Source organism: Nuphar pumila, chromosome 6 (assembly GCF_984573655.1).
Source record: "Nuphar pumila chromosome 6, dmNupPumi1.hap1.1, whole genome shotgun sequence".
Classification (NCBI taxonomy): Eukaryota; Viridiplantae; Streptophyta; class Magnoliopsida; order Nymphaeales; family Nymphaeaceae; genus Nuphar; species Nuphar pumila.
The window spans coordinates 129,733,395-129,842,152 of record NC_143254.1 but is presented as its reverse complement, the minus strand read 5'-3'; the positions used below and the strand labels follow the sequence as shown (position 1 = coordinate 129,842,152).

The window sequence follows — 108,758 nt, the reverse complement described above, 5'->3', positions numbered from 1 at the left end:
AACAAAAGACAAGACTCAGGCATACGGGCATGCACCAAAATTGTCATAAGGGCCCTAGCCATCAAAACCACAAATGACAAAGAAAAAACGAGGGGGGCACACCATAGGGTTTTCTTTAGCTAATTAGGCTTGAAAACACAAAAAAATATGCACAAAAAGGAGAGTGTGTCCCTTTCTGTCTACAGAAGCAGCTTCACACTCGGGCCTAAGATGAACAAACTTGAGAGGGTTCTTTCAATGCTGAGCATTCCAAGGGAGAATTTAGCTGTAAATCAAAGCCCACCAATAGGTATCAACATTGCATCATGTGTATCTAATTCATGGCATTCTTTTGAAATAATAAAAACTAAGAATCTTAAGAGTTCTGCTAACAAGACGAGGGTTTCAATTCTCCAAAACAAAGGGAAATCTCCAAATCGGAACTTCACCTTTATGAACAAAAGAGCACCCAAGAAATTGATGTACAGTGGGGTTCCCTTTGTTTTGGGGGAGACCAGATCGACCTCCACCGTGGGGTTCCCGCAGCAATCGATGATCTGCCTCGCCCTGAGCGACTTTACGGTGCTGTCCTTCACGGCCCTCACCGGAGCAGCGGAGACGGAGCATCGAAAGCTGGAGGGCTTGGTCCTCAGAGCGGGGAGGGAATGGGTGGAGGAGATCTCCGGCGTGCAGACGGTGGTGGTCACGGCAGTGCCGCGGCTCCGGCTGATCGACAAACGGGGAAGGAAGGAGGACGCTGCTTCGGCGAGGCCGCAGACGGAGAAAGGCAAAAGAGAAGAGGGAGGAGGTGGCGCCGCAGGCAGGGCTCTTGACGGCAGCACACGGCAGCGAGAGAGATGGAGTGAGGGAAGGAGGAGGTGAAGGAGAGAACTCGAGCGGCGGGCGACGACTTCATGCGATGGCTGAAACAAAAAGAGAGAAAGAGGCTCACATTAGGGGTTTACAGAAGGATTTTATCGAAAAGTAGCGACAAAAATATTTTGTCTCAAACGCCGCCGCAAATTAGCGACGAAAAATTCTGTCGCTCGTCCGTTGCTAAGTTGCGACGAATTTTTTTCGTTGCTAGGTATCGACGGATTTTGAGACAGAATTTTTTTGTCGCTAATTCTATAGCTAATTTCAATTTTAGGAACGACTAGTTTTCTTTAGCTAATCTGTCACAAATTTGTGACGGATTATTTCTGTCACAATTTTTTGTCGCTAATTAACGTTTTTCTTGTAGTGTGAGCTTTTTCTCAATTCTTTATTATGATTCCTATTCTTGATTATTCTTTGAGAAAATGTATTTTTTCTTCGCCTATCTTATGCTCCCATCATCAACCTGAAGGAAACACTTTTTCTTTCTTCCTTGCCATCAACCCCATCCACCTCATGCTTCTCTATGTAGCTGACCAGGATAGACAACTCTCTGTCTCCCTCTCTCCAAAGCCGCGCTCCATTCTGCATACCCGAATTTGTAGGACCTTTATTTGTGGGAGTTCGAATCCTAACAAGGATCACCCTAACTATCTAAAGATTCTAACCAACCAACCCTATTGAAGATTGTCGAGCCCAACAAGCCATTAAACCCAAACGAACTACTCTATACAATCGACATTTAAGGCTGATAAATTAAGGGATCGAGCAACTCGTGGCTGGGCTTGATTTGGTTCATCACAAACTTGTTCACGATTGATTTGTATAACAGGTGAGCGAAGCTACGAGCAATTTGTTTTTCTTAAAAAAAAAAAGCCCAAATAGAGGGGTATTTTGTTCATCTCAAGTCAGGTGAGCTTTTATATATAAATAAAAGTTCAGACTGTCCGAATGAGTTCAAACTCATAGGTACCTGATCGTGTTCACCCAATAGGATCTCATAGATGGATTTAGCATGGTCCAAATGCTAGAGATCGGCTTATGGATCGTGCTTTTCTTATGAAAAAACATGATTTGTTGAGCAGCTAAAATATCATGCATTGCTGACCGTTTATTTTTCAAGACTCATAAAATCGTGTCTACACGTTATAATTGGACAACCTAATTGTCGATTCTCACTATCAACCTTTAAATCACATATGTAAAGTTGGTTACATGAAAACGAAAAAAAACAACTGTTTTTCTAGGTAATGATGATGTGACCAAATGCTTTTATACATATAACAAGGGGATGGTCCTACCCTTTTTTTCATTAGGTCCCATTAAGACCTGAAAATCGCACTTTCAAAATTATTTTTCTCAATATGTACTCCTTAGACGTGTATATTATTGTTTACTCAATAGTGAGCATGTATTTAATTAAGATTTTTTTATGCTCAGATGTATATTTTAAAAAAGTAAAATACAAATTGGTGGACGAAAATCTTAGAAGGTGTTTAAGATCAATAGATCATAGCAACGAAGGATGTGATTAGCCTAGTGAATCATGGAGTGGTGGGGCCATATTAGAACTGGCTCACTAGATCAAGGAGTGATAACATCGAGAGATCAGTGCGTCCATATTGTGGTGCAGTTGGCGAAACTTGGAATTCTGGGCGATGATCGTTGTTGGATAGATAAACAGCTTCATTGGTTTTATGTAATTTGTGATTGCCATATTCTTATCATGTAAGGGTCTGCCTAACCCCAGCTTGCTAATCTAAAAAAGAAGAAGTGATAATAAAGTATATTTATATTTTACATAAAATGAATTTAAAAGAAGGCTTGTTTCTTAATAAATAATCAATGATAAACACATCTAACAGTTCAGATCGATAAAAATGGTTAAAAATATAATTTTTGGAAGGTCTTAGCAAAGACCTAATAAAAAAAGTGGGAACATCCCTTATATATATATATTATATATATATATATATATATATATATATATATATATATATATATAGAGAGAGAGAGAGAGAGAGAGAGAGAGACCCTTCAACCAAAGAAAGGTGCAACATCTATAACCTAACAATCAAGCTTTTTATTGATGAAAGTTTTTTAATGCCTTATAACATGATACACATGATTGAATCACATATAAAGTTTTTTGAGTGCCTTAGAACACATATGAGCATGATTGAATCACTATGAAACACTACAAGAAACATGTGGATTAGCGACGACCTAAATCCGTCGCTAATCCATTGCTAAACAGTTTAGCGACGGATTAGCGTCGGATTAAAGACGAATAGCTTTCATCGTGAATTTTTTGACGCTAAGTAGCGACAAAACTTATCTGTCGCTAATTTGTGATGGATTAGCGACGAAAATGATCTGTCGCGAGTCTGTCACTATTTTAAATTAGCGATGGATAATATCCGTCGCGAGTCTGTCACTATTTTAAATTAGCGATGGATAATATCCGTCGCGAGTCCTTCGCTATTTTAAATTAGCGATGAATAATATCTGTCACTAATCCGTCACTAAATTTTAAAAAAAAATTAAAAAAAAATTTGCTCGCTGCCGGGAGGTATTCCGGCAGCAATAAGCCGGACTTGGAGCGATTCGTCGGCGGCGACGGAGGAGGAGGACGACCCACCACCGGATCCCAGCAAGTCGTACTCCCTCGACCCCAAGATCTCTGATTGGGTCTCGCAGAGGTCGGAATGGACCGATCTCGTTGTTGACGGCCATGACGGAGATGAGGGCGGTGTCGGGGCGGATGGCGTCGCGGAGGCGGTTCAGATCGAGGTCGAGGAGGTCGTTAGAGCCGACGGGGAGGTAGGTGGCGTGGAAGCGACATGCTCCCTGGCGCGCTCGACCGCCTCGTCCGACTCCCAGCCGTAGAGGTGAGTGCGGGAATGGGGGTTGTCGAAACAACCAGTGAAGAAGGGCAGCATCGCGTCCAGCACTCGCGGGTCCACCGGCGACGTCGCCTGCACGTCCAGGTACAACGGCCGCCCCGCGATCCGCACGCCCTTCATCGAGATTCCTCCGCCCTCCTCTGTTGCGTCGGAGTTGGGCGACGACATTCGCGGCGGTCGACATCGTCCGGCAGGATCGTCCGGTGAGCCTTACTGCGGCGAGCATGAGGCTCAACTTCATCGACCAGTGGGAGCACGAGGCTCAGTTTAAATCGAACATCAATTTAAATTTCAAACGGGGGAGAGAGGGAAAATTTCGCGCCTTAGGTGGGACGGTTTAAATCGAAAATTAGCGACGGATTTAGCGAGGGAATTTTTCCGTCGCTAATCCGTCGCTAATTTCCTATAGTTTTGCAGTGAAAATTTTTTGTCATCGATCTGTCGATGATTAGCGACGGATTTGAGATGAAATTTATACCATCGCTAATTTCAAAAATATTTCAAAGATTGGCGACAGATAATGTTCTCTCGCTAAGCCTGTCGCTAATAAGGTTTTTTCTTGTAGTGGAAAGTTTTTTGACTACCTTATAACACATATGAGCATGATATTAGCATATATGAAAGTTTTTTGACTGCCTTATAACACATATATGCATGATTGAATCAATATGAAAGTTGTTTGACAACCTTAGAACACATATATGCATGATTGAATCACTATGAAAGTTTTTTGATAACCTTAGAACACATACAAGCATGCTTTCATCACTATGAAATTGTTTTACTGCCTTAAAACACACATATGCATGATTGAATTACTATAAAATTTTTCTTAGAACACATTTATGCATGATTAAATCAATATGAAAGTCTTTTGACTGCTTTAGAACACATATGAGCATGATTGAATCACTATGAAAGTTTTTTGACAACATTAGAACACATATAAGCATGATTTCATCACTATGAAAGTTTTTTGACTGCCTTGTAACACATATATGCATGATTGTGATACATAACACATTTATTTGACAGCTTTATAAACCATATATGCATGCGTGAATCATTGTGACATTCTTTGATAACCTTAAAACACATATCTGCATGATTGAATCACTCTAATTTTTTTTCAGTCTTATAACACATAATTGAATTCTGTTAATGTCCTTCAGTTTATTGCTAATCTATGTGTCATTTAGGCATTTACTTTGTTTCATTAGATTACGTGTATTGCATATAATTTATTTCATTATATTTTGTTTATAAATACTAACATTTTGGTTCTCTTGTAGGATGCTGAAGATGATTAGCGTAGAGGAGCTGATGGAGACATAGAGGGAGGGGTAGATCGAGAAAATGAAGAGGATGATGCCCAAAATCTTGGTGAGGATTAAATTTATTTGTTTAATTTATTTGACGTACTTGTAACTAATTATAACTTGGTAAGGACTGTATTTGGTTGTTAAAGTTTGTTTAACTTAAAACTTGTGTTAAATTTGTTCCACCTGTATATGTATTTTTTATGTGTACTTTGTTTTTTATAAGCAGGTTATATGAATTGTATAACGAAAATTTTTTCTCGAGTTTCAGAATATTTCAAAAAAAAAAACTTAAAAAAAAAAAAATTAGCGACGGATATTATCCGTCGCTACTCCGTTGCCAATTTAAAGCAGTCGTTGGTTTGCAACGAAATTTAAGCTGTCGCTAATGGCCGTCGCCAAATTGGAGACAAACATTAGCAACAGATACGTATCCCTCGTTAAAGAGTAGCGACAGATTAAATTTTATCGCATAACCAAATCAGTCTCTATTTAGCGACGGACATGATCCGCCGTTAATCCATCGCTACTTAGCGACAAATTAACGATGGATAAATTCTGTCACAGTTTAGCGATCAGGATTATGCGACGAATGCTATTCATCGTTAATCCATCGTAATATCCGTCACTAATGTGTTTAACGACGGATAACGTCTATCACTAATACGCATTTTTCTTGTAGTGTCATGCTATGCATAATGCATTTTTATCACTTATTTTGTAAGCAGGATATTTTTATTATGGATTTTTGATATATAGATTTTTAAAGGTGCTAAAAGTCAACTATAAAATTGTGAGCCGTTCATTTTTCATGTTTCGAAAAACATGTTTAGATGTTAAAGCATATTTCTTATCAAATACATGATAAAGAGCCAATATATAAGGTGCGATCAATGAAACTCTCAAACACTAGAGAAGGCAAGTTCGATTATCATTGGTTATAGATGTTGCACCTTTCTTTAGTTGCGTGGTTCATTTTTCATACATATATATATATATATATATCAGTTTTAAATGAAACATGCTAAGTGGGTTTGTCTTGCTTTTTTATTTTATTTTTAAATTCTGACTGTGATGTTACCTAAGCACATGATTTTATAGGGATCGGCTTGCTAATCCAAGAAGAAAAGAAAATAATAAAATATTTATATTTTTGCATCAAATGAATTTAAAAGAAAGCTTGTTTCTTAGTAATAAACAATGATAAGCACATCTAACGGTTCAGATCGAGCAAAAAATATTTGAAACTATAATTTTTGGAAGGGTACAACATCTATTACCAACAATGATAGGGTGGCATTCTTTTCTAACAATCGATTTTTTTATTGATCAAGCTATGCATATATTACATTTTTATCATTTATTTATTAAGCAAGATATTTTTTATTATGGATTTTTTATATTACATTTTTTTTTAAAGCGCTAAAAGCCAATGATTGACAATACTTTGTATTGTAAAATTATGAGTCATCCATTTTTCATGTTTTTAAAAGCATGTTGTTTAATCTTAATGTAAAATATATTTCTTATCAAATAAATAATAAAAGCAAATATACAAGATCTGATCGATGAAATGCTCGGATACTGAAAAAAGGAGAGTTGTTGGATCATCATTACGCATTTCTTTGGTTGAAGTTTTTTCTAAACAAGAGCACAGGCTGAGTCGAGTTGAGCCCACGAACATGTCATGTTTGATTCGTTCAGCTTGTTTATCAGTTCTGTTTACGTTCTTAACTTGTGACACATGTTCAGTTTTGTAATTCTCTAACTCTTTGACTGTTTGGGGTAATCTGCCAAACCCTTGACTGAATCAACGGTCGCCACATTTGACGAAGGAATAAAGAATAACTAAAACAGAGTCGTAAGACGTACGTTAGACTTTCTCTCTCTCTCTCTCTCTCCGCGACGCGCATAAATAGGAGAATGAGAGGAACGATTGGAATCAAAGCTCGAAATGGGACGAAATTTCGGGTCGGAATTTGTGAGGAGAGTGGTGCTGGTGTGGGTATGGAGGTATGCTTGGGCCGCGTCGGCTCTCCGGTTCTCGGAGAAAGGGGAATTCAAGATACTGCAGGTGGCCGACATGCACTACGCTGATGGGAGGACGACGGCGTGCCGCGATGTCCTACCGGAGCAGTTCATCAGCTGCTCCGATCTCAACACCACCGCCTTCCTCAAGCGGATGATCCTAGCCGAAAAACCCAACCTCATCGTCTTCACCGGTAAAATCTTTCTCTCTCTCTCTGTGCTAACCAAAACTTACCTAATAAGCTTTTTTTTATGAGGAACGGCGAAACCATTCTTGGGATCAGAGACCTGATTGTGCTGGCTATGCATACCTTATGCGTAAACCCGTGTCGCAACCCTTGCCACTGTTTTTTTTGCGTGTTGAGATAACCGCTACCCTCCATGGCATTTATCAGTGAAAAGATCAGGTGCAATGCATTAAGCACCTGAACACCCTCCATCTTAGGGCCAGGCCCGTCAGTTGTCTTAATGCACAAATTTTGTGCCATGTGATTGCACCGATCCAGATATCCCTTCAACTTGGTGAGATTAACAGGTCACCCTATCAGATGAGTGGAGCCCTTTTGGTCACCGACGTTGCTGACTTGTACTCTTGCACTGACTGTTCTAACCCGGGATGGAAAAACGTGTGTTTGGTGTGTTCTGCAATTACCATGAGGTCCCTGAGTTCTAGTGCAATGACGGGAGAATGCCTTGGTCAAACGAGCCACCCAAACGATCGAGTTGTGCTTTCTTGTGCTGTCTGTGCGCATCACCCAGCACGCGGACCCCACACACACATTTGCGTGGCCCGTCCCCCACTCAATGAAACACTAGAGGATGGAGAGGCACAGATACTAAAAAAATAAGTTTTTTCTTTTTGGGGGGGAGTGGACAAGGTGGGATAACATGTCCTGTTCTACCCGTGAACAGTATTGGACAGGATGTGCTATCCAGTCCCCTGCTGTCTGCGATTCAAATACCCCCTAATGGTGCTCGTGAGTTTCAGCCTCATGAGAATCATCAGCCGATCTCTCCCACCCTGGCCTTACCCAACCTCAACCTGCTCTCTCCCTTCATATATATATATATATATATATATATATTAGACCCCCTTTTCTTTTCTCGTTCTGCCCCCCGTTAAGTCTCATAGTTTGAAGTGTTTTATGATAGATCTGAATCGTTAGATGTGTTTTAGAATGCTCAATTTTAACAAAAAAATATATTTTTATGAGCCAAAAAAAATGATGCCTGCATAGCCATTATTTTGGATAATCGAAAAAGCCTTGTATATAGGTCAGATTCCGGTGATCCAAAATAGATCACATCTACGGTGTTAAATGTCTGAAAAAACACAAAAAACTATGGCTTTTGAAAGGGCCTAACGGGCACCAAACACATTACTCATATATATATATATATATATATATATATATATATATATATATATATATATATATATATATATATATATATATATATATGTGTGTGTGTTATAGCTGCTGACCACTTTTTTAGCTAACCGCTTTAGAAGAGTTTTTTCATGTTTTCCTTAAATCTGATCATAAGAAATCTGCATGCGAGATTTTGTAGGAATCACTCTTAAATCATCTAATTCAGATACACATGTAAGTTTATAAAATGTTTAAAAATTGACCTTCTAAGATTTTTCTAAATATTTAAGGCTTGAAAGATCATATTTTTTTATCAAAAAAATATTATCCAGGTGTTGTTTCCTAGTAAATCGATTATGTCAAAGACATCTATACATTCAGATTTAAGCAAAATACAAGAAAAACCTTTCAGAAACCAGTTAGCTGGAAAAGTAATTAACATCTGACAGGATGTACATATGGTTTTGATTTTTTGTGACCCAAATCTACAAACATCTAAATTTAATGGATATCCAAATCTGATTACATTTAAAAAAAAACTGGGTACGGTAGAGCTTTACAACATCCGAATTGAAGTCCGTTTAGCAAACATTTGATATTGGCTACAGAGCACCTGTTATGAACCAGGTGTGTCCAATTTTGACCAAGTCAACAACCTCTTTGTGATTTTATCTTGACCAAGTTCAAAAAGGCTTCACCATTGGGGGGCTCTGCGTGGTTGGTAGGAGCTCACAGTGCACATCTCCCTGAGGTGGGACGTTGCAGGTTCAAAACCCCAGTGGTACGTTGAACAATAAGGGGTTTGCCTAACCCAGCTTGCCTTTCGAAAAAATAAAAAATCAAAAGGCTTTTTTTGTTTTGCTAACAATCACACCTTTAATTGTGCATTTTTAAGGTAAAATCAAATTTTGGAGTCAAATTTTGGCACAATTTTTGCACTTTTATTAAACAAACCATTTAGATCACATTTGTATATGACTTTATTGACTCCATTCATTTGATTGGACAGTCCAGAGTGGGTATTTTTTTTTCTGAAAGGCAAGCTGCGGTTAGGCAAACCCCTACACAAAAATCAATACATGATCCTATTCTAACCAGTCTAGCCTTCCATGACTTCTTAACTCCTTTTGCCAATTTGGCAAGCACTTTAACTATAGAGCTAGGACTGAAATTAGATTTTTGAATACAGAAAATATGGAAACTGCACAAAATTGAGATCAGGTTCCTAGGAAGAGAAGCAAGCTGAGTTTTACCTTGCAGGAATGAGGCCATTTTAGCAACCAGATCTGATCTCCCGCTCTCCAACACGACTTTAGAATTAGGAACCACCAGACTTAGGACTTGTTCCCATCCACACCACTCTCGTATATCCTGCGTTAAGCAACCAGCGGCTAGAAATTGGCCTGTTCTGTCCCGAATCGTGTACCCGAAGTGCCACCCCATACTAAAAATCTTGCAAATGCTGACCTGGGTCCACCCTGGTTTTGGAGGGTTCCATCTGTTTAAACTCCATCGAATAGCAACTACCTCCTTTGAGTTGGAAAGAATGCAAAGGGCGTGCTCTCTCAGTCCAGAGCGAGTTTATTACCAGCTAAAGTGCGAACTCATGTGCATCCCCACTTTTGATCCAGTGAACAACTTCTCCCTACAGATGTGTTAAATATGGTTTGTTTGGTTGGAATGACATATTTTATGGTGTTTTCATGAAGTAAATTTGTTTTTTTTTTAGTCATAAAATTTTGGTACATTGGGGTGTCAACGGGTAGGGTTTGGTTCGGACCCAGGTGGAACAAGACTTGGACCAGATTTTTGGGTATGGTATCAGGTCTGGACCGGGTCTACTATAGGAGACACCATACCTGGACCTGATAAGAACTACATGAATCAGACCCAGATCATACCAAATAAAATAATATTTTTTTTATCATTTTTACATTGAAAAGTGTGGGTCTTAATAGGAACTCGGGTCGGGCCCGAGTCTAGTATAAAATTTTACAAACTATACTTGGGTCCATGTATTATTCGGACCTTCAGGTCAGGACCCGGATCCTAATACGGTCTTCTTATTTGTCACCATACCCGAACCCTATAGGGTTTAGTCTAGGTTGTGTCCCGGTAAAACCGACCCGTTGACGCTCTTAACTGTAGGCAACTGATTTTGAAGACTTCTTTCTCACACTTAAAAAAATCTTTCTTACAAATCATAATCACACGATCGAAAACCAGTTTTTTACTAAACAAACAGATCATGTGTTTTTTTGTTCACCATCTTAGTTCAAGGGGCAAGCACATAAGTACATACACTCTATATATATATATATATATATATATATATATATAGAGAGAGAGAGAGAGAGAGAGAGAGAGAGAGAGAGAGAGAGATGCCTACTACTTTTCTAATCAACCGTCAGCCTATGGGGCTTTTGAAGCATTTTTTTCATATTTTTTCTTAAATTTGATCATGGATACATGTTTGATTTTATAGGAAATGACTCTTGGATCATCCCATTATGATAAACAACTAGGTTTTTATAAAGTCTAAAAATCACCAGTCTAAGATTTACATAAACATTAAACACTTAAAAAATTATGTTTTTTTATCGAAAAAAAACATGATCTAAGTATCGTTTCTAGCAAATCGATCATGCCGAACACATCTATAGGGTCAGATTTGCAAAAAACTAGAGAGAGAAAGAGAGACTATATTTCAGTTGTAACTGTTATTAACTTGAAAGGTCTGATCTTGGTTTTACAAATTTGCTTTTTCTGGTTTTGTGTGTGTGCGTGCGTGTGACAGAATATCTTTCTTTTGTTGTTGAAACTTGTACAGGAGATAACATCTATGGCGATGCAACCAACGCCGAACGGTCTCTAGACGCTGCATTTGCACCAGCAGTTGCAGCAGGCATACCATGGGCTGCTGTTCTGGGGAACCACGATCAGGAGTCGACGTTAACGAGGGAAGGAGTGATGAGACACATTGTGGGCATGAACCACACTCTCTCTCTTCTCAACCCCCCACCAACGACTTCCTGCAACGGTCAAGAAGAACACCATATTGATGGGTTTGGCAACTACAATCTGGAAGTTCTGGGGGTTGCTGGTTCAAAACTCCAAAGCAAGTCTGTTTTGAATCTCTACCTTTTGGATAGTGGGGATTACTCCACTGTTCCATCCATCCCTGGGTATGGTTGGATCAAACCATCTCAGCAAGTTTGGTTTCAAAGGACATCCTCAAAGTTGAAGGTAAATTTGGCGATCCTTCTTGTTGATCTCTTTCTTTGATTCCAATTGTCCCTAGAAATTATTTGTTTCAAGCTTCGCAGCTTTATGGATTTGAAACTAGGATGAGTGAAATCGTGCCGCCTGAGTTGCGGGTAGGACTGGTAAATAAGCCTAATGAATGGAACATGAGGTCTTCAAGCTCGGCTTGTTTTTGTGGCGAGTCCAGCAAAGCTTGAGCTCATGATGAGCTTGAACTGAATGAGCCGAGTTTGAGCTGGCTCGTTTGAAAAAACAAAAATGTGTCCCTAATCTGAAAGGAATAGAATTTGAACGGAAAATTTACATTGGCTCAACACTGGAAGCAATAGGATTTGAACTCTAAACCTATTGCTTGCAAGACAAACACTTTGAGTATTTATTTTACACTGCATTATGTGATATAAAATATATCTAGAATATATTTATTACTATTTAATGAACATGTACAAGCCAAGCCGGTTGAACAAGTGTTTATGTTTGGCTTGCTGACATTATTTTACAAGTTTGAACTCACTCATTATGAGCCAAGCACAAGCCTGTAACTAGGCATCATTTCTAGCTTACCTGTTCTCATCCAAAACATTGGGCATGCATGCAGGAGAACTACACAAGTGCACCAGAAGCTCAGATGGCACAAGCACCAGGGCTGGTGTATTTTCATATCCCGTTGCAGGAATTTGCGCTCCTTGATGCTGCAAACTTCACTGGCGTAAAACAAGAACCATCTGGAAATGGAATCAGCTCACCTAATTTTAATTCGGGTTTCTTCATAACCATGGTGGAAGCAGGGGATGTGAAGGCAGCATTTGTAGGGCATGATCACCTAAACGACTTCTGTGGTAAGCTCTCAGGAATAGAGCTGTGTTATGCAGGTGGCTTTGGTTACCATGCCTATGGGAAGGCAGGGTGGCCTAGGAGAGCAAGGGTGGTGATTGCTTCCTTAGAGAAAAGCAATCGCAATGGTAGTTGGGGTGGAGTTCAATCAATCAAAACTTGGAAACGTTTAGATGACGAAAAGCTTTCCACCATCGACATGCAAACTCTGTGGCAGAAGGAAGGAACCATAGTCTAGTAAGCTTGGACAATAGAGTTTGGACCTTAGCTCTAATAAAAATCGTAAAATTAAGATGTGTCAGATAATTTACGAAAACACTACCCACAATAACAGTCTTGTGTGCCTCCAGGCAAGTTGAACTCTTCGAGCCAGCATGAGGACATATGATATGGTTATGAACTATCACTAAAAGAGACAGACATTCATGCAACCATGAAGATTTCTGATGTTTTGATGTCCATTGTATAAGACTTTGTTATCTTAATCAATCTATGTTTGGAGTGAAGACATTTTGTTGTGTTCATGTTTATGCCTTGTGAGTTGGGAGCTTCCATGAAAATAAATGTGGCAAGTGTGGTAACTGTCAATGTTGCTAATTAATGCTGATTCAAATATATGCTCCAGGCACCTAAAACATTGGATTCTATATTGCATAATTTTACTTGCAGTTCATGCTTTTTACTATCGAAGAAGAAAATGATTGGTTCAAGACTATTGTCCTCTACCTTGCAACTGGTGCACTCTCCAGTATACTTTCCTGATAACGAGTTCCCCTTGCAAACATCAAATTAAATGAAGTTTAAAATATGAATAATGTTAGAACTGAAAAGAATGATCACAGTGAGGCCGAGGTTTTCCTTAGATATCTATGGTGAAACACAGGAAGTGTTAGATCCTCAAAGTTGTTTCTGTTTCTGAGGTAAATTGAATATATTTGCATTACCTTCTGGAAATTTGTATTCTTTCAAGACTTTCCTCCCACCAAATGCTGTTGTATCCTTGGCTTCTAATACTTGGCCACTTCCATACAGAAGCAAACCTTGCATACATTAAATTCCTGAAAAGTGTTGTCATTTACTGGCCGTCAGTCTCCAATCAGTTACAAGATAACCACTGTACATCTTCAGAAGCATGTCCTGTTTTTTTGGCTTGCACATTACACTTGAAGCTCTTAAGAATTCATGTTCTTGACGGTATGTAGCGTGAATCCTGCACTTCTATCCTCTATATCAAAAGCTAGATCAACTTTAGTTATAGAAATTTCATGGATACATAAAAAATCTTCCAAAGCCCCTTTGCTAACCAACGTTGAAGATCAAGTCCCTTGATCTCATGGCTAACTTCATTTGTAGAAATTCCATCAGGGCATTCGATCTTGCCACTTTCTATTGTTGTCCATGTGAGATTCTTCCCTAGAACCTGTCTTGTGAGAAAGAGAAAGCAAAAGGAGAATAAGGGCTGCGGCTGTCACGATTTCAATGATGAAATCGTGACCTAAAACATGTATATATATTGTTTTGCTATACAATATGGGTCCGAGTCTGGTATAATATCCAGACCCAGAATACAATATATACTATACACAACATGGACACGGGTCTGGGATAATGTCCAGACCCAAACTACAATGAACCCTACTTTTTCACCTCCCCTCAAGTTGATCATGGTCTTGAACCATGAACAACTTGCCTTTAAGCATCCAAAAACGATCTTTTGTCAAGCTCTTTGTAAATATGTCTGCAACTTATTTTTCAGAATTAACAAATTCAAACTCGATCCCTTTTTCTTCAACTTTTTGTCTTACAAAATGTTGGTCGATCTCAATATGCTTAGCACGCCTGTGATGTATTGGATTGAATGACATGTTGAGAGCACTTTGATTGTCACACAACAAGGTAGAACGAGAGATCGTTTCTCCCACTTCCGTTAGTAAATGCCTGACCCATGTGACTTCGGCAGTAGCAGCAACCATGAATCTATACTCAGCTTCAGTGCTTGATCTAGCGTGATAGCCTTTTGTTTTCTACTATTCCAAGAGACTAAGTTTCTTCCAACAAAGACACAATATCCTGATGTAGACTTTCGTTCATCAAGGTCCCCTGCTCAGTCTGCATCACAATATACAGTAAGTTCACACACATCCTTGCCAGACGACTGTGGAGAATATATCAACCCATCTCTAATGGTCCCTTTCAGATATTTGAGTATCCTCTTAACCGCCTTCATATGCCCAGTACGTGGCGCATGCATAAACTGAGACACTTGATTGACTGAATAAACAATATCAGGTCGAGTGAATGTGAGATACTGTAACATCCCTATTAGACTGCGATACCTGGTGGGATCCTCACACAGGTCTCTACCATCTCCATCATGAGCACTTAGTTTTTGGTGGAGCACACTTGGAGTTCCTAGAGGCTTGTAGTCTTTCATACCTGCCTTACTGAGAACATCTATTGTATACTTGTGTTGAGTGAGAGTCAACCCATGAGTTTGACTATCAACTTCTACACCAAGAAAATAGCGCAAGGCACCAAGATCTTTCATTTTGAACCTCTGACCCAATAGGTTTTTCACTTCTTGGATATGATCTTCAGAGTTTCCTATGATGACAATATCATCAACATAAATTAACAATAGGGTGGTCACATTCTGACTTCTAAAAAAGAATAATGAGTAATCCAGTAGAGAGCGTGAAAATCCATGCTTTTGAATCTCAAGTGAAAAGCTGTCAAACCAAGAACGAGATGCTTGTTTTAGGCCATAGATAGCTCTTTTTAGCCTACACAAGTGTTTTACAATTTTGCTCGAGATATCCAGGGGGTTGTTCCATATAGACTTCCTCCTTCAAATCCCCGTGCAAGAATGCATTTTTGACATCAAGTTGACTTAGCTTTCATCCACGTTCAACAGCAAAGGAAAGAATGATTTGAATCGTTCCCATTCTCACCACTAGGCTGAAGGTCTCATCATAGTCTTGCCCTGCTTATTGGGTGAACCATTTTGCCACCAATCTTGCCTTGTATCGTTCAATGGTTACATCTGGTTTATACTTTATTTTGTAGACCCATTTGCATCCGACAACATTTTTGCCAGGTAGTCTGCGGACAATTTCCCAAGTTCCACGTTCATGTAAGGCTTGCATTTCATCATTCATGGCTTCTACCCATTTGGTAGTGGTTGCCTGATAGTACATGATAGGTTCACCCATTTGGTAGTGGTTGCCTGATAGTACATGATAGGTTCATCTTCCTTATTGAGGGCAGTTAAAAAAAGCTGAAAATTCAATGAGAAGTTGTTATAGCTGACCCACCTATCAATAGGATGTCGCATGCGATTGGATCTTCTGACCTCAAGAGTATGAGAGGAAGTAGGTGCAGTTGTTGGGGTGCGATTTAAAAGGCCTGACACTATCGTTCTTTGTCTAATATAGGAAATGCCCATGTATCTGCCCAGTACCGATGATGGTACTTCTTCCCCATTCTGTACTCCCGATGTGCCAATAGTCTCGAACATTTCTTCATCCTGCTGCACACAATCTGGAGAACAAACTTCATTGGAACTAGCAAAAAGTTCTGAATTCAGCTAAGGATAATAAACTTCGGTTGTGGTAAGGGACATATCCGTTGTGCCAACTTGGTGATCGAAATTTTGTTCATCAAAGACAACATTTTTTGAGATTCTGATACATCTATTGGCGGGATCATAAGACCTATATCCTTTGTAGTCATCTGTATATCCCATAAATCTACACTTCTGAGCCTTGTCCTGAAACTTGTTTCTTAGGGACCGATCAATGTACACATAACAAACACATTCGAAGGCACGTAAATCATGATAACTAGGATGAACCCCAAAAAGACAGTAATAAAGAGACTTATTTTCCAAAACAACCATAGGCAATCTATTTATCACATGTACGATAGAATGAAAACCTTCTGTCCACAGATTAATAGGGTGATTACTGTCATGGAGCATACTCATGGCACTTTCGACGATATGCCTGTGTTTTCGCTCAGCAATCCCATTTTGTTGAGGTGTGTGTGGATAGGGCACCCTTCTTCGTATTCCATTATTTTGAAGAAAAGAAATAAAGTCACTAGATGAGAACTCCTCACCTCCATCACATTGGAAGAATTAGATGGACTCAGAGAATTGATTTTTTACTAAGGAAAGGAAGTTTTAAAACAAAAGAAAAACTTTCGACTTATTTTTTATGAAATATATCTAGGTGTATCAAGAGTAGCTATCAACAAAAATTAAGTAGTATCTGCTTCTAGATCCAGAGACAACTGGGGCAGGTCCCCATACATCAGAACATATTATCTCAAAAGGCTTGAAAGCTCTCTTATTAACAGAATGAAAAGGCAATACATGACTTTTGCATAAAAGGCAACGGGAACACTTTTGACTTTTCTCATCCACATTGAGACTTTCTTTTGGAATGAGATTATTAGAAACAAGTTTCTCAATAAAATGACTCCCACAATGTTCCTAACCGACTGTGCCATAGGTAAGACTTATTACATTCAGAAATGCTAAAAATATTTGCTGAAGAGAAATAACACGACGCTAATAAAGGCTTCAAATCCAGATGAGTAGGGCGGACGGGGTGACATGGAGCTTCTTGAAAGACATACATATTGCCTTGTCTCTTTCCTTCAGTGAATGTTTTCCTCGTGCGAAGGTCCTTGACCTGCATAGAGAAGGGAGTGAATTTGACTGAAGCATGATTATCATCAACAAGTTTAGAAACAGAGACAAAATTTTTCTTGATATTTGGAGCATGAAGGACATCAGAAAGTTCAAGAGTAGAATGTGACATGGGAATGACAGATTTTCCAACATGAGAAACAGAATGGTAGGATCCATCTCCAGTGACAATCTTATTTTTGCCAAAATAAGGAATAGGTTTAGAAAGTTTACCTACATCGCCAGTCACATGAGTTGCTGCCCCTGAGTCAACGAACCAAGTTCCTTGATCATTCTGCTTTAAATTCAATTCTGACAAGGCGGATATCAACAAATCTCTAATCTCTTTACTATCTTTGATATTGCTGGACTTTCTTTTTGGTTCTGACTGTAGAGTCTTTCCTTTATTTTTAGGATTGTGTCAACAATTTGCCTTGATATGCCCCCTTTTGTTACAAAGAAAGCAAGTAGGGATAGATCTTTGTCCCTAAGCATGGGTCAACATATTTGGAGTAGGAGGCAATCCACGTCCTCCATGTCCATTTCGCCCTTGTCCCCCTCACCCCCGTCCTCGACCATAAGTCACCTCTGTGGCAAAAATTTCTTGAGAATTTGCATGAGCATGGGTTTCTTCAAAAAATTCCTTTAGAGTCATTTCATACTGAATTAATTTAGCTCGCAACTCATCAAAAGTAGGAAGAGCAGGCATGACAATAGTGAAGTGGCGATCATATTATAGTCGGATCTCAATCCACTCAGAGTTTGTTGCACCATATCACTGTCACTCACTGCATATCCTATAACTGCAAGTTGATCTGTGATAGTCTTCATCTTATTTAGATATTTCATGATGGTCATGGAGTCTTTTCTCAGCAACTGAAATTCCCTCTTGAAGAAAACTATCCTCGCCTGTGAGACTTGTGAATACGTCTGAACCAATCTCTCCCAGAGTTGCAGAGCTGTACAATTGTCAGGAATTCCAACAAGAACCTCTTGAGACAAGGTAGATGTAATGTATGCAACTACTGATTGGTTTTTCCTTTCTCAGTTAAGATATTCTGTATTTTTGACGAACATAATTGAACTTGCCCCTTTATCATCTTTCTCTTCTCTCGTAACAAATTCTAGCGGAACTGGAGTGGTTTCATCCAGGTGACCTAAGAGACCTTAGCTCCTTATAAAAGGAATAATTTGTCTCTTCCAAATCAAGAAGTTTGAGGTAGTTAACTTTTCGGAAACAAGCTGATTGAGAACTCGAAGGAAGACTCGAGTGTGACAACCAAAGCTCGTTATCACATCTCCCAACAAAAGCTCGTTAAGATGAGATGTGACAACCAAACTGCTAATTAGATAGCTAGGAACCAAGTTTTCCATGAAAAGACAAAACACATAAAGGTAGATTGTCATTTCATAAAAAAAAGGTACAATCCAAAGTTATCACAACTCTTCAAGTGAAAATCAATGACCAATCGACATACATATTTACTAAAGCGTTAAGCAAGGAGAGATTTCACAGTATCATACTATCATCACCAAATTGAGGTTGAACGACATCAGCCCACTAACTGAGGGAGTGTTAGATTTCCTATTCGGGTGAATGCAATAGTTGGCATCCTGATCACCTCGTCACCCGGATGGACCTCACGAGATACCTTGCCCATTTGGATTATCCCTTATCGTGTTGGGCTCTTCCCTCGTGTAGATGTCACCTGTATTGCTTCCTTAGCTGCATGTGAATAAAATTAGTCATGTCATACCATCGAGGTGGAATCACATGTGGTAAGCGGGGTCCTGTGTCAAGCTGAAGGCTCAGGATCAAATCCCTCTGCCACATGGGGCTGGTAGGGGTCTGCCTAACCCGAGCTTGCCTTTCAAAAAAAAAAAAAAAGATTAGTCATGTCATCTGTTGATCGTGGATGTAGGCCAAAGCGAGACCACGTAAATGCGTGTTTCTCTTCTTGTTTTTCGGTTTATGCTTACGACTGTGTTTGCTATTTAACAGGTACCAAAGTTGTCGGAATCTGTTTCTAAACCAAATCGTCCTTCAAGAAGATTCAAAAAAGTCAGCCCAAATTGGATGAATCGAATGACTTTGGATGTCTATTTAAACAGTTTATTTAAATTTCAAGAATCATAAAAAAAAAAAATTCAAAAAACATTATTTTAAACAAAGAAAATACAGAAATGAAGTAAATGCTGAGATATATAGGGGTCAATCAAATTCTAAAATATGCAAGCAATGCTTAAATAAAACAATAGCGAACAAATATCATAACTGTCATAAAAAATTAAAAAGGATAAACCGATTCTGGCCAATGTTGCAATTGAACAAGTGAGGATTCTATTTGAATCAGTCAATTCAAGCCAATCTGATGACATTGGTTGCTTGTATTTTAATTCAACGCGGTTCTGTATGGTTGAAATTTGCTAGATGCCATGGAAAAATATGTTAAGCATTCTTTTATTAATTTTCAAATCTGAAATTAGTTTCTTCCTCCTTGTATATTTCGTCCACAATAAAATAGCGTCTGATTGAAACGGGGATATGAGTTTCCTATTAATTGAAATCTGAGCATCGTTGGCTGCTAGGAACATCTTTGTATAATGTGGAACTGGAGAGTCTACTAGCAGGCTGGGTAGTTGAAGAAGCTGGCTTATTTCCTTAGTGTTATCAATGTTTCTCGTCTAAATTTATCATAAAATATAGAATATAAAATTATTACTCATTGCACAATCACGATAAGTAAAAAATGGGTGCTATTTTGAACCTACCATCATTTTATCATTTGGTTTTTTATGATGAGAAACCCTACCCAAAATGAGGAAAACTTACCCTGAGTACGGGTGGCAAAACCCGCCAACCCGCCTCTTAGGCGGGTTCGGGTTTGGAAAAAACCAACCCGTTTAATAAACGGGTCGACCCGCCTAACCCGTTTATTAAACGGGTCGGGTTCGTGTTAGGGGTATGCCAACCCGCCAACCCGGCTGACCCGTTTAATAAACGGGTTAGGCGGGTGGGTCAACCCGCCAACCCGACCCGTCAACCCGCTAACCCGACCCACCAACTTGACCCGCGAACCTGAGAACCCGTTTACCCGACCCAACCCATTTATTAAATGGGTTGGCGGGTCGTGTCGGGTTACCCGTTTATTAAACAGGCCGGGTTCGTGTTTGCCACAGCCGACCCGTTTAATAAACGGGTCGGGTTCAGGTTGAGGTATGCTGACCCGCCAACCCGACACGATTGCCACCCCTAACCCTGAGTGGTGCCCCACGACCACCTTGCTTTACATGGCCCATCTCTGAAAGCTATAGACACACCCCGCCACCGAGGTTTGATCCGGTGCCTTCATCTCAGAAATCATGTGATTCAAAATCTACATAATAAGCAATTAACATATAAGGTCATGTTTGCTACCCTGGTAGTAGGTAAGAAATCGCTTTGTCAAAATTGCAATTTTTTTATTTATTATTTTCAGTTTTTTTTCATAAATTTGTAATATTTTTATTTATTTTTTTCAGTTTTTTTTTTCACATCAAATGTGATCTACATATTAAGTTTAGTAAAAACTGACCTTTGGATCATGTTTTCTCTGAGGTATGCATCAAATTTTGAGAGGATTAAAAGATCAATGTCTACCAAATTTTCAAATCTTAAAATAATATATTTTTTACATCGAAGACACTATGACTCAAGGATCAATTCTTACCATTTAAACCCTGCTGAACACATCCATGAGGTCAGATTCTGCCAAAATAACCTCCCCCAATAAGTTTCCCATGAGATCTGGTCAAAACAACCTCCCCTAATAAGTTTCCCATGAGATCAGATTTGGTCAAAACAACCTCATCTGCCGTGAAAATAGAATCGAAACCCCCACGGAACCGTTTCCACGAAAAACTCAAGTTAATGGCACGCCCGTCGAAGGTTTTCCGTGGAAAAGGCACTTTTCACCGTTTTTGTTGTCACTGTAGGCCCCGTGAAAAATGCACGCCCGTCGATGCGTTTCCCCGGAAACAGCCCACTTTCCGTGACATGCAAACGCCTCCTAAAGTTCCAACCGGTTCCTTACCACGAAGTTAGCATATGCTTTGTCAACAACCAGTGCAGCTCCGCTAGCTATAGGTTATGGGTTCACGGTTTGTCGCACCCGTTTTTTCTTCTTGAGTTTAATTCTCGTCTCCTTGGTGACCTAGCTTGGTGGGCAATCCTTTATATATATAATGTGAATTGTGTGAGGCCTTTCGAGTCATCTATGAGTCTCCATAGTTTCTCTTAACTCTTCCCAGTTTCTTGCGTTTGTTAGTTCTGTTAGATAGTTCGAAGAATGTCTACTGATGCAAGCCGCACGGAGAACTGTCTAGGTTGGGCAGCAAGAGACGCATCAGGGGTCCTTTCACCCTTGCTTTTCAACCGCAGGTTTGCATATTGCCTCAACTTGTTGAGCTTGGTTGGAGAACTCTTCTTAGGCGTTGCTTCTGTTATGTTTTTTAGTGATTATGATAAACAATCTTGGGGTTGAATGAACCAAAATTCATCCTTCAGTGTGTGAAATACGTTTTCATAGTTATTCTTGAATATCTTCATTCAGAAAAAGAAAAGGCAGTTATGCATGGATATGGGAATTGGAGATCAGATTGATTTATGGGCGCAACTTTGTTTAGCATGATGAGGAATTAGTAATTTGAATTCATCCATAATTCCATATATGTCGTTAGCATCAAACACAACTAATCATCTTAAATTGGTACCCTTAAACCTCTGTTTGGGAGCCTTGAATCCGAGTTGTGTTGCGGTTCCCCCCCGGGTGATCTCATGCTCTCTGCTGTTTTGGAGCAGTGGTGTTGCTAAAACACTGCTTTGGGAATGGATTTGACTGCCCCAACACCACATTTCAACACAATTGACAAGAGGATGTTTTTGGCAACTCCTCTCAACAACATATTTTGGAAAAACTATATTTTGGCAACACGGGCGCAACTTTGTTTAGCATGATGAGGAATTGGTAATTTGAATTCATCGATAATTCCATGTCTGTCGTTAGCATCGAGCATGACTAATCAACTTAAATTGGTAACCTTAAGGCTATGTTTGGAAGCATTGAATCCGAGGTGTTCTGTGGTTTCCCCTTGGTGCTCTCATGCTCTCTGTTCTTTGGGAGCAATGGTGTTGCCAAAACACTGCCTTGGGAATGAAGTTGGCTGCCCCAACACCACATTTCAACACCATTCACAAGAGGATATATTCAGCAACTCATCCTCAACACTATATTTTGGCAACACATGGAAATGGTGTTTCCATCTCAAAGCAAGGCTCCCAAACAGAGGATTACGAAGGCATTATAATTTTGGGTTGTCGTCCCAATTGTCTGTCATCCTCAAGGAGTGATCATACTAAAATGATGGTGATTTGGGGTTATTTCTTGTTCTGAGTAGAATGATGGTAATGGCATCATTAACAAGCATAGTAAATTGCTAATTGCTATTAGAGATGATAACTAACTACTAGGAATCATCCACCATTTTCTTTTTTGTGTTACTAGGTAGAGGGTTTTTAGGCTTGTCTCAACTGAATCCAGGCGCAACTTAATTAAAAAAAAATGTTGAAGATGAGATTTTTGGAGGCTTGGAATGAAGCATGTCTAGAATGGTTCTAGTGCAATCATTTAGTGTTGTACAGTTTAATACAAGAAAATATAAAAAAAGTAAAGATAATCTACAAAACTTTCTAGTGTAAATATTGTTAAGATGGATGTATTCGTATGTGTGTGTGTATATATATATATATATATCTATATATATATCTTAGTCAACCTGGGTTGACTAAGTATATGTCAACCTAGGTTGACCTATTATAGTCATTGGTTCTAGCCATTAGACCCTCTCCAACGGTTAGAAGGGAATCCCCTTTTCCGTGTTCTCTCCTTTAATCTCTCTTTCTTCTCCCTTTTTTGTGTCTATATATATGGGTGGGTGGGTGCCTTTGTAAGGTGAGAGAGTAATGGATATATAATAGGCTTTTGTGTGTTTGAGTGTTTGTAGTGAGGTTGTTTGTAATTTTTCATTTTTTTGTATTATTTGAATTTCATACTTAATGAAATTATTCATTTTACAATTCTTGTATTTCATTGTTATGGTCATAGTTGGCAAACTCGTGACTCGGGCTCGGATTGGACCCCTATTGGGTCACTGAGTGAGCAGGTTGACTCGGACGAGTCAGGACTCTAATTTTATAGTGTAAGCACATGAATAAGACATGAAAATAACTAAACTTCAAACTAATATGTCAATAGATAAGTTGCAAAAACATATAATTATACATGATTGTTAATATTTTTTTATTGAACAATATTAGATTCTTCATAACAAGTGACTTTATATAAGAATTATGCATTAAAATAATAAAATACATGATAAAAAATATTATTTAATGAGTTGGATTGGCAGTCTTGAATCGTGACCCAATTGGGGTCCGATCTAGGTCGACTTGGGCAATTCCCGAGTCAACTCGCCGGGTTTGCCAACTATGGTTATGGTGAGTGTGTATTCAAATACATTGTGTTTTTGGTTCTTGGTATCCATTCCGGAGTGCATCAGGATTTGTGTTATTTTCATGACATGGTATCAAAGCGAGGCATCATAGTCTTGGAAAAAATTCATATGGTATGAATTCAAGGTATTCACATTCTGATATGTATCTTTGGCCCTTTTGGTTTCATATATATGGTGGGTATTTTTAAAAGATTATATTAAAATGTTTTGTTTTGAAATTATAATTTATTGTCTTTTGATATATAAAGTATATGTTTTAGATTATGGATATGTACTTTGAAAACTTATATTTTACAAAAATATGTGATTTCTTGTATTCTTATCTGTGTCTCATGTTTTTCAAAAATACTAAATTTTATGTTGTATTTCTCTCTTGAATGTCTCTTAACGTATGCGTATTCTTGTTCATATGCTCATATATGTGTATACCTGACTTATCCTTGAGATTTTTAATGTATCATGATGTTTCCTTAACAATTTTAATTATGTGACCAAGCATGATTTTTTTTTATGAACTTTAGATTATGAATCTTAGAATTTTTTTGCATAGTATTGTCTTTAGTGATAACATGGATATCTTTCATGAGTTTGTAAGGTCCTATCATTATGTGAATATATTATTCCATGTATGTTTTAGTGATATTGCCTTTTTTTTAAATATCTTATTGAGTAAAAATTATTCTCAAGTTGATGGCTTGTGTATAATGCTGATTTAAGGAATTCTTGCATTATATTCCTAGGTATTTGCCATGAATAGTCTACATGATTACTATTGATATGATAATTATGGTTTGTCATCATGTATCCAAATGTTTGTTATAATAATTTTGAACATATTATGCATTTTGTGTGCATTTTATCTTGAATAAAGATTACATTTTTTAATGTTCTATTAAGCTTCTAAGTAGCTTTTGTGCTTATGTCTCTTTCTTTGTGAGTTCCTATTTGCCTATTGTTTGAAGTGTGTGAGTGAGAATCTATATATGTTTGTCTTCAAGAGTCTTATAGTAGACTTATGATTTAGATCTAACTTCTTAAAAGTTCTTTTTAATAAGATCATGTATATTGTTCATGTCTCCTTGTTGAGAGTTATTGGATCTTTTTGTATGTGATGTCCCTTAGTACACTTGTTCTTTGATTGGTGGATTTATGATTTCATTTTGAAGAATTCTCAAAATCTATCTTGTAGATTGCTTATATTGAGTGTGATTCTTGTTTGCTTATTCAAGGTTGTACAAATTATCATATGACATTGTTGTGCATATGATTCCACTATATTCATTCTAAGATTTCATCTCCTTCTTAGATTTTTATTTGAAACTTTGTATTTTCAAATCGGTTCTTTTTTTATGAACTCACCTATTTGGAAATTGATTTTCGTGAGTATGTATTACCTTTTTATGGCATTTGGATTGTCCATTACTAAATTTTATATAATGCATCATTTGTTTTTAGCCTTCTTGTTATTAAGTCAAGGTTAGCCGTTGAGGGTGAATTGTGTGTGCACCTCATGTTATCTTATCAATATTGATTTTCAAGTTTATGAGTGACGTGTTGTCATTTACCTTAGGTCTGATTAATGGATGATTGGCCTCTAAACTCAATTCTTGTTGAAAATCCAAGTTAGTCATTGGGGTGAGTTGTGTGTACACCTCATGTCATCTTATCAGTTTGTATGTATCTAACTGGAAGGTAATTGACCTCGGTTTTAATGAGTGTTTTATCACTCATTTGTTTATATGGCCATTGTTATAGTATTGGATGATTGTTATCTTATTTTTCCTGTGATGGTAGTTATGTTTTTGAAACCATGGAGTTTCAAAATATTGTTAAAATCGTTATTTTTATTCTTCTTGATGGCATTAGTTTGTTTTCCATTACAAGCTCTCTTATCTCTTATGTTTCCTCCTATGTCACGTGGGTGCGGGTGCGGGAGTGCAGCACTTTCAAAAAACTTGGGTGCGGGGGTGCGGTAAAAATATAAAAAATTATATATATATATATATATATATATATATATATATATAAAGTCCAAAAGTTGGACATAAATGACCCTGGGTGCATTGATTGCACCTAGGGTCAGGTTGGCCGCATCGGGTGCGGGTGCGACGCAGGTGCGGCACCTAGTTGGCGAGTCCCTGTGACATAGGTTTCCTCCTATTATACCTCGTATCTAAGTGTCATTATACGTAGACAAGAGATGTTTATTCACACTTTTGTGTATTTGTTTTGCCCATAAGTGGCATTGATATTATACTCTTGTTCTAGTAGCTGATATACTTATTTTGAGTGTTATGTAGACAAGATATGTTTATTCATATTTTTGTGTGTTTGTTTTGCCTATAAGTGGCATTGAGATTATACTCTTGTTTTAATAGCTGATACCCTTATTTTGAGTGTCATTATATGTAAACAAGAGATGTTTATTCATATTTTTGTGTGTTTTGTTTTGCCCATAAGTGACATCGAGATTATACTCTTTTTCTAGTAGTTCATGCACTTATTTTGAGTGTCATTATATGTAGACAATAGATGATGTTTTCAATGTGGTGAGTTATATCCACCCATTGTTTATGATATTATTCTAGTCGCTAATATACTTGTTTTAAGTATCATTTTATGTAGACAAGAGATGTTGGTTATTCACACTTTTTGTGTGTTTTTAGCCCTTTAATGACATTGCGATTATACTCTTGTTCTAGTCGCTAATACACTTGATTTTTGAGGATTGGAGGTGATGCAACCGTCTACATAGGGTTGGTTTGCACACACGCCTAAATGCCTCACTAAGATGCAAAAGTGATTTACATTCAAAACAAGTTGTAATTTTTGAAAACGCCTAAATGCCTCACTAAGATGCGGAAGTGATTTACTTTCAAAACAAATTGTAATTTTTGAAAATTTCAAAACTTATTTGTAAATCAAATTGGGGTATGGGTAGTTTACTCATAATATATATATGCTGAAATAAATATGACCTGCAACAAACACACTCCATATGTGATTCTCAATTTCCACCGAACTTCACAATTTCAAAAATTACACTATACTTCAATATGAATCAAACAATATGATGAGATCTATGTCACACAGACTCGGCTAGGGAGTCGACGCACCCGCGTCGACACGCCCCGACACGGGTGCAACTTCAGACACGGGGCGGACATGGTCAACCTGTTAGAAAGTGAGTTGGAATATATTGGGTTCAATAATGAACCCATACTTATGCACGTGAAGTGCAAATATACCCATTAAAGGGAAACAACACAAGCACATAATGTGCTAACCCATAAAACCCATAAAAAGGGAAAAATATGACATAAAGTCATAAGTTGCATATCATTGAAGAAACAATGGACAAGGGGTAAAAAACCCATTACAATGGAGAAGCTCCCTCAAGAAGTGAGAAATACAAAGGGGAGAGCCCCTATTTATAATAACAAAAAGGAGCCTTTGAGGGGCTCCACTCATAGACGTTGGAGCCCCTCCAACGGTCACAAATGTGACCGTTGGAAGGGGCCCAACGTCTATTTGAGTGGGCCCCCCAAGGTACCTTTTGGTACTTGAGAAAAAAGAAATAAAAGAAAAATAAAAATAAAATAAATTACAATCACATTCATAAAGTGAATGTGCGTAAAACAGAGGAAAAGACTAAAATACCCCTACGGCTAAACAAAAGGAAAATATATATTTTATATATATAAATAGGAGGATACATATATACCATATATGTATATGTATCATCTTTTATATATATAAAATATATCTAATTACAGCAATTGATGAGTACATTTTAACACAACCAAGTGTCGGACTCGGTCAACGCACTGGGGCCGAGTTCGTCTACATTTTGGACTCGGTCAACTTTGACCAAGTTTATTTTTGTCTGTTTTTTAGTGCAAAAAACTAAAAAAAATTGTTTTTTTATATATATATATAGCCAAACTGTGCAACTGCAGTCTGCTCAGACTGTGCACAGTCATATAATATAGCCATGTCCCCTAATGGGCACAACTTTGACCGAGTCTTATTATTGTTATATATATATATATATATATATTTTAAATATATATACATATATATAGCCAAGTCCCCGTGTCCAATATTTTTGAAATTGCGCCGCACCCGTGTCGCACCCGCACCCGCTTTTTGACATCACTCGGTTGGGCGTCAAACTCAAACCATCAGCAGAGAGATGTTCAACTGACTGGTGCACACCGCTGATCCAGAGGAATTGATTCAGGTATTGGTGCTACTCAGCTGGGCGTCTTTGCAGATCCAAACCGGCTGGGTTCGGTTGCCCGCATGTACAGCCAACCTAGGACAGTACACAGGCAATGACATTTCCCAACTGGGGTCGCGCTTGACCCCACAGATTGGATTAGATGGCCTGTGTGCACAGTAGGCCAAATGGGCAGAAACTCTGGCAGCGCAACTGAGGGTGCTGCAATCGACTACAGCGGACATTTTCTCTTTGATGTGACATTTTTTTAAAATGAACACACAGCAAGTAATGCAATCAAACTGATTTCAGATTTCACAAATAACAAGCATATCAAGCAACTCATTAATGTCCTATGGCACATGCTTTCATAGAAAAGAAATGTTTAACATGTTTCACCATGAACAGATTAACAAATCTAAAAGTTCAACACCATAAAAAATCCTATCAGCAGGAATATGATGAACAGTAGCCAAGAACGAACAGAATTTCTAAACCACGATTGAATACAGAATACCACTCTTGAGAAAATGAGTAAGCATTCAAACGACAGAAGATTGTGGTAGCAGCGACAACGCCTGGTTTCGCTCAGTAACTGCCAAGGTTCATTTGGGAAGGACGAACAGCACACCAGACTGAACACTATGGAGGCCTGGTTCACGCATAGCAGATTCACGCCAGCAGCAACATCAAGAACTAGCCACTCTCACGCTCATAAGTTCGCCAACGGACGCACCAATGTTCTCAAGGTGCTCACAGTTCACACGGTTCACAAGTTCACGATTTTTCTCACCCACAAGATTCAAAATGCAGCCACCAGCCACGGTTCAGTAGAAAACCGTCCACCAACTGCAGCAACAACAATGGTCGACTCCTCCATGGATCGATGCCAACAAGAACAACAAGGAACATGGTTGGAGTAGACCACCACCTTCCTCCGGTGTCTCTTACATCCAACACAAGCTTCCCCTCACATAGATTCAACCATTTACGGTTCAAACCTTCATGTTTTTCCTTAAGGAAATGGGTTCCAAAAATTTAGAAGTCAAAACTTTCTTCCCTCTAATTCGAAATTGGGTTATGTAGGAGCCTAGGAAGAGAAGTTGGCTCCTATTGGTCAAAATGGAGGTGGTTTGGGGACTTGAAAGTGCAATCAAGTCCCCTACACATTTTTCTGAATCCCATTTAGTAAGGTAGTTGAAGCCATGGTGTCTCTTGGTCCCTTAAGTGGCCACCAAGCTTGAGACCAATGCAAAACAATATTATGAAAATATTTGTTTTACTCTCCTCTTGGCTCGCCAATGGAGAGCCACCAAGAGTGAGAGGATAGTCTCCCTTGGGTGGCACCTCCAAGAGACCCAATGAGGATGGGCGGTGAGGTGGCTAGATTTGATTGGACCCTTAAGTGGCCACCTCACATTTTGGCCAATGGCACTCTAAAAGAGATGGCCAATAGGAGGGTTCCAACCTAGATGGATTGAACATCCAATATTCAAGACAAAATTGGATTCAATATCCGGATCCATGGTTGAAACAAAATATAAAAATTATCCTTCTACCCCTTATACCCTATAGTGCCACAAATAGATTCTAACGGGCATTAGAACTATCCGAATTCGTAGAATCCAGCTCCTACCAAAAATAAAATAAAATAAAAACTTAAAAATTCAAATACGTCATAAAATATTTTCTGAGATGTGTGTGATAAAAAATCTCAGAAAATTCAAAATATAAATGACAAAATTGCCCTTGGGTCCCCTTTTTGGATCCAAATGGATCGTTTTGGCTTAGGGGTCACGGGGATGCCTTTCGGATCGGGTCCCACTCCTAGCACGTGTCCGAATTGATCTAAATGTGCTTCATCAGGAGGTCTAGTGAGGTGATTGCTTATGGTGATCAAACTAGTGTTAAGATTTGCTAATTTCATTCATTGTATTATATGGGATTTTTAAATATCTTCGTAATTTTTTTAAATTCATTTTCTCTTGTATGAAAAATGGGTATTTAAATATTTTCATGAATTTTTCATTTAATATGCTTTAGTTGCATGATTCGTTCTGTGATTGATTGTCTTTCGTGTTTTACATAAGTTTAATTAATGTTTTCTAAGCATTTGTTAATGAAAAATATATTACTTTTACCTTGTGAGTTGGTGTGTTTTTCCATGGTCCATAAGTGACCACTATTGTATTGATATCTCATTGTAGCCTTTGTGGCACTTCTTTGAGATATTGTTGGTTTCATTAGTTAGTTTTCTAAGCATGTTTAGTTAGTTTTCTAAGCCTGTGTTCTTGAAAGTTTTTTGTTCTCTCTTAAAATTGGTTCATAAGTGACATTTTTTAGTTGTATAGCTAATATTGCTTATAAAATGAAATTGTTCTATGTGTATTTGACTTTTCTTAAATCATTTATTGAGTGATTAAAATCATTTCTTATCTTTCGTTGTGTAAAAATGATTTATTGTTTATATTTCTTTTTGAGCTATTTATTCATGATATTGATAATGTTGAAAATTCATGTGTTATGCATTAATATGTCTTTTGTGATAGATATATGTGTGCATGATTTTCTTGAATGATTAAAGTGATTAATGACTATCGTATTTGAAATTAATGATTTTTCAAAATTAATTCTTACTTAAAGTTATTTTGAGAAATGTTAAATTGACTTATTAAATATCTTTTATATATTGTATGTTTGTGTGTTTGGCTTGTGAAAGTATCTTCAACAAGATACTAAGATCAAGACCTTAAAATTCTTGATAACAAATACGTGCACACACATACAATAAGAACACTTAGAACACTTGTGCACAAAAGCACAAATCAATCTCACAAATGCACTAAAAGAATAAAAGGCTTTATTGAATGCTTGGGCTTTGACCCAAAGTCATAAAAATACACAAGGGGAGAGCCCCATTAAATAGAGGAAGTGGAGGCTTTTGAGGGGCTCCACTTCTAGTCATTGGAGCCCCTCCAACGGTCACAAATATGACTGTTGGAAGGGGCCCAACGACTAGATGGTGGGCCCCTCCAAGGTACACACTACCTTTTACAAAAAAGAATAAAATAAAAATAAAAATAAAAATAATTACAAAACATATTAAAAAAAGAATATGTTATAAAAAGACTAAACTACCCCTACGGCTAATCGATAGGAAAATATATATATTTTATATATATAATAAGTAGATACATATACATATATATAATATATGTATATTTATTACCTTATATATATAAAATATATTTATTAGATTACATGGTTGATTACATAATTTAACACCCTCCCTCAAACTTAGCGCAGGATGACCGATAGTTTGCTAAGGAGGAAGTTGAAATGCGGAGCACACAAAACTTTAGTGAAGAAATCTGTCAACTGATATTCTGACGTGACATATGGAAGGTCAATGACTCATTTGAGATACGCCTCACGAACATAGTGACAGTCCATCTCTATGTTTTTAGTCTGCTCATGAAAAGTGTGATTTTTCGCAATATAAATTGCACTTTTGTTGTCACAGCACAACTTGGTGGGTTCTTCTATTGTGATCCCCATATCTTCTAGCAATTGATGGATCCATACAATTTCCATGGTAGTGGTCGTCATGGCACAATATTCGGCTTCTGTCGAGGATAGAGAGACTTTTTGTTGCTTCTTACATCTCCACGAAATCAGTGAGTCTCCTAAGAACACACAAAAACTAGTGGTAGAGTGACGGTTATTTGGGTCACCTCCCCAATCAGAGTCAGTATAAGCAATTAATTTTAAATCAGAAGAAGATGACAGAAAAACTTCTTTATTTAGAGTTCTCTTTATGTATCTTACGACTCGCAAGATGACACTCATGTGAACTGATGTTGGTGCATGTTGAAACTGACTTGCAGTATGGACTGCATGAGAGATATCTGGTCTGGTAATACTCAGATACACCAATGATCCTACAAACTGTCTGTAGGAAGTAGGATCTGAAAGAGGAATACCATCATCAATCTTCATTTTAGCTCCTACTATAGCAGGAGTTTCACAAACCTTTTCATCTATAATACCTGACCTGGCAATGATCTCAGAAGCAAGCTTAGTTTAAGATAAGAAATACCCTCTATGAGAGTATGTTACTTCAATACCCAAAAAATAAGTTAGAAAACCCAAATCAAACATTTCAAATTTATCTTTCAAAATTGATTGTATACTCTTAACCCTATTAGAATTACTACCAGTGATGAGCATATCATCCACATACAACAGTAAGATCACAATCCCTGTATTGGATTTTCTAACAAATAAAGCAGTGTCAATAAAACAGGAAGAAAAACCATTTTTCTATCATTACAGAATTAAACCTATCATACCAAGCCTTGGGGGCTTGTTTTAAACCATAAAGTGCCTTTCGAAGACGAAGCACTTTCTCTTTGGGAGTCTCCATTCTTGGTGGAGCATCCATATAAACTTCTTCATTTAGATCTTCATTTAGAAAAGCATTTTTAACATCCATTTGATAGATGTTTCACTTGTTGATTGAGGCAACAATTATAAGACATCGGACAATAACCATTCGAGCTAAAGGAGCAAAGGTTTTTTCATAGTCAATCTCATATTCTTGACTATATCCCTTTGCAACCAATTGGGCTTTATATCTCTCAAGAGATCCATCACTCTTAGTTTTAACCTTAAATACCCATGTACACCCTATTGTTTTCTTACCTTTATGAAGGTCTTGAAATTCCCACGTTTTGGCTCTTCTTAGAGCTTCGAGTTCATTTTTCATTGCTACTATTCATTCAGGGCACTTACGTGCTTCCTCAAAGTTTCTAGGTTCTATGTAAGAATGAATGACACTAAAACAAACTCTATATTTAGGTGAAAAAAGTCATATGAGATTAACCTAGAGGGAACTTTTCTACTTTTTTCGGTTCTACGAAGGTTCTCCTCACTTTGAGGAACAATCCTACTAGCATCATCATATCTTTCAAAAACACTTCTAAATGTGTTTCTATCTCTATGAATATAGGTGATGGGATCTCTAGGTGGTCCTTCATCAATATGTTGATGAGATTGGGAGATCAGAATAATGATTTCCTCAGTTTCAATATCACTTGAGTTATTCTGATTTGACTCATCATCACTAGTATCATCGTCTTCAACTAGTAGATCCAATAGAAAGAAATAATCTACATTCTCATCATGAGATTCAAGACTTTCGAAGCCACTAAGATTTTTCAAAAAACTCACATTTCTGGAAACATACAATTTGTCATTCTTAGCATCATAACAACGAAAACCCTTTTGGGTTTCAGAATAACCAAGAAAGGCACAAGGAATGGCCTTTGGAGAAAGTTTGTCATTTTTATCAGTAAGGACAAAACATTTACATCCAAAAACCCTTAACCTGCTATAATCAGGTTCTTTTTCGTATAATTTTTCAAATGGAGAAATATTGTTAAAATTTTTTGATGGAAGTCTATTTATAAGATAGATTGAAGTAAGAGCTGCCTCAGCCTAGAGTTTCTTTGGAATATTTTGCGAAATGAGCAAGGTCTAGTTATTTCAATGATATGCCTATGCTTTCGTTCAGCTAACCCATTTTGTTGAGGAGTTTTTGGATAAGATTTTTTATAGTAAATACCAAAACTTTCAAGATAACTCTTGAATTCGTTTGAAAGGTATTCACCTCCAGAGTTTGACCTAAGAATTTTTAAACTTCCATTGAATTGATTTAAAACCATCATATGAAAAGTTTTAAATGTCGAAAAAACTTCATGTTTATGTTTAAGAAAGTATATCCAACAAAACCTAGTGTAATCGTCCACGAAAATCACATAATATGAGAATTCTCCTTTAGATATCACATGAGCCGGACCCCATACATCGGAATGAACAATTTTAAAGGGTTTTGTCGTAAACATGGATCTTTGAGTAAAAGGTAGACTTTTCATCTTCCCAAGAATACATTCATTACATAAAAAATCTCCTTTACAAAGATGTTTAATAAAAGTCAAGTAAGAAATTTTAACAATGTTGGGATGTCCCAATCTCTTATGTCATACATGAATATCTTTGTTTTGAACAACATTACAAAATTGATTCTTGGGAACTTGGAGAAAATCAATGTAGTAGAGGTCTCCTCTCCTAGAGCCTTCCCCAATCAACCTCCCGGACCGGCAACCTTGTATCCAATATTTATTAGACGAGAATTTTATATCGCAACCATGGTCCGAGAGTTGAGAGACCGAAAGTAAATTTAAATTTAATTTTGGTATAAGACGAATTTTTGGAACAAAGAAATCTTGTTTTTCAAAATTGCCTATTCCTTTAATTTCAAGAGGTTTCCATCAGCCGTTGAGACAAAAGATGGAAGAGTATTTTTAGAAAAATCGAAAAGAGAACAATCCCTTGGGGTCATGTGGAAAGATGCACTAGAATCTAAAAGCCAAGATGTCTTACCGGGAGGAGAAGAAGTTGACATAGCGGCTCCGAAAATGCCTCCCTTGAGAAGAGGTTGTAAAGCTTTCACTATTTGTTGAAGAGAAAGAGACCCATTTGATGATGATGGTCGTTCATCCGGTTGGGATGTCATAGCCATCGCAATTAATTTTTTTCATTTAGGGCAAATGGGTTTGATATGCCCCGGTTCTTTACAAAAATGACATTTTAATTTGCTATAGTCTCTTTTGCCATATCGATCGTTTCCTCCTTGACCTTGATTCTTGAAGTGAGGAGGTTTATAGGCCTTCACATTATTCCCCGGTCTTAACACGACATTTACCCCTTCACAATCCTCTTGAGTAGAAGAGATAACAAGAATGCTAGGATTATTCTTACTAATCTCCATACGGGTTTCCTCACCACTTAACTTAGTGATTACATCTTCAATTAAGGGAGATGTGAAGGTGGAGAGAAGGGAGGACCGAATTTGTTCAAATTCGGGTCTAAGTCCATTTAGAAAATTGAAGAACCGATCTTTCTCTAGTTGTTTGTGTCTTAATTCGATCGCTTCTCCACTCTATTTTGGTTCAAACATAGCTAGCTCGTCCCAAATAGAAGATAATTCAGCAAAGTATTCCTAAATAGTCATCTCATTTTGTTGGAGGGTCAATGCCCTTTTTTGAAGATAATACTTGTGTGACAAATCTCTTGAAGTATACATTTTTTCAAGGTATAACCAAGCTTCGGAAGCTTTTTTGAACTTAATGATGTTGGTGTTTATCTTGGTTTCAACGGATGAAAAAATTCAAGACAAGATCTTGAAGTTTTTCATCTCCCATTCGTCATGCTTTCTTGAATACTCTTTAAGAGCCCTTTGTCTTTCTTCCCCTTCAAGGATCTTAATATTCCCCTTTTCAACGATTGTAATTTTTGGTTCGGGCTCCGGTATCGAACCTTGAACATACCCCCAAAGCCCCTTTCCTTTAATATGGGCTTTCATATTAAGTTTAAACCCAAGGGAGAAGTTGGAGTCCTTTTCGCCCATTACAGAGGATAGAAGTTGAAAAATAACACGTACCTCAAAAGATTTTCAAGTCTTTCTTAACAAAAGAGGCTTCTAAAATATTGCCCGAAGAAGATAATCCACTTCAAACTTCAATAGCTCGAAGGCACGTTTTTTGAAGCACTCAAAAAATGAAGAAGTGCACGATCCTCCTTCTTCAACGAGGCTTTGATACCATGTGAAAGTATCTTCAACAAGATACTAAGATCAAAACCTTAAAATTCTTGATAACAAATACGTGCACACACGCACAATAAGAACACTTAGAACACTTGTGCACAAAAGCACAAATCAATCTCACAAATGCACTAAAAGAATAAAAGGCTTTATTGAATGCTTGGGCTTTGACCCAAAGCCATAAAAATACACAAGGGGAGAGCCCCTTTAAATAGAGGAAGTGGAGGCCTTGGAGGGGCTTCACTTCTACTCACTGGAGCCCCTCCAACGGTCACAAATGTGATTGTTGGAAGGGACCCAATGACTAGATGGTGGGCCCCTCCAAGGTACATACTACCTTTTACAAAAAAGAATAAAATAAAATGAAAAAGAATTACAAAACATATTAAAAAAAGAATATGTTGTAAAAAGACTAAACTACCCCTACGGCTAATCGATAGGAAAATATTATATATATATATATATAATAATAAGTAGATTATAATATATGTATATGTATTACCTTATATATATATATATTAGATTACATGGTTGATTACATAATTTAACATGGCCATCTTCTCTCCATAATATATAACTAATATAGTTATCCTTTGAAATCTTCTTATGATATATATGTATAGTTGGGATGTTTTGTTAGCTCTATTTATAGGTTTTCAAGAATTGATGATATTGAAGATCCTCTGTGTACTAGAGAATATGATTGAGCACCCCTTAAAGAAGCACCAAATGGAAAAACTTAATTAAGTCTATAACGACATTTTATGTAATGGGTTTCTTCTTTTGTAATTTCAAACATACAGTGAGTCACTGTAACTTTGAGGGGTGTGTATATATATATATATATCTTAGTCAACCTAGGTTGACCTATTCTAGTCGTTAGAGAGGGTGTCCAACGAGTAGATTTCTAGCCGTTGGACCCTCTCCAACGGCTAGAAGGGAATCTCCTTTTCCCTCTTCTCTCCTTTAATTTTTCTCTCTTCTCCCTCTTTTGTGTGGGTGGGTCTGTGCCTTTGTAAGGTGAGAGAGTAATGGGTCGATTATAGGCTTTTGTGTGTCTGAGTGTTTGTAGTGAGGTTGTTTGTAATTTTTCAATTTTTTTGTATTATTTGAATTTCATATTTAATGAAATTATTCATTTTATAATTCTCATATTTCATTGTTACTTCTACGGTGAGTGTGTATTCAATTACATTGTGTTTTTGGTTCTTGATATCCATTCTGGAGTGCATTGGGATTCGTATCATTTTCATGACAAGTATAAAGTGAAAGAAATGTGCCTTACATGTGTTTTAAATTCTGAGTTGTTATTCGTAATGTTTTGGTCCTTGAAATTTGGTGGAGTTTTTAATTAAATAGTATACGAGCTAATGGTTATAACTGTTAAAACTCCCTTGATATCCCAAAGTGGTGTCTCAGAAGAAGCAAGCCTGATGGCCTTGAAAGCTGTAGTAGTTATCTTATTAGAATATTTCATCAAAATGTGCTTTAAACTGGTTTTGAGTCATGCCTACTAATATGTGTCTATTGAAGGCAATATCTTTCAATTTTCTTTCTTCCAATTAACTCTGAAAACCTTTTAGTTAGTGCGCCACCTAGAAAGATTTGCAAGAACGAATTAGTTTCTGTCTACCCAAGTTGTGCAAATGAATTTGTGTCCTGGTTTATTCAATAATAACCAACAGAAAAGCTATGGCCACACTGTTATGCTTGATCTAGTTGTTCTAGCTCTTTCATCTGGTAGTTGTAACAGCATGGTCATGTTTTTTATGGAGATCCGGTACTTTTTGCTCTGTCAGTTTGATTACTTATCTTTAGTATGAGGATGACTGGAAAATTTTCTTAAGTAGCTCTGCATAACCGTCAACTAATTTGAGGAAACTTGTGTAGGGTCCCTGGAAGTGATGATGTTTCCCTCAGGATAACCCATTGTGGAGTTTGTTTTGCTGATGTTGTCTGGACAAGAAACAAACTTGGGGACTCTGTCTACCCCTTGGTTCCTGGGTTAGAGTTTGTTTATTAGTTTGAAATTGTTAAGCATTTATGTTTTCTTTCTGGAAGAATTAAAACAAAGGCATGGCTTTATTCTTTATTTTAGGCATGAGATTGTTGGAATTGTGACTGAAGTTGGACCCAATGTTAGCCGCTTCAAAGTTGATGACCATGTTGGTGTGGGAACTTATGTCGACTCTTGTAAAGAGTGTGAATTCTGCAATGACCAACAAGAAGTATGCTGTGAAAAAGGTGTTACTCTTACATTTAACGGTGTTGACAGGGATGGCACAAGAACAAAAGGAGGCTACTCAAGCTACATTGTTGTTCATGAAAGGTGATAGCCTTCTTTAAGGAATGTTTTTAAATGTTTTCTTTCAAATGCATGTTGGAAAATGTTGCAATTTGAAAATTAATTGAAATTATGTTTACTCTTCAGTAATTATCATCAATATTGTACATAGCCAGTATAGATTTCTGCACATTTAGATGTGTCTATTCTGAATCTTTTTCCAGAAAGCAAACAAATTTAAATGGGATAAGGATAATAAAGCATCACTTCTCTTATTTGAGACTGAAGATGTGTTATCTATCTTTTCATGTCAATTCAAAGTGCAGTAATTCAATTCATCTGGTGCCTCATTTTCATATATTTGCAGACTTTATTTTCTACTATGAAGCCTTGTAATAAAACAGGATGTGCACAAACACAATGCCAACAACGGGCTACACAAGTGCACAAATGCAAGAGGGCCTCTAATGGACCAATTACAATCTCACAAAAGAGATACACAATAACTCACAAGAGAACAACAATGTAAAAATATAAATTGTATTTTTTCACATAAAATGCTTAGAAAAGCATTGGGGAATACAAGGGAAAAGCCCCTATTTATAACCAATTAAGAGGGAGAGTGGGGGCAGCTCAACAGCTAGTTGGGCTGCCCCAACAGCCATAAACAAGAAAATACAAAAAAAAAAGAAAAAAGAAAGGGACAGCCCTATAGGCTGATCCCTATTACATTGTGAAATTATTGAAATACCCCCGATGGGTATTTCAGTTTACATAAACAAATATATATATATATATATATATGTGTGTGTGTGTGTGTGTGTGTGTGTATGTGTGTGTGTGTGTGAGAGAGAGAGATCTATGCAATATATTTTAACACTCCCCCTCAAACTTGTGGTGAGACCACCGAAAGTTTGTGAAGAAAAAAAAAACAAGGTAGAAGAAGAGTTTTGGTAAAAAAGTCTACAATCTGAAATTCAGATGGAACATATGGTAAATCTATCATCCCCTTCAAGTCTTCTTCCCGAACTAGTAACAATCCATTTCGGTGTGCTTTGTTCGTTCATAGAATATATGATTGTTGGCTATATATATAGCACTCTTGTTATCATAACATAACTTTGAAGGTCCTCAAACATCAACTCCTATATTTGTCAGTAAAAGAAAACAAGTTTCTCCAAAGATGTTCACCAAATCATCAAAAGTGGACACTCAAAAGAGTTTCAGCAAAGCACCAAAAGAACACACAAAAAGCCACAAATGGGCTCACACACAAGATCTACTAAAGGTGGCTGAAACAACCTTAAAAAATATTATTTTATTGACTAAAATATGCAATAAGCAATACGTGAATGTGGGGAATCCACCCCTTTATATACACATTTCAAAGGGCCTTAATAGAGACGTTGGGAGAGGCCCAACGGCTCTAATTATAGTCGTTGGACCCTCCCGGCATCTCTTTTGACTAGTCAACATTAGTTTAGTTGGAATTGAACCAAAAGGTAAAAAATAAAAATATCTAAACTAACCTATCTATATATATATATATATATAAACACTCACCCTCAAGCTTACGATTGGATAACCGAAAGTTTGTATAAAAGAAAGTGAAATCTAAGAGCAACGATAGGTTTGGTGAAGAAATCAGCCAACTGATATTTGGAAGTAACATATAGAGGATCAATCGTATCATGTAGATACTCCTCTCGAACATAGTGACAGTCCATCTCAATATGCTTGGTGCGTTCATGAAAGGTCCGGTTGATGGCGATGTAAATGAAACTTTTGTTGTCACAATACATTTTTAATGCTCCTTGAACCTTGACTCCTATGTCATCCAGTAATCTTCTTAGCCAAACCACTTTCATAGTGGTTGTAACCATGGCTCAGTATTCTGCTTCAGTTGAAGAAAGAGAAACCTTCTGTTGTTTCCTACATCTCCATGAAATCAACAAGTCACCTAAAAACACACAAAAATCAGTTGTTGAGTGTCGGTTATTGTGATCATCTCCCCAATCAGCATCAGTATAAGCAATTAAATCTAATGATGAAGTAGCAGAAAAAAAAAGTCTTCAAAAAACAGAAGTTTTAATATATCTAATAATACACAAAACTGCTCCCATATAAACAATGATGGGAGCATGCCGAAATTGGCTTGTTGTGTGAACTACATGCACAATGTCAAGTTTTGTAATTGAAAGATATGAAGTGCACTGACAAGTTATCTATATGGTATTGGATTTTCAAGTGGTTTCCTATCATCAATCTTCATTTTGACATTTACAACTTTGGGAGTATCAACCTTCTTATCATCTGAGATACCAAACCTGACAACAATATCCAACGCAAATTTAGATTGAGTCAGCAAATAACCTCTAGAAGAATATGCAACTTCTATACCAACAATTATTTCAAAAAGTGTTTTGAGAAGTTTTTTAATGTTTTCAATTCCATGTTTGTTGCCTCCTATAATGATCATATTGTCCACATAAAAAAGCAAAATAATAATACCTAGATAAAAAATTTTAACAAACAAAGTTGTGCCAATTAAACAAGATTGAAATCCATCAAGTATAACTTGACTAAGCATGTCATACCAAGCCTTTGGAGCCTATTTAAGGCCATACAGAGCTTTATCTAAATGAAGAGTCTTTCCCTTAGGAATAACTATACCAAGCAGTGCCTCATAGACTTCTTCAACCAATTTACCATTGAGAAACACATTCTTAACATTCATTTGGTATATAGGTTATTTCTTTACAGAGGTAAGGGCTATTATGGTTCTAATTGTGGTCATCCTAGCAACAAGTGCAAAAGTTTTCTCATAATTTATTCCATACTCTTAGGAGTATCCCTTGGCAACTAACATAGCTTTGTACCTTTCAAGGGTTTTGTCACTCGGTTTTTATCTTATAGACCCATCGACAACCTATGGGTTTCTTTCCTAAGAAAATATCTTAGATAGTCCAAGTATTTGTCTTTTCAAAGCATCTAATTCTACCCTCATGGCTTCTACCCATTCAGAATGTTTCTTTGCTTCAGCATAGTTTGATGGTTCTATATAAGAATGTATCAATGCAACCTAAGTTTGATACTTAAGTGAAAATGACTCATAGGACACAAATTTTTAGGGGGTTTTGACACTCTCGATAACCTTCTAGTTTGTGTTTCTACATGTTTTTCAAGGGCACGTGGATGTTCAGAACTACTATGCCTGGAATATTGAATATAGTTCTGATTTTGAGATTGTTCTTCACTTATCTCATTGTCATGAGATTCTTCTTTACTCACCATTGTTAAAATGTTAATTGTAATACATATATATTATTTAATATTATTATTATATTTTTTCTTTTATTATTTTCTTTTTCTATTTTCCTTTATTTTCCTTTTTAGCATCTAGTTCAATAGGAACTATATATTTGATCCAGTCAAGTTCCTGTTGGAACTTGACTGTGCAATAGTTGTTGGGACTCTAGTCCAACGGCTATAATAAGAGTCGTTGGACTAGAGTCCAACGTCTCTTTTGGAGAGCTCAAAATAAGCTCTCCTCTCTCTTCCACTTTTTTGTATATATTGGGGTGAACCCCTTCAATGTAAGGAACAATACTTCTTAAGCATTTTGTGCATGAATAAAGTATTATTTATTTTTCAAGTGTTCTTTCTTTTATACCCTTTCAGGGGTCATGCTTGTAGTTGTGAAAGTATCTCCAACAAGATACTAGGAACAATATTGCAATTTTCTTGGAAATAAATGCGTATACAAACGCCCAACAAGAACACTTGAAACACTTGTGCACACAATGCACAACACAAACTCACAAATGCACAAATACGAACCCAAAAATCATAAGTTCCACTAACACAAGCTTGGGCTAAAATCCCACAACCTTGAGAATACAAAGGGGGGAATGCCCCTATTTATACAAAATGAGGAGGACCTTAGAGGGGCCAACTCATAGACATTGGAGCCCCTCCAACGATCACAATTGTGACCGTTGGAAGGGGCCCAACGTCTATGAGAGTGCCCCCCCAAGGTACATTTGACTTTGGTCAAAAGAAAAGAAAAATAAAAAAGAAGAAAAATAAAAAGCAAAAATACAAGCATATTCGTAAAATGAATATGCGTAAGATTTGAGAAATGACTAAACTACCCCTATGACTAAATAATAGAAATATATATTTTATATATATAATAAGTAGATACATATACATATATATTAATATATGTATTACCTTATATATATAAAATATATATATATATATATATATATATATATATATATAACATTACATGATTTGATTACATAATTTAACACCCTCCCTCAAACTTAGGGCAGGATGACCGAAAGTTTGCTAAGAAGGAAGTCGAAGCGCAGAGCACACAAAGCTTTAGTAAAGAAATCCGCCAACTGATATTCTGATGTGACATATGGGAGGTCAATGACTCTTTTGAGATACGCCTCACGAACATAATGACAATCCATTTCTATGTGTTTGGTCCGCTCATGGAAAGTGTGATTCTTAGCAATATAAATCGCACTTTTGTTGTCACAACATAGCTTGGTGGGCCCTTCTATTATGATCCCCATATCTTCCAGCAACTGATGGATCCATACAATTTCTATAGTAGTAGTCGCCATGGAACGATATTCGGCTTCAGTTGATGATAGGGACACCAATCTCCTAAGAACACGCAAAAACCAGTAAGTCTGAGGAAGAGGACAAGAAAACTCCTTTATTTAAAGTGCTCTTTATGTATCTTACGACTCGTAAGATAGCACTCATGTGAACGGAGGTTGGTGCATGCTGAAACTGGCTTGTCGTATAAACTGCATGTGAGATATATGGTCTTGTAATACTTAGATACATCAACAATCCTACAAGTTGTCTGTAGGGAGTAGGATCGGAGAGAAGAACACCATCATCAATCTTCATTTTAGCTCCTACTATAACAGGAGTTTCACAAACCTTATCATCAGTAATACCTGACCTGTCAATAATCTCAGACGCAGGCTTAGTTTGAGACAAAAAATACCCTCTATGAGAGTAAGCCACTTCAATACCCAAAAAATAAGTTAGAAAACCCAAGTCAGACATTTCAAACTTATCCTTTAAAATTGATTTTATGCCTTTAACTCTTTTAGAATCACTTCTGGTTATAAGCATATCATCCACGTATAGAAGTAAAATAACAATCCCTGCATTAGATTTCTTAACAAATAAAGCAGTATCAATAAAGCAAGATAAAAAACCATTTTCTATCATTACAGAGTTAAACCTATCATACCAAGCCTTAGGAACTTGTTTTAAGCCATAAAGGGCTTTCCTAAGGCGAAGCACCTTCCCTTTGGGAGTCTCCATTCCAGGTGGAGCATCCATGTAAATCTCTTCATTCAAATCACCATTGAAAAAAACATTTTTAACATTCATTTGATAGATGTTTCATTTGTTTATAGAGGCAGTAGAGATGAGGCATCGGATAGTTACCATTCGAGCAACGAGCGCAAAAGTTTATTCATAGTCAATCCCATACTCTTGACTATACCCTTTAGCAACTAATCGAGCTTTGTATCTCTCCAGAGATCCATTGCTCTTAGTCTTAACGTTAAATACCCAACGACATCCTATGGTTTTCTTTCCAATAAGCAGAGTTTGAATTTCTTATGTCTCTGCTTTCCTAAGAGCCGTGAGTTCATTTTGCATAGCTTCTTGCCATTCTATACATTTTTTAGCTTCCTCAAAATTCTTTGGTTCAAAGTAAGAGTGAATAGCGCTAAGACAGGCCCTGTATCTGGGTAAAAAAGAATCAAATGAGACAAACCTAGAAGGTACTCTTCTACTTCTCTCAGTTCTTCGTAGATCATCATTTGTTGAACTAGAACTACTAGGTTCACTGTATTTTTCAATAGCACTCCTGAAATTACTTCTATCTCTATGGATATATGTTATAGGTTCTCTTAAATCTTCTTCATTACTGTGTTGAGGTACCAAGGGAAGAGGAGGGGAACTATCTTCATTTTCGTTGATGTCATTAGGAGTAAAACCATAATCACTATCCTCATTGTCATCATCATGAGCTAACATTTCAAATAGGAAAGAATAATCCATGTTATCTTCATAGGATTCACCTTTTTAAAAACCATTAACATTTTCCAGAAAACTCACATTTCTGGAGACATACAACTTGTCATTCTTGATATCATAACAACGAAACCCCTTATGGGTTTCGGAATATCCAAGAAAACACAGGTAATCACTTTAGGTGAGAGCTTATCGTTCATATCAGTAAGAACAAAGCATTTGCAACCAAATATTCTTAATCGACTATAGTAAGGTTCTTTAGTATAGAGTTTTTCAAAAGGCGAGATATTGTTCAAGTTTTTAGAGGGTAGCCGATTTATCAGATAAACAGATGCAAGAGCAGCTTCAACCCAAAAACCTTTTGGGATGTTTTGAGAGACCAACAAAGTTCGGGTTGTCTCTATTATATGTTTATGCTTTCTTTCTGCTAAGCCGTTTTGTTGAGGGTTTTTTGGACAAGATCTTTGGTGGAGAATACCATAATTTTCAAGGTAGTTTTTGAAATCATTTGAAAGGTATTCTCCACCTGAATCAGTTCTAAAAATTTTGAGATTCTCATTAAACTGGTTCTTAATCATCATATGATAGGTTTTAAAAGTTGAAAAAACTTCATATTTGTGTTTAAGAAAATAAATCCAACAATATCATATAATCGTCAACAAAAATAACATAATAAGCAAATCCACCTTTGATAAAACTGGTGCCGGACCCCATACATCAGAATGGACAATTTCAAACAGTCTAGTTGTAAACATAAATCTTTGAAAGAAAGGTAATTTTTTCATTTTCTCAAGTATACAATCATTACAAGTGAAATAACTTTTGCATAAACTTTTGACAAAAGGCAAATGGAAAATTTTTACAATATTTGGATGTCCAAGTCTTTTGTGCCATACATTAATATCTTTTTGGACAACATTACAAAAAGGATTCTTTGGAACTTGAAGGGAATCGACATAGTAAAGATCACCCTTCCTAGAGCCTTCCCCAATCAATCTCCCGGACTGGTGATCCTGTATCCAACATTTGTTAGATGAGAATTTTATATCACACCCATGATCCGAGAGTTGAGAAACGGAAAGTAAATTTAAGTTTAATTTGGGTATAAATCTAATTTTTGGAATAAAGAATCCTTGTTTTTCAAAGTTACCCATTCCTTTTACTTCAAGAGACGTTCCATTCGCAGTTGAAACAAAGGATCGAAGGGGATTTTTTGTATACTCGGAAAAGGAATTAAAACTTGGAGTCATATGAAATGAAGCACCCGAATCCAAAAGCCAAGAAGTCTTACCGGGTGGAGAGGAGATTGACATGACCGCACTGGAAGTGGCCCCTTTTAGAAGGGGTTGAAGAGCATCTACGATTTATTGAAGAGAGAGGGCTGTAATGAGATATTGCGGAAATATAAAGAGTGCATGCAAGCACATACAACAATGAATAAAAGAGAAAATATCACAAGTCCACGAAGGGACAATACAAGCACAAGCCTTTAAGAAGGCAACAATATACAAAGCCTCTTATTGAAAAGAGAGAGGAGCTCTCCAAGATGAGAATACACAAGGGGATCACCCCTATTTATACAAGAGAAGGAGGAGGAAAAAGGAGGGCCAAAGGGCCTCAAAAGGAGAGCCAAAAGGGGGCTCCCATAGAGTCGTTGGGAGCCCCCAACGGTCACATTTGTGACCGTTGGGGGCTCCAACGACTTCTATGTTGGAGCCCCTTTAGGTCCTCAAAAATAATAAAAAAAGAAATGAAAAAATAAAAAATAAAAATTACATTTGTTCAAAAAAAGAAAAATAGTTGTTTTCTAAAACAACTGTGAAATTACAAAAATACCCCTATCGGGTATTGATGTAATAAACAGAATTTATATATATATATATATATATATATATATATATATTTATATATATATATATGTATATATATATATAATAGGTACATTTTAACACCCCCCCTCAAACTTTACGGGGGAAGGACGGAAAGTTTGCCGAGAAGAAACATGAACCGAGGAGCCGGAAGAGCTTTAGTGAAGAAGTCTGCCAACTGATATTCTGAAGTGACATATGGCAGGGCAATAGTTCCTCGTAAAAATTCGTCACGAACATAGTGGCAATCCATTTCGATATGTTTCGTACGTTCATGAAAGGTATGATTGCTGGCAATATAGATAGCACTCTTATTGTCACAGCACAGCTTTGAGGCTTCAGTAATATCAACTCCCATATCTTTAAGCAAACTGCGAAGCCATACAAGTTTCATTGTTGTGGTTGTCATTGCCCGGTACTCAGCTTCAGTGGATGATAGTGAAACTTTCTGCTGCTTCTTGCATTGCCAGGCAATCAATGAGTCCCCTAAAAAGACACAAAAACCAGTAGTTGAGACTCGATCATTGGAATTACCTCCCCAAATCTGCATCAGTATAAGCAAGAAGATTCAAAGGGGAAGAGGAGGATAGAAATAGCCCTTTATTGATGGTATTCCGAATGTAGCGGATGATTCGAAGAACCGCACTCATATGCACGGTTGTAGGAGCATGCTGAAATTGACTGACTGAGTGAACCGCATGAGTGATATCTGGTCTGGTGATGGTTAAATACGTAAGAGACCCAATGAGTTGTCTGTACGGTGTAGGATCTTCCAGAAGAACCCCATCCTCTAACCGCAACTTGGCATTAATAACCTCGGGAGTCTCTACCTTCTTATCATCAGAAATCCCAGACTTAGAACATATATCTGCAGCAAGCTTCATCTGTGACAAAATATATCCTCTAGGAGAATATGCAACCTCAATTCCAAGAAAATATCTGAGAAAACCTAAATCAGACATATCAAAATTATCTTTTAACATATTTTTAACATTAATAATACTACTTTGATCATTTCCAGTGATAATCATATCATCAACATAAAGCAACAAAATTACGATACTAGAACCTGCATTTTTAACAAAAAGAGCAGTGTCAGTATAACAAGAATGAAATCCTAATTTTATCATGATATCACTAAAACGATCATACTAAGCCTTAGGAGCTTGTTTAAGACCATATAATGCCTTTAAAAGCCGAAGCGTTTGACCTTGCTTAAGATTTATTCCGGGTGGTGGATCCATATACACTTCTTCACTTAAACTTCCATTTAAAAAAGCATTTTTTACGTCAAGTTGATAAATAGGCCATTTTTTGGTTGATGCGACAGCTATTAAGGTTCTGACACTTGTCATACGAGCTACGGGGGCGAATGTTTCTTCGTAATCAATACCATATTCTTGGGAGTATCCCTTAGCCACCAATCTTGCTTTATATCGTTCCAAAGAGCCATCGCTTTTAGTTTTAACTTTGAAGACCCAACGACAACCAATAAGTTTTTTGTGTGAGGGTAGATCAACTACTTCCCAAGTATTGGCCTTTTTTAAAGCATTTAGTTCAACTTGCATTGCTTCAACCCAATGAGGTATAGATTTAGCTTGATTATAGTGAGTTGGTTCAAAATAAGAGTGTAGAGTTATCAAACATGCCCGATAGTTGGGAGTTAAAGAGTCATAGGAGACAAACCTATTTGGGGGGATTGATATTCTAGAAGAATGCCTAACTTGTGGTTCCTCAATGGATTCGGAAATTTGAGAGTATTTTTCGAGGGCACTAATAGGTTTTTCTTGATTTCTTCTTGAGTAAACATTTATATTGGCATTGCTATCATGAACATTTGTATTTGAATTACTATCATTTGAGAGTGTTATGTCAAGAGGGGATACCTCGGGAGTGTCATCTATGTTTTCAAGAGAATCTTCTTGTATGTCATCAATAAGATCATATAAGAATACATAATCGATTTCATTTGTCTCTTCTATTTTATCAAAACCGTTTTCTTCTTCGAGAAATGTTACATCTTTTGAAACATATAGTTTATCATTCTTAAAATCATAACATCTATACCCTTTTTGATTTTCACCATATCCAAAAAATACACATTCAATTGCTTTGGGAGATAACTTATCCCTTTTATGTAGTAGGACAAAACATTTGCAACAAAAAATACGAAGTTGATTAAAATCGGGTGAAAACTTAAAGAGTTTCTCATAGGGAGAAGCATTTTTTAACTTAGAAGAGGGCATTCTATTGATTAGATAGGTTGAGGTAAGAACGGCTTCCGCCCAAAATTTTTTTGGAATATTTCTAGACACAAGCAATGTTCTAGCGGTTTCTATAATGTGCCTATGTTTCCTTTCCGCTAGGCCATTTTGTTGAGGAGTCCTAGGACATGACTTTTGATGACAAATGCCATTTTGGTTTAAATAGTTTTGGAATTCGTGAGATAAGTATTCACCACCGGAATCGGATCTTAAAATAGATATGTTACTTTGAAATTGATTTTGAACCTTTTTATGAAAATCTTTAAAGAAAGTAAATGCTTCCGACTTATGACTAAGGAAATAAATCCAAACATACCGAGTAAAGTCATCAATAAACGTAACATAATATGAATAACCCCCTTTAGACATAACCGGAGAAGGACCCCAAACATCCGAATGCACCAATTCAAAAGGCCTTGATGAGAAAAAAGATCTAGTTGGAAAAGGAATAGACTTCATTTTTCCAAAAATGCAATCTTTGCAATTAATTTCTTTTTCCTTACAAAATTTGTTTCCAAAAGGAAAGAGATACATTTTGGAATAACTTGGATGACCAAGTCTTTTATGCCAAGTTTCCATATTTTTTTCTTGGACATAAGAACAAAAAAAGTTTGTAGGGAGATCAAGATGGTCCATATAATAGAGGTCTCCCTTTCTATGGCCTTGCCCAATCCGCTTCCCGGACCGGAGATCCTGCACAAAGCAACCATTAGATGAGAAAGATATTTCACATCCATGGTCGGCAATTTGAGAAACCGAAAAAAGGTTTAAATTTAATTTGGGAACAACTCTTACTTTTGGAACACAAAAATTTTGAGAATCTTTAAAAGAGCCAATACTTGAAATTTTCAAAAAGGTTCCATCGGCCGTTGAGACACAAGAGTCCTTTGAATTGATGCAAACATCACTAAGTGCATTCTCATGAGGGGTCATATGAAAAGAAGCTCCGGAATCAAGGATCCAAGAATACGTACCGGGTGATGATGTTGAAGCAATGGCCGCACCCGATGTGGAGGAAGAAACTTTAAGCATTTGTTGGAGAGCCATAGATATTTGTCCAAGAGTTTCTTTAATGTCATTGTTTTTGCCTTCATCTTCTTTGGAGGTGGTTTCTTCAAGAGAGGCTACTTTAGGCTTGAAGGCTCCCATAAGCTTTGGACAAACGGGTCTAATGTGACCCGGCTCATTGCAATAATGGCAAACAATCATTTTTCTTCCTCCATTGAAGTTCCCTTGTTTCCCAAAATGAGGAGGCTTATAGGTTCTAACATTGTTACCCGGTTTGGATACGGCAAGGACTTCATCAACATGCTTACTCATGCCAAGCCTTGTCTCCTCTTGAGTGATTTCGGCAATAGCATCCTCAATAGGAGGAAAATAGATCTATGGAGAAGTGAGGATCTCACTTGCTCAAATTCGGGGCGAAGCCCAAAAAGAAATTGAAACAATCGCTCTTGTTCCATTTGTTTTTGTCTTAAATCAACATCTTCCATAGAAACCCACTTTGGCTCTAAAAGAGCCAATTCATCCCATAGTGGGTTAAGGGCACTATAGTAGTCTTGAATGCTAGAATCACCTTGCTTGGTGGTTCTAATTTTTTCTTGCAAGAAGTATGCTCTTGCAAGATCCTTTTGGGTATACATACCCCTCATAAAGGACCAAGCCTCATTGGCTCTACGAAATTTAGCTATATTAGCACATACCTTAAGCTCCACATTGTTCATAAACCACGCAAGGATTTTTGCGTGATTGCTTTCCCAATCTTCTACTTCCTTTTGATGACTTTCAATGGCCTTGAGACGAGCATCTCCCTCAAGAGCTTTTTCTTGATCTTCTTCCATTTTTGTGAGCATAAGCTTAGGTTCCGGAACGGTCCCCATGACATAACCCCAAAGCTTCTTCCCTTTGAGATTATTCTCCATTGCCAATGCCCACATCATATAGTTCTTTCCATTGAGTTTGAAAGAAAGATCAATCTTTGTCTCCATGATGTTGCCAAGAAGTGAGAAGATGTCCACCAAAATAAGAGATACACGAACCACACCTTTCCTTCAAGAATCGAGTGGCTCTGATACCATGTAATGAGATATTGCGGAAATATAAAGAGTGCATGCAAGCACATACAACAATGAATAAAAGAGAAAATATCACAAGTCCACGAAGGGACAATACAAGCACAAGCCTTTAAGAAGGCAACAATATACAAAGCCTCTTATTGAAAAGAGAGAGGAGCTCTCCAAGATGAGAATACACAAGGGGATCACCCCTATTTATACAAGAGAAGGAGGAGGAAAAAGGAGGGCCAAAGGGCCTCAAAAGGAGAGCCAAAAGGGGGCTCCCATAGAGTCGTTGGGAGCCCCCAACGGTCACATTTGTGACCGTTGGGGGCTCCAACGACTTCTATGTTGGAGCCCCTTTAGGTCCTCAAAAATAATAAAAAAAGAAATGAAAAAATAAAAAATAAAAATTACATTTGTTCAAAAAAAGAAAAATAGTTGTTTTCTAAAACAACTGTGAAATTACAAAAATACCCCTATCGGGTATTGATGTAATAAACAGAATTTATATATATATATATATATATATATATATATATATATATATATATATGTATATATATATAATAGGTACATTTTAACAAGGGCTTCATTTGAAGATGACGGTCCCTCTTGAGATGTAGTGGCCATGGCAAGAAGTTTTTTTAACTTTGGACACATGGGTTTGATGTGCCCTGGTTCCTTACAAAAGTAGCAAGTAAGCTTGCTATAGTCCCTCCTTCCTCCTTGTCGACTTGGATTTTGGTTTTTGAAATGAGGAGGCTTGTATGTCTTTAAGTTGTTTCCCAGGCTTGAAACGACATTTACACCTTCATTATTTGAAGGTGTGGCTAATACACTTGGGGTATTCTTGCTTATACACATCCGAGTTTTTTCCCCACTTAACTCAGTTAATACATCTTCAAGAGGGGGAGAAGAGAAAGTGGATAAAAGAGAAGATCGGATTTGTTCGAATTCGGGCCTAAGCCCATTCAAAAAATTAAAAAATCTATCTTCTTCCAATTATTTGTGACGAAGCTCTATGGCTTCACCACTCCATTTGGGTTCGAGCATAGCAAGCTCATCCCAAATACAAGAGAGCTCGACAAAGTACTCTCTAATAGACATTTCTCCTTGTTGAAACGTTAGCGCCCTCTTTTGGAGATAGTGTTGATAAATCCCTAGAGGTATACATCTTCTCAAGATAATCCCATGCTTGAGAAGCCTTCTTGAACTTTATGATATTTGCATTGATTCACGTTTCTACGGATGAAAATATCCAATAGAGGATTTTAAAATTCCTCATTTCCCATTCTTCATGCTTTTTCGTATATTCTTTAAGGGCCTTGGTTCTTTCATCTCCTTCAAGAATTTTTATCTCTCATCCTTCTATGAAAGTTATCTTGGGTTCTGGTTCGGGAATTGAGCCTTGGACATAGCCTCAAAGCCCTTTTCCTTTTATGTGAGCTTCCATCTTACCGGCCCAAACATGATAGTTGGACCCATTGAGTTTGAACCCAAGAGAGAAATGGGAGTCTTTTTCTCCCATTAGAGATGAGAGATTATGAAAAACAATACGTACCTTAAAGGCTTTTCAACTCTTTCTTGACAAAAGAGGCTTCTAAAATATTGCCCGAAGGAGATGATCCACTCCAAACTCCAATAGCTTGAAGGCATGTTTTTTGAGGCACTTCAAAAAAGAAGAAACGTATGATCCTCCTTCTTCAAACGAAGCTCTGATACCATGTGAAAGTATCTCCAACAAGATACTACGAACAATATTACAATATTCTTGGAAATAAATGTGTATACAAATGCCCAACAAGAACACTTGAAACACTTATGCACACAATGCACAACACAAACTCACAAATGCACAAATACGAACCCAAAAGTCATAAGTTCTACTAACACAAGCTTGGGCTAAAATCCGACAGCCTTGAGAATACAAAGAGGGGAATGCCCCTATTTATACAAAATGAGGAGGACCTTGGAGGGGCCAACTCATAGACGTTGGAGCCCCTCCAACAGTCACAATTGTGACCATTGGAAGGGGCTCAACGTCTATGAGAGTGGGCCCCCCAAGGTACATTTGACTTTGGTCAAAAGAAAAGAAAAATAAAAAAGAAGAAAAGGAAAAAATAAAAAGCAAAAATACAAGCATATTCGTAAAATGAATATGCGCAAGATTTGAGAAATGACTAAACTAACCCTACGGCTAAATAATAGAAATATATATTTTATATATATAATAAGTAGATACATATATATTAATATATGTATATGTATTACCTTATATATATAAAATATATATATATATATATAACATTACATGATTTGATTACATAATTTAACAGTAGTGTCTCCAATAGACACTTATTTGTGAGTTATTCGTGCATTTGTAGAAGATCACCATTTTATTACATGATATCAGAGCTACAAAATCCTTAGATCTTGAAGTGCTTCTGCCTTGATTTTTGTGCCACATTTACAAAAGGTGTTTCATCATTTTGTTCTTGGCTCAAGAAGATTTGTTTGAAGAAAGGAGGACTTGTGCTACAAAAATTGGTTTTGTATCCTCTCTCTTATTCCCTTGTCTACTCTTTTTCTTTCTCTCTCTCCTCCTATCTATTCCTCTTTTACCCTTTTAAAAGATGGATGACAATGATAAGATCACCATCATTCCTATAAAGCTAAATAATACTAACTATGTAATGTGGGCTTCGATTATGAAGCACCACATTTGGGGAAAAGGTTTATGGGGTATAATGGATGGTTCTGATTCAGAACCTAAACTATCTCTTACCAAGAAAGTGGGTGATAAAGAGGTTCCTCTAACGAAGGAAGAGAAGAGTAAGGTGTTAGCCTCTTATGAAAAGAAATTGGAAGAGTAGAGGATAGGGCATGCAAAAATTATGTCATGGCTAATCAATAGCGTAGACATTAAAAAATGCTCTAGTCTAGCTAAGTTTGAGAATACCTCAAAAACATGGATTCCCTTAAAGATATTGCACATGTGTGCAATTTACAAGACAAAGTTCGGACAATGACTCAAAAAGATAAAACTATTCGAGAATATTACAATGAGTTGTCCGATCTTTGGGAAGAGTTGGCTCTTCTTGAGCCCAAATGGCATTGTACTGAAGATATCAAGCTTTGCCAAAAGCAACTTGATATGGAACATTTCTATCAATTTGTGAATGGTCTAAGGCCGAAGTTTGAATCCACCAAATTGACCCTTTTACATCGTGGAAAATTCCTTCTATTGTTGATACTATATAAGAGCTCACTATGGAGGAAAATAGACTTAGAAAAAGTACTTCAAAAGTTGATGATGACTCCGTTTTAGCTGTGTCTAAACCGGGAAAGCATACTCATACTTACAAGCTGCCTCATTTTGGAAGGCAAAACGATGACTTTGATAAAAGAAAAGTCATTTGTCATCATTGTCATGAACCGAAGCACTATAGGCCTCAATGTCCAAAGTTAAAAAGAAGAGAAGAAAAAAGAGTTACATCTGTTGAATCCGAGTCAAAAGATTAAGATGCACCTGTATCTATGGCTCAACTGATGGAAATCCTTCAACCTCTTCTCAAAGGGGTATCCACATCAACTGAAGCCTCTACTGGAGCGATTGTTGTATCTTTCTCCGATCCATGTAACTTTCCTTGGCTTTTAGATTTTGGTGCTTCTTTTCACATGACCCTAAATCAGTGTTATCAAAAACATGCATTGAGGTGCAAAAAGCGCGTCTCGCCTTGAGATGCGGCCCTCTGTGCCTCAAAGTGCAAGCCTGAGGCGTAAAACAAATTTTTTTTTTACAACAAGATTTTTGAGACATGATCAACAAGATTTGTAGGTTAATCTCATATATTTTTCAGTTATTTTAGTTATGTAATCAATTTCTTAGTATATTACTATATTTTAACTTTTGTTGGTTAATCTCGTATATTTTTCAGTTATTTCAGTTATGTAATTAGTTTCTTAATATATTTTAACTTTTGTTGGTTAATCTCATATATTTTCCAGTTATGTAATCGGTTTTTTAGTTACTTTATATGTTAATCTCATATTTTTTAGAATAATCTCATATATTTTAACTTTTGTAGGTTAATCTCATATATTTTCTAGTTATTTCAGTTATGTAATCAGTTTCTTAGTATATTAACTTTTGTTGGTTAATCTCATATATTTTTCAGTTATGTAATCAGTTTTTAGTTACTTTTATATGTTAATCTCGTATTTTTTAGAATAATCTCATATATTTTAACTTTTGTGGGTTAATCTTATATATTTTCTAGTTATTTAAGTTATGTAATCAGTTTCTTAGTATATTTTAACTTTTGTTGGTTAATCTCATATATTTTCCAGTTATGTAATCAGTTTTTTAGTTACTTTTATATGTTAATCTCATATTTTTTAGAATAATCTCATATATTTTAACTTTTGTTGGTTAATCTCATATATTTTCTAGTTATGTAATCAGTTTCTTAGTATATTTTATCTTTTGTTGGTTAATTTCATATATTTTCCAGTTATGTAATCATTTTTTTAGTTACTTTTATATGTTAATCTCATATTTTTTAGAATAATCTCATATATTTTAACTTTTGTTGGTTAATCTCATATATTTTCCACTTATTTCAGTTATGTAATAAGTTTCTTAGTATATTTTAACTTGTGTTGGTTAATCTCATATATTTTCGAGTTATGTAATCAGTTTTTTAGTTACTTTTATATGTTAATCTCATATTTTTTAGAATAATCTCATATATTTTAACTTTTGTTGGTTAATCTCATATATTTTTCAGTTATGTAATCGTTTTCTTAATATATTTTATCTTTTGTTGGTTAATCTCATATATTTCCCAGTTATGTAATCATTTTTTTAGTTACTTTTATATGTTAATCTCATATTTTTTTAGAATAATCTCATATATTTTAACTTTTGTAGGTTAATGTCATATATTTTCCAGTTATTTCAGTTATGTAATCGGTTTCTTAGTATATTTTAACTTTTTTTGGTTAATCTCATATATTTTTCAGTTTTGTAATCAGTTTTTAGTTACTTTTATATGTTAATCTCATATTTTTTAGTACTTATTTGATATTTTATATTTCTTATTTGGTTGTTATTTCATCAATAAAGCATTTTTTATTTATATTTTTAGATGTTTTTTTATAATTTTTTTTGAAGTTTTCAAAAAAAATATTTGAGGCTTACGCTTTACGCCTCGCCTCAATTTTTGGTGAAGCGCCTCGCTACGCCTCAACGCTTTTCACAACACTAGCAATTTGATAGTAAGGATTCATTATATGTCATATGAAAAGAGACTCCCGAATCCAAAATCCAAGAGGACTTACCCGAAGGAGATGAGGAAGAAAAGGCGACACCGGATATAGGAGTGACTTTTAGGATTTGTGAAACGGCCTCCACAATTTGGCTAATCGTCAAATCATTGAGGTTGCCTCCTTTTTTGTTTCTTCAAGTTTTAGAGGTCCTTCACTCACTGCGGCCAACTTCTTTTCAGTTTGGGACAATCCGGTCTTATGTGCCCCAATTCATTACAAAATTGACAAGTAACCTTTCTTCCTCCTGCATTGTATTTTTTCTCAAAGTAAGGAGGTTTATAGGTTTTTATATAGTTTTCGAGTCTTGATACAGCAAGAACCTCATCATTAGACTTGTGCATTCCAAGTCTAGTTTTCTCTTGACACACTTGGGCAAGATCTTAACTTATAGGAGCAGAAGTTCTATAAAGTAGAGATGATCGTACTTGCTCAAATTTCGGTCTAAGGCCATATAAAGAGAAAAGATTTTTTCTTTCCACTTGTTTTTGCCTCATTTCTATTATTGAACATTTTCACTTAGGTTCTAGCATAGCCAATTCATCCCAAATAGGAGATAGGATACCATAAAAATCTCGTACACTTTTATCTCCTTGCTTGGTAATACGCACTTTATCTTAAAAATAATATAGTTGAGTCATGTCCTTTTGAATGAACGTTCTCTATAAGAATACTTATGCATCACATGCTTTTTTTAATTTAATGATATTGGTAACGATCTTGAACTCGATGGTATTTATAAACCTATAATGAAACACAAGTGCCAAGAACAATGTCACAAAGTGACCATAAGGAGGACACAAACACATAAACAAGATGCCACTAATGGGCAAAAATACAATAAGTCACAAAGGGCAAATCACCCAACACTCACAATATAAGAAGAGAGCTAAAAATAAAGAGTAATGTATTGAAAATGCTTAGAAAAGCATTAAGAATAAGGGGCCCAAAGACCTCTATTTATACACTATATGGGGACCAAGGAGAGTTCCCATAGACTCAATGGGAGCTCCCCAATGGTCATATTTATGACGGTTTGGGAAGGTCCCAATGGCTCTAAGAGGAGGACTCTTTTGCCCTTGGTCAAGTAAAGAAAAGAAAAAGCAGAAAAAATAATAAGAATTCAAAAAATGTCCCTAGTAGACATGAGTATTTACCTAGGTACAAAAAAGACTAAATTGCTCCTAGTGGGCATTACAAAAAATAGAAATAAAACTATACACACACACACACACACACACACATATATATATATATATATATATATATATATGATAACCTAGAAATTGTAACAAGACCATGAGAGTATTTGAGCATTGTTAGCCTCCCAATCCTCCATTTTTCCTTGATATTCTTGTATAGCTTTTTCCTTTTTTTCTTCAGTAAGAGCTGTGATTTGGTCTCCTCCTCTTCTTGTTAGCTTTAGTTGGGGTTCATTAGTGGTTTCACTAACAAGACCCCATAAGACCCCATAGCTTTTTCTCCTTGACGTGGTTTTCCATGGCGGTAGCCCACATCAAGTACTTGCTTTCATTGAGCTTGTAGGAGATGACTGAAGAGGATTCTTTTTCGCCTATGATAACAATCACTTTGAGGATAAAGACTAGAAGATGATCACCACTACAAAATCACAATCAAGATGTTTTTCAAACACAAGAGCCCTAGGCTCTGATACCATGATGTGCACAAACCTATGTCACATGGGTGCAGGGATTCGGCACTTCCAAAAAACCCGGGTGCGGGGGTGCATCAGGGGCAAAAATGTAATATATATATATATATATATATATATATATATATATATATATATATATATATATATATATATATATATAAAGGGGTAGGGGAATAGGCGGGTTTTTTTTTTTTTTTTGGAGTTGTCAGCTGCTGTCAGCAACTGACAGACAGCTGACATAACAGCTGTTGTTGATAGCTGCAGCAGCTGTCAGCACAGCTGCTGTCAGCTGTTGACAGCAGCTGACAGCTGCAAAATAGTATTAATGGACCTTAATGATCCTGTCAGCTGCATAATTTTTTTTTAAAAAAAATTCGAAGCCCATTTGGGCAAATTTTTTTTTTTTTAAAAATGGACCTTAATGATCCTGGGTGCGGTCAACGCACCCAGGATCGGGTTGACCGCACCCAGTGCCGCACCCGCACCCGCATCGAGTCGCGTCGACGCGGGTGCGGCACCCTCCTAGCCGAATCCCTGTGACATAGGCACAAACACAATGCCAACAAAGGGCTAAACAAGTGCACAAACACAAAAGGGCCTCTAATGGACCAATTCACAAAAGAGATACACAATAACAACTCACAAGAGAACTACAATGTAAAGATATAAATTGCATTTCTTCACATAAAATGCTTAAAAAAGCATGGGAGAATATAAGGGGAAAACCCCTATTTATAACCAATTAAGGAGAGTGGGATCAGCCCATCAGCTAGTTGGGCTGTCTCAACGGCCATAAACAAGAAAAGAAAAAAACAAAATAAAAATAAAGAAAGGGACATCCCTATAGGCTGATCCCTATTTACATTGTAAAATTACTGAAATTCCCCTTATGGGTATTTCAGTTTACATAGATAGAAATATATATATATAGTCACTAGAATATGAGAACAAGAATATGAGAACTAGAAATATGGGCATTTCCAACACTTTTTTTGCAAATCCAACCATGTGGATGTGCTTGGCATGGTGAATTTGTTAGGAATTGACCATTGGATCGTGCATTTTCAATAAAAAAATGTGATTTTTGAATGCCTGAATATTTATGAAGATTATGAGCCATTGATTTTCAAGCCTTAAAAAAATCTCATTTATGCATCAAAGTCGGACGATTCAAGAGCATGTTCTTATAAAACCAAATATGCATATCACATTTGTGAAATGAAACAAGATGCGCACAATCACAATGCCAACAAAGGGCTACACAAGTGCACAAATACAATATGGTCTCTAATGGATCGATTACAATCTCATAAAAGAGATATCTAAACCACAAACTTCAATAGAACACAATGTAAAAATAATGATCTTTGTATTCTCAACAAATATGCTCAGAAAAGCATGCATTACATGAAGTGGTCAGGCTCCTCACATACAAGAAAGGGAGGCAGTCCAATAATCGTTGGATTGATATTTATGATTGTTGGGAGCAGTCCAACTAGTTGGACTGCCTCCCAGCAGTCAAGATTGAATTATATTTTAAAAACAAAAAAATAAAGTTAAATAAAATAACACTATAGTTCCTAATGGACTGTATTTTATTATATGTTATAAAATGACCAAAATGTCCTTGATATACATACAACAACAACAACAACTACGCCTTCATCCCAAAACAATTGGGGTCGGCGATATGAACCAACAAAGAAAATCATTCTGGGTCTTCCCCATGAATCCTTCTCCTCCATTCATTTCTATCCAATGCCATGTCCTCGGTGAGGTTCAAATCATTCATATCATTTCCTATCACCTCCATCCATGTCTTCCTAGGCCTACCCCGACCTCTTTTAACTAATATATTTTCCCATTTCTCCATCCTTCTAACTGGAGCATCATTAGGCCTTCGTCGAATATGTCCAAACCACCGTAAACGATTCTCTCTTATCTTATTTTCAATGGGTGCAACGCCTACCTTCTTACGTATCTTCTCATTCTGAATCTTATCTTTTATTGTATTTTCACACATCCATCTCAGCATACGCATCTCAGCTACACTCATTTTTTGAATATGATGTCTCTTGGCAGCCCAACATTCCGTACCATATAGTAAAGCGGGCCTAATAGTCGTCCTATAAAACTTTCCCTTCAACCGCAATGACATTCTACGATCGCACAACACTCCAGTTGCACTCTTCCATTTCATCCACCCAACCTTTATCCTATGATTTACATCTCCATCAATTTCTCCATACTTTTGAATGATAGATCCCAAATATTTGAAAGAATCATCCACCGGTATTTCTTGCTCACCAAGCTTCACTACACTCCCATCTCTATTTCGTTGCTTACTAAATCGACATTTCATGTATTCTGTCTTACTCTTACTCAACTTAAAACCTCTTGCTTCCAATGTTTGTCTCCATAATTCTAACTTAGCATTAACCCCAGCTCTAGACTCATCAATCAAAACAATATCATCAGCAAACAACATACACCACGGCACATTTTCTTGAATTGATCTCGTAAGCTCATCCATCACTATAGCAAATAGGAAAGGGCTTAAAGCAGATCCTTGATGTAACCCAACCGTTATAGGAAAATTGGTTGTCACCCCTCCACAAGTGCGGACATTGGTTACTACTCCTTCATACATATCTTTAATTATACTAATGTACTTGAGAGAAACACCTTTCTTCATCATTGTCCACCAGAGAACGTCCCTAGGTACTCTATCGTAAGCCTTCTCCAAATCAATAAAAACCATATGCAAATCTTTGTTCCTCTCTCTATTTCTCTCAATAAGTTGTCTAAGAAGATGTATAGCTTCCATAGTAGATCTTTCAGGCATAAAACCAAATTGATTCTCCGATATCATGACAACCTTCCTCAACCTAGACTCAATCACCCTCTTCCAAAGTTTCATAGTATGACTCATGAGTTTTATACCACGATAGTTTGTGCAATCTTGTATATCACCCTTATTCTTATATAGAGGCATCAAAGTACTCTTCCTCCACTCATTAGGCATCTTATTTGTCCGCCAAATCTTGTTAAAAAGATTTGTCAATCATTCTAAACCTTTCTCTCCCAAGCATTTCCAAGCCTCGATAGGTATACCATCTGGGCCAACTGCCCTTCTTGATTTCATTTTCTTCAAAGCCTCTGCAATTTCTTTCTTTTGAATCTTGCGCATGAAGTCACGATTCATCTCATGAAAAGGAATGGAAAAGTCTCCAAGATCCTGAGCATGACTTTCATTAAATAGCCTATCAAAATAATCTTTCCATCTCCTTAATCTCCTCATCTTTGACTAAAACCCTTTGTGTTTCATCTTTGATACATCTAACCATACCCAGATCCCTCGATTTCCTATCTCTCATTTTTGCAATCCTATAAATATCCTTCTCACCCTCTTTGGTATCCAACTTGTCATAAACCTCCTTATATATCTTATCCCTCGCGTTCCGAACTACTTTTTTAGCTTCCTTCTTTGCTATCATATACTTCTCCAAATTCTCATTATCACGATTTTTACTTAGATTTCTATAACACTCTCTTTTAACCTTAATAGTTAATTTGACATCCTCATTCCACCACGATGTATCCTTACCTAGCGGTGCACCGCCTTTAGACTCACTCAATACCTCCTTAGCCACCTTTCTCATGCCACCCGCTATCTTATTCCACATAGATTCTGAATCCTCCTCGAGACACCAATCAACTTCCTTAACTACCCGCTCTACAAACATTCCTTGTTTAGCTCCTTTCAGTGCCCACCACTTAATTCTAGGATCTATCCTATGTCTATCCCTTTTGCGGCATTGTCTAATTCTAAGATCTAAAATTAAGACTCTATGTTGTGTAGCTACACTTTCTTCCGGTATAACCTTACAATCGATGCAACAACCCCTATCTCTCTTTCTAAGTAGGAAAAAATCTATCTCACTCGTATTAACCCCACTTTTAAATGTTACTAGGTGAGACTCCCTCTTCCTAAACCAAGTGTTTGCTAAGATCATATCATAGGACAAACCAAAATCTAAAATCCTTTCTCCACTATCGTTTCTTTCTCATATACCATAGCCTCCATGGATACTCTCAAATCCATCCCTACTAATGCCTACATGCCCATTAAGGTCACCGCCGATGAAAAGCCTTTCTCCATAAGATATCCCTTGTACTACTCCATCTAAATCTTCCCAAAATTGACGCTTAGTGGAATCATCTAAACCTACTTGAGGTGCATAAACACTAATAATATTAATAATATCCGTACCTAATACTAATTTAATAAGTAAAATCCTATCACCCTTTCTACGGACCTCAAATACATTATCTATAAACTCACGACTCATAACAATCCCTACTCCATTCCTATTCCTATTTATTCCTGTATACCAAATCTTATATCCCCAAGGTTCTATCACTTTTGCTTTCTCACCTACCCATTTGGTCTCTTGTAGACATAAAATATCAATCTTTCTCCTACACATAACATCTACTAACTCTACCAACTTACCAGTTAAAGACCCTATGTTCCAAGTGGCTAACCTAATTTTATGGTCTTGGACTAACTTCTTTACCCCCACCCGTCCAACAAAGTGAAAGAACCCTTGCCTATTTGACACCACACCCGGCCGCCGGTGTGACGCGTCGCTTCCGGGTGACGACCTAGCAACCCTTGCCCATTTATCACTGCCTCCGGGCCTATAGAGTACAGCGCGTCGCTCAGTAGGGAACGCCCCAACGAAATTCTCATATTGGTTCATATTCATAGGGTATGACTAAGTTTTTATGCTGGCTGTCACAGGCCTACCGCAACCCTCCTCCTTTATCCGGGCTTGGGACCGGCAGTGTATAACTAAACAGTTATACACAGGCGGAGTTGTCCTTGATATACATATATTGTATAAATATACGTATAGCGGTTAGATAAAAAATCATAACTCCCCCTCAAACTTACGGTGAGATCACCGAAAGTTTGTTAAGAAGAAACAAAAATCTTGGTAGAAGAAAAGCTTTGGTGAAGAAGTTCGCAATCTGAAACTCGGACTGAACATATGATGAAGTAATTGTTTCCTTTAAGTATTATTCTCGAATATAGTGGCAATCCATCTCGATATGTTTCGTTCATTCTTGAAATGTGAGATTGTTGGCTATATATATAATGGCACTTTTGTTATCACAGCATAACTTTGAAGGTTCTGAAACATCAACACCCATATCTGCAAGTAAGGATCTCATTCACATGACCTTGGTTGTTGTTGCAGTCATCGCCTTATATTCAGCTTCCATTAAAGATAAAGACACTTTCTGTTATTTTTTGCATCTTCAATAAACGAGGGAATCACCTACAAATACGCAAAAACCGACGATTATTAGAATCTCTTTTTCAGGCAGAATCAGTATAAGCAATAAGATTTAAAGATGATAAAGAGGATAAGAATAGCTCTTTAGATATAGTTTTCTTGATGTATCAAACTATTTTTAACACAACACTCATGTGAACTGATGTAGGCGCATGTTGAAACTGACTTGCAGTATATTCTACATGCACAATGTATGGCCTAGTAATAGATAAGTACATTAGTGATCCAATAAGTTTCCTAGAAGGAGTTGGATCATCTAATAAAACTTCATCTTCAACTCTCATTTTAGCATTTATCACTTTAGGAGTGTCTTTATATTTTATGTTTGTGATTCCCGAACATGCAACAATATCAGCTGCAAACTTTATTTGAAACAAAATGTATCATCTTGGTGAGTATACTACAATATCTAAAAAATATCTCAAAAGCCTAAGGTCAATTATATTAAAAGATTTCTTAAGCATAATCTTAATTTCTTCAATTTTCTTCTGATCATTTCTAATGATGATCATATCATCAACATATAAGAGCAAAATGATAAGCGAGGTACCTGTAGATCTTACAAAAAGAGAAGTGTCGGTATAATAGCATTTAAATCCATAGTTCAACACAGTTTTACTAAACCAAGCATACCATGCTTTAGGAGCTTGTTTAAGCCCATATAAAGCTTTTCAAAGACGAAGAACCATTTCATTTTCAATAGTCAGACCATGGGGAGGATCCGTGTAAACTTCTTCATTTAAATTTTTATTTAAGAAAATATTTTTAACATCTAACTGATATATAGGCCATTTTGTAATGGATGCTACTGCAACTAGAGCCATAATTGTGGTCATGTGAGCTACTAGGCCAAATGTTTCCTCATAATCTATTCTATATTCTTAAAAATACCCTTTTGCAACTAATCTTGCTTTATATCTTTCTAAGAACTCGTCAGTCTTTGTTTTGACTTTAAATACCCATCTACATCCTATTGTCTTCTTTCTCTTAGGAAGATGTTGAACTTCCTAAGTATGGGTCTTATGTAATACATCTAATTCTATTTTCGTAGCTTCTACTCATTCTTTTATGTCTTTGGATTCTTTATAATTGGATGGCTCATTATATGAATGAATTGCTAGAAGACCTGCCCTATAGTTTAGAGAGAATGATTCATAGAAGACAAACCTATTTGGAGGTCTATGTATTTGTTTAGATCTTTTAACACTAGTTTTTTAAATATTTGTTGGTTGATTATACTTCTCAAAAGCACATGGATGCTCCCCGTTATCTCATCTAGAGTATTGTTTAAGGTTATGAGTTGGTTCTCTCTCTTCACTCGGTTCATCATTTGATCCACCATTATCACTATCGTCATTATCGATATTTTCAATATTGGACTTAGGCAATAAGTCAAACAAGAAGGCATACTCGAATTCTTTCTTAGGATTTTCAAGATCAAATCCTTTTTCTTTTTCAAGAAAAGTTATATTTTTAGAGATAAAGTTTATTATTTTTAGAATTATAGCATCGATAGTCTTTTTATTTTCGGCATATCCAAGAAAAACACATTTAATAGCTTTAGGAGAAAGTTTGTTGTATTTTTCAAGAAGCACAAAACATTTACATCCGAAGGCCCTTAATCTTTTCAAATCGGAAAAAATTATAAAGAGTTTTTCAATTGGAGATTTGTTTTCCTAAGTTTGAGAAGGCATTTTATTTATTAAATAGATTGCGGTAAGAGCGGTTTCGGCTCAAAACCTTTTTGGAACTTTTTTTGAAATAAGTAGAGTCCTAATAGTTTCAATAATATGATGTTTTTTTTTCGAAAATGCCATTTTGGTGGGGGTCCTAGGACAAAATTTTTGATGCAAAATACCATGAGTTTTTATATAGGATTGAAAATCATTTGAAAGAAACTGTCCCCTCGAGTTGAAACGAAAGATTTTTAATATTTGTCTTAAATTAATTTTTAACAAGATTATGAAAATTTTTAAAACACGAAAAACTTTGGATTTAAGTCTAAGTAGATCAAAGTGTCTACTAAAATTATCTATGAATGCAACATAGTATGAATCAGAGTTACCGAAAGTGCCTAGGTAAAAGGGGAAGCGCGCTTCCTCGAAGCGCACTTCGGAAGCACGAAATGTCGCGCTTCGGAAGCGCAAAGCGTCGCGCTTCTGAAGCGTATGGGGAAGCGCCACTTTTAAATGGAAAGCGCGCTTCGGAAGCGCGAAACGTCGAGCTTCCGAAGTGTGCGGGGAAGCACCACTTTTAAATGGGAAGCGCGCTTCCCTTTTATGGGAAGTGCGCTTCCCATCATGCTTCCCCCGCGCTTTCCTAATTTTTTTTCAAATTTTTTGTATTTTTCGCTTCCTAGGTCGCTTCTGGTTCGCTTCCGAGACGATTCCCGACTCGCTCCTAAGTGGTCCCACACTTCTCGATTCTTAAAATTTTGAAAGTGTCTCGCTTCCCGCTTCCCGTATCGCTTCTCACTCCTGCTTCCTCAACTGGCAACCATGGTATGAATAGCCACCTTTTGACATAACGGGAGCGGGACCTCGTACATCCGAATACACTAATTCAAAATTTTCATTAGTCAAAGAAGTTCCTGTGAAAATGTCTTCAAAGAGACAATATGCACAAAAAGTGCAAAACTCCTCAAAGAGTGATGTGCACGAAAGCACAACCAAGAACACTTGAATAAATGTGCTCAAAGGCACATAGACAAACACAAATGCACAAAGGCATAAAAGTAAGGAAACTTTATTGAACAATGGAAGAGCTAAAACTCCAAGCTTAAGGAATACAATGGGGTTGGACCCCTATTTATAACAATCTAATATGGAGGCCTTGGAGGGGCTCCATATAGACGTTGGAGCCCCTCCAATGGTCACAAATGTGACCGTTGGAGGGGCCCAATGTCTATATGTGGCCCCCCCAATGCCTCAAAAGAAGGAAAAAAATAAAAAGAAAAGAAAAAGAAATAAAAAATTGCATACATATTCCAAGTGGAATATGCGTAAAAGTGGGAAAAGACAGTTTTCCCCTTATAGGGTATTATATGAAATAGTTTATATATATATATATATTTATATAGATACATAGACATATATATAATACATATATGTTATCTCTCTCTCTCTCTCTCTCTCTATATATATATATATATATAGATATAGATATATATTTAGGATACATTTTAACATCCCCCCTCAAACTTACGGTGTGATGATCGAAAGTTTGCCAAGAAGAAAATTGAATCTAGGTGAACATAGTGCCTTAGTGAAAAAATCTGTCAGTTAGTATTCTGATGTTACATAAGGTAGATCAATGACACCCTTTAAATATTCTTCTCTAACATAGTGGCAGTCTATCTCGATATACTTTGTGCGCTCATTAGATGTGTGATTCTTTGCAATATATATTGCACTTTCATTATCACAACACAGCTTAGTAGGGCCGTAAACACAAACTCCCATATTTTCCAGTAACCACCGAATCTAAACAATTTTCATGGTTATTGCCATGGCCCGGTATTCACCCTCTGTGGAAGACAGTGACACCTTATGTTGTTTCTTACATCTCTATGGGACCAAAAATTCTCCTAAAAAAATACAAAAACCAATGGTGGAGTGACGGTTATTTGGGTCACCTCCCCAATCAGAGTCAGTATAAGCAATTAATTTTAATTCGGAGGATGAAGATAAAAATTGATGCAGCTGTATTGGAGAAGGCGTGAAACAATGGCCACCGTGAAACAGTGGCTGACCTTTTTATTAAACTCAACAAAGATTTCACTAACAGAAGGAATTTCAATAACAATTAAAGAATGAAAATAAAGAAGACAATGGGTAGAAAGAAAAAACAGGAAAACTGCAGAAGATAGAAGACGGATGGAGTTTCAATATTCTCTGCCTTCACGCAACCCTAGACAGGGCTTCTTAAAGACTGTTTGTTGGACCGGGTCGTGGGTCCAGATTTGGATCCGACCCACGACCCGGGTCAGTATCTCTTTGCAGCTGGTTCTGGGGCGTGCGAGCTCCACCACGCCTGACGTAGGTGCGCAGGGGTACCTCCCTGCGTCGTGGCTCCGTCCCTGCAAGTGAGTCATTCACGGGGTCCTTCATCTGCCCTGTGTGGTGGATCGAGTGGCACGATGGGCCCAATCGGGTCCTGCCCTGCATCATTCTCCCCTGGTTGGGAAGAAGTCGGCTCTGTCGACTTGTTGTTGCCACAGTAAGCATATAGATCAGCCACGTTGAAAATAGGGGAAATATGCCAATCATCGGGCAGCTCAAGGAGGTAAGCATTCGAACCCAATCGCTGAAGGATCCTAAAAGGGCCATACTTCTTAGGACTTAATTTGCTATAGGTGCCTACAGGAAAACGCTCTGGACGCAGATACACCCAGACGAGTTGACCGACCTCGAACTGGACATCACGACGACTCTGATCTACGAAAGCTTTGTAGGTCTCATAACTTTCAACAAGTTTGGCCCGAACTTGTCTGTGAACGTCACGCATATACTCAACGGCATCAAAGGCATCCGGAGCTGGAGCTGAGAGATCTGATACAGGGGCTAGGTCAACGACATGGGTGGGAGACCGACCATACACTACTTGGAACAGAGATTTACCAGTAGAACGGTTAACAGAGTTGTTATAGGCGAACTCGGCTTGGGGCAATACGAGATCCCAAGTTTTGACATTTTCGCCCACTAGACTCCGTAACAAATTTCCTAATATGCGGTTCACGACTTCGGTTTGGCCATCAGTATGGGGATGATATGCACTACTGAACTGAAGCTTAGTTTTCAACAGGGCCCATAACGATTTCCAAAAGTGGCTCATAAAACGCGTGTCGCGATCGAAAGTGATTGTATGAGGTAGACCGTGGAAACGGGCAACATCCTTGAAGTAATATGAGGCGACTAAAGAGGCATCGGTGGTGCGCTTGCACGGAACAAAGATAGCCATTTTGGAGAACCGGTCAACAACTACTAAAATGGAATCAAAACGACGTGGTGTGCGGGGAAGGCCCACGATAAAATCCATGGATACATGCTCCCACGGTCGTTCAGGAATGGGTAACGGGGTGTACAGACCACTATTCTGACGATGACCCTTGGACACTTGACACACATGACAGCCTTGGATAAACTTGACAACATCTTTGCGCATTTTGGGCCAAAAGTATCGTTCATCTAATAGAGCGAACGTCTTATCATGCCCGAAATGCCCTGCTAACCCTCCTTCATGTAATTCAGAAATCAACTGAAGTCTAAGGGAGAAATTGGGTACACATAATTGGTTACCACGGAAGAGGTAACCATTATGAATACAAAAACGGGGGTCGAGGTTGCGATCTGAAGAGGTGCACCCTTCCCAGACTTTGTGAAAATCAGGGTCCGTAGGGTACAACTCTTTGCATTGCTCAAAACCAATGACCTGCACCGACATAGTCATCAGAAGGCTGTTCTTCCTACTAAGAGCGCCAGCCACCTTATTCAGGGTACCCGATTGATGCCGAAGCGAAAAGGTGTACTCCTGCAAGAAGCTGACCCACTTGGCATGACGCGCACTCAACTTTTTCTGACTGTTCAGGTACTTCAATGCCTCATGGTCCGTGTACAAGACAAATTCCTTATAAATGAGATAATGCCTCCAATAACGAAGGGCTTGTACAACGGCATAGAACTCGACATCGTAAGTAGAGTATTGGCACCTGGCCTGAGTGAGTTTATCGCTAAAGAAGGCGACAGGCCTACGATTCTGACTCAAGACGGCGCCAATCCCCACTTTAGAGGCATCACATTCAACCTCAAAGACTGCACTAAAATCTGGAAGGGCTAAGACAGGAGCACTGGTCATTTTGTCCTTGATGATCGTAAAGGCTTTGCTAGCCGCTGGTGTCCAATGAAAGCTAGTACCTTTTAGGCACTCCGTGATGGGGGCCATAAGGGTACTAAAATTTCTCACGAAACGTCGGTAAAAGGTGGCTAACCCGTGGAAACTACGGATTTCTCCTATAGTCTTTGGGGTAGGCCAATCGACAATCGCTCGGACTTTAGCAGGGTCTGCCTTGACACCATCGGAAGACACAATAAACCCTAAGAACACGACACTGGATGTCATAAACTCACACTTCTTGGCATTGGCATACAATTTTTCCTTTCTCAAAATATCTAAGACTTGACGCAGGTGACTCAAATGATCAGACAATGAAGAACTATAGACCAGGATGTTGTCAAAGTAGACGACAACAAACTTCCCAAGACACGGACGCAAGACTTGGGTCATCATGTTCATGAAGGTACTGGGGGCATTAGACAACCCAAACGGCATGACTAACCACTCGTACAATCCATCACGTGTCTTAAATGCCGTTTTCCACTCGTCTCCTTCGCGTATACGAATCTGATGATATCCGCTTTTTAAATCAATTTTAGAGAAAATGGAGGCACCGAATAACATATCAAACATATCATCTAAACGAGGAATGGGAAAACGGTATTTGACTGTGATGCGATTGATCGCACGACTATCGACACACATGCGCATGGACCCATCTTTCTTAGGAGTGAGTAAGGCAGGCACGGCACAAGTACTAACACTCTCACGAATGAAACCCTTTTGCAGTAGTTCCTGAACCTGTCTTAACAACTCAGTGTGCTCGGAGGGGTTCATGCGATAAGCGGGAAGATTGGGTAGACTCGACCCAGGCACAAAATCAATAGCATGCTGAACCACCCTTGTTGAAGGTAATCCATCAGGAAGGTCATCCGGCATAACGTTGCGGAATTCCTCGAGAAGAGGGGCAACGTCCGCGGGAATGGACACAGACGAACTCATCACTGGCTTAGCCACCAGGGCATAACAATATCCATCTTCCTGGCAGTGGTCCAGGAAAAGCCGGTACGAGAGACCTGCGAGTCGGGGGACTCGCTCAGGTTTATCCACTGTGGGGAAACCCGTCTCCCGGATAGGGAGAAGGACGATCTTATGGCCGTTAAAGATGAAAGAGTAAGTGTTCTTGCGGCCATCGTGAATGGTCTGGCGATCAAACTGCCAGGGACGTCCCAAAAGAATGTGACACGCATGCATAGGGGCCACATCACACCACACCTCATCGTGGTAGTGTTCCCCCATGGCAAACCGGACTAAGCAACGCTGAGTGATGGGAACCTCATTTCCTTTCTTGAACCAGGCCATCTTATAGGGTTGGGACAACTTTTTGGTGTTGAGTTTCAAGGTAGACACCACACTCTCAGACACCATGTTCTCACATGCTCCGGTGTCAATGATGACATCACAAGCGTGACCCTCACAGTTGCACCGGGTCCTAAAAATGTTATTCCTTAGCCATTTGGATGGAGCCGATTCTCGGGGTGTGGTCAACACATGACGGATGGACAACAAACTTTCGACGTTGCCGTCGAACTCTATAACTCCCCTCTCATCCTCAACCTCAACTAATGAATTGTCATCACTATCACTCTCACTTGCAGACTCGACAATCCCTTCAACCAGATGGGTGTTCTTGCTCATGGTCGGACACTTGGACGCGACATGTCCTAACTCTTGACACCTAAAACAACGAAGGGTCGACTCAGTAGGTTTGGCTTTGGACCGGGTGTGGAAAGCTGGACCTGACTCGTCAGGTTTGCTAAGGTCTGTCCTAGGTTTTGAATCACTAGGGGAGCTTGCTCCCCGGGTTGGGAAACTGGGCTTGGGTCGGCTGGAGGCCTCATTACGGGTTGTCCGATATTCCTGCCTCCGCTTCAGCTTGTCCTCGATGTTCATGGCATAACTGCTGGCTTGATCTAATGTTTCGACTGTGACACAACTAAAATCATCAGAGATAGCAGGGCGGAGACCCAAAATGTACCTCGTGACCTGCTGACGAGCCGTTTCCTCGATCTGCACACGCAGGGAAAGACGATGGAACTCCGCGGTGTACTCGGCTACAGTTCGGGAACCTTGGCGCAGGGTCAGGTATTCCTTGTAGGCTCGCTCGGCGTGATCCGAAGGCACAAACTTTGACTGCATCAGTCTTTGCATTTCCTCCCACGACTGTACGCGCTCTAATCCCTGCCGCTCCCTTGATCGTTGTAGCTCCACCCACCATGTCTGTGCTAGGCCTCCCAATCGTGTAGAAGCTAACGAGACACGGCGATGTTCAGCAACTGTGTGATAATCGAAGAAGAACTGTACTGCATAAGACCAGTCGAAAAACTGCTCCGCGTCGAATCGTCCCGCAAACTCCGGAAGATCCAATTTCACGCCATAGGTGGAGGAATGGTCTGGTGGTCTCTGTTGTCGCGGCTCCACTATTCCTGCGGGATGCTCGTTCCAGAAAAGGTCGTCGTCCCATGCTGCTTCATTGCCCGTATGGCGGTATTGTTCGCCGGGATGCTGGTGCTGTCGACCTCTCCCGATGGGGGGTCGGCGGTCGGGGCGCGCCGGTTCCTGCTGACATTGCCTCGGTCGGGTTTGCCCGTGGGCGGGCACCATCTGCGACCGGTATTGTGGTACTGGAATGACGGGAAGTCCAAGGTTCGGGGGAGGGTTCGGGGGAGGTTCTGGTTCCGGAGGGGTAGAATTGGTATGATATGGTTGTGGGTTAGGAGTATGGAGTTGGGCCGGGTACTGGATTGGGTTTTGGGTCAAGTTTGGGTAACCTGGTTGGTTTGGGTTTGAGTATGGGTATGGGGCTTGATGGGTATATGAATGGGTTGACTCCCCCGATGGGATGTGGTTCGGGCCCACTCCTACACTACTCGTCGGACCCAGATATGGATGGGAAGGATCGAGGTTCGAGTTTTGGGGATAATAGTCTTGGTCTGAACTCGATCCCCGATCCAATAGATTATGGGTCTGGTTTTGACCCGGCTCAAATCCAAACTGGAGCTCCGTCCGGGTCCGATATGGGCTAGGGTCGGCATGAGATCTACTTTGTAGGTCAAAATTATTGGGTTGGTTTTGGTGCGGGGTTGCCCGCGCACCTGAACCAACTAGGTAGGTTGGGTACGGGTGGCCTAGCCCCAAACCCGCTCCCTGGGACCCAAGGGTCGGTCCCAACGAAACGGGCCTGTGCCCTGTTTGAACAAAAACCGAGTTGGACCCTCTGATATCAGGTCCCTCCAAATGGGTCTGGCCCGCTCCCGCTCGTAGAGGTACCAGTTCGGAGCTTCTCCGTGTGGGATCGGGAGGGGGAAATGGTTCTCCCCTGATTCGGACAGACGAACCCGGGTCTATAACTGGGCCCAGCGTGACGCTGGGGCCCTGTCGACCCAGGTTCAAGTGTTGCGCCTCGTGCGTGGTGCCCGGCCATGAGTCTGGACCTGTAGGTGGGCCCAGCGTAAAGCTGGGACCCTGCAGGCTTGGATCGACCTGCAGCATAGCCCCAGGCACGCGCGACCACTCGCCGGGCCCAGCAGGTGTCTCCTGCACACGGCTGGGGTCCTGCAAGGTCGGTCCTACCTGTGAACCCCACGCAGGGGGGCGCGGCTTGGACGATGGGGCTGTTAACAGGGGGTTGCTGCTCATCGGGGCTCCCTGGTGTTGCTGGCAAGTACCCGGATTAGGGATCTGCATTGGTGCCGTTAGGAGCGAAGAAACAGTGTTGTGCTGGAGTTGGGTCGACGGACAGTTCGAAGGCTAAACAGGGTTCACGCCTGTCGCTACGCCACCCACCCGATCTGTGCCTGCGACTAGGGGTTGCGGCTCGGATGCTTCAAGAGCCACCAGTCGATCATCGAAGCCATCCATTCTCTTCGATAGGCTGGCAACATCCCTGCTCATCCGCAGCACATTTTCTTGGATTTTTGTAAGTACATCCATCACACGCAGCATCGGGTCTTCGCTGTGAGCCTTCTCACGTTCCTCGCTGCGTACCGGATCGGTCCCTGCTTCAATAGCCATGTCGCTGGTGAAGAAAAGGGTGCGGCTCTGATACCACTTTGATGCAGCTGTATTGGAGAAGGCATGAAACAATGGCCACCGTGAAACAGTGGCTGACCTTTTTATTAAACTCAACAAAGATTTCACTAACAGAAGGAATTTCAATAACAATTAAAGAATGAAAATAAAGAAGACAATGGGCAGAAAGAAAAAACAGGAAAACTGCAAAAGATAGAAGACGGCTGGAGTTTCAATATTCTCTGCCTTCACACAACCCTAGACAGGGCTTCTTAAAGACTGTTTGCTGGACCGGGTCGTGGGTCCAGATTTGGATCCGACCCACGACCCCGGTCAGTATCTCTTTGCAGCTGGTTCTGGGGCGTGCGAGCTCCACCACGCCTGACGTAGGTGCGCAGGGGTACCTCCCTGCGTCGTGGCTCCGTCCCTGCAAGTGAGTCATATTCACGGGGTCCTTCATCTGCCCTGTGTGGTGGATCGAGTGGCACGATGGGCCCAATCGGGTCCTGCCCTGCATCAAAAATACTCTCTTATTTATGAATCCCTTTATATATCTGATAATTCGAAGAATGACGCTCATATGTACTGATGTGGGAGCATGCTGAAATTGACTAGCATGTACTGCATGAGAGATATCTGGCCTGGTAATGCTAAGATATATCAGTAATCCAAAAAGTTGTCTGTAAGGAGTGTGATCTTCTAGAGGAATCCCATCATCAATCTTCATCTTTGATTATACTACTTCAGGAGTTTCACAAATTGTCATCAGAAATCTCTGAATTGTCAATGACCTCACAAGCAAGTTTAGTTTGAGACAAAAAATATCCCCTGCGAGAGAAGGCAACTTCAATGCCCAAAAAATATGTTAGAAATCCTAAGTCTGACATTTTAAATTTTGTTGTTAATGTACTTTTAATTTTCTTGATTCCTTTGACATCATTACTTGTAATAAACATATCATCAACATATAATAACAAGATCATAATTTCTGCATCGAATTTATTTACAAACAAAGTAGTGTCAGTATAACATGATATAAATCCATTTTCTGTCATTAAATTGTTAAAACAATCATACCAAGCCTTGGGAGCTTGTTTTAGTCCATAAAGGGCTTTTTGTAAGCGAAGAACTTTACCTTTGGAAACATTCATTCCTGCAGGGGCATCCATATAAACTTTTTCGTTTAGATCACCATTTAGAAAGGCATTTTTTATATCCATTTGATATATGTTTCATTTTTTAATTGAAGCAATTGTGATAAGGCACCTAACAGTAACCATACACACAACGGGGGCAAATGCTTCATCGTAGTCAATTTCATATTCTTGATTATATCCTTTGGCAACTAGACGAATTTTATATCTTTCAAGAGACCCATCACTCATGGCATTTACTTTAAAAACCCATCTATATCTTATGGTTTTCGTACCATTGGGAAGATCTTGAAATTGTCAAGTTTTATCTTTTCTAAGAGCTCTAAGTTCATTATCCTTGGCTTCCCTCCATTCAATAATTTTTTTGGCTTCCTCAAAATTTCTAGGTTCTACATACAAATAAATGGCACTAAGGCATGCTCTATATTTAGGTGAGAAGGATTCATAAGATATAAACTTAGAAGGAATTCTTCTAACTTTTTCGGTTCTTCTAGGATTTGGGTTATTTGTAGAGAAAGGCTCACTGGATTCACTGTATTTTTCAATTGCACTTTTAAAATTATTTTTATCTCTATGTGTGTAGATAATAGGATCACTAGATATTCTTTCTTCAATGGGGTGATTAATAGGTTGATAAGAAGAGTTTTTATTTTCTTTTATTTTTTCATTATCACTAAGAACATTAAATGTTAATTCATCATCGCTAGAAATATCCTCATCTCTAGATAACAATTCAAACAAAAAGGAATAGTCCACATTCTCTTTATGAGACACACATTATTCAAAACCACTAACATTTTCCAAAAATGTTACATTTCTAGAAACATATAATTTATCATTTTTAATATCATAGCATCTAAATCCCTTTTGTGTTTTCGAGTATCCAAGAAATGCACAATGAATGACTTTAGGTGAAAGTTTATCATTTTTGTCGATAAGCACAAAACATTTACATCCAAAAAATTTTAATCTACTATAATTGGGTTCCTTTTGATACATAATTTCAAAAGGTGATATTTTATTTAAATTCTTTGAAGGAAGGTGGTTTATAAGATATACGGATGCAAGGGCCGCCTCAACCCAAAATCTTTTAGGGGTTTTTTGAGAAATGAGTAGGGTTCTAGTTGTTTTAACAACATGTCTATGTTTTCTTTTGGCTAGGCCATTTTGTTGGGGTGTTTTGGGACACGATCTTTGATGAATAATTTCATTAGTGTCAAGATAATTTTTAAAATCATTTGAGAGATATTCTCCTCCGGAATCGGTTCTAAAATTTTTTAACTTACCATTAAATTGATTTCTTATCATCGTGTGATATGTCTTGAAAGTCGAAAAGACTTCATGCTTATGCTTGAGAAAGTAGATCCAACAAAATCTAGAATAATCATCGACAAAAATAACATAATATGAAAAACCTCTTTTAGATACAACGAGTGTCGGTCCATGTACATCTGAATGCACAATTTCAAAAGGCTTTGTTGTAAACACAGTTCTTTGTCCAAAAGGTAAGCTTCTCGTTTTTTCAAGAATACAATCATTACAAATGAAATCATCTTACATAGATCTTTAACAAAATGTAAATAAGAAAGATTGACGACATTGGGATGCCCAAGTCGCTTATGCCAAACATTTATATTCTTATGTTGGGCAATGTTACAAAAAGAGTGTTTTGGAATTTAGAGAAATTTCATGTAGTAAGGATCTTCTTTCCTAGAGTCTTCCCCAATCAACTTCCCGGACCGGCGATCCTGTATCCAACATTTACTTGATGAGAATTTGACATCACACATGGTCTGATAGTTGAGAGACCGAAAGCAAATTTAAATTTAACTTAGGTATAAATCTAATTTTAGGAATAGAAAAATTTTGACTTTCATAATTTTCAAATCTTTTGATTTCAAGAGAAGCACCATTGACAGTCGAGACAAACGAAGGAAGAGATTTTTTTGTGTATTCGGAAAGAGCAAAAATATTTTGAGTCATATAAAAGGAGGTACCTGATTCTAAAAGCCAAGAAATCTTACCCGGAGGAGAGAAGGTAGACATGGTGGCCCCGGAGATAGATCCCTTGATAAGAGGTTGGAGAGCTTTCATGATTTGATTTAGTGATAGAGATCCATTGTTGAATGTGGATGGTCCTTCCTCTTTATTTGGTTGAAATGTGGTGGACATGGCCACCATTTTCTTCTATTTTGGACAAACCAGTTTAATATGACCCGGTTTTTTGCAAAAATGGCAAATGATCTTACTATAGTCTCTTCTTCTATTTTGGCTGCCATTTTAGCCCCCCCCATCTTCTCTTGCTCCTTGATTTTGAAATTTATTAAAATGCGGGGGTTTATATGTCTTCAAGTTATTCTCTGGTCTAGATACAACATATGCTCCTTCATTTTCTTTGTTCATAGCAAGAATACTTGGATTTGTTTTACTCATACTAATCGAGTTACTTCTCCACTTAATTTTGTGAGAACTTCTTCAAGAGGTGGAGAGGTGAAAGAGGATAAGAGGGAAGATCTTATTTGTTCAAATTTGAGTCTAAGCCCGTTTAAGAAGATAAAAAACAGATCTTCTTACAATTGTTTGTGTCGAAGTTCACCACTCCATTTAGGTTCAAGCATAGCAAACTCATCCCAAATGGATAATAATTCGGCGAAATATTCTCTAATGATTGATTCTCCTTGTTGGAGGGTCAACGCCCTTTTTTGGAGCGAGTACTTATGAGATAAATCTCTTGAGGTATACATCCTCTCAAGCTATTCCAAACTTGAGACGCTTTTTTGAATTTCAAAATATTTGCATTGATTCTAGTCTCAACCGAAGAAAAAATCCATGAGAGAATTTTATAATTCTTCATCTCTCATTCTTCATGCCTTTTGCTATATTCTTCAAATGCTTCTGTTCTTTCCTCTCCATCAAGAACTTTTATTTTTTCCTTTTTCACTATAGTGATTTTTTGTTCGGGCTCCAGAATCGAACCTTGGATTTAACCCCAAAGGCCTTTTCCCTTTATATGAGCCTCCATATTGCCGGCCCAAACATGATAGTTTGACCCATTGAGTTTGAAACCAAGGGAAAAGTGGGAATCTTTTTCTGCCATTGAGAAGCTTATGAGAGGAGAAAAATGAGATTTCAATACTAGAAGTTCTTACCACGGAGTCTTTTAAGCACACTTGATGTGGTGTATTGCACTTAGAAGTGGATTGCAAGAGCTCCCAATGCCAAAAAGCAAAGATTTGAGAAATAGCATGCTTCTCAAGACAACCACCGGAGTATGGCAAGACACAAACTATTCTTTTATCAACCAAGCTCTGATACCATGTGAAAATGTCTTCAAAGAGACAATATACCCAAAAAGTACAAAACTCTTCAAAGAGTGATGTGCACGAAAGCACAACCAAGAACAATTAAATAAATGTGCTCAAAGGCACATAGACAAACACAAATGCACAAAGGCATAAAAATAAGGAAACTTTAGTGAACAATGGAGGAGCTAAAACTCCAAGCTTAAAGAATACAATGGGGTTAAGGCCCTATTTATAACAATCCATATAGACGTTGGAGCCCCTCCAACGGTCACAAATGTGACGGTTGGAGGGTCCCAACGTCTATATGTGGGCCCCCCAATGCCTCAAAAGAAGGAAAAAAATAAAAAGAAAAGAAAAGAAAAAGAAATAAAAAATTACATACATATTCTGAGTGGAATATGCGTAAAAGTGGGAAAAGGCAGTTTTACCCTTATAGGATATTATATGAAATAGTTTATATATATATACATATATTTATATAGATACATAGACATATATGTCTATGTATCTCTCTCTATATATATATATATTTAGGATACATTTTAACAGTTCCATATCTAAAAGGCATCATTTGCATTTTTCCAAGTATACAATCTTCACATACAAATTCTTTTTTCTTGCAAAATTTTTTCAAGAACAGAAAAAAAAAATAGTTTGGATATAACCTTGGATGTCCTAATCATTTATGCCAAAGATCTAAATTAATTTCTTTGATATGATTACAAAAAGTGTCTTTAGGTAAACATAAGGAATCTATGTAGTAAAGATCTTATCTTCTATGTCCTTGCCCAAACCGCTTCCCTCACTCGAGATCCTGCACCCAACAAGCCATAGATGAGAAAAGCACTTTACATCCATAATAAAAAATTTGAGAAACCCAAAAAAGATTTAAATCTAGTTTTGGAAAAACCCTAACATTTGGAACAAAAAAAAAATGGATTATTGTTGAGATTTTCTATACTTTTAACTTTCAAAAAAGTGTCATCGGCAGTTAATACACATGAAAAATATGAATTAGTGCAATCAGATAATATGGACTCATTCATATGAAAAGAGGCTCCTGAATTCAAAATTTAAGAGGACTTACCCAGAGGAGAAGAAAAGGAGACTGCGGTAGCAGATGTAGAGGGAGTGACTTTTAGTATTTGTGAAATGACCTCCGCTATTTGGGCAATTATCAAATCATTGAAGATGCCTCATTCCTTTGATTCTTGTGGTTCTTCACTTATCGTGGCCACCTTTTTGAGTTTGGGACAATCTGGTCTTATGTGTCTCGATTCTTTACAATAATGACAAATAATTTTAAGTGTTTACAAAACTTTCGAGTCTTGATATGTCAAGTACCTCATCATTAGACTTGTGTATTCCATGTCTTGTTTCTTCTTGACAAATTTGAGTTAGGGCTTCACTTATAGAAGGAGCTGAAGTCCTATGAAGTAAAGAGGACCTAACTTGTTCAAATTCTGGTCGAAGACCATATAAGAAAGAGAAAAAGTTTTATCTTTCAACTTGTTGTTTTCTTATCTCAATTGCCGAACCTTCTCGTTTAAGTTTTAACATAGTCAATTCATCCCAAATAGGGGATAAGAGACCATAAAAGTCTCTTATACTCTTGTCCCCTTGTTTGGTATTACGTACCTTGTCTTAGAGATAATATAATCTAGCCATATCTTTTTTAATGGATGTGCTCTTTAAGAAGATCCTTGCATCACATGCTTTTTTGAACTTGATGATGTTGATTGTGATCTTGAACTTCATAGTATTCACGAACCATGAGAGTATTTGAGCGTTGTTAGCCTCCTAATTCTCTATTTTGTCTTGATACTGTTGCAAAGCCTTCTCCTTTTCTTCTTCAGAGAAGACTTTGATTTGATCTCCTTTTCTTGTTAACTTTAGTGGGGTTCATTAGTGGTTCCACTAACAAAGCCCTATACCTTTTTTCCCTTGATATGGTTTTTCATTGTGTTAGCCCACATCAAGTAGTAGGAGATGACGGAGGCAGATTCTCTTTCACCTATGATGAAGAAGAAGGCTTGAGTTTGAAGAACAAAGCTTGAAGACCACCACCACAAAGAGAGCACGCCCAAGACAATTTTCAACACTACAAGAGAGAAATGAAACAAGATGTGCACAGTCACAATGCCAACGAAGGGCTATACAAGTGCACAAATACAATATGGTCTCTAATGGACCGATTACAATCTCATAAAAAAGACATCTAAACCTCAAACTTCAATAGAACACAATGTAAATATAATGAGCTTTATATTCCCAAAAAATATAATTAAAAAAGCATACATTACCTGAAGTGGCACATACAACATATTTATGATCGTTGGGAGCAGTCCAATGACTAGTTGTACTGCCTCCCAAGAGTCAAGTTTAACTTACATTTAAAAAACAGAAAAATAAAGTTAAATAAAAAGACACTACAGTATTTTATTACATGTCATGAAATAACCAAAATACCCCTGATATTACGTATATTGTATAAATATATGTATATCAGTTAGATACAAAATCATATGTACTATATTTTAACAATTCGTACGGTTAGATTCAAGAGAAAAGAACAAAAAATCCATGAACATCATGGTTCGCACATTAGTTCTCATATTCTAGTGATTATATATATATATATACACACACACATATATATATATATATGATCTATACAATATATGTTAACAAGCCTATCACTGGGGCACTTCCCCTACTAAAACCATGTAACTTAAGTAGTTTCATATGCAGATATGGAGAGCCTAAAGCTATTTGTTTTTTTTCTTCCTGATGCTGATTGCTTTTGTAATACGGCAGACTCATGTTTACTTTTCTGCGTACCTTTTTGTTTTGCTGCATTTAATCTGTCCCATATTGTGATAAAGCTTGCTAGCTAGTGCTAGGACTTGCACATTGTGGCACAATGATTGTTAGTTCTGTTCAACTTGCAAGGTGTGGCATCTGTGTTGATGTGGTCTTAAATTTGGTGAACTCTTCAGGTACTGTTACAGGATACCAGAGAACTATCCATTAGCTTCTGCTGCACCACTACTGTGTGCAGGTATCACGGTATATTCACCCATGGTGCGTCATAAGATGAATCAACCTGGAAAATCTCTTGGAGTGATTGGGCTTGGGGGCCTTGGTCACATGGCTGTGAAATTTGGAAAGGCTTTTGGCTTGCATGTGATAGTTTTTAGCACATCTGCATCAAAGAAAAATGAAGCTCTCACTTTACTTGGGGCTGACAAATTCGTGCTCTCTTCAGATAAGGAGCAAATGGAGGTGCACATACTAATTACTAGTTGCAAGTTTCACTTATTAAGTTATCTGGATGTAGGAATTATGAAACTATGATCTTTTGTTCCAAAGCAGTACACTTTTTGGGATAACCTGCTTCATTGGAATAAGAGTCTATAGAACCTCCTGTTTTCTTCAGAATTTCTTGGTTTCTCCTTAACCACTTTTCTTAGTTTTTTGTTTAGTGGCCACAGGTTGTCTGGACAAAGCTAGATTTTTTATTTATTTTCACCCAGAGTTTCTCAAAAGAACATGACTGCCTCACTATGAAGTTGGATTGAATGTTTCCACCTACAAACTGGCAGTTTCACTTTTTCTAAAGTTTACTTTTTTGTTGATTTCCTTGTCCCTCTGGCCATGACCTCATGGTTGAACCACAATGTTGTCTCTTGATTTTTACACATTTGATTCAGTTTATTACTGTTTTTTCTTGAGTGGTGTGTATGTTGATCCATGCACTTCTATTGTAGGCGATGAAGAAATCCCTGGACTTCATAATTGATGCTGCTTCTGGTGATCATTCCTTTGATTTGTACATGCCACTTCTGAAGACTCTTGGGGTTTTGGCATTGGTAGGCTTTCCAAGTGAAATCAAAGTCCACCCTGGTAACCTTATTTTAGGTAAATGCGGCATAAGTTATCTTGTGATACCTCTCTATTAGTGCTTAAAATCTTAAAGATGTCCTCAAGGTTTTTCCTAGAACACTTTTTTTCTTGAGCTATGTAAGTTCTCATGATTTTCTATGTAACTATGGCAGGGATGAAGACCATTTCTGGCAATGTAACGGGTGGAACAAAAGACACACAAGACATGATTGATTTCTGTGCTGCACATGAAATATATCCAAATATTGAAGTCATCCCTATTCAGTATATAAATGAAGCACTGGAAAGGATGATAAAGAGGGATATCAAGTACCGGTTTGTTATCGACATTGAGAGCTCTCTCAAGTGATGATGTTTGAAGAAGCATGAACCTGTATATACTTTTCCTAGAAAAGGATGTGATAGTTTTTCCTTTTAGAAAAGAGGATTAAATAAGATAACTTCATGCCAAATTGAAAGTGCAAGGTACCCCATTTCTTGTATTTGTTCTATGTTTCATGTCTTTATGTTGGTACTGGTATCTGTATCTGAATAAGATGTTTTTCTTTATGGTTAAAAATTGCTGGGTGCTATCGATAAATCATCAAAGGTTCTTCTTTTTTTTCAATCTGAACTTAAGTTTTCTTCCCCCTTGCATTTGTCCACGTTAAGGCAGTGTTTGATTTGCTCTGATTTTGGATCTGGATAATCAGTTTTGTAATAAGGCCCATGCTAAGACCCAAGGTAATTAAACACTGAGGCTCAGATTCCCTTCAAAAACAGGAATTTGAGGTTTATATTCAATAGAAATCCACGTGTTTTAGCTGCTAGGAACATTTCCTCCTAACGTGGAACTAGTCTTTGCTAGAAGGCTTGGTAGTTGAAGAAGATGGCTTAGCTTGGTGTTCTAGCCAACTCTTCAATCTTTGTAATTTCTCTACGAAAACAAGCTGGAACGTTTCACCTTTACGTTTATCATATCAGAAGTGCATTGTTATTCTTTCATGACTATATAGTGCTATATATCAGGGAGAATCTATTTCCAAAATTAATAGTTGTGTAGTACCAAGGTTTTGAAGCTTCCATATGTGTCAATCATAAAAGTTACGTCATATTTTGATATTGCTGATATTTGAAAATATCATCATTTTGGGTACTTTCAGTGCCAATGCAATGCTGGAAAACATGGTATTTTTTAAAACAGTGACTATTTCCAATTTTTTCATGTTTATCACGATGATAACACAATAAAACGACCATTTTGAAGGTTTTTAAAATTCTTTAAGTTAGACCTTCTATCTGTTTGGACTAATTTTTCTGTTTCTAGTACTTGTCCTTATGTTATTGGCCGATGACGTGAAAACAGCACCTGTGTTTTGGGTCCTACAGTTTTGCTTCTGCTTTGTGCTACTATTACAGTAACGGTATGGACCATGAATACCTCTTGCTTGCTCCCATTGTAAAATAGGTATGGTATCCTGCTTGGTTCTTAGGATTAGGCAACCTCTTACATGGCATCGTCTAAGAAAAAGAGATGAATGAGTCATATATCCAAACTAATAGATATTTTTGAGTTAGGTCGCTATCATGACCCACCATCCAATCATTGGAGGCCTCCAGCTTCTGTTTCCAAATCAGAGAGCTCCAAGGCTGCACTGAACACTTCTCTCTAACATCTTGCCAGAACAGCCAGCGAGAAATAGAAGCAGACCTCACTCCTTTCCAGACTTACAAATCCTGTCTATCAGAAAAAGCCAGCTTCAGTTCAATATCCTGAATAGGTAACAGAGCACAAATGAGGCATGATTTAAAACAATAGGAGCAGAATCTCTGACTGACAACCTTAGCTGATTTTCTATATCAGAATAAACTTCACCGTTAATAAACTGAATTAAAGGCGGAAGAGCCCACTGCTCAGTCTAAAAACGAACAATATTCCCGTCCCCAGTCTCCCAGGACAGACCCTGTTTAACTGCATCTCAATCCCACTTGATGCCTTTCCAGGCCCAAGAACAGTAAGAAGAATACCGACAAGTCCACAAGCTGTCTTCCAAGATATTTGTCTTTCACAAATCTTCCCCATCAAGAGTTCTTACACAACACCAAACAACCAAAAAATGCTAGATTGGCCTGATTAGCATCCTCTAATCTTCTTAACCCAATACCTCCTTCCTCAATTGGTTTACATAAGGACTTCCATTTAATCAAGTGAGGGTAGTGTCCATTCAAATTTCCCCAAAGAAATCTAGCAAAACGGCATTCCAAAGAAAGATGAAATCCGTGAACTCAACCAGAGTATGGAGAACAGGGGTAGACATAGTGATGAATTACAGCAGGTATCTGATCTGCTTGATTTTCTCAAAACCGAACTCATATGCATTCCCAAAGAAATGAACTGTATGGCACGTTCTTTAGCTATTATTGGTTCTTTGAATCAAAAACTTTTTTTTTTAAAAGGCAAGATGGGGTTAGGCTGACCCCCACCAGTTACTATTCAAAGTACCACTGGGGTTTGAACCTGTAACGTCCCACACCTCAAGGAGACGTGCACTGACAGCTCCTACCAACCATGCGGAGCCCCGTTGGTTTGAATCAAGAACTTATATGGCATGATATGAGCCCCGACTGGGCTCCCTCTTTGTAATTCTGTAATTTAGTTTTTCTTAAATGCAATAAACTGGTAGGAATCCGCCTAACCCCAGCTTTCTCTGTCAAAAAAAATGGCGCTCCAATGTAATAAGAATGGATTTAGGAATCCTAAAAGAAACCATCCAATACAAAGGAATGTTGGAGCATAAGATGTAGAGATCTCCAATTTTACAGCTTATTAGATACTCAAACCACGAAATCTTGACAATAATGCATCTTTTCCAAGTATCTCCCAAATACTCCACCTGCTGTCATCAATCCCAACCAGACTAAAAACAAATTTTTTGAGATTAACTTGCATGCCAGAATGAGGCTCAAATTGCAAAATCAACTGCACGGTTTTTTACGGATTTAGCAATAGCTATACAAATAGAAGGGCATCATCTGCAAATAAAAAAGAAACCCATAGACAGCAGTACCGAGGCTCCTTGACTGATGCCCAGGGAAATAAGAAACCCCCTCCCGGGTTAATCATTAACCAATACTGAAAAAGATGCAGTAGTCACATCCACCAAAATCGTATCTTAGGATGGAATCCAAAAATAAAATGGCATGCTTCAAAAAATCCCAGTCAAACCTGTCATAGGTCTTAGAATGATTTAACTTTAAGCAAATTGATGGTTTTTTGATATCTTAATAAGGAATCCACAACCTCATGGGCGAGCAAAATGCTATCTTGGATTGTCCGCCATTGAAGGAATGCCACTTGGTTACGAGATATCACCTTTGTAAGAATAAGCCCCATCCTATTAACCATGATTTTCAAAATGATTTTATAAACATACTATACCAAGATATCGGCCTAAAATTGGATAAACTAGAAGCACCCGCAAACTTTGGAACAAGCACAATATGGGTGTGATTTATGCTATAAACTAAGTTTCCTTTTTTAAGAAATCAATAACAAACCTCCTTTCCAATAATGTGCCAAAAGCATTGATAAAAATCATCGGGTTTGCAAAATGACATTCACGCTTTTAAATAGATTGTCATTGCATTAATAGGAGGTTCGCAACACATTTGCCAATTTTAGATACACATTTGTGGACGGACTTCAGACTTTATGCAAGTTTTTACTTAAAGGATATTTGCATGATATTTAGGTGAAGGTTGTGACGTTGCAAATATGTGACACAAACCTAGAATAAGAAAACATGTGAAGGTAAGAACATTCGCAACACATTTGAGAATGTCATACATATATTTGCGAACGTACGAGACTTTATGGGAGTTTTTAGTTAAACAAGGTTCAATGGTATCTATGTGAAGATTGTGACGTTTGCAAATTTGTGATGCAAACCTACCGAGCTCGAATCAAAAAACATGCAAAGTTAGAGACACATTTACGAATGTACGTTCTAACTTTAAGTGAGTTTTTAGTTAAAGAAGGATCGCATGACATCTGCTCGAATGTCAAGATTGTCGCCAATGTATGAAGCAAACCTATCAAGATGAAACTTTTAAACTTTAAAAGGCTCACATCGGATTTGTGAATCTCAAAAGATTTGTGCATTTAAGATATGAGTCTTCTGTATTAGAATTCAAGTTAGTCATGTTCGCAAATACTTTATGTGAATTTCATCTAGCCTACAAAATGTTCACGTGAATCTTTTTTTTATTGATATATTGCGACCTTTAGACGACGTACGTATCTATTCCTCGAACATCAGCAGGTTCACTTGCACAAAGAGTAAAAATGTCCTAAAAAAATCGAGAATCAAAATTTTGAATATGAGAAAGATTTCAGCAAATTGTAAAGCATTTTTGAAATCATGTCATTTTGCAAGATCAGCCCAATCATTTTCCATAGATATTATGGGTTTTTCACAGTTGAGAAGAAAACTCAGTTTCAACCTCTCAAACTGTCATGCTTCTGCAAATACCCATCTTATCATAACCTAAAGGAGAATATCCTTTCACCCCATTCAAATCACAAAAAATATTGGTAATAACCCCCTTTTCTACCGAATTTTGATCCTTGAGAGCAGCAACATTCTGCCCTCCATCAACTACATTTGCATCAACAGAATGACGCAAAGAATTATGATTTGCATAAATAGTTGTAGTTTACTCATATGCACAGGAGTGCATACTTCCATAGAAGCCACTCGTTTAAACCCCCCAATGGAACATCAATTTTGATTCGAGCAAACGATAACCTACCGAGCCCATTAGTAGCAGCATCAGCCCCCACCCAAGAACCTCCCAAACAACGAGCAATCCAAGAAAAAACCGCCAGATTTCAAAGCTCCGACAAATAAATCCAAAGAAGAATCCAACTTAAATTTCATTCTTGGTTTCCATATTCTAGTAACAAGAGTCCTCCCTCCTAATTTCCATAATCACCTGCAATTCCTCTTTTGAAGAAACCCTAATTAAGAACAAACCCTTAGAAATTACCAAAACATGGGGGAGGGAGGGGAAGAGGGTCACGTCTCGAAGAGATTATCAAATATGAAGGTATACTCCATAATCTTGTTACTATCCCCACCAAGAAAAGCCAACCACCAACGCCAAAAGGAAGGGGGAGAGCATACTCCCATAGTGAACCCCAGGGATATTCAATCTGATCTTCTCACCCAGAAAAGAGATGCTGCAATCAGGAAGGGACTCCATAGAAGGCTGGGGGTTACCTTCAACCACGCTCGCCCGAGAATTCCTCCCAGCATCCTCACTGATCGGCAGACCAGTATGAAACGCAAGAAGGGAATAGGGAACTTCCACCGCACACAGAGGATCCAACTCAGAACTCATTGCCACTTCTCCACTGCCTGCCTCCAGCTTCACCTTATTATCTCTGGAATGTATGAATCATTAAGCAAGCCCACAACAGCTCCGGACAACCAGCTAGGCGGGTCAGTTTGAGGTGTTGAAGCTGATGGATAACGAGAGTTTGATAATTGGGGTGCACCTCTGTTGCTGCAAGGCTGAAACAGTAGGCTCCCTAGTGGGCTAGGGAGGCAGCCAAGGCGTTTTAATTGCATGGGTCTCTCTCTCTCTCTCTCTCTCTCTCTCTCTCTCTCTCTCTCTCTCTCTCTCTCTCTCTCTCAGGCCTCACCAACAGGACTGGAGCTTCCCTTGATTAAATATCAAAAAAAAAAACTGCGAATCATTAAAAAAATGCAGATGCAAATACAACAAGATTGAGCGAAGATACGGAAGTTGCCTTCTGAAATATATCACACAATCACCTATGAATTCATGACTGGGCTCTTGACTTGTAGCCTAGAATTCGTCTCTGTCAGCAAAATACATTCTGATTTCTGATGTCATTTCTGATCGACTGCTAGCTTTAGGATCATGAAAACAGGGGGAACCATAGCACCCCTTTTTCTTATTGTAGGAATTATACCTGATGGGCAACCTTTGTTTCTTGATACTCTCGAACCAAATGAAAAGGAGGATGAATTTTCTTGACATGGATTTGTAGTTAGTGTAAACCTTTGTAGCTCAAAAAACTTATCCTTTTCTTCTTGTTTAGGAGACAGTTTGAAGAATGCACCATGTGCATTGTCTAGGTGGGCAGCAAGAGACTGAAACAGGATTTTCTTTTCACCATACTGTTTCAACAATCATATGATCTAATTTTGAAAGAAAAAAACTGATACTCTTAATTGAACAACTTTCGTAGAGTGGTCCACAGCAAAGACGTGAATGAGCATGGATTTTAAGTTTACTGAACTTGAATTATGTACCATTCAAATATTAGAGTATTTTGCAACCATCTCTATGTCCTTGCTATAGAGTTTATTGGTGAGAACAAAACATAATTCAATTGTTTATATTCAAGTGGTTGTAACATGGTTTGCAGGTTTAAGGGCAGAAGGATTTAAACAATGTTAACCACATACATAACCTTTTAAACTTGTAGCTCGGAAACTTAGGCTCTTGTCCTAGACTTGTCAGTTGCATGAATGAATTAATAGTTGCCAAAAACTTTCAAAAGCCTTGAACATAAGAGACTGGAGGAGTTGTAAATCTCTGAATCAACTAGCTAGCTTTTCACACAGCGAATGAACTAATAAGCTTGCAAAATAAAAGAGTTCCCAAGAACACCAACACTAGCATTACTCTTGCCAGCACATAGGTACAGACTCGCCAGGCCTGACTAAATCGATCCTTATCTTTCTATTAATCCAATTGTTTTTTATAAAAAATTAAAAAGAGAAAATACTATTCAGGGAAGAAGTTAAACATGAATCTCTTCATATGGTGTATTTTCTTTTGAAGACTCCAGTTTATTACAGGGCAGATATAGTGACATCTAATCTCAAGAAGTTGAATATATGCACACAGTTTCCAATGTATCCTTGAAGGAACCCACTGCTTGGCCGTGTGATTCTTGCTGATTCAGTTTCATACATGAGCATGCAAGTATACTGAACCAAGAAATGCAGCAGACACATGATCGAACCATTCACTTCATAAAACTAGAGGTTGGGCTCTTCTGAAAACAAATACACCTCCACCTCCAAGTGCACGACCCAACAGCATATCACGGTCCAAATATGACAGATAGTATAAACCACCAACCGACCGCCTACAACATTTTAATGAATATTTTGTGAAGGTTTCAAAAATATCTGACAGCAAAAAAAAGTAAAAATAAACAAATAAAGCCTCACTAACATGCTGCTAACATAAAAGCCATCCATATTAGCAGGAAGCAAAATTTAATATTCCAATAATAATGATCACCTTACTGGACTTCTCAAAGGAACTTGTGCTTTGAAAGTACGAATGAATTGCAAGATCTACAATATACAAAAACAATCAGTGCAATAGTGGAAGAAAGAAAATGCACCCACAACACAACTGGTTGCACAGTAGGAATAGGTAGCAAAATAGGATATCAGCTCAATTTCCATACCTGTAAGCTCGAAAATGTTCGAGGAAGTATTGCTGGAGCTATCAAGGCCTGAAGTTCTTCACTGATCTTCAGATTCCCAACACCAACCTGTCAAACCATCATCTTTGAGAAGATAGCCAACAGAGCACAACCATACTCGCACGCACACGTGTTTATTGTTCCCTATTTTGAAGAGTTTCTCTTTCCAAATATTGTATATTTTGGCCATTGAAATTGTGCTTTGATTTTATTATAATGAGCCTTAAGTACCCTTGCAACATAAAAAATTAAAAAGCAAAAAAAAAATCTGGTCATTATCTATAACTCTGAATACAATCCACATGTTTATACAGAGTAACACCTAAATGATGAAAATTACATTTCAGAAAAAGAACAGAAAGCCAGTAGCTGTCCAGGGACTTGAGGCTGCCTGAATCAACGTAAAAACAAAGCACATGGCAGAAAACAAAAACCAAAACCTTGTCCTTGCTGGCCAAGATAAAAAAAAAATCCGGACTAACTTACAGGTTACGCAGGTTTGCCGGATCCTATTCCCATCCAGCCTTTATATCCACCAACCGAAGAATAAAGATGCCTCACTGATCAGTGATTCTTAAATGAAGGTGTGTTTTCTTTAGATTTTTGTGATGATCTTTGTATCAGATTCTACAGATACTCATATCAACTCCATTGCTAATCAAGGCAACAATGGCCCTGAACAACATCTGCTCGGTTTTCTAAGATGCTTTTGCCACTACTAGAAGTACACAATTTAAGCAACAAAATAGGGCACATTAATCTAGTCTCTGTGCATAACAACACAATCTGTTCATGACTTGGTAGTTGGTATATATTTTGTGCAATGACTATAATAACATATAAATCCCATTAGTTTAAATAATTAGACTGCCAAAGTTGCACATATTTTTGCAAGATGCACCTTGAGAAAGGTAAGAACCCTTTGTTCACAGGTATGTGTATATGAATCAAAGGAAAAGACCTCTAAGGAAAAAGCCATACAAATGTATCCCATTTTTTCTCACTGCTGCATCACATCCAAACCCATAAATGCCCATGATGAAACTATCATGCATAATCATGAATAGGAAGGTCATTATGGTTTTAGAAGACGAACCTCTTCAAATTGCAAGTATATATTACGCTTAGAAACAACACTGAACTTAGCAGAAACTAGTAAAGTTGCTCCTTCATTTTCCTGCAGTATAAAATGAATCAAATGTTAATAAAGGGAAAACTAAAATCTTGGCTCTGTCTAATATTTTACGTGTGTGTGTGTGTGTGTGTGTGAGAGAGAGAGAGAGAGTGTGTGTGTATGTTAGAAGAGTTGGTGTTCTAGATACCGAAGGATCATTTACAGATCAACCTAACAAACATCAGGTTTATAAAGCATTGAGAAAGCCTCCTTTGTGTCATGATTAAGTAATTAAAAGTCAAAATAGAAAAACATCCACAAAAAAGTTCACTTGTTCAAAGAGAAATGTGGGCGTATATTTGAAGACTGTGGTCCCTGGCTTTCTTTTTTTTTATTTTTGTTTTCTTGGGAAAACTGAACCCTACAGATGTGATCTGTATGGTCCTCTTAGCGGATATCAGCTTTTACATCATCTGATTCTGATGCATAAGCACGGTTTTTTGGGGTTTCATAAATCAACGGTCAACAACACACCATGATTTCACAGATCCAAGGTTTGATCCTTAGCCAATTGACCATGCTGAACACATATTATACAGTGTCATATTGAGTCAAAAGAACATGCACATGAGTTTCCAGGTTGTCCGCACATGCAGTTGACTGTAGCAAATATAAACGACAAGAATGCCATTTTAAAAAATGTAATGAAGCATCTAATTTTTTGCACCTACTACCCCTGCTTCTGCTTTTATAATATTTAGGGTATACCCGATATATTTACCTCAGTATTATCATTTCTTTTTGCCATTGATCACCACTAGCTACAAAAGTATAGAACAGAAATCACGTCCACTTGGGATTGATGTCACCATAAAAAGCATACTGAACCCAATATGTGCACCTTCAATCCATAAAATCAAAACTGTGATCCACGCAACTTTCAATCTTGTGCTGCAGTAGGATGAGAATGGAAAACCTTTTAAGTCCTCCCACCCAAAGAACATATCTGAGTATCTTGTTTACTTAATCTGATGAACTAAGCAGTCCATTCATTTGAATTGTGAACCAAACAATAGGCAACTTTTGATGTATACTGACAAGGTTAAGTTACTAGGCCACAGAAGAATGCTACATGCATGAAATCATAGTAAACCTTTGCAACCAAGCCACGACAATAGAAGTGGATAGGATTTTACAATAGGCCAATTTTGATCCCCCTTTTCCTTCAACAAAAATTTCCAACATCAGAGCATGATAATCCACCACTATTCAAAATAAGCTTATGAATATATGCAACAAAAATGGAGAAAATGAAATAACCATCTAATTGAAAGACTTATGACATCAAATGATTTCCCATCATGACAATCTCTCCTTTACAAAACCACCAACAATTGCCAGTCTAGACTTTAATATTTTACTCAAGTGGAATTGCATTGGACGGGCATTACAATAGGGAAATGAACAGCATGATAAAGGAGTCTCCCTACATGAATGACTCAAGAGGTTCTTAAGGATTTAATAGAACCTATAGCATCTTGCTTCACTATCCATCCCAATTCCTCCCATTCTATGTGTAAATGATTCAATGGATTCTGAGGATTTCAGGTAACCACAGTATCTTGCTTCACCAACCCTCCCTCTTCCTCTTCCCCAAACAAACCACTGACAGAAAAGAAAGGAGAAAGTTATCATGATTTTATTTTACCAAATAAATTCACTTAGGGGGTGGGGAGTTTGTTTCATGCCTTTTCCTATGAAAGAAACTCTCTCTCATAGGAAGTAGGGCTTCTTTCCTACAAAGAAGTAAACAAACATGTCTATGAGAAATATATGGTGGGACCCACATAATAAATGCTAAAAAGCATCTTTCCTGTCAAAATGGTTTCATACCTCCCCTCTTGGGGATGCACTTTCCTTCCAAAATGGCTCTTTCAAAGGAAAGAGGCTTCCCTTGAGTGAGAGTGTAACAAATGCCCCCTTAGTGGAATACAAGAAGGAAGAACATGCTATTACCTCCAGTATAGATGGAATACTCCAACGAACAACATTTTGAACAATGCCTCCATCAACCTGATCCCGGCATTCAAATTTCTGAAAAATTTGTCCCACCTGGCAATACCCATGCAGTGCAACAAGTTGGACAGTGGCAGTAATACTGAAGATTTCACTTCTAGTAAATTGCTAACTTAATAACTAATGGGTTGCATTCAGATAATAATACCATGAGAAATCATGTCTGCCTCAACTGTAAACGAAGATTTCCAGGATCACCATACACTGAATTGAACTAAATTTTTTTGTAAATAAGCAGTATAATCCTTTTATATGCAACAATGACATATAACCGTTGCTAGGTATTAACTTAGATGAAGGGAAAGAAAGGAAGAATACTAACGTATCAAGAATAGTTTATCACGATAGGTATCCATTTAAAAAGTTTGAACTAATTTTGTGAATGCACACCAAGAGTTTGTGCTCACGAATTATAAAATTTTGTAGGTCCATGGAAAGGAGGGTGAAACTTGACAAACCAACAAAGGGCCATTTCATGAACAGCCATCAGTAGTGGTAATCCATATACAATATATGCAAAGAATAGCTTCAAACAGCAAATTAAGAAGAGCATGAAAAGCCAATGCAAGGGTTTTTACCAACCAGAAAACTGATCATCTGCCTACTAAAATGTTTTTGGAAAAACATCCCCAACAATAGATATGAGACGGCAGTGTCTTTTGTTAATTCCCGCATCTTTGTCCATTCAGCAGCAAAACAATGTCGTCTTGATTTTCATATTGTATATGCATTCAAGATTGCACTATTCTTTTCACAATGTAGGGAGGAAGATACAGTCATAACTTCAACCAAAGAATTTCCTGAACCACATAATTCTTAACCCCTATATTAGTCTAAAGTACAACCGGTTGCAACAATGAAAGATTTTAGACTGCAACTGAGGTCTAACAGCTGGCTAAACCGATAGCAAGACTCAGTGCACAAAACCATGCACCATAATCCAAACAGAATTCTTGTTAGGGAGATTATTTTTTATTTTCCTTTTTTGTCTTTGCTTTTCTTTTCTGTTGACATAAAAAAATCACAAGCTTTGATAGTAACAGAGTTACTGTACAAAAAACAGACGGGAAAGGAAGGTGGTATTGGAGACCTGAAAGAATGAAAACCTGTTCGAAGAGTCAAGAAGAACAAGGACATCAGAGGCCGAGGTGTATTGCAAACGCCACGTTCCGTCCAGCTTCTGCAGATCAATGGAGGAGCCACCATCACAGCACTCCAACTTCACCTGCCATTTTTGTCTTATTCCATGAATTCATCAGATCTAATAACTCCAGTGTGGCTTGTCTCCAAACTATTATTAGAGCAATAAAGAGAAAAATTAAATAAAAACCAATCATTCGGAACAAGAAGCAACCACACGAACCAGAATCTCTTCAATGGAGGCACGTTGATCAGCAGTAGCTACAAATCCTCGTTGGGTGTCTTGTACAGCTCTCAACAAGTCTATTTTGGTCCTCTCCAAATCTTGATTCAACTTAAAAGCAAATGAAACATACGCATCATAAGAGAGAGAGAGAGAGAGAAGGGGGCGGGGGGAATTACCTCCAATTTGATATTGGTACCAACAGAGGCGAGGCATTGAAAGCGTTTACTGCTTGGTACTTGGATTTTGGTGTTCTTCCTTGGTGCAACCGAGATTGCACCACCCTTGTGGGAATCAAAGAGACGACACAAGCACTTACCAAACGCCAACTCCATGCCTCTCACTCTCCAAAGCTAGGCTGCAGAACGGAGCAGCTGGGGCTTTTGCAATGAGATCAAACATTAGTGGGTACTGGGTATTCTCGTCATTTCACGGCTAATAGATAGGGATGGGTCTTCTCTTCTCGGTCTCTCCTTTTCAAGGAGGACAAAAACGCCACCCTTGGCTCATCGAAGTAGTTTCCAGATGGACAGTGGTTCTCCCTCACAACTACGACAGACAGCCATACAAAGTACACAACCATACCCACATTGAGAACCATCCATCTTTTAGATGGGCAGCATATGCCTCTTTTTTTTTTTTTTTTTTTTTTTGGGGGGGGGGGGGGGGGGGGGGCGAATAAGCCGCAGCAGTTCACTATAAGATAAGCCGCGGCAGTTAAACATACTATGGAAGGAAACGGTTATGCTAATTGATTCTCCTGCTAAAGGCTATATAAACGGGTGTCAATAAGAAACCTGAAAAGAGTTAAAAAAAGAATCTACATCTTTTGAGTTTTTCGACTAAAGAGGGAAGAGAGATCCTGCTCACCGATTGTTGAAAGCGCCTATGCTCATTGGAGAGCTATAATCCGACTGAAGAGTGAAGCTCACCCTGTTTCAGCCACCAGCACCAACCATCAACCATTGCCGGTTTCCAATGGCTTCTTCAGGTACACCGCCTTCTGTGTTTTTGTTGTGTGCAGGTCTCATGATCCCAACAATGGGTTATGGGCCCACTCCACACTTCTGTTGTGAGGGTTCGTTGGTGTTTTTCTGGCGACTATCGCCATAGGAAAATGACAAAGTGGAGTCATCATGGGGTGACGTTAGTTGTAGGCGGTGACAGTCGAACACATAAATGCAGGGTAAAGGTTTTTACCTACACAAGGTGCTGGCAGTCGACAGCAGGTCACTGTGGGGCGACATGGCATCACCAATAGACGACGACTGTTGCTGTGGGGGCGACAGAGTAAAAAAAAAAGATCAGGATTTTACCTGTGGCCGTCGGGTTGCAGGAGCTTCAGTCGTCGCTGGGGGCAGCGGCGGACTGTCGCCGAAAGGGAAGGTTGCTTTTCGTCGAATCGCCGGCATCCATCCAGTGACGTGCAGCATAAGGGTTTTTAAACCCCTTCTCCCTGTTTCATCTGCCGTCGAGCAGCGGGGTTTTCTCGCCGTTATCTGCAAGACATCGTGGATGCATCATCGGAAAGAGGCGGCCTTCGTCAGCTGCTTCACTGCCACAGTGGTCCGTTCGGCATCACGCGGCATTCAAGGCGGCAAAACCTCTTTTTTCGGCTTCCGCTCTTCCATCGGGCGAGGTGGGTGAATACGTCACCAGAGGTCGTCGGGGCCGATGCCTTTTCTCCACTGTGAGCAGATCAACGACGTGGGTCGCCCGACAAGCAATGTGAGTCACCGGCAGGCGACATCGATCGCCGGCAAGCTGAAAAGGTGAAACCCCCTTTTAAGTTTCAACATTTTTTGTAAATAGAAACCCTCGGGTTTCTTTTTTTTATCGGTGGAATCGGATCGGGTCCGGGTACGAGTCTGTTCTGGTTAAAATTGGGTCAGACTCAAATCTGGTTAATATCGGGTCTGACCCGGATCCAATTATTATCGGGTCAGACTCGGATCTGGTTAGTACCAGGTCAGACCTGAATCTGGTTCATGCTGGGTCAAACCCGGATCCAGTAATTATCGAGTCAGACCTGGACCCGGTTAATACCGGTCCTAACTAGGATCTTATTAGTACTGGATCAGACCCGAATCTGATTCATGACGGGTCAGACCCGGATCCAGTAATTACTGGGTCGGACCCGAATCTGGTTAATATCGGGTATGGCCCAGATCCGGTTAGTACCAAGTTAAACCCAGATCCAATTGGTAACTAGGTCAGACCCGGATCAAGTTATAACTAGATCAGACCCTGATCGAGTAAGGGTCCAGGCACTATTTGACCTGAACTGGATCAGGGACTGATTCGGCCCTTTTCGGGACCAGTTTGGAGTCATTTTTTACTGGTTCCTTTCAGTTTATCATTGGTTCCGAGATGCTAAAACCCGCTTTTCATAAATATTAGAAGATACAAGGATTTTGGCATAGTTGTAGGGTTTTTATGAACTTTTATTAATACTTGACACTGGTTCATAAGGTTCAGAATCGGTTCGGACCCTTTGATGACCGGTTCGAGGTTGTTTCAGACCGATTTAGAGTGTTTTCAGAATAGTTTCTGCTTATGGACCAAGGGTTTTACCCATTTAAACTTAAATTTTATTATTTTTCATGCATTTTGTCTGTAATTATGCATGCATAAATGAATGTATAATATTGGCATCAAGGATAGTTAGATGACTTAGTGAATTCATGTCACCAAAGTGACTAAATACATGTATGTTGTCAAATTTTTGTACTATCATATAGATTTAGCCAATATTACTGTTGTACTTAGATTCATGAAACGATAAACAACCCAAAGGCAGTTTTATCATGTTTGAAATTTAAGTAGGGTAAAATGAGGCAAGTTTGTTGAGATACATCGCACATGTGTATCCAAAGGTGTCATGTGTTGATGGTCTAGCTTCACATGAACCTCAGTTTTATCAGCTATGGTCGATAGGCATAGTGATTATGCATGTCGGAACTCTTACCAAAGTAGGACTCCGATGACCCCCTGCACTCACCCAGAAATAAGCATATTTAGGATATTTTATTTATTGCTTTTTCCATCTGGTTTTGTCTCGTATATGCTTTATTTTATACATGTCTTTTGTCATGCAGTTTCTAGTCTTGTGATTTTAGATGTCTCAAGTTATATACATTTTCTTGATGGATCTAACTTTAGTGATTGGAAAGAAATTATTCTATTTATATTAGAGTATATGGATTTAGATCTGGCCATAAGGATAGATGAACTTGTTGCCCTGATTGATCAAAGTACTGTTGATCAAAAGAATGCTCTTAAGAAGTGGGAGCGCTCGAATAGGCTTAGCATGTTGCTTTTACAATTTAAGGTGGCTAAGAATATTCGCAGTACTATCACACAATGCAGGACAATGAGAGAATTCTTGAGTGTCATTGAGGCACAGTTTGTGAGTTCAAATAAGGCCAGAGTGAGTACCTTAATGTCAAAGTTTATAACTATGAACTATTTTGTAGGGGGTAATATTCGCCAACACATTTTAGAAATGAGGAACATAGCGTCTCAGTTGAATGACATGAAGTTGACCATTTCTGACTCATTCCTAGTGCATTTGATTCTGGCATCCTTACCATTGGAGTATGGACCTTTCAAAATCCCGTACAACATGCATAATGATGAATGGACATTCAATGAACTTATGTCCAAGTGTGTTGAAGAAGAAGAGAGATTGAAATGAGAGAATGTGCAAAGTGCACATATGACTTCTCATATAGCTCCAAGATAAGACCAAAGAAGAATGCATTCAAGAAAAATGCTAGGAAGAATTCAGTAGAGGATAAGACATCCCAAGGCAAGCAATCTGACTCTGCTCCCATAAAGTGCTTCTTTTGCAAGAAGAAGTGACACAGGAAGACAGATTGTATAAAGTACAAGAAGTGGTTGAAAAAGAAAGATAATTTATCATTTGTTTCTTATTAATGTAGTTTATTACAAATTCTTGAAAATAGCTGGTGAATTCACTCTGGTGCTATTGTTCATATTTCCAATTGTCTACAGTCGTTTTTTAACAGAAGGAAACCAATAATGCATGAGAAGAGCATCTATTCGAGAAATAAGATATATTCGCATGTGAAGGGTGTTGGGACCTGCAGGATCACTTTAGATACAGGCATAGATTTAGATCTTCATGATGTCTTTTATGTCTTATCATATAGTAGAAACTTAATTTCAATTTCAAGATTGGATAAATTTGGATATTGTTTTAAATTTGAAAATTCTAAGTTATTCACATACAGAAATTCAGTTGAAATTGGTTTTCTATTAGTTTTTGATAATTTGTATAAATTAAACATGAAAATTCAAACTCATGAGTCTTTGACTTCTGAATACGCATTGGTTGGGAATAAACGTAGCATGATTAATGATAAATCCTACATGCTTTGGCATCGAAGGTTGGATCATATCTCTGAAAAGAGAATAAAGAGACTCGTAAATGAAGGGATCTTGAAATCCCTATATTTTACCGACAATAACCCGTGTGTTGATTGCATAAAGGTTAAGCATGCAAACACATATAAAGAGGGAGTCAAACGTAGTAGTGAGATATTGAAGATAGTCTATATGGATATATGTGGACCCTTTATCCCCTATTACACAGGCGAAAATTATTTTGTTACCTTTATTGATGATTATTTACGGTATATGTATCTCTACCTGATCTTTGAAAAATCTGATATTTTTCAGTTGTTCAAGGAATTTAAGAAAGAAGTAGAGAAACAAACCGATAAAATTATTAAGATTGTCAGGTCTGGTAGAAGTGGTGAATATTATGGTAGGTTTACTGAGATGAGGCAAAATGAAGGAGCATTAGTGCAATTTCTAAAAGAGAAAGGCATTGTGACTCAGTATATCATGTCTGGTAGTGCCTACCAGAATAGTGTAGTTGAAAGAAAAAATTGTACACTTAAAGAAATGGTTAGGGTCATGTTGAATTATTCAACACTTCACATGAAGTTGTTGGGTGAAGCCTTAAGAACTGTTGTGCATATTTTGAATAAGGTTTCTACGAAATTTGTGCCTAAAACTCCCTATGAGTTGTGGACAGATAGGAAACCATCACTGTCTTATATGACATGTGGGGATGTCCTACAGGGGCTAAGTTGTATAACCCACACACTAAAGCTTTTGATCCAAGAACATACAATGGATATTTCATTGGTTATCTAGAGAGATCAAAAGGATATAGGTTCTATTACTCATCTCATTCACCACAGATTGTTGAAACGGATAAGGAAAAATTCATTGAAGATGATTCAGTTGGATTAAGTGTACTTCAAAACCTTGGTTTTAAGGAAATACAGGATCCAATTTCATTACCTGTTAAGGAAAACACCGAAAGATACCATATTGTTATTCTTAATAATGATGTGGTTGATCAGCCGATTGTTGATGCACAAATCCAAAGTGAACCTATTATGGACAATATAAAAAAGCACAAACAGAATGAACAGGTTCAATCCGAGCCTGAAGAACAACCTGTTTGGAGATTCAAAAGCGTTAGAAAATCTGTCATACATCCTGATTATGTGGTGTACCTTCAGGAGCCTGATGATTTCATAGATATAGATGATAACCTGTTGACTTTTATGGAAGCTGTTGAAAGCAAACAATCTTCGCACTGGATAAAAGCCATGAAAGAAGAGTTGGACTATATAGCTAAGAATCATGTGTGGAATCTTGTTAAGTTATCTAAGGGAGTAAAACCCGTAGGGTGTAAATGGGTCTTTAAGACAAAAAAGGACTTCAAATGTAACATAGATAGACATAAGGCAAGATTGGTTGCTAAAGAATTTACCCATATGGAGGGCATTGACTATAATGTGACATTTTCTTCAGTCTCAACTAAGGAGTCAATGAGGATAATTTTGGCCCTCGTAGCTCATTATGACTTAGAGCTACATCAGATGGATGTGAAAATAGTGTTCCTCAATGGAGATCTGAATGAAGAAGTATACATGAAACAACCTCTTGGTTTCTCTGAAAATGATTGTTTGGTTTGCAAGCTTAATAAATTAATATATGGACTTAAACAGGCCTCTCGACTGTGGTATATTAAATTTTCTCTAGTCATTGTGACTTTCGAGTTTACAGAAAACATTATTGATCAATGTATATATCTTAAGGAAAGTGAGAGTAAGCTCATTATATTGATGTTGTATATGAATGACATTTTGCTGGCAACCAAGGATATAAAGTTACTTATAGAGATAAAACAGTTTCTTGCATCATATTTTGATATGAAAGATATGGGTGAGGCTGCTTATGTACTTGGCATTGAGATTCGTAAAGACAGAGCAAAAGGTTTTCTAGGACTCTTTCAAATATCCTACATAAACAAAGTATTAAAGCGATATGGGATGAAGAATTGTTCTTCTAGTAGAACACTCATATCAAAAGGTGACAAATTGAGCCTAAATGATTGTCCACAACGAAATTGACAAAGCACAGATGAGTGCTTATCCATATGCATCAGTTGTTGGTAGCTTGCAATATGCACAGACTTGTTCATGTCTAGATATTTTTTTTGCAGTAGGGATGATTGGTAGATTTCAGTCTAACTCAGGCATATCCCATTGGAAGGCTGCTAAGAAAGTTTTGTAGTATTTGTAAGGGACAAAAGACTATATGTTGTCGTATCATAAAGTTGATCACCTCGAGGTCACTGGCTACTCAAATGCGAACTTAGGAGGATGCCTTGATAGTATAAAGTCTATTATTGGGTATGCCTTCTTACTTGCTGGGAGAGTGATCTCTTGGAGGAGTGAGAAACAGACGACCACTGCTGCTCACACCATAGAGGCAGAGTTTATAGCATTGTACGTGATTACTTCGCAGGCCATATGGTTGAAGAACTCCATATCACAGTTAAAGGTGATTGATTTCATCGAGAAGCCACTGAAGGTCTACTGTGATAATGAAGTTGTTGTGTCATTTTCGAACAACAACAAAAGTACTACGTCATGCAAGCATATGGAGCTAAAGTATTTTATTGTTAAAGAAAGGACAGAGAATCATCTAGTGCATATTCTCAATATTGGTACCAAAGAGATGATTGTTGATCCTCTTACTAAAGGCTAGCACCAGGATTATATTCTGAACATGTATTGAGGATGGACTCGTTAAACTCTTTTTGACATATGCATATGAATAAAGTGATCACATTCAGTTCATTGATTTTTGTTATTACTTGTTTGTTGCTAATCTCATAAGGATTAGAGATTCAACTAAGGATCTACAGAATAGATAATAAAGGTCAATCTATTCATCAAGTCATTCCCATAAAGTTTTTTAGTTAAGGGTTTATTGTCAGAACAAGTGGGAGAATGTTGGAATAAGCCACACATCGTGGCAGTTACGCACAATTTGGTAAGTTTTTCCTTTTGTATTTCTTCCGATAAACATACGAAAGATTAGAGAGGGAACAGTTACGCTAACTGATCCCCATGCTACAGGCTATATAAACGGGTGTCAATGACAAACTCGGATGTAGAGAAAAACACAGAAAAGGGTTAAGGAAATAATTTACCGCTTCTGAGTTTTTTGACTAAAGAGGGAAGATGGATCTTGCTCACCGATTGCTGAAGGAGCCTGCACTCATTGGAGGGCTGCAATCCAGTTGAGGAGCGAACCTCACCCTGCTACAGCCACCAGCGCCAACCATCAGCCGTTGCCGGTTTCCAATGAATTCTTCAGGTACACCGCCTTCTTTATTTTTGTTGTGTGCATCCCAGGATCCCAACATTTTTTGCTCTCTCTCTCTCTCTCTCTCTCTCTCTCTCTCTCTCTCTCTCTCTCTCTCTCTCTCTCTTTCTTTGTGTGGCAAATTTAACGCCTGGCACAACTCCGTGTTGGACGAGTCTGGTCAGCCAATTCAATAGCTACTTTGATTATGGATCAGCAACCCAGACGGATTTTATAGGTCGCTGGCCTGATCAATAACTACAAAAACATTAAACATGATCAATTCTAGATTTGACTCTTTGTTTTAGCCCAAGCTGGATTATAAATGTCACCGAGTTTACAGAACGTCATGAATTGTAAAGCCAAAGAAAGCGTTCTTGCTGCAAGGTAGACCTTGGGATGTACTCCCAGGTGGGCAATGAGGACCTCCTCAAGAGTGTAGTCCCAGGTGAACAGGGGGCACCTTAAGGGTTTCATCAACCAAAGGACTGCCAATGTTCGGCCAACGATGGGCTTGGCCTAACCAAAATATGAGACCCCATCAAAAACTCGACTCATCATATACCATGGTAGAAACTAGACAGCCATACATGTTACATCGTTGATGAGAGTCGGACATTAGTAAAGGCACGTTTGGAAGTGGGAAACATTTAGGAATGGTGAACCGAGGTCGGAAAAACGTACGGCTTTTTTGACATTTTCAAACAAGCGAAAATATTTTGCTGAGAAACATTTTGAAAAAACGTACACATTTTGGTAGGAAAGACCTCCTCCAGAGGGGTGGAGTCTTTCCTATCAAAGTGTTCTTTCTATCACGCCCCTTATCCTCCTGTGGCTTCTTCTCCCCCCACTAGCCGCTCTAACTCCCTCCTCGATGATGGCTCCATTTCGAGAGATAAGCTCCTGGCACCAGGCAAGATTCAGACCTCCCCTCTGACGGAGGTCATGGAAGGCAGCGTTGCCATCCTGACCTATTCACCGGACCCCTCCTTCCTCTTGGCTGAACTGAGTTACGGAGGGAGCTTCTTCTTCTGATCTTCATCCCCTGCTTCTTCCTATGGGTTGCACAAAATGGACGGTGAGTTTCTTTCTCTTCTTTTTCTCATCCTCCCCCTCGTCATCATGATTTGCTTCTTCCTCCTCCTCCTTCCCCTTCTTCCACTTTTTATTTTTTTTACTTCTTTTTTTTATAATTTTGATGGATTTTAATATTTTTATTTCCCCTTTTTGATAAATATATTTTGTCTTCAACTTTTTATCACCCTCCTTACTCTAGATTTACGTTTCTCCACTTGTTATATATATATATATATATATATATATATATATATATATATATATATATATTGTCATCACCTAGCAAGAGATCATTGTTTTGAGGTTGTTGTAGGCTATAATGGGTTGGATTTCATGTGGAACTAGGTAATTGTTGCTTGCTTATTTTTTCTAGGTCATACGGGCAATCAATTGTCTTATTTTGAAGTCGCAATATTTTGTAATGAAATTATTTGTCTCTTGGTTTGGGGCCTCATCCTTGAATTTGTTAAAACTGATGGATTTGAAACTTGCAAATTTGACTAGTTGTGTAGTTTCAGATAGATGAGCTTTCGGGTATGATTTAAAACACTGTATTAGATATACTTATATATCAAAGAAAACTTCAAATAAAGTCTTTTAGGTTGCTACCTTTATCTAGATAAATGAATCTGTCTAGATAAATAGTGATTGGTTACTTTGAGCCTTTGGCATCAGTGAGGGAGAATTCTTCGTTAAGATGTCTGAAGTTCAAGTCAACCAACTGTTTTATTCAGTGAACCCCAACTGTTGAATAACCAGTTTTGCATGTAGCATGAAAAAAAAATCATGCACAAACAAACAAGCTAAAAATTCTCTTTTGTTTCTAACCCATTTTTTTCATGCAAAACAAACAAGCAAAAATTTTTCTTTTGGAAAAATCATATCAAAACTTCTCATAGGCAAAACTTTCTTTTCCTAAGTGTTTTTCTCGCTTCCAAACCTGCCCAAAGGGAACCATTTTCCCAATCAAAACAAACATCTTGTTTAAGATTTGGAGAATGAAAAAATACATCCCCCCAATTAAAGCCTGCTTGATGACAGGAAGATCAAGACACACCACGTTGGCCATGTAAACATCTAGGAAAATACAATCAGTTTTGTAAACAAAGAAGATGGGTAAAAGAAAGAGTATGGCATTCATACAATTGATAAGCTTGCTCATGTACAATAAGGTTACATGTCACATCATGCAGTAGTACACCCCCAACTAACAAAAATCAAAAAAAAAATCAACATACAACAGTTTCCAATTACATCAAAATTTTTACACCCTAAGGTGGTTGGTGAAAGAGAGGGAAAGAGAAGAACGAGTCAACCCCCACTTGTACAACGTATAATAAAATTTGTTATTAAACAAAGACTTTAAACAACAGCTACCAGAGTCAATTCTGCGGAGGGAAGGTGGGCGAGGTCGGTGAATGCCTGTGCCTCCCCAACGGTACAACCAAGCTTCACCAATTTAAAGGTACAACCAAGAAAGAAACCACAGCACTCTCCCCTCCTGCAAGACAACAAAACAAAACCTTCAGGCTCACAGTAAAACAATGCTAGAAGAAATAATAATAATCAAATGAAATACATAATATCATTTTCAACTCTCCTGTTTTGCACGTCTGAATCTCCTGCAAAATAATATGCAATTTCAGAAAACAAATGGTGCAGAAAATAAGATATCAACCCAAAATTCTCTATTCTCAGAGAAAGGGAGGCAAAAACACTACCGGCTTATCACATTTATCAGGGCTTCACCTGTCCTGTTATAAAACCTGCAACCCTTCAGTTCAATGAAAGGCAACATGTACAGTATAATAACTAATATAGACAGCACAATTACTTGTTCTAATCCATAAATCAATCAATCAACTAAGCAAAGAGATATAGAACTGACTCCAAGTCTAATGATGAGCCATAAAAAGAAGAATTCTAGACAACCACATAGAATAACAAAACATAAACTAAAGCAAAGTCATGCCTGAAACCTCCACCAATAAGCACAAGCATAGTCAGCCTATTCCCAAGATTATACGATTGTCAAGAGTTACATTGCTAATGGTTCAGCACAAGTTAAAAGGCTAAAGATTCCCAATATCATACGATTGTCAAGAGTTACATTGCTAATGGTTCAGCACAAGTTAAAAGGCTAAAGATAGAAAAAGATAGTCTCTCCTAGGAATATATAATAACTTCGCCACCTTATAAGTCCAAGAGGCGCCTCAAGTTCTTGTTTATAATATCCAGATTCCAAAAGACTTTAAACCCCAAAAGAGGGAAAATGTTATGACACTACTAACTCATATCCATGCCATCTCCAGATTGGCTGCAAATTGGAGCAACCGCAGAGAATGACCTCTCAAACGGTGACGGATGAAAACGCACATCACGCCTGCGCTTAAAAACGCAGCCATCAGAGTTATCTGCTTCAAGCTTCCTTCGGACTCCTCTCACAGCCTGCTGTTCCGCCGGTGTAAGAGGGAAAAGCTGTCCACTCACTCTGCAAAGAGAACTGTGGTTGTCATACACAATTCTCTGGTTACAATTTTTATCACAGATATGGGTAATCCCTGTTAGTTTGCACCGATAAATGTTTGCACAAACATGTTCGTTTTCACATTGCCTATCACACTTGTGACTCTGTTGACCATCTTCACGGTTGAGAATACTCGACAGAAAAATAACATTGGTTGGCTCGGCAACCATTTTGCCAAATACCTCCATCTCAGCAGTCTTCGTTTTCGTATACACCTTAAGTTCACAGACCTCTGTTCTGCATGTCAAAATAGAGAGAACAAAGTCAAACGCAAGCAAGGTTCTCTGATACTGAAAGAGACGGAACTCACTCTAGTGGAGACCTATTCTGCTTGAGAACGCTACACAAGCATCCAAGTTACAAAGATAGAACAAAAGGAAAGGAACATCAAAGTTATAAATGGCAGGAACAATCTGTCTAGGCATTAACGATTTCCTAAGGTACAATATCATCCCTCTCAAAATGGAAGGTGAATACTAAGCATTCACATGAATCCGGCATTACTTCGATTATGTCCATTCAAACATGCAAATCGGTGAGCGGTCAGATGTCTGCATCATATTACAATAACAGAGGAGCACCAGTTTCAAAAAGAACATATACCAAAAATCTTATTTCAACACATCGTCGCTTGCAGCCAGCAGATCATCCAAAAAAGAAAGGTAAAGTAAGTTGGGGAATAGAAGCATTCAGTGACAAGCTCGAACAACGCCACCACGTTCCAAATATTCACGTTGCTAAATTAGAGACTTCAAGGCCCAAACCAGTTTCACAACCGAGCTAACCTATCCATATTAAACGATTATCCCCCCCCAGATAACAACAGCAACAACGATAATAGGACTCTCTAGGTTACAACAAGGACGATCATGAGATACCCAACACTCAAATAACAATAGCTTTCATAAGAAGCTTCAAAGGAAACAAGAAAATGTACCTCCTACCCCCAGGAGAGAGAGAGAGAGAGGAGAGACCCACAACCACGAGTACACTAAGAAACAATCAAGGAAGAAAGAGAGCAACGAAACCCAATTTCCCAAAATAAATAAACACATAAAATCAGCACAAGGAAAGGAAAAATCACCAGATCCAGAAAATGCAAACCCTAAACAAGAAGGAAACCCCACAGCTAAGAACATAAACCAAACTAAACACGCACACATTATAGAACCCCAAACCAAGAGGAGGCAAAACAAAAAAAGAAAGAGCTAAACCCCTATAAAAAGGAACGAAGATCACCTTAAAAAGCAGGAAGAAACGGGTAGGTGAAAACTACACCAAAAAACTAGAAATCCCTACCCCTAGAAAATCCAAATCTTAGAGGAGAACCTAAAAAAAAACTAAAAATCACCACCTGAACCGCTGAACGGCCAAGAGCACACAATCCGAACACAGATCAAAGAAACAACACCATAAAAAGAAAAAAACTCAAAAAAGGGGAAAAAAGAAAAAAACTAGCAAAAAAGACCGAAGATTGATAGATCAGCAAGAAAGAGAGAAGAAACTTACACGTTGCTCCGGCGATCGATCGGATCCGTCTCTGTGAACGGCTAAAGATTGAGAATAAAGATCTTCCGTCTTCCGAAACGGAACAAAGGAAACCCTGTAAAAAAGGGTGGAGGGAGGAAGGAAGGAAGGCGACTCTGTCACGATCCCCACGCGTCTCTCTCGCGGCCGCGGTTCCTCCACGCCGATCCGGACGAAGGAGAGAAGTGGGAGGCGGTCGGATATTTATAGGCCGAAGATTGCCCCGGATGCGCTGAAGGAGCGGATGAAATGAAACTCGTTCCAAATTCATTCCAAATGACAGACAAAATTCCTGTGTCGGAGCGCCCACGGGGTTCATCCGCCAGCGTGTCTTTTTAAAAAAATGCCCGTTGGTCAAATCCCCCGTCTCCGTTGATAAAGTCTCGGATCGGATTGTGAATCGAGTCAGAAGTTATCTCAGAGTAAGTTGGTTGGACAGGCCATAGGGATGCTCCGGGAGCACTTACTCCTATCTACCTTCTAGGAATCATAGTTGTAGGCTGTATCTTCTCAATCTCATCTTATAAACGTACTAAACATATTTTATTTTATACATGTTTGGCATCATATTTTTTAGTCATAAAAATAAGATTTTTTAAGTTATGGAATTTTGGTAAATTGTGAACTGTTGATTTTTGAAGATCATGGTCTCATCAACAAAAAAATGCTCAAATTGTTTTTAATTTTGAAGCTTTTATTAGGTGGGAGTAGGTACTCCAGTATATATATATATATATATATATATATATATATATATATATAGAGAGAGAGAGAGAGAGAGAGAGAGAGAGAGAGAGACTAACATATCAGGCCTCATTTTTTTATTCTGCCCCATAGTTCAAAGTATTTTATGACAGATCTCGACGGTTAGATGTATTTAATTTAGTAGGAATCTACTTTTGAATCATATTTTTTTTGACAAAAAAATGTATTTTTATGAGCTGAAAAAAAAATGATGCATTTATAACCATTGATTTTAGATCACCAAAAAAAACCTGTATACATGATAGATTTCGGTGTTCCAAATGCTGGTTCCCACTAAATAAAACTTATAGATCACATTTATGGTATTAGATGCGAGAAAAAATGCAAAAAAAAATATGATTTTTGAAGGGGCAGGAAAAGAAAAGAGGCAACACCTGCACATTACTCATATATAAATAAATAAATATATATATATATATATATATATATATATATATATATATATATATATATCGTAGAACTCATATTGGACATGCAGCATTATGCTGCGCATACTTTATTTTATGATTTTTGACCCTTTGTTATGACAGCCCTTAAAAAGTCTTTTTGTGCCGCTGATCGCAGGCACGTTCAGTAGCGCAAAATGGTCAGGCTTAATATCAAACACTTTAAGTGTTCAACATTAAGCCTACTATATATAGTTACTAGAATATGAGAATTAGAAATAAGAGCATTTTTAATACTTTTTTTGCAAATCTAACGTGGGTGGAATTAGCATTATGAATTTGCTAAGAATCTACCATTGAATCCTGTATTTTTTTTATGATAAATGTGAGTTTTGAATGCTTAAATATTTATGAAGATTATGAGTCATTGATTTTAAAGCCTTAAAGATCAGCAGATGATTCAAGAGTCGGTTCTTATAAAACCAAGCGTGTAGATCACATCCATGTGGTTAGATTCAAGAGAAAAAAACAAAAAATCTATGAAAATGGAGTGGTTCACACGTTAGTTCTCATATTTTAAGTATATATATATATATACAAGGGCGTAGCTAGGGGGGGGCAGGACTGGGCTCCCGAAACAGTTAATTTTTTTTGTTTTTTTCGTTTTAAAAGCCCAGTCCTAGCCCAGCCCTGATTCCATATGAAATAGATTTTTATCCATTTTTGTAGCACAGTCCCGTCCTAGTCCAGTCCTAGCCCAGCCCTGACTGCAGCAAATAGTTTGATTTGTTCATATGAAATAGATTTTTATTAATAATTGTAGCCATTTTTTATTTTATCTCAAAAAAATTTTTTTCGGGGGCGCTGACCCCGAACCCCCGATTATCACACAAATAAATTTTTTTCCCTACACCCCTGTTTGCCCCCCTCACATGAATCCTAGCTACGCCCCTATATATATATATATATATATATATATATATATATATATATATATATATATATATATATTCTCGAATCAGATTTTGAAGTCAAAGTTCTCATATTTCCAGTTCTCATAAACTCGAATCTGTGCAAGCCCAATTAGCACTTCACAAGCTTGAGTTGCGATCAATCTGGCTCACCCTAGATCGTCCATCTTGATCGTAATTTTGGAGATGCTTTGCAGCGGGAATAATTGTGAGATTAGCCGACGGCAGTCTCAACTCTTAGGGAAAGGAAACGTGGTGTTTTTTATGGGGATCGGTTTGAGACAATACGGTTCATTTTCGTATCGGTTGGGATTTGCCCGTCTACCCTGTTCGCAATATGAAAAGATCCATGTGGGACCGAGTGAAAAGCGACTTGCCAATCGTAAAGGGGACGGCCAAACGCTGGGGTCCACCGCCTCAATACAAGCGCACCTCGCGGAGGAGTGGAAATGTGAAACCCAATGAAAAGGATGCACGTGTTCCTCAATGCTCATCAGCACTGAAGGCAAACTCGGGTCCAGACCTGGGATCCATTTTATTGGAGTTGGACCCGTGATGCGGTCCATTTGAATATGCGGATTGGATCGGCCTTGGTGAATCCGAACATATCTGGAACAATTATATGCGAACTGCAAGGAGCTATGCCTACTGATTCTGCTAATCGAGTTCATATTTTCAAATCCAACTGGAATCCAGATCTGCTTATGCAGGGATGCTAACGTGCCAGGTATAGATCGGGTCTTACTTGACCCAATACTTTCTCAGACTCATACAGAACGAGTCTGGATCTTAATTTGGATCTAAATATGATCTCATAATGGAATATTGG

At 37.9% G+C, this 108,758-nt stretch overlaps 4 protein-coding genes and 1 long non-coding RNA gene across 6 annotated transcripts; 2 read left to right on the top strand and 3 right to left on the bottom strand.

The window, feature by feature from the left end:
• Positions 1–7,021: 7,021 nt before the first annotated feature.
• Positions 7,022–13,214, top strand: LOC149836209 (putative inactive purple acid phosphatase 29). Its single transcript, XM_090009061.1, has 3 exons — positions 7,022–7,302; positions 11,312–11,727; positions 12,344–13,214. Exons 1-3 carry the CDS (start codon positions 7,035–7,037, stop codon positions 12,815–12,817), a joined length of 1,158 nt encoding a protein of 385 aa, XP_089865187.1. The 5' UTR covers positions 7,022–7,034; the 3' UTR covers positions 12,818–13,214.
• Positions 13,215–21,534: 8,320 nt separating this feature from the next.
• On the top strand, positions 21,535–81,486 carry CAD1 (cinnamyl-alcohol dehydrogenase). The gene is made up of 6 exons (XM_090009063.1): positions 21,535–21,692; positions 37,603–37,716; positions 37,811–38,041; positions 80,000–80,285; positions 80,771–80,921; positions 81,059–81,486. The coding sequence occupies exons 1-6, from the start codon at positions 21,601–21,603 to the stop codon at positions 81,253–81,255; spliced, it is 1,071 nt and encodes a 356-aa protein (XP_089865189.1). The 5' UTR covers positions 21,535–21,600; the 3' UTR covers positions 81,256–81,486.
• A 6,237-nt stretch (positions 81,487–87,723) lies between these two features.
• Positions 87,724–93,454, bottom strand: LOC149836207 (putative plastid-lipid-associated protein 10, chloroplastic). 2 transcript variants are annotated; one of them, XM_090009059.1, is made up of 8 exons: positions 93,155–93,454; positions 92,976–93,086; positions 92,703–92,837; positions 91,553–91,648; positions 89,519–89,599; positions 88,405–88,491; positions 88,233–88,288; positions 87,724–88,074 (listed from the first exon to the last, which is right to left on the bottom strand). In XM_090009059.1, exons 1-8 carry the CDS (start codon positions 93,308–93,310, stop codon positions 87,957–87,959), a joined length of 840 nt encoding a protein of 279 aa, XP_089865185.1. In that variant the 5' UTR covers positions 93,311–93,454; the 3' UTR covers positions 87,724–87,956. The 2 variants fall into 2 exon arrangements, with proteins under 2 accessions (XP_089865185.1, XP_089865186.1); XM_090009060.1 differs by lacking the exon at positions 91,553–91,648.
• A 9,415-nt stretch (positions 93,455–102,869) lies between these two features.
• LOC149836205 (uncharacterized) lies at positions 102,870–105,978 on the bottom strand. Its single transcript, XR_016432406.1, has 2 exons — positions 105,790–105,978; positions 102,870–103,254 (listed from the first exon to the last, which is right to left on the bottom strand). It is a non-coding gene; the product is annotated as an uncharacterized LOC149836205 (long non-coding RNA).
• On the bottom strand, positions 103,901–104,468 carry LOC149836206 (uncharacterized). The gene has a single exon (XM_090009062.1). The coding sequence runs from the start codon at positions 104,466–104,468 to the stop codon at positions 104,040–104,042; it is 429 nt and encodes a 142-aa protein (XP_089865188.1). The 3' UTR covers positions 103,901–104,039.
• Positions 105,979–108,758: the final 2,780 nt, after the last annotated feature.

Excerpts from the sequence above, each read along its gene's own strand:
- CAD1 (XM_090009063.1), top strand. The coding sequence starts at position 21,601 with ATGTCTACTGATGCAAGCCGCACGGAGAACTGTCTAGGTTGGGCAGCA. Across the intron at positions 38,042-79,999 it reads TACATTGTTGTTCATGAAAG|GTACTGTTACAGGATACCAG; the intron begins GTGATAGCCTTC and ends TGAACTCTTCAG. Across the intron at positions 80,286-80,770 it reads CAGATAAGGAGCAAATGGAG|GCGATGAAGAAATCCCTGGA; the intron begins GTGCACATACTA and ends CTTCTATTGTAG.
- LOC149836206 (XM_090009062.1), bottom strand. The coding sequence starts at position 104,468 with ATGGAGGTATTTGGCAAAATGGTTGCCGAGCCAACCAATGTTATTTTT.
- LOC149836207 (XM_090009059.1), bottom strand. The coding sequence starts at position 93,310 with ATGGAGTTGGCGTTTGGTAAGTGCTTGTGTCGTCTCTTTGATTCCCAC. Across the intron at positions 93,087-93,154 it reads GTACCAATATCAAATTGGAG|TTGAATCAAGATTTGGAGAG; the intron begins GTAATTCCCCCC and ends TTTGCTTTTAAG. Across the intron at positions 91,649-92,702 it reads ACAGGTTTTCATTCTTTCAG|GTGGGACAAATTTTTCAGAA; the intron begins GTCTCCAATACC and ends GGGTATTGCCAG.
- LOC149836209 (XM_090009061.1), top strand. The coding sequence starts at position 7,035 with ATGGGACGAAATTTCGGGTCGGAATTTGTGAGGAGAGTGGTGCTGGTG. Across the intron at positions 7,303-11,311 it reads CAACCTCATCGTCTTCACCG|GAGATAACATCTATGGCGAT; the intron begins GTAAAATCTTTC and ends AAACTTGTACAG. Across the intron at positions 11,728-12,343 it reads GGACATCCTCAAAGTTGAAG|GAGAACTACACAAGTGCACC; the intron begins GTAAATTTGGCG and ends GCATGCATGCAG.